The sequence below is a fragment of the Mustelus asterias genome, chromosome 5, assembly GCF_964213995.1.
Source record: "Mustelus asterias chromosome 5, sMusAst1.hap1.1, whole genome shotgun sequence".
Taxonomy (NCBI): domain Eukaryota; kingdom Metazoa; phylum Chordata; class Chondrichthyes; order Carcharhiniformes; family Triakidae; genus Mustelus; species Mustelus asterias.
In genome coordinates, this window is record NC_135805.1 from 108,733,188 (window position 1) to 108,877,366 (window position 144,179).

Here is a 144,179-nt window from a genome sequence, read left to right on the forward strand (position 1 = left end):
AGGGTTTTACTCAGATACCTGCTGCCACAATGTTATGTCTTTTGATTTCCATAAATTAGAAATAATTACACTTTAGACTCAAAAGGCTGGAGATTCATTGAGTGTATTTGGTGTACGTGCTTGGCTGAGGAACCAATGCTGCTAAGCTACCATCTGTGGGATTATAACTGAATGCCTCTAAATCAGAATCCCACCTAAAAGTTTGGGCTGCACAGTGGCAGAGTGGTCGGCACTGCTGCCTCACAGCGCCAGGGACCGCAGTTCGGTTCCCAGCTTGGGTCACTGTCTGCGTGGAGGTTGCACGTTCTCCCCGTGTCTGCGTGGGTTTCCTCCAGGTGCACCGATTTCCTCCCACAGCCCAAAGATGCGCGGGTTAGGTGAATTGGCCATGCTAAATTGACCCTTAGTGTCAGGGGGACTAGCTAGGGTAAATGCATGGTGTTATGGGGATAAGGACTGGGTGGGATTGTGGTTGGTGCAGACTCAATGGGCTGAATGGCCTCCTTCTGGACTGTAGGGATTCTGTGATTCTAAAAAAAAAGATTCTATGATTTCTTGCATCTCTCCATTGGACTGGTGGACTGATCGACTAATACATGGTTACTTGGCATATGACTCCAGTGCAGCACTAAAATGTGGCACCCGGGCTACATATTTTATATATATATAATATATTGATGAAATAATTAGTTCCTATTTCTTAACAAATAATAAAACTACATACCACGATAACAGATTGAGCTTCAGTTTAAGCAGAACAGGAAGGAAAACATGATCCTCCCTGTGTTAGTGTTTGGACCTGGGGTGTCCCGACGATATCTGCCAAAATCCTGTTTCCTATCAGATAAATTTGGTTGCTCCAACTACAGTTACATATTGTTCAAGAATGTCTGCAAAAATACACAGGAACATCTAAATAGCCGGGGAAAAAAATGTCAAACTCTGAGACATAAAGAAATAAAGCACCAGGTTACAGAGCTAACTTGGAACAACAATACAAATGAACCCTTGTGACCATTTATTGAAAGCAGTAACGAAGATTGAGGGCCCCTGGTCATCTGGACTTTGAAATCTCGTAAGCATTCATGGTTTATCTGGTTTACATAAACTTCATCAATAAATAATTATTCTGTTTTTTTTAAAAAACATGGATCCAGGATGCCTGAGGCTGCCATTTGTAAAGACAATCTCAACAATATAAACTTGTGTCTGGATCTGCTGATGGACCTCACAGCATTCTATCACAAGCCTAACATGAAACAGTGGATCTGTGTTGGCCGATGGAGGAGGAATTGTGTCTGTGAAACTGGGCTAAAATCATGCTGTATGATATTAGTAACAAATGTGTTACTGTGTTCAGATGGATTTTCTTTTGTTCAGGATTTTAAGAAGCGTATTTTTTAAACAGTTAAACACCATTGTTAAAAAGACACTCAGGGCAACTCGAATGCACAATTACATTTGTCTGCAATTCACTTAACTAAATGCATCAGTTTGTTTATATTCCACCTGACAAAAAGAAACTGTGGCGTATTCATCAAGTGAAATATCTGTTCAGTAATCTTGCAGCCACAGCGCCATTAATATAACTGACCAACAGGCTGCTTCAGCCCAGGTCTGTATATACTGAATTAAGAGGCTCTTAAGATATTGAGGCACTGGCAAAAGAACCGGATGGCAGATGCAGAGGTTTTTGTTTAATGCAGAAAGTTGTCAGGATTTTAAATGTACCATCTGAAAAGGTTGGTGGAAAGCTCTGTAGCAACAAACACAAAAGGTATTTATTAATAAGAATTGTACGGCAGCCGGCATGGCGGTAGCGAGCTCCCAAAATGTCTCTGCCTTGGAACCTCTCTCACCATGGGGTGATTCTACACCCTGAGTCCTGATTAATTACCCAGGCCAGGTTACTCTTACTCTGCTGTGTTGCCCTTAAAGAGACAATCACCACAGTCAAGAAAGATGTGCAGCAATTTTTGTTGTGGTTCATCCCCAGCAGCCTCTGTGCTCCATGGGCTGTTCCTGGTGCCACACCCAAGATGTGCAGGTTAGGTTGATTGGCCCTGCTTAATTGACCCTAGTGTCAAGGGGATTAGCAGAGTAAATGTGTGGGGTTACGGTAATAGGGCCTGGGTGGGCTTGTGGTCGGTGCAGACTCGATGGGCCAAATGACCTCCTTCTGTATTGTAGGGATTCTATGATTCTATGATAAACATCAATTGTGGTTGCAAGATCACAACTTGGTGAAAGTCGTTGCTTGGTCTGCCCATAACTTGCTGGTCTTCCAGTGCAGAGAGTTGTTCCTGGATGAGTGTTGCAGACTGTTACATTCTAATGCCCATGACAGTGAGTTAAGGGGTGCACTGAAGTTTGGGAGAGCCACCATAAAGGTGCAATGAGGTAAAGTCTTTGGACCCTATTTCACCATTTTCATTCTAAGTGCTGGGTAGACTTGAAACTGGGAGTTTTTCAGATCTGACTTTTAGACCCGTTCTCAGGCGCCCCCAAACACGCTCTGCCTGAAAAAATATCAGCGATTCTGAATCGTGCTGCACAAGCCTGTGGGCGGGGCTTAACGCACCCAAAATCCTGCAGCTCCAATCGGCGTCTCCAACTGCGCATGCGCAGAAAAAAAAGGGTAGAATTCGGCTCCCCTGCCACAACTCTCCCTGGCTGGATAATGCCTCCTCCTGGCCCCCACAGACATTGCCCCACCCCCACAGCATTACTGATCCCCTTAACCCGCCACCCCCTCCACCACCCAGACCGATCACGGGCACCTCCCCTTCCCCCTCACTGATTACAGGTAGAGTGGCAGCAGACCCCCCTTCCCCCACCACCGATCTCAAGCAGAGAGCCGTTGGACGCCCGGCACTTACCTCCTCACTAACTGGAGCGCCCGAATCGGACTTTTGTGGGGCATGTCTGTTTCGCTCTGGGTCTGGATGTGAACGCGGTGGTAAAGGGGGACGTGCCAGTAACGTTGGGCGTGCAGTCCATTAAGTCAATTTAACTGCATGCAAATGCATTTAAATGGCTGTCACGCCCATTTCAGGCATGGTCCCAATCATGTCCACTTTTGGGCCTTGATAAAGGGGGAACCAGTGCGGAGGTGGGCCTGACTTTATCAAGTTTTCGTGCCAGAAAATGGGCACAACTTGATGGTAAAATCGGGCCCTTTGTCTGAGGCCTTTCAACTATGCACAAGGGACTGGAAACCATGGCTATAACCCCTCTGGCTGTCTGTTTGATGCAATGAATCCTGTAAGTAATACCTGTAATGTTGCTAATGTTGTGAGTAACACAAAGTATTAAAAAGTAATGGGTGGGATTCTTGCAAAAAAATTCTAAGTGTGGTGTAAATCTCGCTGGATTTTTCAGTGGGACTTTCAAAATGAATCTCCCACGCTCTGCATATCACAGAGAGCCCTAGCATGAATCTCGCGAAAAATCCAGGGGTGGGGCCTATTCCCACTGGAGGGGCTGGCAGCATAGCGCTGAGCGGGCCACTGCACATGTGCCCATCTGTCAGTGCCGAGCTGGGCCAGCGCCACCCCCCCCACCTCCCCCCCCCTCCGCCCCCAGCCCGTCTCAAGCTCCCCAGCGCAGTGGGCTGGGAGAATCGCCCCCAATGATTTGGTTTGCTTGTCACTGTCTGTGTGGAGTTTGCACGTTCTCCCCGTGTCTGTGTGGGTTTCCTCCGGATACTCCGGTTTCCTCCCACAGTCTGAAAGACGTGCTAGTTAGGTGCATTGGCCGTGCTAAATTCATCCTCAGTGTATCCAAACAGGCGCCAGAGTGTGGCGACTAGGGGATTTTCACAGTAACTTCATTGCAGTGTTAATGTAAGCCTACTTGTGACACTAATAAATAAACGTTAAACGTGTAATGACAACTTTGAATGATCAGGCTTTTGTCAATTTAATGAATAAAAAACATATTTTTGGAGGAAAAAATCTCCTTTACTTTGTATGAATTAGAGCCACAATGGCTTAAAGTGAAGGGAATTTGTATCAAGCCCACTGGCTTAGCAATAGACTCAGATTACTATCCAATCACTAACTAGAGGTGCACTCATGACCTAACTAATGTACAGAGCTGAAGGCAAAGTCATGTCGTATTTGAAGTATAGGATTCTTGAGGTAAGGCCCAAAAAGCTTAGGCCACCATCTGTCTGGTTGTTTAATAATGTTTTCAGAGAGTGGGATGTTTTCTCCGAGATTTTTGCATCTCTTATTAAAAAAGCACTGACAGTGACAGAGAAATATATAAACATTGGCCACTTAGAGAAAGTACTTATTATATGCGGAGGGAATCTGAATGTTTACTTTCCTTAAGATTTTGACCTCTTGATACCCCGGTTCCAACAGAAGCAAGATAAAGGATGCCTTTTGCTGTTTCAGAACTGAATACCATTTGTAGTTTACCCATTTGTAACTCCACAATTACATTACTGTTGAGAACTAATTAAAAACACAGAAAAAACACAAATTTCAGGTTATCCAGGATACATGATTCTTAAATGTTGGATTAGGATCCACTTACAATATAGAAGTTTGCTGCACATCATATTTGACCTGCAGGGATAATATTTCCATGCATGAAGTCAGGTTGATAAAGGCAAGTACTAACAAATAATGAAATAAGTGATCTCTGCATTTACCGGAGCATTCAGTTCTGTGTAAGAGTGTCAGATCATAATCTACCATAGTCTTTCCTGGGGTTAATAGACAAGAAATTTGCCTTGCTAGACATTACATCAGAATGATGCAATACACCAAGGATAGGATTAGATGTCAGGTACAGCTGGTGGTGCAGGGTTCATTACAACAGAGAGACAGCGTTATTAAACAGGGCCTTGGGTAAGATATTTGTATTGTTTATTTTAGTTATTACTGCACAGTACCTGTGTTTCAATATCTGTGACTTCAACCTGCTGCATCCAAGATAAATGTTATTTAAATTTCAGTGGGGGTGAAACAGGGCATTAAATGGGAGGCATGGTGCATCAAATTTTAGTAACAGCTGGTGCTCATTTTTGGCCTATCACCAGCAACTTACAACTTACAACTTCACAATATTTATTTTCCGGAAGCTCAAATGTGTTGGGATGTACTAAAGGTTATGCCAAACTGAACAGCCAATCCGAACACATCAAATAAGAACAGAAAGCGTTGGAAATACTCGGGAGGTCTGGCAGCACTTGTGGAGAGAGAAACAGAGTTAACGTTTTGAGTTCAATATGATTTCTTCAGAATTCAATCTGAAAGCATACTGTTCAGTCAAATAAATGGACATTCAACTGTTTCAGCTAATGTTTTCAGGGAGAAATGCAAAGACATGTGCCTGACCAACAAAATAGATCCGTCAGCAGACAGCTCTCGGCAGATAGCTTTCAGTTCTGTAATCAAATTCTCCAACAGGTATATGCACAGCTATACCTGAGGGCTTATCTTCAAAACAATCTTTAATGGGGATTGTACATTCAGCAAATAACATCCAGAGCAAACAGGGGGATTTCTAAGGTATTACAGCAAAATTATCAGAGGTATGGCTTGCCAAACATTTGTTTGTCCAGGTCCGGAATGTGCAAGTTATCTGTGGGATCCTTTTATGGCAAGAGATATAAATGAGATTGAAGTGATCCAAAGATGTGCTGCACTATTCTGCATGAATCAGTATGGGGATCACACCAATGTCACACCCTTGACCAAAGGTTTGGAATGGGAATCACTACAGTGAAGGAAGGAACATATAGACTGGCCATGTTCTGTGAAATACGGAATGGACTGATGGGAATTGACAAAATCCCGGCAATGACACAACATGAGATAGTCAACCACACAAACTATTGTTTTGAATATGATGCATCAATAAGCTTTCTTCCCAAAGGCAATCTCACAATGGAACAAGCTTTCAAAGGAAATGGTCACAGCCTCCATCACTTCAAATCTTCAGGACCCATCTTTAGATGATTTCTATATACAACTTTACATTATCGGGACTACCATTTTAGCAGGTCATGCCTGCTTTAGCCAGCAATACTCATATAATTGTTAGCTGATTGGTTTATGGATATTAGTTTGTGATGTCAATGCAACTAAATCAGATGTCGAAGCAGAAGTTGAGTGGAACAACAGAGGGAAGTTGTTGATGAAAGGTGTGGATTCTGGTATCAAAAGCAAAGAGGGGACTTTTCCCATTCTGCCTGCCACGGGAATTGAAGTGGGGGGGGGAGCGGGGGCTGCGGGGGGGCGGGGGGGGTGGGTGGGGGGGAGGGGGGCGGACCATGTGAAGGTCCATTGACCACGGGCAGGATTTTCTGGTTTTGGGGCAGGCGCGGCCGGAAAGTCCTGCCCAGAGAGGTTGAGGAGCACCAGGAGGGATAGTGCACTGTGGCCACAGACATAGAAAATGCCATTCAGGACTTTGATATGGATTCATAGAAAGCTCGGTCAGGGATAAAAACCTGATGATAGAGATTCAAATAGGGAAGTGCAAGAAAGACAGTCACAGATTTGGGAGGTGAGGACATATTCAGGGCATTGGGGAAGAATGTCACATATGCATTGGGTGATAATTTGCAAGGACAGATTCAGTTTTAGGGATGGTAGGAGATGATGGCAAGTTTGAAGAAAGGACAGACTGTACCTGAATAGAGAGAAACATTAACAATATCAGCTAACATGGGGTCCAGGAGGGGAAGTTAGATGGTCAGCAGTTTGGTGGAAATGGGATAAGAGAACAGATGGTGCGCAGTGACCTCCTTTGAAATTACCGGAGCTGAAATACACCATCAGCAACTTTTTGGTTCAACAACAGGAGAGTCATGGAAAGGTTAAAGAAGCATTCTCTCCGGAAAAAAAGTAACTTAATGTGCCCAACACCAGCACAATCTTAATGATGCCTTTCCTCCCGGGGGAGTGGAGAGGAAGAGTCCTTTTGGGATCACACTGGCTACAAGAGGACATACCTATTTGAACATTTGGGCCATTGCCACGTAATTATTACCTAAGCCAGACACATTAGCAGTATTCCATGATGCATTTTATGGCTCATCAGCCAGTCTAGCTCATTCATGAGTCTTGGTGGTGCACATTTATCGCTGGAGTTGGGATTATTCTCCCTGTGAACCCATGAGGTTAGTTGGTCTGAGCGAGATATTCAGCAAGAAACTCAGCAATGCTGTGTGAAGCACATCCATTCAGTGCCACTTCACACACTTAGGGGCAACAGATGGATGTCTACTGACTAAAACTGCACACAGCATTGCTGCCATAATGACATCACATGGAAGTGATATTTGTCAAGTCTATGTGAGATTTTCTTAATTGTTTTACATGTACATAGACAAGTAGAAAAACATGCCAAGAGCCATGTATAATGCCATAGGCAGAATTTGTGTGTTTTATTCTTATCAAAGATCAAAATGTCTTTATGTGTGAAGTTCGTCCGTTCTCTTAACCTCAGAGTGGTTTGTCCCAATTTAAATGATTCCAGCAACAAACCTTTGCGAAATTATAAAAATAAAGAATTAGTTATTATCATAGAGTCCTTACAGCGCAGTCCTTACAGGCCCATCAAACCTGCACTGATAATAATGCCACCCAGGCCCTATCCCTGTAACCCCATGTATTTACCCAGACTCTAAGGAACAATTTAGCATGGCCAATCAACCTACTCCACACATCTTTGGACAGTAGGTGGAAACCGGAGCACACAGAGGAAACGCACGCAGACACGGGGAGAATGTACAAACTCCACACAGTCACCCGAGGCCGGAATTGAACCCAGGACCCTGGCACTGTGAAGCAGCTGTGCTAACCACTGTGCCACCGTGCTGCCTTCAGACAAATGATCACACACTTGTCCTGGAGGTTTAAAACATGATGGGTGGGATTTTCCAGCTGCGCTTGCCCCAGGACCAGAAAATCCCGCCCAAGATTAGCGGACCTTTGCATGATCTGCCCCTCGCCCACTACGATTCCCGTGGTGGGCAGGATGGGAAAATTCCCCTTGATGTCTCATACATACTATCAGAGACAAAACGATTAGATACAGACGAAGGCAAAAACAGTACAATTACAAACTGGAATAATTTCAGTCTCTTTTGTAGCATGCCTGTAGTTTCTTCAATGAATTGATATTTTAGCTGGCAAGGAAGTCTCGTAAAAGTAGAGAATTCTCCATAAGCTTGCAGCTGAATTAGCAGGAGGTTGACTCTCAGATAAAATTGAAGTTGGAGAAAGTTGGGGGGAAGAGTCCTTCTCCCACTTTCAGGGTATAGATGTATATTACTTTGGCTGTGTGTGTCTTGCAGCTTGTTTGATGGCTGAGATGGTGTTTCTGGTAGTACCTGCCCCAGAATATCCTCTGCTGTTATGTTTTAAAAGCAGGCAACAAACACGGCTGCTTTATCCATGTGACCTGTCATAGATCCAAGTCCTTTTTCAAATAAGACATTGTATTTGGCCAGTTTGAGAGAGCCATTAAAACTCTCGTTAAATCAGCAGCCATGCTAATAGCCACCATCTATCTCCTTAGGTGAACAATTGATTTGGACCAGCGATATATAAACTGATTGTTAAACTGAAATGGACTCATCAGTGGGTAACACCACATGACCTAAGCACCTTTGGCCTTTGGAAATTTTTAATGTTTAATTCCCGGACTCCCAGGGTGTTGCTGTTAACATTCAGCCTGTCAGCACCAAAGCAAAACTCCAGGCTGACAACAAAGCATGCCTCAAGTCTAAACCTCATTGAAGCCTGGTTTGCCAAAAGATTCCTGCCATCACCTGTACAGTGGACTGACTCCCTGTATACCAGGCAAGAAGTCTCACAACACCAGGTTAAAGTCCAACAGGTTTATTTGGTAGCAAAATCCACTAGCTTTCGGAGCGCTGCCCCTTCATCAGGTGAGTGGGAGTTCTGTTCACAAACAGGGCATATAAAGACACAAACTCATTTTACAAAATAATGATTGGATTGCGAGTCTTCACAGGTAATCAAGTCTTAAAGGTACAGACAACGTGAATGGAGAGAGCGTTAAGCACAGGTTAAAGAAATGTGTATTGTCTCCAGACAGGACAGTTCGTGAGATTTTGCAAACCCAGGCAAGTCGTTATGGGGATTACAGATAGTGTGACATGAACCCAAGATCCCGGTTGAGGCCGTCCTCATATGTGTGGAGCTTAGCTATCAGTATACCAGTATACATGGCTACCTGTGTACCAAACACACCCTGCTGTGACATCACCAACTTTAAAGGAATTCAGCAACTCCTGCTTTCAGCTAGCTGAATCTGCCTTTTCCTTAACTCTAAGGTGAAGGTGCCCTCGATGAACTCTGACATTCCGACTCTGACATTGATGTGGATTAATATCCATGGGTGGAATTTTCCGATCCCGCCTGACCCGAGATTGGGAGTTCCTACCGAGGTCAACAGACCTTCCAATAGTCCGTCAAAGTTTCTGTCCCACCACCAACAATTCCTGCGGTGGGCAGGACTGGAAAATTTATCCCCATATCTTTGGTTCTGTTTCTTTTTGCCAAGTTATTCCAAGTTACAAAACTCTTTTCTTTTCTGTCTCCTTGGTGTGTGCTTGTATGTGTGTATATAGTGGTGACAACCCTCCCCTGGTTTGAATTTATGAATAAACATTACTTCTGATTTTGCCCGAAAGAGCGTTTGCTGCCAATCACTTTAAAATTGACTTCACAAACAGAGGAAAGCAACCACAGCCTGTTTGAGAATTTAAAACACCTCTGCATATGAACAGATGGTGAGAAAAACAAAGAAGTTCAGTTTGCCTCTCTTCCCCGTTCATAACAAAACATAAAGCCATAATGCAAATAAGGTTTAAGCTCCCTCAGCAGGTGCTTGTCATGTCCCGCTTTAAGACTGGTATATTGTTTTCTAATCCAGTTTGCATGGGTTTAAACACTGGCATTTAATAGTTGACTGGGTAAAGATGGAAATGGTTCACGTTTTCCAGAATCTCAGCACTGAAATTAATCAACAGGGGGAGGTGTTTTGCTTTGGGAATTGGTTGGAAGAAGACTTTAGTTTTCTGACTGTTTAGTGAAACGTCCATTTTCTCAGAGAAGGAGTCAACAATGACCTGGAACTCAGTTTCTGAGCGAGCGCATCTACTGCATCATCTGCATACTGAAGCTTCATGACTGAGGTTGCAATGATTTAGGTTTCGGATTGTAGACACCGTGGATTTAACAGTTTCCCATATGCTGTGTGGACTATCTCCACACTTTGTGAGTTATTTGTTGGAGGTGAGGTGCAGTATTGCAGTGCGAAAATTGGAGAAAAGAATTGGTGCAAAGACACAGCCTTGTTTGATGCCACTTTTCACTGAGATTGGGCCTGTATTGGTTCTGTTGGTGAGGATCGTGGTTTGCATATTGTCATGAAGCAGGTTGAGAGAACATGGTGACAAATTTTTGCAGGGAGCCAAATTTTAGGAAGATATTCCAAAAGCCTTCATGTTTGACTATTGTGAGGTCAAAAAAGGAATGTATAGTAAAAAATGCTGTTCCTTGCACTTTACTTGAATTTGCATTGGTCACGGTGATGTGATATGTGCATATATGATATTAATCTTTAATTTCATTGCCTGAATAAACACATATTGAAATACCGTAAACAGAATTTTAAAAAGCAAGCAAAGACTCTGAATTAAGATGTCTGCCAAAGGTCATCTGATGTCTGGTAAAAGTTAGTAAGTTTCTGGAAGGTTCACACCTGCTGATGTCAAGAATTCCTTTAAAGATTTGCTAACCCTCACTATTTGCATTTCGATTAAGTTACCTTTCAAAAGGAGACAAATGTCTACCAGGTCAATGGCTGTAGAGAAGGTATCCTTCCTATCCCATCATGATGCATCATTCAATAGTTATGGCTGGGACATTAAGGAAGCTATTCACCTCGATTATAAAACAGTAGCCACAGTCCTTCATGACATGAACTAATCAATTAGCATCTGAAATCACCATGGGGACACAGGTAATGTCCTAGAATATCCATTTTGAAATGTCTTTTATTACAACATACAAGCTGCTAAAAGAGGAATTTGGGCGGAATTTGCCAATGGAGCAGCAACACAGGCCAGGATTCTCCCAAAAACGTTTTAAGTGTCAGATTCATGGGAAAACTGGAGTAAATCATGATAGTTTTTTCAGTGTGTGTTCACACTTGAATCTCCCACACTGGGGGCGATTTTCCCATAATGACCCACACATTTTCTGGCGGGTTAGGTTGGGAGATACGCTTGTCGGTGAGATTTCGTGAGATTTGCGCGTGCGTCCCGAGCCAGAGAACATACGCAGTCGGGACCGCACTGGAAACCGGCAGGAAGAGAGGTAAGTGATTTTAATCTGTTTAAAACGTATTTTTAATCTATTTTAAATGTAATTATTGGGCTGGGCACGGAACTTGCCGGGCCCGATAACATCTGCCACCCCGTCAGGAGCATTTCACTCCGGCAGGGTTTAGAGCAGCTCCCCACGTTCGGGGAACGGCGGGAGATTCTGCCGGAGTGAAAGGGGAGCAATCGGGGCCCCCCAGGGGGTTATGTGGTGGGGGGGTGGGGGCATGGGCACCCTGGCAGTGCCAGCCTATGCCCCTGGCACTGCCCAAGGGGCAAAGTGCCCATGCCCAGGGGGCACCTTGGCACTGCCCAATGGGCATTGGGCAGTGTCAAGGGGGTGGGGCCTATTGTGGGCAGGGGGCAATCAGTGGGGGTGGGGGGCCCCACTGCCACTCTGCATGGGAATCGTTCTTGGCTGGAGAGAGGCCAGCGGGCAGGCTGGAGGGCTGGGTGCTTTGCCGGTGGGGGGGGTTGTGGTGGGGGGGGGGGGGTGGGGGGGGGGGCAGTCTGCTTCCCATCGGGGGGGGGTCTGACACTGGAAAGAGGTTGGTCTGTTGAGGGTGGGGGTCTGCTATGGTGGGGGAGTGGGGGGGATCACCACTGCTGGGGGGATGGGTTGTCTGGAGATCGAGGCACTCCAAGACAGGGGTGGTCGGGGCTGGCCCGGGAATTGTGTGGGGGTCGTGATCGGGCAGTTGTGGGGGGGGCTGGAGGGACAGCACTGTGGGGGTCAGGACTGGCCAGCGATCGGGGAGACTGACAGATTGGGGCCACTGCGCATGCGCAGAATTCCAGAGCTGTCAGACTCCAGCGCGAATAGGCCCCGCCCCCTTGGGCTTGTAATGAGATTCACGACTGTGACCTCTGCAGTGCACAGAGTGGGGAGATTCAGGTCTGAAATTGCATCGAAAAAACAGTTGTGATCTAGACCAGTTTTGTCGCCAATTCAGCACTTTTGGGAGAATCGGCCCCACTCTGTGCAATGTAGAGGCCACCAGCGTGAATGTAATTACCTTTCAGGGGGCGGGGCCTACTCCCACCCAGGAGGCTGGCAGTTCAGGGCCTCTGCACATGCACAGTGGCCCCAAACTGTCATCCTCCCAATCGCTGGCCAGCTCAATCGCTGGCCAGCCCAGGACCTCGCAGTGCTGTCCCCTCAACTCCCCCACAGCCCAATCACTGCCCCTAATCCATTCGCGGGCCAGCCACAAACACCTCCCGTCCCAGACCGCCTGATCTCCAGCGCCCACCCTCCCCAGCAGTGACGATCCCCCCCCCCCCCAGCAGACACCCCGAGAGGCAGGCCCACCCCCACCCCAGCAGACCCCCTCTCGGCAGACACCCCCGTTTGACCATCCCCCAGCCCGCCCCGATCGCTGGCTTCCCTCCAGCCCCCATCGATCGCCATGGCAGCGGGACCCTCCACCCCCACCGATCGCCCCCTAGGCCCCACCTCCCAGCCCGCCCTGCTCCTTGGCCCCAACCCCTTGGCACTGCCCCATGCCAGATGGGCAGTGCCACGGCACCACCTGGGCATGGGCACTTTGCCCCTTGGGCAGTGCCAGGGGCACACGCTGGCATTGGCATGGTGCCCATGTCCAGGGGGCACCCTCTGCCGCCCAACCCCCTGGAGGCTCCCGATTGCTTCCCCCTTCACTCCAGTGGGGTGGTCCCACTAGTTCCCCACAAGTGGAAGCTAGCCTGAAGCCCGCTGGGGTGAAATACTCCTGGCGGAGTGGGCGATGCTAGTGGGCCCGGAGAATTCAGTCCCGGACCCGCTAATGACATTTAAATTGCATTAAAATAACTTACCTGGTGCTCCTTCCAGGTTCCAGTGCGAATCAGACGGTGCCGGATATCCGACGCTGGAAGATACGCATACAGCGGAAACGCCTGCGGGAAACCTGCGAATCAGCCGACAAGTGATTCTCCCGGCCCACCACACTAAAGAAGTAGCGCAGTGGGATGGGAGAATCACCCCCACAATTTCTCTCTCACTTTTCCTTCTCAAGTACAAAAGCCTATCTATATTACAGTTTGAAATCCAAGCACTAAGATAGAGAATTGCCCTTGAAATCATTACTTTTTGAAAAAAAAAGTGGATGATTTTTGATAAAAGACTGTCAGTGGAAATTGCGGTTTACGTCAGTTTTAACTGCGTTGGAGTTTCAACCATGGAAAATAGTGAAGGATTCATAAACAATTAACTCTATTTTTTTGCCTTTTAGCATTGAATTTTAATTTTGCCAAAATGTATCCTTCCACTGTATAACTTATTATCTTGCAGGGATGTGTGTGTGCGTGTGTGCCAAAGCCAACAGGCACCCATCATATTTAAATAAATAGCCAAACCTACCTCCAAGGGGCTGGAAAACCTCTTTCCTTGGTTTTTGATAGTTCAGGTAGTTATAGAGTCATATAGGAATACAGCATGGAAACAGGCCCTTCAGCCCAACTAGTCCATGCCGACCATGGTGTCCTCCCAGCTAGTCCCAATTGCCCACGTTTGGCCCATTTCCCTCTAATCCTTTCCCATCCATGTACTTATCCAAATGCTTTTTAAATGTTGCAATTGAACCTGCCTCAACCACTTTCTTTGGCAGCTCATTCCATATACACACCACTCTTTGCGTGAAGAAGTTGCCCCTTAGGTCCCTTTTAAATCTTTCCCCTCTCACCTTAAACCTATGCCCTCTAGTTTTCAATTCCCCTCCCCTCGGAAAAAGACTATGGGTAGGATTTTCCAGCCGCGTTCGTCCCAAAACCGTAAAATCCTGCCTGAGGTCAATGGACCTTTCCATGGTCTGCCCCTCGCTCGCTCCAGTTCCCATGGCAGGCGAGGCAATAAAATTCCGACCTATGTGTGTTCATCCTATCTATGCCCCACATGATTTAATACACCTTAATATGGTCACCCCTCATTCTCCTACGTTCCAAGGAATAAAGCCCTAACCTGGCCAACTGCTCCCTATATCTCAGGCCCACTAGTCCTGGCAACATCCTCATAAATCTTCTTTGCACTCTTTCCAGTTTATCAATGTCTTTCCTATAACAGGGTGACCAAAACTGTACACAATACTCCAAGTGCGGCCTTTCCAACGACTTATACAATAGTTACATAATGTCCCAACTCCAAAACTCAATGCCCTGACTGATGAAGGTTAGTATGCTAAATGCCTTCTTCACCACTCTGTCCACCTGTGATGTTGCTTTCAACGAACTATGTGCTTGTACTCTTAGATCCCTCTGTTCCTTAACACTCCCCAGGGCCCGACCATTCACTATATAAGTCCTACCCTCGTTTGACTTTCCAAAATTCAGCACCTCACATTTATCTGTATTGAAATCTATTTGCCAATCCTCAGCCTACTTCCCTAAATGATCAAGATCCCCTTGTAATTTTTGATAATCTTCACTATCAATGATATCTCCTAATTTAGTATCATCCGCAAACTTACTAACCATTATAAAGCCATCAGACAAATATATTTTTACATTCACATCCAAATCATTCATATAAATAATGAATAACAAGAGTCCCTGAGGCACAAACAGGATATGGCGCTCGACTCATTGATCAACAGTTCCAACGCGCCACAGCGAAAAGCCGCACCGACCTCCTCAGAAGACAAACACGGGACACAGTGGACAGAGTACCCTTCGTTGTCCAGTACTTCCCCGGAGCGGAGAAGCTACGGCATCTCCTCCGAAGCCTTCAACATGTCATTGATGAAGACGAACATCTCGCCAAGGCCATCCCCACACCCCCACTTCTTGCCTTCAAACAACCGCACAACCTCAAACAGACCATTGTCCGCAGCAAACTACCCAGCCTTCAGGAGAACAGTGACCATGACACCACACAACCCTGCCACAGCAACCTCTGCAAGACGTGCCGGATCATCGACACAGATGCCATCATCTCACGTGAGAACACCATCTACCAGGTACACGGTACATACTCTTGCAACTCGGCCAACGCTGTCTACCTGATACGCTGCAAGAAAGGATATCCCGAGGCATGGTACATTGGGGAAACTATGCAGACGCTGCGACAACGGATGAATGAACACCGCTCGACAATCACCAGGCAAGACTGTTCTCTTCCTGTTGGGGAGCACTTCAGCGGTCACGGGCATTCGGCCTCTGATATTCGGGTAAGCGTTCTCCAAGGCGGCCTTCGCGACACACGACAGCGCAGAGTCGCTGAGCAGAAACTGATAGCCAAGTTCCGCACACACGAGGACGGCCTCAACCGGGATATTGGGTTCATGTCACACTATTTGTAACTCCCACAGTTGCGTGGACCTGCAGAGTTTCACTGGCTGTCTTGTCTGGAGACAATACACATCTTTTTAGCCTGTCTTGATGCTCTCTCCATTCACATTGTTTTGTTTCTTAAAGACTTGATTAGTTGTAAGTATTCGCATTCCAACCATTATTCATGTAAATTGAGTCTGTGTCTTTATAAGCTCTGTTTGTGAACAGAATTCCCACTCACCTGAAGAAGGGGCTTAGAGCTCCGAAAGATTGTGTGGCTTTTGCTACCAAATAAACCTGTTGGACTTTAACCTGGTGTTGTTAAACTTCTTACTGTGTTTACCCCAGTCCAACGCCGGCATCTCCACAGCACAAACTAGTCACAGGCCTCCAGTCCAAGAAACAACCTTTGACCATCACCCTCTGCTTCCTACCATTGAGCCAACTTTGAATTCAATTCGCTAGCTTTCCCTGGATCCCATGCAATGTAACCTTCCAGAATAGCCTGCCATGCGGGACCTTGTCAAAGGCCTTGCTAAAGTCCATATAGACAACATCCACTGCGCTACCCTCATCCATCCTCTTGGTTACTTCTTCGAAAAGCCGTACTGACTATTCGTATTCAGACCTTGACTATCCAAATGTTGGTAGTTCCTGTCCCTCAGAATCCTCTCCAGTAACTTACCCACCACTGATGTCAGGCTCACTGGCCTGTAATTCTCTCATAGAAATGTGTAGATGAGAAACTTCAGCTCTTCAACTCTGCTAAATCACTGATGTCTGTCTGGTAATTTACCTCAGCATCCACTGGCTGGGCAGAGCAGTGCCAGAACTCAACTGATTTTCACCGTATTTACCATTCTGGTGGGTAAGGGTGCCTGTGTGGCTCACAGGGTAGAATAGCTTGGGGGTGATTCTCCCAAATAAATTCTAAGTGTCGAATTCATGTAAAAACTGAAGTAAATTCCACTGGTTTTTTTCAGTGGGATTTTCAAAATGAATCTCCCACACTCTGCATCACAGAGTGCTCTAGCGCTAATCTTGTTAAAAATCAGTGAGCGGGCCTATTCCCACTGGAGAGAACTGCAACATAGCGATGAGGCGGGCCACTGCGCATGTACCGATCTATCAGCGCCAACATGAGCCCCGCACTGCCGGCCTCTCAATCGCCGGCCAGCTTGATTGCTGGCCAGCCCCGCGACCCCTCATTGCGGGCCCTCTGACACACCCATGCCCCGATCGCTGGCCTTCCTGAACATGTTCGGGCCAGCCTCAACCTCTCCCCCCGTCCCCCCGTCCCGTTCCCCGGCAGCCATGATCTCCCAATCTCCCCCACCTTCCTACAGCCCTGAACCTCCCCCACCCTGATGTCCAGCCTCTATCGCTGGCCTCCTTCCCTCTGCTCGTGACCCCTATGCTGAGTGGTAGCGGGACCCCCCACCCCCACCGGTCGTCCCAGAGGCCCTGCCCCCATTAGGCCCCACCCCCTTAGCTCTGCCCGATATATGGTGGGCAGTGCCAAGATGCCCCGTGGGCATTGCCACTTTGCCGCTTGTGCGGTGCCGGGGACCAGGCTAGCACTGCCCAAGGGGCATCCCCCTCCCCCTGACTTCCTGGGGGCCTCGATGGCCCCCCTTCACTCCAGTGGGGTCGGGCCGCCAGCTCCTCGCTAGTGGGGAGCTGTTATAAACTCCACTGGAGTGAACCACTCCTCGCCGGGGGTGGGGAGAGGCTAGCAGCCTCGGAGACTTCAGTCTCGGGCCCACTATTGATATGTTCAATATATTTAAATTATGATTTACATAAATTATGCAGCTCCGCACCGATTTCTGGCTCGCAGCTGACAGTGCTGGAAATCAGGCTGCCAGAGGAGACTCACGGAGGCTGTGACATCGAGTGGAGAGCCCGCGAAACAGCCTCCGCTTGATTCTCCCGGCCCGTGTGCTGGGCTGGGAGAATAGCCCCACCCTTGTTTGTGTTCACTGTTTTGAATCACATGTCAAGAATGGTGACTCGTGCAAAATATCATAGGCATTCCAATTCCTGACAGACCACTACATGCTGTGAATCCTATTCTAATAACACTGGGTGCAGTCATACCTAATCTGGATATAAAAGTTGGGAAAGAATGAAATTTTTGGTCCTTGAGCCAGCAACCGAAATTTAAATGGTCGGAAGACCATTTCAACATAGAATCATAGAAACCCTACAGTGCAGAAAGAGGCCATTCAGCCCATTGAGTCTACATCGGCAACAATCCCACCCAGGCCCTATTCCCATACGCCACACATTTTTACCCTACTAATCCCCCTGACACTAAGAGGTAATTTAGCATGGCCAATCAACCTAACCCGCACGTCCCCTTATTTGCGGAAGGATATATTGGCCTTGGAGGGAGTGCAGAGAAGGTTCACCAGGTTGATACCGGAGATGAGGGGTGTTGATTATGAGGAGAGACTGAGCAGATTGGGTTTGTATTCGTTGGAATTTAGAAGGCTGAGGGGGGATCTTATAGAGACGTATAAGATAATGAAGGGGCTGGATAGGGTAGAGGTGGAGAGATTCTTTCCACTTAGAAAGGAAACTAGATCTAGAGGGCACAGCCTCAAAATAAAGGGGGGTCGGTTTAGGACAGAGTTGAGGAGGAACTTCTTCTCTCAGAGGGTGGTGAATCTCTGGAATTCTCTGCCCACTGAAGTGGTGGAGGCTACCTCGTTGAATATGTTTAAATCACGGATAGATGGATTCCTGATCGGTAAGGGTATTAGGGGTTATAGGGATCAGGCGGGTAAGTGGAACTGATCCACTTCAGATCAGCCATGATCTTATTGAATGGCGGGGCAGGCTCGAGGGGCTAGATGGCCTACTCCTGCTCCTGTTTCTTATGTTCTTATGTTCTTAATACTGCAATGAAGTTACTGTGAAAATCCCCTATTCTTCACATTCCGGTGCCTGTTTGGGTACACAGAGAGAATTTGGCATGGCCGATTCACTTAACCTGCACATCTTTAGACTGTGGGAGGAAATTGGAGCACCTGGAGGAAACCCACACAGACACGGGGAGAATGTGCAAACTCCACACAGACAGTTAGCCGTGGCTGGAATTGAACCAGGGACTCTGGCACTGAGAGGCAGCAGTGCTCACCTCTGTGCCACCGTGCTGCCCCTTACATCTGACTTTCCTACTCATAAATTTCCCACATGCTAATTGAAGCATTTCCAATGTCAATTGTTCTATTGTCAATTTTCTCCACTGTATCTCCTCTGAAGGAGCTGACTCATACCGGAATACTGCCGGCCAGATTTTAGCTAACCGCTATCATCCTGCCCAAGTGGCTATTCTTCAAATACAAACCAAAGCAGAGCATTTGTGGCAGGCAATCAGATTGTGGAGGTCAGCCGATTACATCCTTACCTGCCATGTACACATACTTTAGGAGCCACAGCTTTAGGAGTAACTGTATTAACAACAGCATCCCAAAATTCTTCGTAGGAGTATTGTCAAACAAAATTTGACACTCAGCTACTTGGAAAGGTATCCTATTAGTTTATGTGGCAATAGCTCAGTCAAAGAGATAGGTTTAAAGGTGTGTCTCAAAGGAGGAAAGGTAGAGAGGCGGAGATGTTTAGGGATCAGGATCAGACATGCTGGCGGCTTCTCTTCAGTCTAGCTCGAAGCATTGAGGCCAATTATAGAATTCTTGCTGACACTCCGGCTAAGATTAATTAACTCAGCACAGACCAGGAACTGAACCTGGGGTTTTGTGGCTCTCTCTGTTCTTGGTCTCACACTAGGCACTGTAGTGACCAGATGAGACATCTGAGACCAACACCAGGGGTAGAGCAACTGCACAGTACTTGCTAATTTGAGAATGTGTAATGAGGGCTCTTCAAGCTTCACACAACAAGAGTCTTTCTAAACTTTTATTACCAGGTGGAAAGCAAGTGATAGCAAAGGGGCCTTCTGACTTCCAACTTTTACATTAACTTCAGTGGAAACAAGAATTGGGCAGAAAGCAAAACAGCTGCATATTTGCTATCATCTCCCCAATAGGGTTTCCTGCTGGTCTAATGGCTGTGATGCACTGATGCGCAGGGTCAGAGCGCTTTCGAAAAACCATGCCGTGCTTATAAATTTATGCCGTTGCAATCTCACGCTGCCAGTTTACTTCCCACTCTCAAGTATAGCTCGTGTCTGCTTTCTCGTATTTCGCATCTCGTACTCCTAACTCACTCAGCTGTCTGCACACTCTGTCATAAAGCAGGCACTGGTATATTTATGAAATCCAAGACAGTTCTTCCAATTTACTCTGTCAGAGAGCTGAGGTTTAACTGGATTTCTGTAAGTTCAGGTCTCACTTGGCATTGACCTCAGATACTGATGTATTTCACAAATGGCATATTGCACCTGATATTAATCCCGAGCCATCAAGCCCCAGACCTAACAGCGTGGTCTATTTGGCGCTGTATAAAGTAGAAAGGCTGTGATATTTTCCAGTAGCCACTGAACAAAAAGCTTGGGTGATTGTATCATAATCATTAATCTGTCTATAAACATGTCATTGTACATCAGTTACCAGCTGTCAGTGAATCGCTGTGACTAGGAATGATTTCATTAGTCATTCACTTATAACCTCTCAAGATGCACAGTTACGATGTCACCTGAATCTAGGTGATTTGCTCCTGCTTTCTAATGCAGGAACCTGCTCGTTAGTCATTATACACTATGAATGCCATGTTTTGTCTTTATAGCTCGCAAGAAACAATATTTTTGACTGTATCCCAATACATGTGACAATAATAAATCAACTTAATTCAATTCAATGTATTAAACAGCAACAGTAAAACTGAAACTGTTCACATTCACATTTGGATTTTTCAGCTCCCTTATTGTGTAGCTGTCATTTTATCAGCCAGTGTCTCGTGTGATATGATCAGACAATTCACAACAAAGGTATGTGCACAAAACACCACTGTGAAAACAGGACAACAGTCAGGAGTTGAGGATTAAAAATAACATCGGGTAACAGGAACAAAGAGCTTCGAAAAGAACTTTCTTATCACTGTAAAGGGAGCTTACGCATGAAGGGACAATAAATAATATGGTTTCACTCCAATATGAAGCACATTCAAACCCATCTTCCAATTAAGATGCCAAAAATGACATGGATGACTTTTTACAGGGTCTACACTGGAAGAAATACTGCAAGGAATTACGGACTGTCTGATTAGCATGATGAAAACATTTAGAACATATAATTATACACAGGAGCTTTGTTTTGAAAAAAAAACTTGCTGCAAAAATGTGGTGTCAGATAATAAAGATTTATCGAACTGAAAGGAATTGAAGGGCTGATTGTTTAGATGCTGTATCAGGTTGATTCAAAGTACTTGAAATTCCAGGTGGTTTAATGAGGAAAGTAAAGATTGGTAGAGGGTTCACAGAAATTTTAAAACTTGCTTGCAACAGTTGTAGAAATGGATACCCCGTACAAATATGCTCCCTCCCCTCTCGTCAACAAGGGAACGTGATGTCCTGAACACAGAGCCATCAGACTGTAACAGTAATAAAGGACTCGAGTAACTTGCTCCTGAGACTGTAATGGAAACACACATCTTCAGAATAGGACTCCCCAGATGGAAAGATCCTTGAGATAGCTAGGAAGAAAGCACCCTGCATGGTTAACATCGAGCCACAAAAAGCAGGACAAATCCCCGCCCCCATCAGTCTACTCTTGATCATCAGTAAAGTCATAGGATGGGTCATCGACAGTGCTATCAAGCAGCACTTGATTAGCAATATCCTGCTCACTGATGCCCACTCAGCTCCTGACCTCATTGCAGCATTAGCTCAAATATAGACAAAAGAGCTGAACTCAAGAGGTGAGGTGAGAGTGACTGCCCTTGTCATCAAGGCAGCATTTGACTGAGTGTGACAAGAAGGAGCCCTAACCAAACTGGAGTCAATGGGAACCAGGGAGAAAGCTCTTCACTGGTTGGCCTCATGCCTGGCACAAAGGAAGATGGTTGCATTTGTTCGAGGTCAGTTATCTCAGCTCCAAGACACCACAGCAGAAGTTCCTTGGGCTAGTGTCCTAGGCTTAACCATCTTCAGCTGCTTCATCAATCACCTTCTTTCTATCATCAAGTCAGAAGTGGGGATGTTCGCTGATAATTAGACAATGTTCAGCACCATTCGCGACTCCTCAGATACTGAAGCAGTTCATGTCAAAATTCAGCAACATCTGCACAACATTCAGACTTGGGCTGACAGGTGGCAAGTAACATTAATGCCACACAAGTGCCAGACAATGGCCATCTCCAACATGAGAGGATCGAGCCATCGCCCTTTGACATTTAATGGCATTACCATAGTTGAATTCCCCACTATCAACATCCTGGGCGTTAGCATTGACAAGGAATTGAACTGGACTACATATATAATACGATGGCTACAAGAGCAGGTCAAAGACTAGGAATCCTGTGGCGAGTAACTCACCTCCTCACTCCCCAAAGTGTGTCCATCACGTTCAAGGTGCAAGTCAGGAGTGTGATAGAGTTCTCTCCACTTGCCTGGCTGAGTGCAGCTCTAACAACATTCAAGAAGATTGACACTATCCAGGGCAAAGCAGCCTTGCTTGATTGGCACCTCTTCCACAAACATCCACTCCCTCCACCATCAACGCATAGTAGCAGCAGCGTGTACCATCTACAAGATGCACTGCAGGAACTCATGGATGCTCCTTAGGCAGCACCCTCCAAACCCATAAATACTACCATCTAGAAGGACAAGGACAGCAGATAGCTGGGAACACCACAACTGGAATTTTCCCATCCAAGCCACTCACAATCCCGATTGGGAAAGATTACTGTTGCTAGGTCAAAATCCTGGAGTTTCCTCCCTAACAGCATTGTGGGTGTACCTACATCAAATTGCAGTGACTCAAAAAGGGAGCACACCCAGTACCTTCTCAAGGGTAATTAGGGATAGGCAATAAATGTTGTTCCAACTGGCGAAGCTCACATTCCATTGAGGATTGAAAAAACCTTTTACTGTGTAACTTATCATTTTGCATGTTTGCGTGTGCATTGTGAAGGTGAGGACATAGGTTTACCTTTTTAAATCTTTATATCTCTACCCTGATGGTTGTTTTAGCTCAACAAAACTAGCCAATTGTACTTAAACTCAAGAAAGCTTACCGGATTGGTTTCTTTGCAAACAGCACATAAATAAGTACCTTTTTTACTAATTTTGTACATTGACTTAAGCCAACTTATGTCAACTTTCAGTTCAGATGTATACCAATGAAATTGGGAGGATTCTTCGCATCAGCAAAATGGTTGACCGCAGAAATAGTCAACAGCCCCAAATTTCCCATCCCGACCTGCTAATTTTTTGACAGGTCGGGCCGGGAGAATCGTGTGTGCACCGATTCGCAGGATTCATGCATGCGTTCCCAGCGACGGATATCTGGTGCAGTCGGGACCATACTGGAAACCGGCGGGAACAGCAGGTTAGTTATTTTAATCTTATTTGAATGTAATTTAAATATCATTATCAGGCCCAGGACTGAATTATCCGGGCTCAATAGCATCTCCCATCCCGCCAGTACAATTGCACTCCGGCGGGGTTTAGAGTAGCTCGCCACTTTTGGAGGACTAGTGGGAGACCACGCTGGAGTGAAGAGGGAGCAATCAGGGTTTAGGGGTGGTGCCCCCTGAGCATGGCACCTGGCAGTGCCAGCCTGTGCCCCTTGCACTGACAAGGGGATGACGAAGTGCCAAGGGAATAGGGTCTTGGGGACGGGGCTTAGGGTGGGGCCTAGGGGGCAGGGCCAGCTGAGGGCACGGCCTGGGGGCAGCCAGTAGGGTTGGGTGGGATCCTGCTGCCACTCTGCCATTTGGATCGATTTGGGGCTAGAGGGAGGCCAGTGATTGGGGCAGGCTGGGGGACAAGGGGTGCTGGACTGCTGGGAAGGGGGGGGGGCATCGTCACTGCTGCGGGGGGTGGGGTGGGGGGGGGAGGTTAGAGATCAGGGTGCTCTGGGACAGAAGGGGGGTCGGGGCTGGCCCGGGAATGCTCATGGGGGCTGCGATCAGGCCGTGGGGGGTGCTGGGGGGGCTGCACTGCGAGGGTCCCGGGTGTCCAGCGATTGAGCTGGCCAGCAAACTGCTGGCTGACAGCTCGGGGCCACTGCGCATGCGCAAAGTTCTGGAACTGTCAGACTCTGGCAGGAATAGGCCCCGCCCCCCCGGGTTTTTAATGAGATTCATGATTGTGACCTCTGCGTTGCACAGAGTGGGGAGATTCGAGTCTGAAGTCCCACTGAAAAAACAATCATGATTTACACCAGTTTTCCTGCGAATTCTGCACTTAGAATTTTTTTGGGAAAATCGCCCCCAACTTTTCAGCTGGTCAGTGAAAAAATAATGAGAGGGAATATCTTTAAGATCTTGACTAAATGCAGAGGTTAGGAGATTTTCCTTGAATACAACATTTGTATTGGGCCTTTTATGTGGAAAAGCACTTTAATGCGAGTGGTTATTAGGCCTTGGTTGATTGAAACAGAATCCATAATAGTTTTTTTTCCGAAAAGGAATTGGATAAATAATTGAAAAAAGGAAAGAAAATTGAAGTTGAAATGTATACCTCTATTTTGCCAGTAGAAACCAAGCACAACAGGGATAAAACTCCACACTTACTGCTCATCACCATTTTAACATTGCTGTTTTCTAGGGTGGGTAACCTGCCTGACTAACTCAGGCAGGCTAGATAATGGGATGTAGTCACCAATTGTGATGATGTTACAGTGCTAATGTCACTGGACTGGCAATCCAGATACTTCTCATTGAATTCAAATTCCACCATCTCCTGTGGCTGGATTTGAACCCAGATCCCCAGAACATTAGCTGAGTCTCTGGTTTAACAGTCTAGCAGTAATACCACTAGGCCATCACCTCCCCATGGACTGGTGATCCAGATCCTAGAAAAATTCTCTGGGGATATTGTACAAATCCCACCACGGCAGCTGATGGGATTTAAATTCAAATTGGAGAGATGGGTCGGCAGCTCGGTGGTTAGCACTGGAGCCTTACAGTGCCAAGGGCCCGGGTTCGATTCTGGCCTTGGATGACTATTTGCATGTCCTCTCCATGTCCTTCGGGTGCTCCAGTTTCCTCTTACAGTCCAAAGATGTGTAGGTTAGATGGATTGTCCATGCTAAATTGAACCTCAGTGTCCAAAGGTGTGTAGGTTAGCTGGATTAGCCCTGCTAAATGTGCAGAGTTATGGGATAGGGTGGGGGGAGAGGGTCTGGGTGGGGTGCTCTTCCGAAGAGTCTGTGCAGCCTCTACGGGCCTCTTTTCACACTGTAGGGATTCTATGATTCTAGCTGCATGGTATTAAGTTTATTTCCTTTCATGCACTGACAGTTCCTCAGGAAATAAACCACAGCAGTTACTCTGGTGCGGTATGCTTTCTAACCAAGTCCCTCACCACTTGCAGCTACTGTTTGTCCCATTTTTAATAGTAATTATCAATCTGCTCCTGTTCAGCACAAAGGTCCACATGATAGGCACACCTCTGACAGTAAATATCAGATCTATCATGCACTCAGCTTTCTCCAACTGAAAGCTCAAATAATCATGTGTGGAATCGACACACCATGAAATAGAGTTAGATCAAAGACCTGCTGTGAAAAATAGTAGACTGTCACTCATAATAAAGTTCATTCTTACATGTCAAGATTGTTTATGTTATTCCTAGCAGAAACTGATATGGAGAGACATTTAATATATTCTGTAAAACTAGAACAGAAACTGTCTTAATATCCCTTATCTTACAAAAAAGGGACATTGGGCAAAGATTTGCTCTGCATGCTTGGTGTGACAACACTGTAAACAGCTTACTGGTAGTGCAAAGGGAATTTGTTCCCCTGTTGTCTCTTGTAGCAGGCTGACTCAATCATTTCCTTTAACATTACAAGTAGCATTTTAGCGTTAAAAAGTTGTTGAAAGCAAGAGAAACATATGTGGAATCTTCTTTTCGAGATAATCTCCACAATTTGAGATTTGCAAGATTGAAATACTCTTTGTTAATACATAAGGGGTAATTTCACTATTAACAATGATTGGACATGTGGCCAGATTTCCCATGTGTACAAATGGGGTTTCCGATAAACTTCCACTGAAGTTGCAGCAACAGAGTGGAAAAGGTTGCGAGGCACCCCCCAGCCATTCAGAGTTAACCTCTGGCTTCAAAGGTTAGTTCTGACACAGGATCTCACTCAAATACTGAGGTTTCCACCGTTCTCTCTTTTAACCCTATTGCCACATCAGAAAGAGCTCTGAATTCTGCATAAATGTGATAAGTTTGCGTGTCATGGAAAACTTGCTGGGTTCTTCAACCAATTTTGTTAGCGGTTCATATATAGTGAAAGGGGAATTTTCATTTGTTCGGTAGTGTAAATTTCCTGTAGTGCACTTGCTCTTAAGATTGAAGGCTGTGGGTACAAGCACCACTCCAGGAGTTCAGCATAACATTGTGGCTGATCCTCCGGGCAGTGCGGCGCTCTGAGGAGACGCTGCATTGTCAGATTTCACGTCATGCAAATCAAAAAGAAAGCCAAGACTCTTTCGACCTGTTCTGCTGAATGAGGTGAACATGAAGAGATCCCTTGCCACTACTTGAAGCAGAACACAGAATTCTCCTCTGCCTAGGTTTGTTCCCTTAACGAATGCCACAAAAAAAATATTAATTTGTCATTTCATCTTAATGCTGCATGTTTGATTTTAATCAACATAAAAATGGCTTTTCTTGCATCTAAAAATTTTTGATTTATATAGTACCCTTCATGATTTCAGCACATTCCGAACCTCTTTTCAGTCAATGAAGTACTGTTGAAGTGCATTTGCTGTTGTAATGTAGGAGCCACAGTAACCAACTTACACACAGCAAGCTCCCATGAACAGCACTGAGTTAATGACCAGGTAACCTATGCTGGTGATGCTGGCTAGGATAAAATATTGATCAGAACTTCAGGACTTCACCTTCAAAATGGTGCCATGAAGACAGGCACGGCCTTGAAGTTTAACATCCTCCCTAACTGAGCAGTGGCCCCTCAGCACTGCATTGAGGTGTCAACCTGGTTTGTGTGAAGAGTTCTCGGGGGAGGAACCACATAAAAACAATGAACAACTTCATTAGGAAGCTTCCTGGAGATTGTAAACTGATAAATAAACAATGGTTAATCCTGTTCTCTTCTGAGAGTAATCTGTAGTGTTACCTTGTTCCTGAGAATATCAGGACCCAATAATTTACCACTATTTACCATTTCTCTTTCATTTGATCACCAAAAGGCTCCCCAGTAAACTATAATAGTAATAATTATTGTCGAAATACATGAAAACAAGGATCAAGCTAGATTCAGTATATCTCTTGCATAAATGTAAGAAAACAAGAAATTTGCCTGAGTTCTGGTGAAAGATCTTACCTTGCTCTCTCTTTCATATTAGTTTATCCCTGATTGAGGTCTTGAAGGAGCTGAAAAACTATGAAGCTTCGTACAAGCTGTTAATGGTTTTGATAAAGCATCGTGCAGAATGTTGTTGAAGTCCACACCCTGTGTCAGTTACCCTCACGCATATGCTTGACCCACAGAGTGTGGGGCAAGGGCACGAAGTGAGTTCAACCCACTGCTGCCAATCAACATCAAAGGCCTGTGGCTCGATCTGCTTTGCTCTCCCCACCCCCCCCCCCACCCCCAAAAAATATGAAAGATCTCATTAGAGGCGTTATAGACAGAAAGCCCTGTTAGCTTACCCTGATTAACCCCTGAGCAAAGCAACCTCTTCACCTAGACAGATCCACTTTCAGAAGACACAGCCTCTCTGCAACAGGATCTAACTCAATCTGCCAACTTCAAAGGCATAGCGACAAAGAATGCAAGGTTCTTGAATGGGACGGTCTCTCTGAAGTTCTCAGCCACATTTACTTCCTGCCATACAACACTTGACCTTTTGAGGATCAAGTTCTACACCCTTTAAAAAAATGGCGATTTTTAAAAAAAGTTCATTCGTAGCTGTGAAGAATGTAAAAGATTGTATATGAGTGAATATTGTCTGTTTGATCATTTTCACGAACTTTAAATACATTGTCAAACTTATGGATAAAGTACCATTTATGCTGCCACTTTTAGTTCTGCCCCAGAGAAATTAACAATTTCCAAATAAAAATCAGCATTTAAAGTAAGGCTTTAACTCTTTGGGAAGTTTTATCATTTTCGCTAATGCCACTCACCAGTCAACTGTAATTAGCCCCATTCCAATTGTTGCATCACTCAATTTTTTAGTGCAAAGCAAATGACTTCAAAGAAATTCTAAAGAATTCTAAAAGTATTCTAAAGAAATCCTTAATATTAACATGTTCCACATGCTAACAAAGCTAATGGCAGCAAACTATTGAAGGGTAAGCTGTTGAAAAGCAGCCTTCTGCTGTTTTGCTCCATTGCTTATAATGTCACTTTTTAACAGTGTGGAGGAGAGAAGGGGGCTTGAGCTCAACTGTTGGTTTAAGTGTTGAACCGGCACTGACATCAGTTTAATAATCTGATCGGTTGAGTGCCGATTGAAAAATTCAGCGTCGCAAATTGGCATCCTGAATTGTTTCCTGATTTTAAGCTCCTTGAGATCTAGAGGCCACGCCTTCATCACATACGTAAGCCAGAATTTTGTTCTCGTGGCAGGGGCCCCAGCGACGAGCCCAAACACCAGGACAACCCTGCCTCGACCATCTGCAGGACCTGGAGTCGCATTTCCTGGGGGTCAGGCAGCAAACTGGTTGACTCCGGGGTAGCTTTTCCGATTAAGGGTGGTCGTCTGACCCCAGGAGCTGCTGGCCAATCGGAGGGCCAGAAACACAGTAGACTCAGGAGCACCACCAGGAGTGATGGTCATTTCTGGAACTACAGCCAGAAGATGAAGATGCCATGGAGGCATCCCACTCTTTGAACCAGTTAAATGGGGTCAGGGGGCACCAGGACAGAGCTTGGAGGACAGGTAGTCTTGTTGATGAGGAGGTGGCTATTGCCACTGCGGGGCCCCTCCACAGGTCAAAGAGTGCCCGCATAGATCATACCCACTGTTGGCAGAATTGGATGGCAATGGGGAGATGATGGGCACTCCACTCCACGCATTTCCTCCCCATTTTACTGGCTCCCCTGCCTCCCACTCTGTTTCCAGAGGGCTAATGAAATTGAGCCCATAGTCTTGCGCTCAGCATTCAGTTATAAATGGAAAATAGCTGAAAGTTATGAAGTTAAGAACTGTGTCGGATTCCATTTGAGAGGGAGAGGCAGTGCCTGCATTGCATCCACAATTCTCATAGAATCCGACAGTGCAGAAGGAGGCCATTCGGCCCATTGAATCTGCACCGACCACAATCCCACCCAGGCCCATGCATTTACCCTAAATAGTCCCCCTGACACCAAGGGGCAATTTAGCATGGCCAATCCACCTAACCCACACCTCATGCTCATTATAAAATACATATACTTACCATCATGTATCAAGAAAAACGAAAAACTATCAAAGCTACTAAGTAGCCCTGATACTTCTGCTGCAGTCCCCTCAACAGTACTCACACTGTGAAGATAGCCAACGGCCAGTGATCTGACCCACAGACTATGCTGAATGGATGGCCCAGTGCTGGAACCTGACCAGGATGGAGGCTGCTTCTTAATTGGCCACCTCTGGAAAGACCGTGTCTGGAAGGTAGGTAGTAGAATCCCCTTCCCTAAATGAACAACATGGGTTTCATAACATTCAATGTTCATTGCCGTGATCACCACTAAGATTACCTTAATAATTCCAGATTTATTAATTGTATTTAAATTTCACTAGCCATGAAGGGATTAGAACCCATGCTCCCAGCTCATTAGTCTGGGCTTCTGGATTACTAGTCGAGTGATGTTACCACTACTCGACTGTCTCCCCACAGTACAGTACAGGGTGGCAGCTGCATTGTCAGAATACTGGCTTTTGAATGAGGCATTAAAGTGAGACCCCAATTCAGGTGGATGCAAAAAGATCACATGAAATTGTTCAAAGAACTGCAGGGGAGTTCCTGATCAATGTTCATCTCTCAGCTGACACGATTAAAAAGAGATTATCTGGTTATTTCCCTTATTGCTGTTTGTTAGAACTTGCTGTGGGATAATTGGCTGCTGCTTCTACATCACAACAGTGACTACGTTTCTGAAATACTTGATTTACTGTAAAATATTGTGGCACATCTGGTAAGGCATTATACAAATGCAAGCCCTTTTTTTACTGAGGTGAGATTTTGTACTCATAAACAGAAATGTTAGCACTAGGGAAATAAACACATTCATTTCTTGCCATCAATAACTAACAACTACCAGACTAGGTACATCCTAGGTAGAGAGTAAAGCTTCCGGTTATTCCAATCTAATTGGCACAGTGGTCAGCACTGCTGCCTCACAGTGCCAGGGACCAGGGTTCAATTCCCGGCTTGGGTCACTGTCTGTGCAGAGTCTCCCCGCGCCTGCGTGGGTTTCCTCCCACAGTCTGAAAGAAGTGCTGGTTAGGTGCATTGACCATGCTAAATTCTCCTTCAGTGTACCCGAACGGCACCAGAGTGTGGCGACTAGGGGGTTTTCACAGTAATTTCATTGCAGTGTAAATGTAAGTCTACTTGTGATACTAATAAACTTTAGAAACAGAGGGTCCTTTCTGCCCATTAATTTTTACATTGGCTGTCCCCGTGAACTCTCTGAATGCAACAGATCATTATTGGCAAATTAGGAGTAATGTTATGTTGTAATCACTTCCCATTCCAATGAAACTCCAGCAGAGCGCCAACAGAGGTAAGAGGTCTCGGCCAAATTCAGTCCCCTTCAGTGATGTCACTTACAGGAAGGAAAGCACTTCCTCTATGAGGATAAATTCTATTGTACATAGGTTTCTGGCTGGCCTGCCTGTTATGGCACTTCAGACATGGGTGGAATTCCTGGTGTCAGTGAATCAAATAGGACATTGGTCTATCAGATCACTAGGAGACGCGGGAATTACAATAAGTGGAGCAGCAAGTGAATTTCATGCTCGCTTTGTTCGTGCACAGAGCCTCCACCCTGTCTGTTCAGGCCAGCAAGCTTGGGGGAACCACCGTGCTCACCCGGTGCCTCATCCCTGTGGAGTGTGAGAATGGCAGTGGTATGTCCCCCCCAACCCTCTTGCCCGCCCCCACTAAGGAAGGGCACTCCCTCAGCTGTGATATGGACAGGAACCCAGGAAGGAGGAAACAGGAAGTGCTGCCTGCACACCAACATTCACAACCTCTTTCCCCATTAAAGCAAGGGTTTTTATTACATGTATAAAGAGCAAGAAGGTAGCCAGGGAGAGGGTTGGCCCACTCAAGGACAGGGGAGGGAATTTATGCGTGGAGCCAGAGGAAATGGGTGAGGTATTAAATGAGTACTTTGCAGGTATTAAATCAGTATTCACCAAAGAGAAGGACTTGGTGGATGATGAGTCTGGGAAAGGATGTGTAGATAGTTTGAGTCATGTTGAAATCAAAAAGGAGGTATTGAGGTTCTTGAGAAACATTAAGGTAGACAAGTCCCCAGGGCCTGATGGGATATATCCCAGAATACTTGAGAGGCAAGGGAGGAAATTGCTGGGGCCTTGAGAGAAATCTTTGTATCCACACTGGCTACAGGGGAGGTCCCAGAGGATTGGAGAATAGCCAATGTTGTTCCTTTGTTTAAGAAGGGTAGCAAGAATAATCCAGGTAATTACAGGCCAGTGAGCCTAAAGTCAGTGGCAGGGAAATTTTTGGAGAGGATTCTTCGAGACAGGATTTATTCCCACTTGGAAATAAGTGGACGTATTAGTGAGAGGCAGCATGGTTTTGTGAAGGGGAGGTCGTGTCTCACGAACTTGATCGAGTTTTTCGAGGAAGTGACGAAGATGATTGATGAGGGTGGGGCAGTGGATGTTGTCTACATGGACTTCAGTAAGGCCTTTGACAAGGTCCCTCGTGGCAGACTGGTGCAGAAGGTGAAGTTGCATGGGATCAGAGGTGAGCTGGCAAGGTGGATACAAAACTGGCTTGGTCAAAGAAGACAGAGGGTAGCAGTGGAAGGGTGCATTTCTGAATGGAGGGCTGTGACAAGTGGCATTCCTCAGGGATCAGTGCTGGGACTTTTGTTGTTTGTAATATATATAAATGATTTGGAGGAAAATGTAACAGGATTGATGAGTAAGTTTGCGGACGACACAGAGGTTGGTGGATTTGCGGATAGCGATGAGGACCATCAGAGGATACAGCAGGATATAGATCTGTTGGCGACTTGGGCGGAAAGATGGCAGATGGAGTTCAATCCGGACAAATGTGAGGTAATGCATTTTGTAAGGTCTAATACAGATAGGAAATATACAGTAAATAGCAGAACACTTAAGAGTATTGATAGGCAAAAGGATCTGGGTGTACAGGTACACAGGTCAATGAAAGTGGCAATGTAAGTGGAGAATGTAGTCAAGAAGGTCTACGGCATGCTTGCCTTCATTGGCCGGGGGATTGAGTTTAAAAATTGGCAAGTCATGTTGTAGCTTTATAGAACCTTAGTTAGGCCGCACTTGGAATATAGTGTTCAATTCTGGTTGCCACACTACCAGAAGGATGTGGAGGCTTTGGAGAGGGTACAAAAAAGATTTACCAGGATGTTGCCTGGTATGGAGGGCATTAGCTATGAGGAGAGGTTGAAGAAACTTGGTTGGTTCTCACTGGAGCGACGAAAGTTGAGAGGCGACTGATCGAAGTCTACAAGATTATGAGAGGCATGGACAGAGTGGATAGTCAGAAGCTTTTTCCCAGGGTGGGAAATAGGGGGCATAGGTTTAAGATGGGAGGGGCAAGGTTTAAAGGAGATGTACGAGGCAGATTTTTTACACAGAAAGTAGTGGGTAACTGGAACCCGTTGCCGGGGAAGGTAGTGGAAGCGGATACAGTCGTGACTTTTAAGGGGCGTCTTGACAAGTACTCGAATAGGATGGGAATAGAGGGATATTGGTCCCCGGAAGAGTAGGGGGTTTTAGGTAAGTCGGGCAGCATGTTGGTGCAGGCTTGGAGGGCCGAAGGGCCTGTTCCTGTGCTGTAATTTTCTTTGTTCTTTGTTCTTTGACGCCCTGCCATGAAGGGAATTTAAGTCCTGCAAGTGATCCCTGTCAACCCCTATCCCCGAAATGACGATTCTGGGACTTCCTTCTCCCAGCCCCAAGTTGAACTTATCGGTGTCCCCTGAGTCCTCTCCAGTGCCCCCTGAGCAGCGCACAGAGCGCCCACAGCCTTAGTGCTCACCTCTGAAATCCCCCTCAGAGGTGAAGGCACCAGGTTCACACTTATGTAGAGTTGTTTTAGATGGAGCTGGTGTGATGTGTGCTGAATATCTGGTGAAGGGGGAAATCCCGGAGAGAGTGCTCGCTGATGACACGCGAATGTATTAAAATGAGCTTTCTGCAGTCCCACAGCAAGTTTCATGCCACTCCACCAACAAGGGGCTGGTAAGATTGGAACTCGGAAACTCGCTGGCATAAATCGCGCTCTCTGGATTTTGAGTGTGCGCCATAGGCAGACAACGCAGGCTCAAAATCACCCCCATGTCACAGGACTAGGAAGAAAGACATCAGAGTAATTTCCATCCATTTATTGTTTTTAAATTTCCTTAAAGTATAGAATTCTTGTTTTTACTTATGAATTTGCTTGAATCCTTTTGCTTGGAATTGAACAATAATATCAACATCCAAAAAGGTTAAAGTAGATTTAAGTAAAATAAACCAAAATATGTTGTAGGGATTTGTGCCTATTTCTGATTTTACTATTTTTGTTTTTAAATTTCCCTTTCCAGTCAATATGGGTAATTGTGATTTTGTGCAGGAATGTGAAACGGAGAAACAGTGAGTTAGCCGCCCATTTTACCTCCCTGCTTTGTGCCTCTGAAATCAGGAAGTTCCATTTCATTTTGTTGCATTGATGATCTAGATTTATCAGGTCTTTTAAGGAAAGAAAATGGACTACTTTGTAGATCAGATACCAAGCTAGTAGTGCAAATACAATTTATCTTCGAGTTTTAATCATGCGTGAGGCATTTTCAATCCTTGTAAGGTCAGGTAGGACATTTAAACACTATGTAGCACTGAATAATATGAGGGAGGCATTAACTGAGTGCTGGTCAGAATTGTTGAGTTGTTGAATGGTGTAAGTGTTGTTTCTTACATGGTCTGCAGTAGGTGACTGATGGAGCACTGTATGATGTGCTGGGCAATGTAAGGTCAGAATGAATGAGCACTGTGCAGTATGTCAGGCAGGATGAGGTAGCAGAGGGTGATTGAGTATTGTGCAATATTTGCAACATTTATCCTCAGTCAATTTGTGGACTCTTTTTCCCATTTGTACTATCAATCTTCAACCATTTTCTTGAAACAATTGTCTCCATAGTAGTCTTAGTTTTTCTTTTTGCAATGTTTGGTCCACATGCAATACATCCATGATGCCACACCTCTGTGCTGCAGTCAAGAACAAGAGTGGCCAAGTTGTGGAGTGATGCTGAAAGAAACAGTCGTGACTAAAATGCCAATAACTGAGCGGTGTCCACACCCATGGTCTCCCTTATTATTGATCACTAACTCTGATCCAATGACCCTAAGCACACTTATGAATTCAGTCCCATCCATCTTTTGGAAAGGAGTCTTCTATCTCTTTAATATTAATAAAGTAACAATAGACCTGACTGTCATATTCTGAATTTAGGGTCCAACTTTATAATTAAAGATACTGAATACCACAGGCCTTTCAGTGAGGGTCACATCACTGCCCAAATATTTTCCCTGCCTAACCACACTCTGCAGATCCCTACACCCCGTGGGCTGCGGCAGTTCACTGGCTGTCTTGTCTGGAGACAATACACATCTTTTTAGCCTGTCTTGATGCTCTCTCCACTCACATTGTTTTGTGTCTTAAAGACTTGATTAGTTGTAAGTATTCGCATTCCAACCATTATTCATGTAAATTGAGTCTGTGTCTTTATATGCTCTGTTTGTGAACAGAATTCCCACTCACCTGAAGAAGGGGCTTAGAGCTCCGAAAGCTTGTGTGGCTTTTGCTACCAAATAAACCTGTTGGACTTTAACCTGGTGTTGTTAAACTTCTTACTGCAGTTCAAGAAGGCAGCTCACCACCACCTTCTCAAAGGCAATTAAGGACAGGTAACAAATACTGCCACAGACACCCACATTGCAAGAACAAATACATTTGCACGTTTTCTTCCAGTTGCCTGAGTTTCCACAGTTTCCCAAATATCAATTAAATGAAACAAGACGAGCAATACGAAGTAAGAGAAATGAGTTTGTGCTATTCATAGAATGAATCAAGAAAACATACATACGTGCTTATATACATATACATAGAGGAATTAGGAGCAGGAGTCGGCCACTTGGCCTCCATTCAATGAGGTCATGGCTGAGTAACCTTAACTCCACATTCCCACCTACCCCCAATAACCTTTCATCCCTTTGCTTATCACAGATCCTCTGCCTTAAAAAAAATCATAGACTCTGCTTTCACTGCCATTTGAGGAAGAGGAGTCTCAGCCCTCTGAAAGAAAAAAGAATCTTCTCAGTTCTGTCTTAAATGGGCAACCTCTTATCTTTAACAGTGGCCCCCAGTTCTAGATTGGATCATAGAATCAGAGAATTCCTACAGTACAGAGGGAGGCCATTCGGCCCACCGAGTCTGCACCGATCACAATCCCACCCAGGCCCTATCCCCATAACCCCATACATTTAACCCTAGCTAGTTCCCCTGACACTAAGGGCCAATTTAGCACGGCCAATCCACCTAACCCGCACATCTTTGGAGTGTGAGAGGAAACTGGAGCACCCGAAGGAAACCCACCCAGACACGGGGAGAATGTGCAAACTCCACACAGACAGTGACCCAAGCTGGGAATCGAAGCCAGGTCCCTGGTGCTGTGAGACAGCGGTGCTAACCACTGTGCCACCGTGCCGCCCTAATTCTCCCACAAGAGGAAACATCCTGTCCATATCCACCTTGTCAAGATCCCTCAGGATCTTAAATGTTTCAATCAAGTCACCTCTCACTCTTCAAAACTCTAGCAGATACAATCCTAGACTTTCCACTCTTCTTATAAGACAACCTGCCTATTCCAGATATTAGTTTAATAAAGCTACAAAGGGATGTGAACATAGTCCAGTCCATCACGCAAACTAGCCTCCATCCATTGACTCCATCTACACTTCCTGCTGCTTCGGAAAAGGAACCAGCATAATCACACACCCCGGACATACTCTCTTCCACCTTCTTCCATTGGGAAAAAGATACAAAAGTCTGAGGTCACATACCAACTGACTCAAGAACAGCTTCTTCCCTGCTGCCATCAGACTTTTGAATGCACTTATTTTATGTTTGATTGATCTTTCTATGTACCTTAGCTATAACTGTAACATTACATTCTGTGCCCTCGCCTTTTCTTCTTCCCTATGTACTCTATGAATGGTGTGATTTGTCTAAGTAGCACGCAAGAAACAATACTTTTCACTGTATAACAATACATGTGACAATAATAAATCAAATCAAATAAATTAAAACATTCTATTATTTTTCCTAATTGCTTGCTGTACCTGTGTGTTATGTTTTTTGTGATTCATGCACTCGGATACCTAGATCTCTGTGAATCTCAGAGCTCTGCAATCTCTCACCATTTACAAAAAAGATTCTTTCTACTTTTACTGCCAAAATACCAATTTCACATTTGTCACTCTTAAACTATCTATGTCCCCTTGTGGTCTCCTTGTATTATCTTCAAAATGTACTTTCTTATAAATCTTTGTACCATCAGCAAATTTAGCAACCATATCTTCGTCCCTTCATTCAAGTCATTTATATGAATTGTACAAAGTTGAGGCCCCACCTCTGATCCTTGTAGCACACCACTCATTATATCCCGCCAACCAGAAAAAGACCCATTTATAGCTACGCTCTGTCTCTTAATAGCTAGCCAATCTTCTATCCATGCCAATATGTTACCCCCTGCACCATGAGCTTATTTTTTCCACAATAACCGTTGATATGGCACCTTATCAAATGTCTTCTAGAAATCTAAATACTGTGCATCCATCAGTTCCCCTTTATTCACCCGACTCCTTCAAAGGGTTCTAATGAATTAGTTAAACATGATTTCCCTTTTGCGAACTGTGTGACTCTGCCTGATTTCTTTGAATTTTTCTAAGTATCCTAGAATAAATCTTTAAAAATAGTTTCTAACACTTTCACTATGACAAATGTTAAGTCAACTGTCCTGTAATTTCTTGCTTTCTGTCTTCTTCTCTTTTTGAATTCCTAGTTTCCAAACTAATGGAACCTTCCCTGAATCCAGGGAATATTGGAAAATTAAAAACAATACATCAACTATCTCATTGATCACTTCTTTTAAGACCCCAGGATGAAGTCCAACTGGACTCAAGGATTTATTAGCCCACATCTCCAACAATTTGCTAAGTACCACTTCCCTGTGATTGCAATTTTCCTGAGTTCCTCTCTCCCTTCCATTTCCTGATTTACATTTATTTCTGGGATGTTACTTGTATCCCTGATAGTGAAGCCCAATGGCAAATACCTGTTCAATTCATCTACCATCTTCGAATTTTTCATTATTAATTCCCCAGACTCATTTTCTATAGGACCGACACTCATTTTGTTAACTCTTTTCTTATTTAAATATCTATGGAAACTCTTACTATCTTATTTTATTAGTGTCGTAAGTAGGCTTACATCAACCACGCAATGAAGTTACTATGAAAATCCCCTAGTCGCCACACTCCGGCACCTGTTCGGGTACACTGAGGGAGAATTTAGCATGGCCAATGTGCCTAGGCAGCACACCTTTTAGGCTGTGGGAGGAAACCGGAGCACCCAGAGGAAACCCACGCAGACATGGGGAGAACGTGCAGACCCCGCACAGTTACCCCGAGGCTGAAAATCAAACCTAGGTCCCTGGCGCTAACCACTGTGCCACTGTGCCGCCCTAAAAATTGCAGTTAGCAGAGAATGGTTTCGATCCATCGACCTCTGGGTTATGGGCCCAACACAGTTCTGCTGCACCACTCTGCTCCGAAATAATTTTAGGCACAGAAATGTTGGTGCACCCTAAGGATATTAAAGACGTGGGTGCTGAATATCTGCAAAAGGATCTCCTGCTCACCCACCATAACCTCTCAACAGGAAGTCGCCATCGCCTCCAGAAAAATGAAAAAAGTGAAAAACAAAATGTCGTAAGTGGCTGCCTTCAACAACTTGCCTCATTTCTTCTGAGGGCTGCACCAACCTCCCACCTGAATGACTCAGCAGATTGAGAGAAAACCTGCGATAATTCGGGGCAAGTGTCTGGTTTTATTTGACAATTTGTCAATGGATTTGACAATATTGTTGTTCCACTGTCATCAATCTGTTAAATAAAAAGGCCTGAATGTCGTTTTTAATACGTTCCTCACAAGAAGCAGAAGTCGCATTCCTGGTGCCAAGTCAGAGTCAGTATTTTGCATTTTGTGAGCTCAACATGGCTGTGAGTTGCAGCTCGCTGGAAACCCATTGAGTGGGCACGATCTCCACACAATTAGGTGATGGGGGGAACAACAGACCGGCCATCAAATCCAATACTGGAGCTGACTCCGATCACAGCAAAGGGATTAGAGAGGTGATTGCTTAAACGGATAATAAAAGTAACGAGAGGAATGAGACGACATTTTTTAAAAAAGCTTTCTAAATGAGGCAGGAATCAAAATTGAATTCAAACTCTTGTTTTTGATGACGCAGCACAATGTGGATGAGGAGACGTTTTGTAGCAATATAAAATTCCATGTATTATCCCCATTCATTGCATTATATAAGCATCCTGATTTAAGGACAGCATTCCGAGGCAAATTAGGTATGTATTTATCTGGATTCAACTGCACTCTGGGTCATTCAGACAGCGCTGTCATTACAGTAAAATAAAACACAAATTGCTTCTCGCGACCGAGATTCGAATATTTTACACCTCACATTTTATTTCTAGACTTTCCACATATACTTATACTATCTTGTTGTTGCCCTCTCGTGTCAAGTAACTCAGTGATCCGTTTTTGGAATTCATTTAAAAAAAAACGTTGACAGAGGCGTAGCGCAGTAATTAAAAAGTATGTTATCTCCCCAGAGCTTGTGTCATGTCTCAGCTTTGGGTAAGCGCCAACTACAGCTAATCCCATCAACCCAGTCTGCGGGAAAGGTCAGAGTTCATTAACTGCCATCACAGTCAGTACTCAACTGAATTTCTAACAAGCATTTACCTATTAAACATCTGTTCCCCAATAATAATTCCAAATTATTTCTTCTTTTTCTACAAGCCCACATGTCTGCTAATAATGCTTCATCCGTCGCTTGCCTGACTACATTTTAAAGAAAAAAAATATTCAAAAGACTTGGCAGTAATCTGGGAAATACTTGGCAAAAGATGATTTTTTTCCCTCTCATCAAATTAATGATGAGCAGCACTGAATGATAGTTGACCTATAAAGAGTTTCTGGCCCTGAGACTATGCTGTAAACCCAAGGATCAAGAAAACCCACATTTAGTCTGCCATTTGGTCAACGTTCCAAATCTAGGCCTTTAAGCCATGCTGCTACAGCAATAAATACAACGTGGCAATTTTTTACCATGACAACAGTCAGTCATAATATCTGACATCAGCACATTTGGGCAGTAAATTGTTTTGCTGGGATAGACTTCTGTTGATATTTTCAGCTGAGTCTCTATTCCTGCAATTTGCTGGCTTGCCACTTGCTCCTCGAGTTTTGAATGTTAAACCTGTGCATTACCTGAGAATGTGAGTAATTCAATACACTGAGTGCTGACAGATTTTTGCGGCTTGCAAACCTGGTTCAACAATGCTATGGAATCCTCACAGGGGGCTCATTTCTCAGTGAGTGAGCAAGCTTAACAACTCTTAAAGACACATAACCTTTCCTGCTTTTGGCACAGTAGGTTAATAGATCATAGATATCTGCTAGATTTTCATTCTACTATCCTTCATCACTTGAATTATTGTGCTCTTATACTTAGGGGACATGTGACACCTTCCACTGGCATTAAACCTTTTACATACCTAGAGAGTCAATGCAGAAAATTCCTGCATCTTCACATGTTAAGACAGGCAGCATGAAAACTTTGGGTAACCCCCTCACTAGAACGATTGCAGTGTTAAGCTGCGCATGTCCTGTGCTCCCAGCTGGCTGAATCCTCAACAGGGAGTCTAGCATGTACACAATGAGCACAGGCTCCAGCTAGTCTGCAGTTCTTAAAGGCAGTCTGTCCTTCTTAAATCAAAACTCTTCGCATTATAGGAAACTGCCTGTCATATAATTGGGTCCAAAGTGGAAGCTGAACTAATGGGCAACCAGGGAAAAGAGAGTTCCACAGCTTCATGGATGCAGTATTAGAGGCCTAGGTAGTGGAGATTGATAGGAGGAGAGGCCTTGTTTCCATGAGAGAACCAGGTGGTCATATAGCAACCCACTCCCCAAGAGGAAGTGGTACCAGGAGGCCAGGGAGATCAAATTCAGAATTTGACCCCCAAGGACCTGGCAGTGGTACTACAGAAGGTTCAATGACCTCACTTGTATGATCATAGCAATAAGTACATCTTCACATGACATCTCCTACTCATCACACCACCAATGCACCACACCCCTATCAGACACTCACCGAGCAGAAATCCCGACTTAGGCCTAACATCCAGATGCTCCACCTCACCCTCACACCCACATCCCACTGCTTCCCCAAGCTGTCTGCTATTCAGCAATGGCATCGCATCACCAAACACATGGCAAAACAGTCTTCCCTCTGTTGCCCGGCAAGGTCTCATGCAAGCACAGGGAACAGAGCAGAACTGGCAGGGTACTGTCATGTCCGCACCTCCTGATGCCCATGGAGCAGGTGACTCTCCATTTCATGGAGAACTGTTTCTTCTGGCTTCGCTGGGAAGACTCACAATGATGGCATTTTTCTGCTTTGTGCCTCTTCTCATCTCTCATTTCATCTGGCTCCCTGGCATGAAGTGCAAGCTGCTGATGGTGTGGCCATGGACCTCACGTTATCTAAATCCAGGAACTCACGACATCTCCAAAGTCAACCACAGTATTTCCAGCAATCTTGCAAAGCAGAAGTAAGTGAAAAGCACCTTTCTAGCCATTTGGATGGTTGGTTCTTTAAATAATTCTAGAGGGGTTTCTTTCTGTAGCTGAATACGTGTTTAGTTATGGTTATTAGCATAGACGTTTACATGCGTGGTTCAAGTTTCAAAAACATGTATCAAATCAGATGGAAACGTCAGCAGTATTTAAATGCAGGTTGTTGTTGTGGAGTGCATTTCTTCAATGCTATACATTGCAACAAACAGCTGGAAAACAATGAACTTAGCGTGCTTCAGTCATTAAACAAGAGTGAGAATTCTGTTTCTCAAACATCTAACAAATCCGTTCATGAAATCATTCAGTTGTGTGTGTGACAGCCAGAAATATGGGTTTGTTAGTCACAGCAGTGGAGTTGTGATGCTGACTTCTTCCAAAGCAGCTGTCGAACCAGTTAACTCTTTGCGATTTTGAAAAGTCAAAGAATCTACTTGGAGGTGTGGTATAGTGATGGAGAGAGCTGCAATGTCAAAGCGAGTTTCAGAGAGGAGATTCTGTTCATGCTGGCAAACAGAGGGAGAGAAAGTTGCACATTTTTGATGTAAGATTGGCAAGGAAGGCATCAAGAGTGACATTTCACACTGCCAGCAGGACTTCAAAGTTCCAAAAAAGAGTCATTTTGGGCTTGAAACATTAACTCTGCTGGTCTCTCCATAGATGCTGCCAGACCTGCTGAGTTTTCTCAACACTTTCTGTTTTCAGATTCCCAGCTTCTGCCTTATTTTGCTTTTATTTCAGCAAAATGGACAGACTGGTGACAGGAGCAATTTAGTGTATAAGTGCACGGTAATATATTTTGTGTTTTATAGATAAGCATATGTGGTAAAAACAATCATCAAGATGTTACCAGGAATGGAAATCTATGGCTATGAGAGGAGACCTGAGACACTAAGCTCAGAAATTTCCAGTCTCATACAGCCTGCTGCCACTGCCAGCGAGAATGGAGAATTTGGCACTCAACCGAGTCTCCGTTCAGTGCAGCGGGACCGAAGAATCCAAGCTGCAGGTGAGGTCAGAGAACCCAGCCCCAGGACTTTCTACACTAGAAGAGAAAAGCCAAAAGGAGATTTAATCAAGGTTATAAAATTCTGACACTGGTCAAATCTGTTTACACCTGCAGCAAGGTTTCCCCTCATTCACTCAGGCTCGAAGGGCTGAATTTGCCTACTAGTTTCTAAGTTCCTATGTTCCTCACTTACCCCCACAGTGAGACCTGCATGACTGAACCCTGTGACCCCGACCCCACTTGCCTGGTTCAGAGGCCTGTGTGTTTCTGTGGCATCCTTTTTCCCAGGTGCAGTCTCAGCAGTGGCGGATGCTCCCAGTGGCGCTGCTGAGTATGCCAAGTTATAGTTAAAGTTTATTTATTAGTCACAATTAAGGTTTACATTAACACTGCAATGAAGTTACTGCGAAATTCCCCTAGTCGCCACAATCCAGCGCCTGTTCGGGTCAATGCACCTAGCCAACATGTCTTTTCAGAATGTGGGAGGAAACTGGAGCACCCGGAGGGAATCCACGCAAGCACGGGGAGAACGTGTAAACTCCATACAGACAGTGACCCAAGTCAGAAATCGAACGCGGTCACTGGTGCTGTGAAGCAGCAGTGCTAACCACTGTGCTACCGTACCACCCCATTGTTGCTGGCTCTCTGATTGGCTGGCAGCTCCTGGGAGCGGGTGACTGTACTTTGAAAGGGACTGCAGTCCCAAAAACACTTCATTAGTTACCTGACCCCTTAAAACAAGGCTGGAGATCCCACAAATGACAGAGGTGGAGTTGTCCCTGGATCTCTGGCCCATTGTTGAGACCCCTGGCATGATAATAAAATTCAGTACCTTGCTGTATAAGAGGCATAGAATGAATAAGCAGCTTGTTTTACACTAAAACTGAAAATTCTTGAAGTCGATAGAAAAGAAAAACAGACACTGTGCAAAATAGGCTGCCGATTTGCTATGAGTCTATTTTATGCTACTCACGTAGGCAAATTTTAATCCGATGAGTTTTAGAGAGCTAACATGGAATGGCTATTTCCTCTGGTTGGGGATTCAGTGACAAGGGGTCATCAATTTAAAAGGGTCATCACTAAGATATTAGGAGAGTTTTATTTTGCACACGGTTTATGGAATGTTTTACAACAGGGAGTGGCTGAGACAGAGAGGATTGCATCTTTTAAGAGAAAATTAGACCAATCTGGCTGAGGAAGATCCAGGGTTGTGGGGAGAGAGCAATATCTTTCTCCCATACAGTGAATTTTCATGGTTCTATGATTAATTGTTAAACTATTGATGTTATTAAAACTCTTGTGAAAAAGAAATGTGGCTTCTTTGGAAAAGATAGTTCTATTTTTGTGTGGGTTAAAATGTGAAGCGAATCAATTGAAAAGCACATTTACAAAACAATATGATTTTAATCTAAAAGTATTAAACATGGTAAATTTTGATTTTACCTGGGTTTAGTAAGTATCCATTTCACAGATGTGAATGTTTGAGGTCCTGTTTGCACTCTCAGTTGGATGTAAGATTCCCTAGCACTATTTCAAAGAAAATCAGTGTTGTTCACCTCAGTGTCCTCCATGTATTTATCCCTCAACCAACAATCACTAAAACCTATTTTCTTGCTATGTCTAGTTTGGTTGCCAGCTTTCCTACATAACAACAGTCACTACACTTCAAAAGTACTTTATTGACTATAAAGCACTTTGTAAAAAGTGTGTTATAAATTTAAGTCTTTCTTTTATGTTGTTCTTTTGGTGTTAAATGCAGGACTGCACAGGAAGTAAATGCAATGCCACTGTGGTCCAAAAACAGAAAGGTTCAAAGATCAATTTCCATTTTGGATTGAATTAGCCGACCTCAACCTTTAGATTTCTGAGCTAAGGCGCAGAAAAATATTTAAGCTTCCCACAGAGACCTGTTGGTGTGACCCCATTGTCACTCCAATGAGTGACTTCGGGAGTTGGGTGGGAGTCAAATCCGAGGGCTGATTTTACAAATGTCCACTCTTGCTGAGCACATCTTTGGAAATCTCAGCTGCGTTCCCCACAATTTCCTGCCCAAAATAGGGAGAGCACTCATGCTATTGTGTGACACACTTTCATGGCTGAGGGCTCCAGTGTGGACAGAATGGCATCAAATTGGTCCTCTCAGACAATCCTTGTTTGCATTGCTAAATGCAAGACCAAGTAATTAATTCACCCATTGAACCGTCAGGGAAGGTGAATCATAGAATTCCTTCAGGGCAGAAGGAGGCTATTCAGTCAATCAAGTCTGCACCGACCACAATTCCACCCAGGCCCTATTCCCGTAACCCCACATATTTACCCTGCAAATCCCCCTGACACTAAGGGGTAGTTTAGCATGGCTAATCAACCTAACCTGCACATCTTTGGACTGTGGGAGGAAACTGGAGCACACTGAGGAAACCCCATGCAGACACAGGAGGAATGTGCAAAGTCCACACGGACAGTGACCCGAGGTGGGAATTGAACCTGGATCCCTGGCACTGTCAGGCAGCAGTGCTAACCACTGTGCCACAGTGCCGTGATAGGAGTTGATCTTGGCTTCCTGCTATAGTGTAATACAAGTGATAGAAGTCAATGGAAATAAAAATCAGGAAAGATATAAAGCAGACTGCTGACTTATTACTATCCCATAAAGTCAAAATCTACCTCATTTATATGCAGACATTCTTGTTCTGGCACAGTGTATAAGATAAATGAAAATTATATTCTGACAATCTTCAGGCAGGTGGTCTGATCTAAAACACATGGCTATTAAGAATGACAAAGTAAAAACAACAAACCTAAAACAATCATTTATTAACTTACAAACATCTTGTCTGTTGATGGATTTTTGCGACTGATAATAAAAACACCACGCTCACTGTCACTGCCCCAGTTCGCCATTAATCTTGTAGATGGCAGCTCGAGAGACCTTTGTCAGCTTGGATAAAGTGGGAAGTCAAAAATACACAGAAGAAAAAAAATGACCTTGTGACAAGAATTTAACATTGGAATAAAAAACTAACAGGAGTGTGAGTAATAGACTCACCACTGAAACCATCACTATGCAGACTCTAACCTGTCAACAGAGACCTTTACATCAGAGGGATTATGGGACTGTGGAAGGATCTCTCCTAATGAGCATTTCAGCTTGAAATTATTCTAGTGCAATATTGATGTCCATACGCTTAATGTGATTATGTGAAATGACTTTGTTACTTTAAAAGAAAAATTAACCTATTTATTTTGTTCAACTATTGCTTGTTTATCATTTCTAGTCTTACAGGTATTTTGAATGGCTTACGCCCAACTGATTCCCTTTCTCTTCATTCTGGTGTAAACCTATTGTTTTGCCACTTCTATTTCTTGCTTTTGCACATCTTTTGGCCTGTGTTTATTAAGAAGTCTCATTTGGGCAGATGTGATCACGATAGCAAGTTACTCTATTGCTCTGAAGAGTAAGCTGAATATTAAACCTAAAAGATACGAAGAAAATGAGAATCTGTGCTCAGTTAGCTGATCTCAATCAAGCCCCACTATAAGCTACAATCCTCCTGAGCAGATTCTTGGACCTGATTGCTAACCAATTCAATCCATTGTAAGGGGAATATGTGGACATCAGGTTATAACGCTTCGGCATCAGAACAAAACAGAACATCATTGAAAATCTAAAACTGGCAAAGTGAAAACATCAACAAGAAGCTAAACATCACCTCAGGGCTTCTTTGTTCTACTCTGTTCCCTTTGCATATCAATTATTTTTCCGATCATCATCACCTATTCTTTTGTTGTTAATTCGACTCTGCATTCATCCTTTGGATTTCACAAATTCAGAATTTACATGGCTGAATCACTTCACGCTTTATAATGGTGCAAGGAAATCTTGTTTGTTTCAATTCTTTAAAGATAGAGGGTAGAATTTTCCACCTCCCCGATGGCGTATTTTGCCACCCACCGCTGTCAATGGGTGTTCTTGTTGTTTGCACCCTCTGCCGCCTGGAAACCAGCAGTGAGGGGGGGGCGGAGTGTCACCATTGGCTGGACCAGAAGATCCCACCGGCAGGTGTGGCCGGAAAATTTTAGACAGAGTTTCTTCAACTCTGGCTCAGTTTTAGGCATGGTAAGATGAAGAAGCAAGACCTTTTGAGAATGTACTGTTCAAACCATATAAAAGGGAAATACTGTGGATGCTGAAAATCTGAAATAAAAATGGAAAATGCTGGATAAACCCAGCACGTCTGTCAGCACCTCTGTCCACACCTGGAATATTGTGTGAAGTTTTTGTCTCCTTATCTAAGGAAAGATATACCTGCCTTAGAGGGAGTGCAGCGAAGGTTCACCAGACTGAATCCTGGGATGGCAGCTTTGTTGTATGAGAGATTGGGTCGAATGTTGACTCTTTATCACAGAAGGCTGTGGAAGTCAAGTCACTGAATATATTTAAGAAGGAAATAGATGGGAGTGATTTTGTGCCTGCACTCCCTGTCTGTGGGAATGGAAGTGCATGGTCAAAGTCCGGAGAGCGCGATTGATGCCGTCGAGTTTCTGAGTTCCAATTATTCTGGCCCCTCGCCGGTGGAGTGGTGTGAAACATGCAGTGGGACCGCAAAAAGCTCATTTTAATACATTAACATGTCATTAGTAAGCACTCTCTCCAGGCTGTCCCCCATCACCGGATATCCAGCTGGCAGAGAAATGGCTGGCGCCAGTTACAACAGGTCCACCGTGATGTGAACCTGTCATGGGGATCTCCTGTGGTGAACCATCGTTGGTTACCACTGTGGGGTTATTCCAATGTTACTGTTGGGTTAGGGTGTTGCCACTGTGGGGGTTGTTATAATGTTGTTGGGTTAGGGTGTTTACCTGTGATAGATGTTGTTATGGCACATCCCGGTCGGGCCCCGCCTCCTGGGGAGAGGTATAAGACCCTCTGCTCAGGCGGGACCCCTCCAGTCTGAATTGGTGTACTCATGTTAGTTAGTTCCATTGTTTGCTAATAAAAGCCTACAATAGCAGAAGCCTTGTACCTCGTGCTTGATTGTCGCACATCAATTTTATTAGCAAACATAAAACTCTCGACAGTAAAGGGAGTATGGAACAAATACTAAAACCAGAGCGTCTGGCGCTGGACCCACATGCGGTCGGTGCCGCGAACACCTTCGACCACTGGTGTAAGTGTTTCGAGGACTACCTGGCAGCCTCTGCAGCTGTTACTACGGACGACGACAAACTCCAGGTCCTCCACGCGAGGGTAAGCGACACGGTCTATCTTGCGATTCGTGCAGCCACCACTTACCCGAGGGCCATCGAGCTCTTGAAGAAACGATACACGAGACCACCCAACGAGATCCACGCTCGTTACCTCCTCGCTACACGACGTCGGCAGTCGGGCGAAACCATGGAGGACTACACCAATGAGCTCTTGCAGCTTGCCAGGGGCTGCGACTGCAAGGATGTGTCGGCAGAGCAATATATGTACGACCTCGCCCGAGATGCGTTCGTAGCAGGGGTAGGGTCCTCGTACATCCGGCTTAAGCTATTAGAGAAAGGGAACCTCAACTTGACCCAAGCGATGGAGATGGCTGAGATGCTGGAGGCAGCGTCGAAAAGCTTGGCTCTGTACCCCGAAGACCATGTGGAGACAACGTGGCAGGAGCAAGCACAAATCCCTCCTCGCCCCACGGGCTTGCGCTCCCATATCGATCCGACGACGGCGGCAGCTCCAGGCGGCCAGCGATGCTATTTTTGCGGCGGAGCCAAGCATCCACGGCAACAGTGTCCTGCAAAAACGGCGATCTGCAGTCAGTGTGGTAAAAAGGGGCACTATGCTAAAGTTTGCAGGTCGAAGCCCAAAAACGGCAGTGCAGCCTGTGACCCTCCAGAGCGGAGACAATCTCCTTCGGCGTCGCAGTACCCACGAGGTCCGACCACGTGCGAACCCAGGACGACGCCATTGTGGCTGACGGAGGAGGAGGAAGACCACCAGGAGTCGCTACGCTTGGCGCCCTCACCCACGTGCGATTCATGGGGGCGGCCATCATGGTCAACGACGACTAGGAGCGACCAGCAGGGGTCCTCAGTATCAACATCGGCTGCATGCAGTGACGCCCAGGGGCCAACGGTGGCGTCGATCTCTCTGGACCAGACAAAGCATCACAGGCTTGACAGTTCCATGATGAACATCAAGGTAAATGGTCGTACTGTGTATTGTCTGTTTGACAGTGGGAGCACCGAGAGTTTTATTCACCCTGACACTGCAAAAAGGTGTGGACTCCGGGTTTTACCTGCCAAACAGACAATTTCCATAGCATCACGGTCCCGGTCTGTACCGATCCAAGGACGTTGTATGGTAACCCTAGAGGTGCAGGGCACAATGTACGAGCGATACAGGCTCCTTGTGTTGCCGCACCTTTGTGCGCCAATTCTCCTCGGACTAAACTTTATGGTCCACATGAAGAGTGTGATCCTACAGTACGGTGGGCCACTCCCTTCACTGGCAGTAGGGAATCAGCCGCAGCCTCCAAATTGCCCAAAGCGCCCCGCATGCAATCTCTCCACACTAAAAATCACCACACCTTCTTTATTTAAGAATCTGGTACCAGGCTGCAAGCCCATCGCTACTAAGAGTAGGCGTTACAGCGCTGAAGACCGGATCTTTATCAGATCTGAGGTTCAGCGGCTCCTCAAAGAAGGGATCATACAGGCCAGTGCTAGTCCGTGGAGAGCGCAGGTCGTGGTGGTTAAAAGCGGGAACAAACCTCGGATGGTCATCGACTACAGTCAGACCATTAACCGTTATACGCAGCTGGATGCGTATCCTCTCCCGCGCATATCTGATATGGTCAATCAGATTGCGCAGTACCGGGTGTTCTCTACCATAGACCTTAAGTCCGCCTACCATCAACTCCCCATCCGCCCAGAGGACCGACAATACACGGCTTTTGAGGCGGATGGTCGTCTATACCAGTTTCTTAGGGTTCCATTTGGTGTCACCAATGGGGTCTCGGTCTTCCAGCGTGCTATGGACCGAATGGTGGACCAGAACGGGTTGCGGGCTACCTTCCCGTACCTGGATAACGTCACCATCTGCGGCCATGACCAGCAGGACCATGACACGAATCTCCAAAACTTTCTGCGCACTGCATCTCGCCTGAATCTGACCTATAACAGGGAGAAGTGCGTATTCCGTACGCGCAGGTTAGCTATCCTTGGATACGTGGTGGAAAACGGGGTCATCGGCCCTGATCCAGACCGTATGCGCCCCCTTACTGAACTTCCCTTGCCCGCTAGCACAAAAGCACTGAGGAGATGCCTCGGCTTCTTTTCGTATTATGCGCAGTGGGTCCCCAACTACGCGGACAAAGCCCGTCCGCTCATCAAGTCCACGACCTTCCCACTCACGCCGGAGGCCCAATTGGCCTTCAAGGCTTTGAAAAGCGACATTGCAAAAGCCACGATGCACGCGGTGGATGAATCCATCCCTTTTCAGGTGGAAAGTGATGCATCTGATTTCGCCCTGGCAGCCACACTAAACCAGGCAGGCAGGCCCGTCGCGTTTTTTTCCCGCACCCTTCAAGGCCCCGAAATTCGGCACTCAGCGGTGGAGAAGGAGGCTCAGGCCATTGTGGAGGCCATCAGACACTGGCGCCATTACCTGGCGGGGAAGCGGTTCACCCTGATCACGGATCAACGATCCGTGGCGTTTATGTTCAGTAACTCGCAGAGGGGCAAGATCAAGAATGATAAGATCTTGCGGTGGAGAATTGAGCTCTCCACCTATAATTACGATATTATGTATCGTCCAGGGAAGCTCAATGAGCCCTCGGATGCCCTCTCGCGCGGAACATGCGCCATCATGCAGGAGGACCGCTTGAAGGCCCTCCACAATGACCTGTGCCATCCTGGAGTCACCCGACTCTACCACTTCGTAAAAGCCCGCAACCTGCCCTCCTCGGTGGAGGATGTCAGGTCAGTAACAAGAAGCTGTTGGATTTGCGCGGAATGCAAACCGCACTTTTATCGACCGGACCGGGCACAATTGGTCAAGGCCACTCGCCCCTTCGAGAGGCTGAGTGTGGATTTTAAGGGCCCCCTTCCCTCAACGGACCGGAATGTCTATTTTCTCAATATAATAGATGAATACTCCCGGTTCCCGTTTGTTGTCCCCTGTGCGGACATGTCGACTGCCACAGTGATTAAGGCATTCAGTGATCTTTTTACCCTGTTCGGGTACCCATGCTACATACATAGCGACAGGGGCTCGTCGTTCATGAGTAACGACTTGAGGCAATTCCTGCTCTCATACGGGATTGCCTCTAGTAGAACCACGAGCTACAACCCTAGGGGTAATGGACAGGTGGAGAGGGAGAATGCTACAGTCTGGAAGGCTGTCCTACTGGCGCTGATATCCAGGGGCCTTCCAGTCTCCCGTTGGCAGGAGGTCTTTCCAAATGCGCTTCATTCCATTCGCTCCCTCCTGTGTACGGCAACCAATGCTACTCCCCACGAGAGGATGTTCTCATTCCCTCGGAAGTCGTCCTCAGGGATCTCCTTACCAGCCTGGTTGACGTACCCAGGACCCGTCCTTCTGCGGCGACATGTGAGGGCCCGCAAGTCCGACCCCTTGGTCGAACCGGTCCAACTCCTCCACGCCAACCCTCAGTATGCCTATGTGGCATATCCTGACGGGCGAGAGGACACAGTCTCGATTCGAGACCTGGCGCCCGCAGGGGACGTAGCAACTCCTGTCGCTCCTATACCCCCCGTCACGAACCCCCTTTCACTTCTTTCTTCCCCAGACGTGGCGCGGTCAGCACCGGGACCAGTGCATAACAGTTATACTCCCATGTACAGCTTGCCTGAGACTCGGAGATCGGCGCCACCACAGAAGGTTCCAGGATCCCCTGCACCATCGCCTCACCAGGGTCAACCGGCCCGGGAGTCCTCGAGGGGACAGCCGGACGCTGTTTTGGAGAGAACGCCACCGCAAGCACCTGCTCCGGTGTCGCAACCGGTGTTGAGGAGATCACAGCGACGGTGCGGTCCTCCACACCGTCTGGACTTGTGAATTTTGTATATATGTGACCTGTTTTCGCACCCCGCCGGCCTTTGTTTTTAAAGGAGGGGTGAATGTGGTGAACCATCGTTGGTTACCACTGTGGGGTTATTCCAATGTTACTGTTGGGTTAGGGTGTTGCCACTGTGGGGGTTGTTATAATGTTGTTGGGTTAGGGTGTTTACCTGTGATAGATGTTGTTATGGCACATCCCGGTCGGGCCCCGCCGCCTGGGGAGAGGTATAAGACCCTCTGCTCAGGCGGGACCCCTCCAGTCTGAATTGGTGTACTCGTGTTAGTTAGTTCCATTGTTTGCTAATAAAAGCCTTCAATAGCAGAAGCCTTGTACCTCGTGCTTGATTGTCGCGCATCATCTCCCCAGGATGTAAAGGTACATTTAATATTCAGCTTACTCTTCAGAGCAATAGAGTAACTTGCTATCGTGATCACATCTGCCCAAATGAGACTTCTTAATAAACACAGGCCAAAAGATGTGCAAAAGCAAGAAATAGAAGTGGCAAAACAATAGGTTTACACCAGAATGAAGAGAAAGGGAATCAGTTGGGCGTAAGCCATTCAAAATACCTGTAAGACTAGAAATGATTAACAAGCAATAGTTGAACAAAATAAATAGGTTAATTTTTCTTTTAAAGTAACAAAGTCATTTCACATAATCACATTAAGCGTATGGACATCAATATTGCACTAGAATAATTTCAAGCTGAAATGCTCATTAGGAGAGATCCTTCCACAGTCCCATAATCCCTCTGATGTAAAGGTCTCTGTTGACAGGTTAGAGTCTGCATAGTGATGGTTTCAGTGGTGAGTCTATTACTCTGGGGTGAAGGGACATGGGCAGGCAATGGCCTGACAATGTTCCCTGGCATTGCCCCTTGGCTCAGATTGACACTGCCAGGTTGGCACCACACTACTATAGCAGTGCCAATGTGGCAGTGCCAATGTGGCAGTGCCCACCTGTGCCAAGAGATGGACCCCAGTGGGACAGGGATAGAGGAGCAGGGGGTGTTGGTGATGGCCATTCAGGGGAAGAGGAAGGTGATGGTGGAGGTGGGTGCTGGCTCAGACTATGGGAGGGGTGGGGGGAGAAGAGGCTGATGATCAGGATGGGGGGTGGGTAGAGAAGTGCTGACTCTATTCGAGAATGGGAAGACAGGTCTCTGAGACCTCCTTGGTGGGCTTGTGCGGTAGTTCTGATTGGGGCGCCGATCTCTGAGCAGTGGGGTTTTGCTGGCATGGTTAGGTTCTACCCCTCCATATGATGGCGTGAATCACATCCCCTTGATTTTTTTTTGGCAGAGTGTCATATGAACTGGAGAGAAAGCCAAATGGTTTCTGAAGAGAAACACACCGGTGTTCTTGCTGGAAACAACATTCTGCCATTTTTTGGTCAAATTTTGCCCAGATTTCTAGACTCTAAAGGCTATAACCGTATTGAATGGTGTAACAGACTCAAAGGGCCAAATGACCTACTCTTGCTCCTATTCTCTCTGTTTCTATCTCCTCCGTTCATTTATTGGCTGTACCAGCAAGTACAAAGAGCTTTACAAATCTGTCAGGAAGGCAGGATGAGTTTCACTTTATACTCTTATTCAAAAAGACAAGAATGGCACAAGAGCATTTGTCACTAACAGATGGAGCAAAAACACCAACATACCTTACAAAACAAGGACCAAACTTAAAGAACAAACCAACCTTACAGTCCTTGCTTTATTTGGGCAATTTAGGAGGCCTGGTTAGTAAGTTTGCAGATGACACCAATATTGTTGGCATAGCGGACAATGAAGAAGGTTATCCCTGATTGCAACAGGATCTTGATCAATTGGGCCAGTGGGCTGACGAATGGCAGATGGAGTTTAATTTAGATAAATGCGAGGTGATGCATTTTGGTAGATCGAACAAGGGCAGGACTTACTCAGTTAAACGTAGGGCACTGGGGAGAGTTATAGAACAAAAAGATCTAGGGGTACATGTTCATATCTCATTGAAAGTGAAGTCACAGGTTGGCAGGGTGGTGAAGAAGGCATTCGACATGCTTGGTTCCATTGATCAGAACATTGAACACAGGAGTTGGGACGTCTTGTTGAAGTCATACAAGACATTGGTAAGGCCACACTTGAAATACTATGTACAGTTCTGGTCACCCTATTATAGAAAGGATATTATTAAACTAAAAAGAGTGCAGAAAAGATTTATTAGGATGCTACCAGGATGGTAGGTTTGAGTTATAAGGAGAGGCTGGATAGACTGGGACTTTTTTCTCTGGAGCGGAGGAGGCTTAGGGATGATCTTACAGAAGTCTATAAAATAATGAGGGGCATAGATCAGCTAAATAGTCAATATCTTTTCCCAAAGGTAGGGGAGTTTAAAACTGGAGGGTATAGGTTTAAGGTGAGAGGGGAGAGATACAAAAGGGTCCAGAGGGGCAATTGTTTCACACAGAGTGTGGTGAGTGTCTGGAACAAGCTGCCAGAAGTAGTAGTAGAGGCAGGTACAATTTTGTCTTCTAAAAAGCGATTAGACAGTTACATGAGTAAGATGGCTATTGAGGGATATGGGCCTAACACGAGCAATTGGGACTAGCTTAGTCGTTCAAAAAAAAGGGTGGCATGGACAAGTTGGGCCGAAGGTCCTGTTTCCATGCTGCAAACCTCCACGACTCTATGACTCTAATTAGACTTTTGGGACTGTTCTAGTCTGGAGATTATTTTATTGGAAAGTTCTCCCATTAGAGTAATAATTAGGTTTTTAATGAGTGTTGTATACAGTCTGCATGCAGGCTCCAAGAAAGTGCTTCTGGACATGTGCAATGTACAGGAGCATGGAGCAGGCATTAGGCTTCTATATCCAGTAATATGAGTCACTTCATCAGCTTTGTAACATTACACTTCGCTGATGTAAATCCACGGATGTATAACTAGAGACATGATTGTGTACGTTCTGTTAATTCACCAACTTACCGAATGGTCTTCCGCTGAAATAACAGAAAAGGTCATTAGGGCAGAGTATAATTTAATATTGCCTTTAATTCATGAACAGAAATCATTTGCTAACTTAAATTGTTTCCATTCTCATATCGTATCTGCTCCATCATGATGGATGTCATATTCAAGAAACATTTGAATGCGAGTGTAGAATTTGGTGAGCTGCTTTTCTTCTGTAAGTTATTTTTGCTACAGATGATTCCAGACAAGAAATATAATAATTCCCCCCATCTTGTTGCAGCAGTACAATACAATTATTCCAGCTTTATTTATGAGCAGTTTGCAGTTCTGGCCTCGTGTTCCAGACCTCATTTTACCCGATGGCAGTAAACAGCATCCCCACATTATTAAAGACAGTACATTAATTAGGGTGTGTTCTGTTACTAACAGCAGTGCAGAAGGTATTTTACTTTGGCCATTTAGTGCTCACCTCCTGGCATTAATTAAACCAATTTTCAACTCGTCTTATTAAGGTCGGACCTATATAAAGGTCTTTGAGCTAACAGACCTATACTAAACACATAGGTTGATGTATATGGCTGCTTAGACCAGGCAAAGGAAAGATTGTTTGCAGTGGGTTTAATGGCCCTGCTGGAGTTTGCTAACTCCTAGTGAAGAACAAACCAGACATAAATTGAGCAATGCCTTTTGGTCCATGTGACCTGTTGCTGGGGGTTTGAAATCTCACACTGTAGTTAGCATAGTTTATAACTGTAAAGTCAGCAGTAGCTTTAAATCTTGATAAACCGGCTGTGCTCAATGTTCTTTCTCTCATTCATTCACGATCTTTATGCATCACTGGCAAAGCCAACGTTTATTGCAGATTTCAAATTGCCCTTAAGAGGCTGGTGGTGAGCGACAGTCTTGATTTGTTTCTGTCCATGTGGTACACCAACATGCTGTTAGGGAGGAAATCCCAAGATCTTGACCCAGCGACAGCGAAGGAATAGTGATATAATTCCATCTGAGGATGGTGTGTGGCTTAGAAGGGAAGTGACGGTGTTTCCATGTTTCTACTGCTCCTGTCCAAGTGATAATGTTGGCGGGTTTGGAAAGTGGTAGTGAAGGAAATTTGGTCAGTTGCTGCAGTGTATGTTTTAGGTGTTGTACACTGGTGTCATGTTATTTCTGTGGTAAAGAAAGTGAAATTTTCAATTGTTGAATGGGGTGGGGATCAACCGGGTTGCTTTGCCTTGAATGGTGTTGAGCTCCTTCAGTGTTGCTAGAGCTGCTCTCAACCAGGCAAGTGGAGAGTACTCCATCACACTCCTAACTTGTACTTTGGAGATGATCTGCAGATTTTGGGGAGTAAAGCGGTGAGTTACTCACCACAGAATTCTCAGCTTCTGACCTGCTCTAGTAACCACAGTATTTGTATAGAGCATTATATGGTCCAGTTATGTTTCTAGTCAATGCTGACCGCCAGGACATTGATGGTGGGAGTTTTGATTATGGTAATGCCATTGAATTTCAAGGGAAGGAAGTTGACTTCTCTCCTGTTGTAGATGCTTATTATATGGCACTTGAGTGGCACAAATGCTACTTGCCACTTTTCACCCCAAACCTGGATGGTGTATATGTCGTGCCCCACAAGGCTGTGTTCTCAGCCCCCTGCTATACTCCTTATATACCCACAATTGTGTGGCCAAATTTGATTTTCAAGTTTGCTGACGACACCATCGTACTGGGACAGATCTCAAACAATGTCGAGACAGAGTACAGGAATGAGATAGAGAATCTGGTGAACTGATGCGGTGACAATAATCTCTCCCTCAATGTCAACAAAATGAAGGAGATTGTCATTGACTTCAGGAAGCGTAGAGGAGAACATGCCCCTGTCTACATCAACGGGGACGAAGTAGAAAGGGTCGAGAGTTTCAAGTTTTTAAGTGTCCAGATCACCAACAACCTGTCCTGGTCTCCCCATGCCGACACTATAGTTAAGAATGCCCACCAATGCCTCTACTTTCACAGAAGACTAAGGAAATTTGGCATGTCAGCTACGACTCTCACCAACTTTTACAGATGCACCATATGTGGTTGTATCACAGCTTGGTATGGCTCCTGCTCTGCCCAAGACCGCAAGGAACTACAAAAGGTCGTGAATGCAGCCCAATCCATCACGCAAACCAGCCTCCCATCCACTGACTCTGTCTACACTTCCCGCTGCCTCGGCAAAGCAGTCAGCATAATTAAGGACCCCATGCACCCCAGACATTCTCTCTTCCAGCTTCTTCCTTTGGGAAAAAGATACAAAAGTCTGAGGCCACATACTAACCAACTCAAGAACAGCTTCTTCCCTGCTGCTGTCAGACTTTTGAATGGACCTACCTTGCATTAAGTTGATCTTTCTCTGCACCCTAGCTATGACTGTAACACTACATTCTGCACTCTCTCCTTTCCTTCTCTATGAATGGTATGCTTTGTCTGTATAGTGCGCAAGAAACAATACTTTTCACTGTATGCTAATTCATGTGACGATGATAAATCAAACCAAATCAAATCAAATCAAATCAAATCAAACTGCTTCAGTATAAACTGAACATTGTGCAATCATCAGTGGACATCTCCTCTTCTGAACTTATGATGGAAAAAGGGTCACTGATGAAGCAGCTGAAGATACTTGGGCCCATGACACTTTCCTGAGGAACTTATCTAGTGATGTTGCAGGGCTGAGATGATTGGCATCAACAATCACAATAATCTCCTTTGTGCTTGGTATGACTCCAATCAGTGGAGAGTTTTCGCCCTGATTCCCATTGACTTCAATTTTTAAAGGGCTCCTTTATGCTTCATGTAGTCAATTGCTGCCTTGATGTTAAGACTAGTCATTTGCACCTGACCTCTGAAATTCAACTCTTTTGCCTATGTTTGCACCAAGGCTGTGAAGAGGTCTGGAACTGAGTGATCCAAATAGAACTCAGATTGAACCGAAAGGGAGCATGCAGTGACTAAGTGCTGTTTGATAGTACTTTCCATCACTTTGCTGATGATTGAGAGTAGACTCAGGGGGGTAATTAGCCGGATTGAATTTGTACTGCAATTTTTCACAGGATAAACCTGGGCAATTTTCCTCTTTTTGGTGATTGTCAGTGTTTACTTGCACTGAAACCAGTGAGCCAGGGGCAGCTACTTCTGGAACACAAATCTTCGACATCGCTGCTGGGATATTGTCAGGGGACCTAGCCTTTCCATTCCTTGATGTCGAGTGGAGTGAATCAATTTGACTGAAGATTGGTATCTGTGATGGTTGGGAGCTCCGGGGAGACCTATATAGATTATTAGCTCGGCACAAAAAAAAACAGAAAATGCTGGGAAAACTCAGCAGGTCTAACTGCATCTGTGGAGAGAGATTAGAGCCAATGTTTTGAGACAGTATGATCTTTTGCAGCTCCCAACCATTGTGCTGCCACTTCTGTTGGGTCTGACCTGCCTGTGGGACATCATAGCCAGGAATGATGCCAGAGGGGTTTGGGATGTTGGTTGATAGTTATGGTTCTGTGAATAAGACTATGTCCAACTATAGCTTGAGAATTCTGTGCCACGGCCCTCCCAATTTTGGCACAAGTCTCCAGATGGTAATGAAGAGAACTTTGCAGGGTTAACTGGGATTGGTGTTCCTTCTGACCCTTTAATAAGTTAAAAAAAAGAATCAAACTTACTGTTTGGATGGCAGCCTCCAGCAAACACCCTAAGGAAGATTGAGTTAATTGCTGAAGGCCAAAAGAAAAATCACCATGTCATGGATGGCATGTTCTTCACTTATCCAATTTCTTGAGCAGGCCTGAAAAAGGTAATTGGCCATGATTTGCATAATCAATGGATGTACCTTCTGCAAAATGGGTGCGGTGCCATCAAATTTTGAAGCCATTCTATCTTAGTGAAGCAGTCTTTCATTATTTAATGTGGCCACAAACATGATGTAATTTATTTGTTTGAAAAAAAAATCTATTTCAGCTTAATGGGGCAAGAGTCACATGGTGTGCACTTAGTCACAGGGAGGTGTGCTACAATTAGTCTCAATGTCCCTGGGATAAGAGGGGAAAGAATCAGTGACGGGTTCTGCCCCAATGTGGTGTGTATGTGTCCGTCCATGTGTGTCCATCCATGTGTGTGTCAGGACCAAATCAGCATAACTGTGAAGCTGTACCATCGGTGTAGTAACTCGCTGACATCATCCACGCTCACACATAAAGAATACAATCTTGTCTGAGGTGCCCTGATATACTTAATTCCAGCATAACACAGCACCTTCAGGAATAGAGGGGGAGAAGGAATATATTAGTCTCTTGAAGGGCATTTACTATAACCCACTGCTTTCTGGAGCGTGCCTTAGCCAAAAAAGTTTGGAAAGAGCTGCAAAGATTTTTGTGGAGGTTCATCCTGAGCAGTTCTGTAATTTCAGGACTCTGTGCTTTGTGGGCTGTTCCCAGGAGCAAAGAACTGCCAATGACTGAACATTACAGACTGGCACATTCAGGACTATGTGAGGAACTCTCTAATGCTTTGGGCAGTCTCTGCAAAGTCTCAATGGAGAAAGGCCACTGGCTAAGGCCCATCCGCAATAGTTTGCTGAGGGACTGGAAACCATGTAAAAAACCCTCAACCCTTATGTTTGAAATGAAACGAACGTTGTAAATATAACCTCTCATTATATGTGTCGATGCATTTCAGAATGGCACCATATTGAAAGAAACTGATATTTTGCACTTTACATATTCCAACCTTGAACTGTTTTGTAATGTACTGTTAGAAATATTAAGAAAAAAGTATAGTTTTGGAAAAACATTAATTCCTTCTAATGTATATTTCAGCAAGCATTGTGAACAAATTGTTAAAAAAAATCTTTTAAAAAACGTGAAATCTAAAATAAACAAATTGGACATATTCCAGGAGATTTTGTAACTTGACCTCAAGCTCCCAATTGCCCATTCCCATCAAACAGCTTTCTTTCCCGATCTACAATATTTTTTAAAGTAATAAACGGAAGGGGTCAAAGGAAAATTCTAGAAACACATTTTGTTTTCAATGCCTCCCTGATTTTTCTCCTGTGTCGCTCGTAGCAATGTGCAGGAGATTAATCTTTCACGCTGGAGTGTTGCCGAGCCTAGTTGTGAGGCTTGAACTATTCTGTGAGGTCAGGTAATGTGGCTGCTGTTTGGCGCTGACATCAAGGCCTCATTGTTCCCGTAATGGTGGCTGTAAACCACTGACCATAGCCTTTCACTGGGACAATCCATTCATTCTCATAGTTTATTGAAAACGTTTCCTTTAAATGCACTAACGTGAGTTATTTTGGCATTCACACTGATATTAAAATACTGAGTTCCACTCAACTTTGCAACTACAATTTACAGCCACTTTACAGTTTAAGAAATACTTGGTTACAAATTGTTAAATCACCCCCTGTTTGTGACATATCTTTTTGTTGCTGTATTTGGGGTGCGTTTGAATGTCCAAAATCCTTTTCTCTTTATATCAAATCTCTTTCAGGCTACATCTTGCCAGAATTAAAGGTCTGGATAATTTGTCTATGACTATTATAAATATTCTAACTCAACAATGTGTAAAGACTGTTAAATTCAGTGTGCATACTATAGCTTACAGCTGATGAGGTGTGCCTCAGAAAGATAGCAAAGCCCAGAATGGTGGAAGAAGTACTCGCTAATGTGTTACAAATGCGATGTTTTGATGATTTTTCATAATATTTGACTCATCGTTAAACACAGACGCAATCAATAAACTAATCAGTTCTGAGAATAATTGATTTTCACACCTCTCGAGTGGGGTCACCTCGCTGTGACAAGGAGTTTATACAGATGGTAAGGATCAGACAGACATGCAGTGATGCAGAACTATGCCCCCAGAAACACAGCAGGCTGCAATCACTCTTTCAGCATTGTCTTGGCAAACTGAGCGTAGCAGCAAAAACAGTGGAAAACAGAGCAAGAGTAATCCCTGTGCCCTGGCCTTACAGGCGAGGGTGAAAGGAAAGTTGCCCTGTCATTATATTTTGGTCTCAAGGTTAGAATGAAACCCTTAGGGTAAGCAGCTGTCAATTAGAGATAGCTCTCACCCAATTCACTGTCTGGAATCATAGACTTATCTCCTAGCAACTGAGAGAACTCTTCATTCATGGTCACTAACCTTAGCACTGCCACCAAATCAAACGTCATGGAAGAGACAGAAAAATAACCTTTTCAGATTGGACAGATGCACTCAAAATTAAGGCTCAATGAAGATCTGGACTAAAATTAGCACAATCCATTTTGAATTCCAAAAAAGGATCTTTTTAGAATAGTGCTAATTAAACTTGCAAAGAGGAGTATATACTTTTTTAACCACGCTGAAACTGTTGTTCAATTTTCCCACATGCTGAACAATAGGCTTGCTTCGTTGAAATGGAACATGAGTAGTATTGCTAGTTGTAAGGCTGCTATTGTCTGCAATGTGCTTTTGAAGCAGGCCTCCTGGTGCATTGTTGATGCAATCAAGTCACTAATGTAGCGCAACTTACAAGATTCTGTCATCTATGACCATCTTAATGGCTTTGCTTCAGTGCATGTGTAAACAAGGAGGATGAATATACGGGACAAAGATTTAGTATTAGCAGACTGGAAGCAAGACATAGTGAGGGTGAAATTGTGCAAGGGTTCTTCTGCTATCCACTCGAACCTTGTCAGAACAGCCATTGAAACCTCCGGAAAACAATTTAAAATTTTGGAGGTTTCCATGGCTCTTTTGCTTAAAACCGATGCAAAACATACCCCAGTGACACAGTGGCACTAAAATTCCAGTCTGCCAACAAAATGGGATGAAATTCCCAATCATCCAATCTCTCTTTCCTATGGCAGAAGCAGATGGAGAGCAAAAAGTATAATTCTACATTCAAATGTGACAGGAATAGCATAGTGCATGGCTGTGATATCTCCTTTGTATTTGTGAATAGGACATTGAATAATTAAATGACCCTTGGCCTGTTCTGGGTGATCACAATCATACAAAGGAAAGCTTTTAATTTTTCATTTGCTCATCAAGTATCTGCCATGGTTTGTGTGGTTGTGATTTTGGAGTTACCCAGGGGCTTCCTGGAAGATTGAAGTGAAGGACCTTCTGAATTGGATCTTTTACTGAGGCATTACTGAGTTCTTGTGAACTCCATTTGGCTTTCCAAGCTTCATCGAGCTTGAAGTTGCCTCGTCACAGGTTAAGCATGCGGATCCAAAAGGACTTGCGCAACTTTATGTGGTGTTGAGGGACTTTGTTGTGAACTTAGTGAATGGAGCTTTGGTGGAATTTCAGTTTAGTGGACTTTCTGGAGGGTTGCAGCATCATGGAGAATAGATGGGAGAGTAATATGCAACAGGTAGCCAGGATGTTGGGGTTAACTGGAGGGTTCCAGTGATATATCATTTTGCAGTGTTCAGTTGGACTTCAACAAGTCCAAATATAGTAGCTACCACTCCATTCTGATGCACAGTGCTTGAGTACAAAAGGACCATCACTGATGTATAAAACACTAATTCTGATGCTCCCTAGTTTGTGTTTTCCAACTTCTGGAACAGAGTGTCTTTTTTCAGCAATATTCAAGTTCTGCATTACCAACCAAACACATCCATGATACACCCTCTTAACTAGTCACTACCATTTGAAGAGCACTATCACAGGTTTCAAGATCTTGTTCCCAACTGAAGAAGAAGCTACTTACACAACCACTGTCATGATCAGTGAGTACACACATTACTAATGTGTACAAACCCATCATTCAGAATGGCGAGAATCAGTGCTCCCAGTGCACTGTTTTACAACGTAAACATTTTGTGAGGAAATAATGCAAATGAAGCCGGTGATGGAGACTTCATAGATTGAATGTCTACAGAAGACCTGTAACTGGTCTTCAATCCCAAACAGCTGAAACTATGACTACAACACGAACCTCACCATTGTTTCTAAAGCTCAAAGTTTCATCCATCTCACAAAATACTCTTGAACCTCCCCACTCGATACTTCAACATCCACCATGGGATCACATCCCTGGGTTTTAGTGAAACAATTCCCTCCTGACTGATGTGATGAGCCCCCAAACTGACAACCCTCCCAACCCAACATGACTATCCTCTGAGCCACCTATCTACTCACCCACTTACACATCTCACCCACCTGCCAAACTACCCTGCTGCCATCTTACCCGCCTGCTACACTACCAAAGTACCCATTTACCTCACCCAACTTACCCACTTACCTCACCCACCCGACTATCTTACACAGCTTCACATTCATCCATTCACTCATAAACTAATTCACTGACATGCTGAGCAGCTGTTTAAATATCCCAAAGGTTTTCAGTGTTTGAGTGGACATTTACCAGAATATAACAGCCAGTACCATACAAAGGGAGTGAGGCTAGTCATCCTCTTCACGATCAAGCACTATGAGGAAGCAGTTCCATTGAAGGTTTCTGAAGAAGCTGGGATAAGAAGACCGAGCAGAAATGTGGATTTCTGGCATGGCACAGAGGAGTGGTGCAGCAATCTGATGGTGATTGCCATTCATTGGAAGGTTCTAGTTATAGTCATCTACACCATTCCTCAAGACCCCACCAACATTTGCCACCCAGTAAGCCCAATGTAGACCCTGTTATAGGCCATCTCTATACTTGAATCAACTCTGATGGAGGCCCCAGAGGTCAGAGTGGTGCTAGAGGAAGAAGGCTGTCAAAGGATTCTACAGACGCAGACAACATTACCGCTCTAAAAGAGACTGCAACATCTGGGATAGATTTACCTGCTCCCTCTTGCAGCCTATCAGAAGACCAAAAACAGAATCTAATCCAATGAGAGCCATGTTCCCTTGCCGTAGGACCATACATCAGTGTGACTAGTTGGAGTCATACCTAGCACAAAGGAAAATGGCTGTAGTTGTTGGGGGGCAATCATCTCAGCTCCAGGACATCATTGCAGGAGTTCCTCAGGGTAGTGTCCTAGGCCCAATCATCTTCAGCTGCTTCATAATAACCTTCCCTCTATTGTAAGCTCATAAATGGTGGTGTACCTTGATGATTGCATGATGTTCAACACCATTCATGACTCCTCAGATACTAAAGCAGTGCATGTCCAGATGCAGCAAGACCTGGACAATATCCAGGCTTGGGCAGAAAAGTGTCAAGTAAATTTGCGCCACACAACTGTCAGACAATGACTATCTCCAACAAGAGGGAATCTAATCAAATGCCTTTGACATTTAATGGCATCACCATCGCTGAATCCCCCCCATTACCAACATCCTGAAGGGTTACCATTGACCAGAAACTGAACCAGGAATATAAATACTGTGGCTACAAGGGCAGGTCAGTGACTAGGAATTCTGCAGTGAGCAACTCACCTTCTGACTCCCTAAAGCCTGTCCACCATCTATAAGGCACAAGTCTAAAGTGTGAGGGAATATTCTCCACTTGCCTGGATGAATACAGCTCCAACAAACTCAAGACGTTCAATGCCATACAGGACAAAGCAGCCCACACACTTGAGTGCACCCCAGATATCACCTTAAACATTAATTCCCTCCATCATCGATGCAGTGGCAACAGTGTGTACCATCTACAAGATGCACTTCAGAAACTCACCAAGACTCCTTCAACAGTACCTTTCAAACCCACAATATCTACCACCTAGAAGGACAAATGCAGTAGATACACGGAAACATCACCTGCAAGTTTCTCTCCAAGCCGCACACCAGCCTGACTTGGAACTATATCACCATTCTTTCACTGCTACTGAGTTTAAAGATGTGTAGGTTAGGTGGATTAGCCATGCTAAATTGTGCCTTAGTGCCCAAAGATGTACAGGTTAGATGGGTTAGCCAAGGTAAATGTGTACAGGAGAGAAGGCCTGGGTAAGATACTCTGTCAGAGAGGCAGTGCAGACTCGATGGGCCAAGTGGCCTCTTCTGCACTGTAGGGATTCTATTCTATGAGTTAAAATCCTGGAACTTTCTTCCTAACAGCACTGTGGATGTCCAATGAACTTACGTGGCTCAAGACAGCAGCTCACCACCATCTTCTTTATAGCAAGTAATGATGGGCAATAAATGCTGGCCTAGTCAGCGATGCCCACATCACATGCAAGAACAAATAAAAATAATCCTGATAGCACAGGGCTCCGTATCAATGATGCATCGAAGCCAGGTTGGAACTTTGGTCCAGAGAAGACCATTGGTTCATCTCTCCTCGCATTTCAAACCTCTCATAAGTCATGAATTGTGTCTCCTTTACTGACAGTCACTAGCCAAGTCTTTTGGTCTTTTGACAAAATGCACAGTGAACAACTGTGCGGGTGAGATACACGATTGGCTTCTGATGCATTTGGAACCCACTCCAGCATGAAGAAGGGAGGATCAAAGAGAAAAGATTGTGTGTGAATTCAGGTCTTCTGTGTATGAAGATCGATTGGATTTAAATGTCATGAATCAACTATTCGATATAAATATTTAATGGGTTCTGACTTTATTTATATCAGATAAACATCACCTTTAGGTGGTAGCAGTATAGTGGGCTGTAGAAATGAGATACAGTGAATAAGACTACTCAGCACTGGAGCCATCGCTTTTTGGGGCATTGTATCAGCTGTGAGCTTACGATGTAGAATGAAAAAGTCCCAGCTTCAGGCAGCTCTCTCCTACTTTAATTACACTTATTTACATCTTTAGCCTTGTGCTGGTGTGAATCCGAGTCAACTCGGAAACAAGGCTGATCTGCTGTTAGATTACTCACCCTGGAGAGTTCCTGGCACAAAAACATACCTCTCTGGAGATTAACCTACCCAAAATAATTGCTTTAAACTGGAGGGACATTACTTGGAGTCAGACAACACTAAGCCTGTGTGTGTCTCTGATGAATAGTTGCCACAACTGATCTGTGGGTTGATGTAAGGCAGTCGGCGGGGAGGAGTGTGGATTGCAGGGAGTAACAAGCTCACTTGGGTTGGGAGAAAGGGGGAAGAAAATTCAATGTTCTGCTCATAGAATAGTGTCACTATCCTTGTTAAAGATTTAAACTGGAAGCATCTATACTCGGGGACCCTTCAATGTTTTTACCATATGAAGAGACAGAATACTGAGGGTTTATCTAGTGTCTTAAAAGTTACTGCAGAACTCAATCCCGACAGTAAACTTGGAAGTAGGATCTGATGCAGCAAACTATAGTGATCAGGAACTCTGGCAAATCTCCCCATTTCTAATCTGGAGCTGCTAAAAGCAGCTGGAGCACAGTTACTGCTGCTGTTGCAGCAAAAAAATCAACTAACTCAAAACAGAGCAGGGGTTGAATGTGGGCACTTTCCGGTTTGTATAGTAATAAACTCATTGAACCTTCAGGGAAGCTTTCTCTGATTCCTTCTTATCTATAGCATGCAATGGATTGTAACTGCCTCAGGACAAGCCCGTATTTCAGTGGGGACCTCAAACAGATGTTAGGTCCCTTTTTTGCAGATGCAAAGGGTTTACTGCCTGTTTCAGGCCAGAGCACTATATGCAGATATTTAGGCCTAGCTAGTATGGCAGGAGGCATTCTCACAGATCGTAACAAATGTGTGTGTCCTGTTTATCATCTTGGAGGCTCAGGAGGCCATTTGGGGCCCAAATAAGTGGGAGCGCCTGGGCCCCTTCTGGCCCATGGTCACTTTCCCAGCCGGTGTAGCCTGACAGGAAGCCATCCCTAATATAAAGGCAAAATACTGCGGACGCTGGAATCTGAAACAAAACCAAAAATGCTGGAAAATCTCAGCAGGTCTGACAGCACCTGCGGAGAAAGAATAGAGTCAATGTTTCGAGTCAGGATGACCTTTCATCAGAGCTCAGGAAGCTGTCACTGCTCCCTGACTCAGACACCATCAAGTCCCACTATTTGTTCAGGACATTGACAGTTTGAGGCAGGTGTTCATCAGGTTGATGCTCAGACCCCACTGGAAAGGCAGCGGGAGTGGAGGGGGTAAGCTGTTCTGCTCATTTTAACTGCTGCCTCCCTCCACCCCACCACTATCTCATTTCGACCAACCTTGTGATTGGTTGAGATGAGAGGGTACACTGTAGGGTCTATATCGTAGGGTCAAAACGAAAAGCTTTATTCAGTCGCAAATCGTCATGATGTGCAAGCAATCCAGGATCCGTTGTTTGGTAGATTAGCTACCTGACTGCAAAGTCACCCGCCCCACCATTTAAGGAATATTCCATTAAAAACAATAGAATCCCTACATGCCGAAGGAGGCTATTTGGCCCATCGAGTCTGCACCGACCACAATCCCACCCAGGCCCTATTCCCGTAACCCCACAAATTTACCCTGCTAACCCCCGACGCTAAGGGGCAATTTAGCATGGTCAATCAACCCAACCCACACATCTTTGGACTGTGGGAGGAAATTGGAGCACCCAGAGAAAACCCACGCAGACATGGGGAGAACGTGCAAACTCCACACAGGCAGTGACGTGAGGCGGGAATTGAACCCGGGCCCCTCGCAATGTGAGGCAGCAGTGCTAACCACTGTGCCACCACGCCACCCACAGTGGTACACTAAAATTATTAATCCTACTATCTGTGAAAACACCAAAGTAAAATATAATCCTGTGTTTGAGGACCAAAAACCTTAGTCATTTCATGGCTTTAATTAATATCAGCCAATGTATTTTTTTGTATTTCTTTCTGCCCTTAAGGCAGCCCATCAGAATTACATATACAGAAGTTTACACATGCTGTCCAACTGAAGAGTGTGTGTTTTATTAAATGAAGCAGAATGGGCCAGTATGACCATATTGCAAAGCCAGTAGGGTAAATGTCAGCTTTTGGGTGGGCAACCCATCTGACAGCAAAGTGTCTCTGATATTATTTGAGGCTCTGGCCTCATTTTAAATCAAGAGGCGAGCTGTATGATTCCAGATCAAAGCCTAGAGTCGGGCCAGAAGTGCTGCCAGCAAGTTCAGGGAGGTGGGTTGATTTAGTGGAGGGTGAGGGTTTCCGAGTGGCAGCAGCCCAGATTATTTTTTTTGTGAGATTCAGAGCTGCTTTGCTGTTCCTCCTCAGGGTCTGTAAAAATGAATCAGCTCTTACTTCGATGAAGCTTTTTCTCTTCCATTGTCTACTTGGACTGATCAAAGACTGAGCTGTATTGGCGTTGACTACAGCCTCCTTAAATGGCAAACGGGATCCCATTTAGGTAAGAAGATGTTCGCTCCCCGATTAAAAGTGGCCCATTAACTGAAATAAGTGGATGCTTTGGACACCTGGTCATAGGTCCTTTTCAAAATGCACCAGTAAAGCTACTGACCCCATTTTGTAGACATTATCACCCGTTAATACTGAGGGCAGACACAATTGACCCCAATCTGCCATTTCACAGACTGGTGGAGTCCAGGTTCATGCATGTCTGACATGGTAGTTTATTAATCTCAGCAATGTAATTGCTGTTAAGAATCAAATACAGAGGAAATTAATGGATCAGTGGCCCATATATATCTTTGCAGCCTGTATTAGAGAAATATTCACAAAGAAAACCTGCACTCTCAGTTATGTATTGTGAAGGGTTCAATATCTGGAGATTGCAATTGAAGCAACACTTTACACTGGCAGCAATTGTGAAGTCCATGGAAGTGGTTTCCAGAGCTATGGCTCTTGTGTCTTTCCCACTCATGTAACGGTGGTCTTAAAGTGGTTGCAGTCCTTTTCACCCAGTGGTAGTACACTTTCTTGACAGGACTGTGCAATATGACTTCAGCGTTGTAAATCCAATCACTAAAAAGAGATACAACAAAAATAGTGCATGGCAGGAGATAAATAACATTTGGGTCAATCTTCCCGTATTCTTCCCCACTGAGCGCAGACAGTAAGTTAGAAGGTACAGAGTAAATGAATTAATAAAACAGTGGCAGATGGAGTTCAACAGAGGGAAGTGTGAGATGATTCCCATTGGATCCTGGAAAAACAAATAAGAATAATAATGGTGAGAAACAAGGACTGGGGAGAAGCAAAGGAATTTTTGTGTCCGTGCACATAAATTATTACAAGTCAGTGAACAAGTACAAGAAGTAATTAAAGAGGATGGAATATAAAAAGGATAAAATTATGCTTTATTGTACAGAACGCTGGTCAGATCTCATTGGGGACACTTCGTTCAGTTTGGGGTACAGCAGCACAGGAAGGACATGTTAGGCTTTGCGGAGATAAATCACAGGTTCATTCAGACTGATCACTGAAGTATAGAAACCTGTCCTGTACGTGGTTAACTCTCTGAAAGAGAAGTTGTGCCTAGTTCCACAATTCCACTTTTTCTCAATAATCCTGTAATCTCCTCACCCTCAAGTACCTGTCCAACTTCCTTTCAAAACTATTCATGGACCACCAACTTTTCAGGTAGAGCATTCTAGAACCCAATAGCACTCTGAGTGAAATGAGTGGCATGGTAGCACAGTGCTTAGCACTGTGATCTCACAGCGCCAGGGACCTAAATTCCAGCCTCGGGTCACTGTCTATGCGGCATTTGCATGTTCTCCCAGTGTCTGCGTGGGTTTCCTCTGGGTGTTCCAGTTTCCTCCTACAGTCCAAAGATGTGCTGGTTAGGTGGATTGGCCATGCTAAATCCTCCCTCAGTGTCAGGGAGATTAGCAGGATAAATATGTGAGGGTTACAGGGATAGGGCCTGGCTACGATTGTTGTCGGTGCAGGCTTGAATGGCCTCCTTCTGCACTGTAGGGATTCTATGATTCTATGAAATTCTCCTAATCTATCCCTCGATCTTTTGTCAATGATTTTAAATTGATGACCTCCAGTTATTGACCAGAGGGAATAGTTTTTCTCCATCATCTCTCGCAAGACCTCTTGTCATTTTGAAAGCCTCTATTAGGTTACTTCTTAACATTCTCTACTCCAAGGAGAACAATCCTAATTTTTCCAACTTTCCTCAGAATTGAAGTCCCTTATTGCTGGTGGCATTGTGGTCAACCTGTCTTTCTGAAGTGTGGTGCCCAGAATTGTCCACAATACTCCAACTGAGGTCTCGCCAATGATTTATAAAGTTCCAGCATCATCTTATCGCTTTTATATTGTATTGCTCTATTTATAAACTCGAGTAACCCAAGTGTTTTTTTAATCGACTTATCAGTTTGCCCTGTTAACTTTAAAGATTTGTATATATGGACACCAAGGACTCTCAACTCATTTACTCAGAATCATTTCACTTATATTATACTGATCCTTTGCACAAATAGTTGATGTTTCATAAGACCAAAATCAATAGATTTTGTTGAATGAGGGTCATAATGGATCTGGACCAATGGTAGGTAAATAGAGCTATGGCATGAGTGTGGTTTGCCATGATCTAATTAAATGGCAAAATTAGCTCGAGGGACTAACAGGCCTACTCCTGATCCTACTGGAGTTCCTGAAACAGCTGTAGCTAACCAGATGGAAGGATCTTTAGTAGTGTGGCTGTCCAGGACAATTTCCAATTGAGTAAATTGCTACTCAACAACTTACTTGTCTTACAACCCTTTAGTCAGACCCCTCCTGAGTTACCATGCTTCTTTATTCTAATGGAGCAAGATTTAGAGGAGGAGGAGTAACAAAAGCCTCAACCACCCCCACCTGCAACTGGGCCTCTCAGAAAACACCAGGTGTGGGGCACAGCAGTCCATCCCAAGCACACAAAGTCTGCAGATCAGAGTCAGAGAATCATAGAATCATTACAGTGCAGAAGGAGGCCATTCGGTCCATCAAGCTTACACCGACAACAATCCCATCCAAGCCCTATCCCTGTAACCCCACATATTTACCCTACTAGTCCCCCTGACACTAAGGGGCAATTTAGCATGGCCAATCAACCTAACACGCACATCTTTGGACTGTGGGAGGAAATCGGAGCACCCGAAGGAAACCCATGCAAACACGGGGAGAGCGTGCAAACTCCACACAGACAGTGACCTGAGGCCGGAATTGAAGTTGGATCCGTGCTACTGTGAGGCAGCAGTGCTAGCCGCTATGCCACCTTGTCGAGTCACTGTTATATTTAGAAATTATCCATAAAGGAATAAGAACTAATTGTTCTGAGAATGTACATCTGGGGTGCCATATTTTGCACTGCACTGCAGTCACGTGCTAAGTAACGAACAATCAGTCTGTCTGTACACCTGCCGTGTAGAGAGCTGAAAGAAATACATCTGATAAAGCTCCAGCATTTTGAGTCTAATCTGTGGGAATCAGAAGATGTAACAAATTGCCTTCTTGGATCTCTCTGAAAAGCAGTGTAATTGGTCACTGCACATCTCCAGTCAGGCTGTTGCACCTCTTTACAACTTTCTGCAACAGGACTTTTCCTCTGCATATAGTGGCATTGGCCCTCAAACTCAGTAAGAAGTCTCACAACACCAGGTTAAAGTCCAACAGGTTTATTTGGTAGCAAATACCATAAGCTTTCGGAGCGCTGCTCCTTCGTCAGATGGACTGGAAATGTGCTCTCAAACAGGGCACAGAGACACAAAAAATCAAGTTACAGAATACTAATTAGAATGCGAATCCCTACAACCAGCCAGGTCTTAAAGGTACAGACAATGTGAGTGGAGGGAGCATTAAACACAGGTTAAAGAGATGTGTATTGTCTCCAGACAGAACAGCCAGTGAGATTCTGCAAATCCAGGGGGCAAGCTGTGGGGGTTACTGATAATGTGACATAAATCCAACATCCCGGTTTAGGCCGTCCTCATGTGTGCGGAACTTGGCTATCAGTTTCTGCTCAGTGACTCTGCGCTGTCGTGTGTCGTGAAGGCCGCTGTGGAGAACGCTTACCTGAAGATCCAAGGCTGAATGCCCGTGACTGCTGAAGTGCTCCCCCACAGGAAGAGAACAGTCTTGCCTGGTGATTGTCGAGCGGTGTTCATTCATCTGTGTCGTAGCGTCTGCATGGTTTCCCCAATGTACCATGCCTCGGGACATCCTTTCCTGCAGCGTAACAGGTAGACAATGTTGGCCGAGTTGCAAGAGTAGTTACCATGTACCTGGTAGATGGTGTTCTCACGTGAGATGATGGCATCCGTGTCGATGATCCGGCACGTCTTGCAGAGGTTGCTGTGGCAGGGTTGTGTGGTGTCGTGATCACTGTTCTCCTGAAGGCTGGGTAGTTTGCTGCGGACAATGGTCTGTTTGAAGTTGCGTGGTTGTTTGAAGGCAAGAAGTGACCGTCCTTAATGGAGATGCGTGTGTCCAAGAATGCAACCGATTCCGGAGAGTAGTCCATGGTGAGTCTGATGGTGGGATGGAACTTGTTGATGTCATCATAGAGTTGTTTCAGTGATTGCTCACCATGACTCCAAAGGAAGAAAATATCATCGATGTATCTAGTGTATAGCATCGGTTGAAGATCCTGTGCGGTGAAGAAGTCTTGTTCAAACCTGTGCATGAAGATATTCATGGATTGCAACAGACACCTCCAGACGCTGAAAGATGCCCTGATAAGAACAGGATATGGCGCTCGACTCATCGATCAACAGTTCCAACGCGCCACAGCGAAAAACCGCACCGACCTCCTCAGAAGACAAACACGGGACACGGTGGACAGAGTACCCTTCGTCGTCCAGTACTTCCCCGGAGCGGAGAAGCTACGGCATCTCCTCCGGAGCCTTCAACATGTCATTGATGAAGACGAACATCTCGCCAAGGCCATCCCCACACCCCCACTTCTTGCCTTCAAACAACCACGCAACCTCAAACAGACCATTGTCCGCAGCAAACTACCCAGCCTTCAGGAGAACAGTGACCACGACACCACACAACCCTGCCACAGCAACCTCTGCAAGACGTGCCGGATCATCGACACGGATGCCATCATCTCACGTGAGAACACCATTTACCAGGTACACGGTACCTACTCTTGCAACTCGGCCAACATTGTCTACCTGATACGCTGCAGGAAAGGATGTCCCGAGGCATGGTACATTGGGGAAACCATGCAGACGCTGCGACGACAGATGAATGAACACCGCTCGACAATCACCAGGCAAGACTGTTCTCTTCCTGTGGGGGAGCACTTCAGCAGTCACGGGCATTCAGCCTTGGATCTTCAGGTAAACGTTCTCCAAGGTGGCCTTCACGACACACGACAGCGCAGGGTCACTGAGCAGAAACTGATAGCCAAGTTCCGCACACATGAGGACGGCCTAAACCGGGATGTTGGATTTATGTCACATTATCAGTAACCCCCACAGCTTGCCCCCTGGATTTGCAGAATCTCACTAGCTGTTCTGTCTGGAGACAATACACATCTCTTTAACCTGTGTTTAATGCTCCCTCCACTCACATTGTCTGTACCTTTAAGACCTGGCTGGTTGTAGGGATTCGCATTCTAATTAGTATTCTGTAACTTGATTTTTTGTGTCTCTGTGCCCTGTTTGAGAGCACATTTCCACTCCATCTGACGAAGGAGCAGCGCTCCGAAAGCTTATGGTATTTGCTACCAAATAAACCTGTTGGACTTTAACCTGGTGTTGTGAGACTTCTTCTTTCAGTCTTTGCAGGTGACACCTGCCATATCTCTCAGTCTGCCACTCATGGTTGCGTTAAACAGGTGACTAACGCTATCATTGCCAAGACCGAGCAAGGACAGAGTTAAGTAGCTTCCTCACCTACCTCAGCAGTCAACAGGATAGATCTTGGGAATTTGTAACAGTGTCTGCTTTCCCTTGTGTGCAGGCTTTGATGGACTGCATGAACAAGGCCATCAGAGCACCAGAACACTAGCCATCAACATCATGCAGGTCTGTGCAAAGTGCCAAGGGAGCTGCAGCAATACATTTATCCTCAAAAACACAGGCTCTGTTGTGTTAGTTCTCTCGTGTAGGAATGCTCCAAAATGTCTGCTTCCTGATGCTTACTGCATCTTGTTTTCAATGCGGTTTATTTTTACCACATCCAGGCTTGACTAATAGTACACAGCACACAGTAAACAGACACACCCAATCAAACACCAAACAATTGACTACTACAATCTCCATGCAAGGAATGTGACAAGATGATTGCTGGAGGGAAAGGATTACTCCTTATTGATGACAATGGCTGGTGACAAACTCCACTAAACCCAAGCAGGACTGATAGAATTGAAAGCCGGGGTACAACTAGGATATTTGTAGAACAAGTGACAGCAACATTCAAACAGTGAGTTAAGTGTCTGGACTGTTCAGGGGTTTCCATGTCACAATCCCGGAGAGGGGACCCTGCATTGTCATGATCTGCTGCATGCTACACAACATTGCAATACAGAAACGATGGACTTGAAACAGAAGAATAACATGCCATACATTGAAACTTTTAAGTTGTAAGGTTCACCATCTCACGGGCATTTTAATAGAATGCCCAGTGTCCCTGAAATTTCCTCAGAACTGTTCAGATGTTTCTCAGCTTTCCCATTTATTCTGCAGTGTTAGAATGTAACCAATGATAATATTGGATCTGTTGTAGTGTGACCAATGGTAACAAGCTGTAAGGATCAGCTGACCCACTAAACTATGTCACCAATGACAAGATTATGTGGTGATCAGCTGACTAGCTGACTCAGTATAAATAAGAACGTGTTGGGAATTGTTGGGATCTTGGAATGGCTCAGGGTGAGGCCTCAAGTGATGGAGTAATGAAGTTTCTTTATTAAACTTTTTCTTTGATTTATAGGTTGGAGTAAGTTTTATTTTATTGCTTACAACTGAAGAGTGCCTCCTGGAGGGTCAACATGCAAGAATGCAGTGGCTTCGAGTTGAAAAGCTCTATTTAGATTTGCCACTTTGTCCCGCAGCGCAACATTACACTGCTGGATATTGCACAGAAAGCACTTCCGGGTGAGATGGGAAGAAAATGGGCAGCAGGAGAGGGGGTAGGGTGGGAACTGGCTTGTCCGAGTTGTTTACAGAGTGTGATACTTGTTCATGGAGTGTGGTTTCCTCGGGACTTGGTGGTGAATCACCATTGAAAAAGAAGAAAAGGTACCTATTTATGGTCACTTGTTTCCGATTATACAATGATAAAAACGGATAAAGTGCTGCCCTGAGGAGATGCAAAGGGTAATCATTTTGTGTTGTGAGGGAGCATTACCTCATGGAATCGATCCTTACAATGTTTCACCATGTCCTCGTTTGACTTTTGAAGATCCGGTCACCTTTATTCTGCTGCAAGATAGAGATTGATAAATTTGCTTTGGATTAGCTAGTGATTTGTCAACGTTTCTTTTGTTGTTGTTTATGTTTGTCTCTCATTTGGCTTGTTATGGAAGTCTCTTTCGATATTGTTTCTTGTTAGGGAGAATGGGGAAGGTGGAAATTTCCCTAAAATCGAGGGGATGGGTGATCTTTTTTCTCATAGGATTTCCCAACTTTATCATTCATTTGTCAGAGGAAGAAGATGAAGGAGAACAGCTGGCAACTCAGGAAGCCAGTGTTATAAGACAACACCAAAGGACAACTCACGTCTTATACACCAGGGTTTAGAAAAACAGAAAATGCTGGAAAAAGGCATCAGGTTTGGCAGCATCTGTGGAGAAACAGAGTTAACGTTTCGAGTCCCCATGACTTTTCTTCTTCTAATGTAAGGGGGAGCTATACAATAAATAGCAGAACCATCAGGAGTATAGACACACAGAGGGACCTGGGTGTACAAGTCCACAGATCCTTAAAGGTGGCAGCACAGGTGGAGAGGGTGGCCAGGAAGGCATATGGCATGCTTGCCTTTATTGGATGGGGCATAGAATATAAAAGTTGGCATATGATGTTGCAGCTGTATAGAACGTCGGTTAGGCCACATTTGGAATACTGCGTCCAGTTCTGGTCGCCACACTACCAGAACGACGTGGAGGCTTTGGAGAGAGTACAGAAAAGGTTTACCAGGATGTTGCCTGGTATGGAGGGTCTTAGCTATGAGGAGAGATTGGGTAAACTGGGGTTGTTCTCCCTGGAAAGACGGAGGATGAGGGGCGACCTAATAGAGGTGTATAAAATTATGAAGGGCATAGATAGGGTGAACAGTGGGATGCTTTTTCCCAGGTCGGAGGTGACGAACACAAGGGGTCACGGATTCAAGGTGAGGGGGGCAAGGTTCAGATGTCAGGGGGACATATTTTACACAGAGGGTGGTGGGGGCCTGGAATGCACTGCCAAGCAAGGTGATTGAGGCGGACACGCTGGGATCATTTAAGACTTATCTAGATAGCCACATGAACAGACTGGGAATAGAGGGATACAAACGAATGGTCTAGTTGGGCACATGAGCAGCGCAGGCTTGGAGGGCCAAAGGGCCTGTTCCTGTGCTGTATTGTTCTTTGTTCAAAGCTGAATTAGGGTTTATAGACTCAGAAGATGACTCCCAAGGATCTCCATAGAATTATGTGTCAGGTGGCTTCTGTTATTTGGGGCACTGACTCCAGAGTGCTCTATAGAGAATCCTTCTCTAACAGTACTGCGAAAAATGATATTATTGCCCATCTTTGGAGACTCCTTGCATGGGGAATGTTTTCATATGGTTTTGGTACTCTGAAAGCCTTTGCTGTTTCACACCCCTGAAATTATCATTTCAATGTTCATCAGTCGCAGTCTAACATCTCAGTTTCCATTCAGGTACACCCACCTCCATCTCCACTGCCTTTTGGAGATCTGACTTCTTTTGTCAGCCTCACTCAGACCATTAAAATTCGCCCAGTTTAACCTGTTTGAACTGGTGAGTACAAATGACGGCTGTGATGCAGAAGGCCAGTTTCAGCTGGTAGTACCAGACATTGAAAGCTTTAGCATCTTTCAAGGGGATATCTTTCTTGTCTCAAACTCCTTTTGCGATAAGATTGAAAAATATGATGAGTTTCCCACTGTCCAGACACGGCCTTGGAAAAGCAGCTAGCATAATCAAGGACCCCACGCACCCCGGACATTCTCTCTTCCATCTTCTTCCGTTGGGAAAAAGATACAAAAGTCTGAGGTCACGTACCAATCGACTCAAGAACATCGTCTTCCCTGCTGCCATCAGACTTTTGAATGGACCTACCTTATATTAAGTTGATCTTTCGCTACACCCTAGCTATGACTGTAACTCTACATTCTGAACCCCCTCCTTTCCTTCTCTATGTACGGTATGCTTTGTCTGTATAGCACACAAGAAACAATACTTTTCACTGTATACTAATACATGTGACAATAATAAATCAAATCAGATCCATTTCTTAGCCTGACTGTTAGGCTCATAAAAGAAAGTGTACTATTCTCAAAATAGAGAAACTGTTTCCGATTCTTGTTTGTTATCATTCTCAAACCATTTGTAGGTTGAGGCCTTCCTGTATCTCCATCACCTGGAACATTGACTGAGTGAATTCCCAAGGATTGCTCCACCGCCTCCTGCTGTTCCTCCTCCTCTATCTTGTTCTTCTCAGGAAAGTCACACCATCATTTCTTGCATAGAAAAGAACACTTGTTGTGACTTCAAGGGAAACGTGAAGCAAAGAGTGTATAATAAATGGCTGAATTAATGTCACTTGTTTTACATGATCATCCAGAATTAAGATTATGCCTGTAGAGTTTGTGGCAATGCTTTGCAAAAAATAAATTTCAAGAAATCAGCTGAGCACAAAGAAATACTCAGCTCCTATTGAATTTTAAAATCAATTTTACATAAATGGATGGAATGATGATTATTACTGTTTGCAAAGAATTACATAGTACATCATAGAAAAAGGCCATTTGGAGAACCTGTCTAAACATATCAGGAGATTCTTTTATTCCTTTTCCCCTCACGAATGTATCCAACTTTCCCTTAATTGCATCCATGCTAAACATTGCAGCTACTCCATGTGAAGGTCCGCATTCTGATCACCCTGAATAAAGAGGTTTCTCCTGAGTACCTTATTTGTTTTATATTGAAACTTTCCATAACTTTGAAGAGGTCTTTCAGGTCAATTCATAGTCTTCTCTTTTCGAGGGAAAAGAACTCTCTTAGTTCTGGTGCCATCTTTTCCACTGCTACTCTACCTGTTTTGGAATATGCCAGAACTGTACATAGTACTCTAAGTATAGTTTAACCAAGGTTTTGTATAAGTTCCTCGGGAAATGAATCTCGTGTTTTATTTGTACTATTTATTCACTTGCGTTTTTTGCTTTTAGTGATTTGTGAATCTGTACCACTAGATTCCTTTGTTCATCTAGCCTATTTTGACTCTTTGGCCCAGATCTTCTGGTCTCCTGATCATTGGATCTGGACATATGACCCAGGATGCAAGCCAAGGCCCCACAAAAGTCCCAGTGTGCTGTACTCTGTAGGAATTTCCTGGGAAGTTTGAACCTGTGGTAGGTCATTCTCCTCTGATATGTAATCCTCCTCTGAGTTAGAATTGGAAAATTTGGATATTTACACTATACCTTCTTGAATTTTATTCATAGGATGTGGGCATCACTGATTAGATCAGCATTTATTGCTTATCCCGAATTACCCTTGAGAAGGTGGTGGTAAACTTCTTGAACCACTGCGGTCGACATAGTATAGGTACACCCACAATGCCGTTAGGGTGGGAGTTCCAGGAGTTTGACCCAGTGACACTGAAGAAACAACAATGTATTCCCACATCAGGATAGTGAGAGACTTGGAGGGGAACTTCCAGGTGCTGGTGTTCTCATGTGCCTGCTGCCCTTGTTGTAGATGTTAGTGGTTCTGGGCTTGGAAGATGCTCTCTAAGGAGTCTTGGTGAGTTCCTGCACTGAATCTTGTAGATGGAACACATTGCTACGCTGCTGCCATTGTGTGTTGGTAATAGAGGGAGTGAATGTTTATGGATGAGGTGCAAATCAAGTGGACTACTTTGTCCTGGATGATGTTGAATTTCTTCAGTGTTGTTGGAGCTGCATCCATCCAGGCAAAGGGGGAGTATTTCATCCCACTCCTGACTTGTGCATTGTGGATGGCGGACAAGCTTTGGCAGGGGTGGTGGGGTGGGTGGGGGGGCGGGGTGGTGGGGAGGAGGGTATGGACTTCTGTGTAACTATACAACTGACCTCCCATCACTCACAGTTGACTATCCCACTGAACCACCCCTCCCCCCCCCCAACTATACATATTAACCCTTGACCATCCCTCCGTGTACACCCCTGAGCCCAACTGACTAGCCCCCAACCTGACAACCCCTTGCAATCGGATCCGACTATCCCCAACCCATAAGTCCACTCACCCACCTACCCACCTGTCACTCTACCCACCTACCATGCTACCCACCTACTGCCCTGCTAACCTACCAATCTACCATGCTACCCACCTGTCAACCTACTCACTTTGGATGGCCCAGTAGAGTTCTCCCTTGGCATGGAGCTCACATTTCTGAAGAACCTGGGATTGGAAGACCTGGCCAGAAATGTTTCGCAGCATTGGGGCACAAAACAGTCGAAGCAGAGTGGCAATCCAGTGGTAGATATTTCTTCACTGGGGCTAAAGGGATCAAGGGATATGAGGGGATGGGGGTAGGGGGTGGGGTGGAATCAGCATATTGAATTTGATGATCAGCCATGATCATAATGAAAAGTGGAGCAGGCTCGTTGGGCTGAATGGTCTCCTCCTGCTTCTATGTTTCTATGTTTCTATGTTCATGGAAGATCCTAGCTTATATTTTTCATGGAGTGAGTGGCCTTCTTATCCCTCTACCGAGATGCACCACCTCAAACGTATCCACATTGAAATTTATTTTCCATTTCCATGCTTATTCTGCAAGTTTATTAACATCTTGTATTTTGCTGTAGCCTTCTTCAGTGTTAACAATACATTAATTAATAAATTTGCATTTATTTTAAGCAGCAGTAGCAATGGAAATGACAATTTCAAATGCAAACAATTTTAAATCTGTTATCATTTTATACTAGTTATGAACTTCAGAGCATTGTTAATAACTAATTTGGCAACTTCACCCCACAAAATACTTCCATATGTCACAAGTACATTGGAAATCCTTTAGTAGAACATTGTGTATACCACAAAGTATCTGAATGTTGTTCCAAACCATGCAGTTTGATGACTGATACATTGATTATGTGACTGTAAATATCTCTCAGTCAAAAACATCACTGCAAAGCTTCGAAAATGACAGGAATAGCATCTGAGATGCATGTACATACTTCCAATGGGAAGTGTGCCAAATGTCACATTTCTAAATAGATTTGCCCGTGTGCACCCAACAACCAGCAGCGACACACAGTGCGGACAGATCATGATGCCAGTTAGCATGTAACACAGATTTTGCTCCAGTATTGGAGCTTCCTGCTCCAGTCTAAGCATTCTCTTAACTTCTAACAGCTGAACACAACATGGAACGGCATGAACAACCTCCCACCAGTATGACTGAAAGTGATTATGAGCTACTTACAGGTTTGCTGCTGGAATAGTTTCTCTGACTGTTGCTACATGAGCATTTTGTGCTCATCAAAAGTTTCAATTGTTGACAGGAAGTTACCTGACTGGTGAAATAAATTTGATGACTTCAAGTCTTGCGCACAATCCGACTTGGCCATCCATGTCTGGTTGCTTCCAGACATGGATGGCCAAGTCGGATTCTCCCTTGGCATGGAGCATGACTGGGAGAACCACTCCAGTGCTTGCTGACCTCAATTAACTCCCATATGAATGAATGGCAGTTTAATAAAAATAAGGACATAAGAAATGGGAGCAGGAGAAGACCATGCAGCCCCTCAAGCCTGCTCTATCATTCAGTTTGCTCATGGCTGATCCTCGGCTTCAAATCCACTTTCTTGCCTGAGAGGCCAAGAATCAATCTGTCTCATCTTGCAGCACTGCATCCAGGTTCTTGTGGTTTGACTCCTGGAATTGATTTCCACAGCTCTCTGCATCCATTGCCTTTTGATCTTGTATCTGGAGGACCTCCTCTGTCCGGTGAATAGAGAATATCTCTCTTCCAACAAGACCTCCAGTGCAGCACCCAAAATCCTTTGGAACCCAGATCGTTTCCGGGTTTCACAATAACCTGGATTAAAATGAAGTATTGTTCCTGAAGCATCTTGTTTGGAAAACTATCAGGAGTCAAATACATAGTGGTCAGAATAAGAAATTGGTAGGGGACTGGGAGTTAAAATGATGTGCCATGGACAGATTGGGATCACGTGGATAGAAAGGGGTTTGCCAACCAAGCAATAACCAATCTGTGGTTGGTCTCATCAATGTAGCAGAGACCTCACAGTAGCCTGTCAATAATTGACAGAATTTATCGTACTTGCTGACACTGAAAGATAAAATTTGCTACATTCTTCTTCTTCAATTTTCTTTTTTCATTTTTATCTCCTCTTGAAGCAAAGCCTCAAAGAGGCAATTAATGTCCAGGGATAAAGTTCACCCTTCACTGTTTTGGTTTTGTAGCCTCCCCTCATACGTGAGCCTAAAGGCTGAGGTTTTATCATATATTGGATAGTTGGGAAAAATAGATGTGACTTATCTGGCCTTCACATAAAGCCCTGCAGCTCAGAATTGCTGAATAACAATCAGGAATGTGAACCACAATAACTTCTCCAGCTATTGACTTCCAACCCAACCCCCCTCCCCGCCCCCGCACCCCTGTTCCCAGTTCCACATTTAGTCCAGGTTGTGGAGGCCAATTCTGCATTTCTATCACGCCTGTGAAGTTTGCCAAATTCGACACAGACAAGACATCTAAATATTTTGCAGCAAGATTAGTCATCCTTGAAACTGTTCAAAAACAAAGATTATGAAAACATCAGCATTCCCCACCGCCATGTTACATTCTCCTGATTGCTGTAAGGTTTATCTGTGTGATGATCCCTCATATTTAATTCTTTAGTACCTTCATGGTGATAGTGGAGAAACAGCAATATTACGATGGATTTCTGAAAGATGAGCATCTATGGTCAGAAAAGGGGCCATAAAAACTTGAGAAAAATAGTTTATTTTAACAAGCCACAGCTTGTGTGTACCAACATGAATTCATGGTTTCTCCAATTTGGTAATCACAATTTAGAACAAGCCGCAAAGATAGTTTTGCATTTCACAACTGGAGATTATACTTAAGTTGTCAACAGTTGTGCCAAGAAAATTTGATGTTTCCAATAACCCAACAAGTAAGGACTATTTTTCTTTCCTGTTGCTAAGAAAAGATGCTTGATGGGTAACAGCAATCTTCATATCTTTAATCAACAGCAGTTGCCAAGGATTTACTGTTCTAGCCAATAAATCCCTGGTGCTGTGGCGAAGCTTTTCCATTCATGATGTGACGTGATGCATCCAATAATGGGGCAGTGTTATTGATAACATAGAAGTCACGGAATTGGGGCGGGCGAGGCTCATAGAACGGAATTTTCCATGGGCCTTGCCTGAGTAAGGTCGTAAAATCTTGGCCATAGACTGACCAGCTGTACATTTAAAGTAAGTTTACCATAGATAAAATTGGTTTTGGTTCAAGATGATTCTCAAAGTTCTGTTGTCAAAACATTTCTAAGAAAGGGGATCATAACCCATTAGGCCAAAATCTTCCATATCATCAAAGGCATCACGCATATAATGGAAAGAGGAGAGGGATATAGATAAGGGATGTGAAGTTTGGTTCCTTAGAGCTTGCTTTACATGAAGTGGTAGGCAGTGATACCTCACTATAGTGACTCTGGATAATGGACCATAACTTCAGTGTGGTGGCACTCACGGTCGGATTGTCACCCCAATCCTTATTTTTTACGTTGAAGTCCAGCCACTCCTTTCTTGCCCTATTTTCTGACTCAAGCCAGACAAGAACAGTGCAGTGCAATGATTTCCTGAGGTCTTCTGTTGAGGGCAGTTGAGTTGGCGCTGCTTTTTACATGGCACTAGCTGCCATAGAGCAGGTAATTTTAAAGGTCCGGCTTTAAGAATCCAGGGAGAAGGTAAGTGGAAAGGGTTGGGGGAGGAGGGAGGTTGGGTGGGGGAGGAGGGGGATTGGGTGGGGGAGGAGGAAGTTGGATGGGGGAGGAGGGGATTGGGTGGTGGTGGTGGGGGGGGTGGAATAATCATTAGAGTGGGGATGTCAGGGGCAGGGGTATTGATGGTCAGGGAATGGTCAGCAGAGCAGTCAGGTAGTCAGAGGTGGTCAGTGGGAGTTAGTCCTAGGAAGAGGAGTGGTAGTCAGGGGGTGGTAGCCAGAGGGTTGGGGAGAGGAGTGAGAGGGCGGGGCACTGTTGGGGGTGGTTGGGGGACATGGGGTTAGTGGAATGGGGTGAAGATAGTCGGGGTTCCTGTTGGGGGTGGGGGATATAATACAATAATTGCCCAGAAGTTAAAAGAGGTTTTAGTTCTTCAAACCTTTTTGGATAATTATTACACTCAATCAGAACCATCTGAAGTGGTCCCCAGTGCATTTTTGGGGTACTTCACAGATATGAGGCCCCGGAACTCAGAAGGCACAGGCCAATACTTTTCCAAGTCTAATAGTTGGCAGCTTTGTTCCTTTTTCCTAACTTTCCTGATACAGTAGCACAGTGGTTAGCTCTGCTGCCTCACAGCGCCAGGGATCCAGGTTCAATTCCAGCCTCAGGTGACTGTCTGTGTGGAGTTTGTACGTTCTCACAATGTCTGCGTTGGTTTCCTCTGGGTGCTCCGGTTTCCTCCCACACTCCAAGGATGTACAGGTTAGATGGATCGGCCATGGTAAATTGCCCCTTGGTGTCAGGGGGATTAGCAGGGTAAGTAAAAGACCATAAGACCATAAGACATCGGAGCAGAATTAGGCCACTCTGCCCATCGAATCTGCTCCATCATTCAATCATGGCTGATATTTTTCTCATCCCCATTCTCCTGCCTTTTCCCCATAACCCCTGACCCCCTTATTAATCAAGAACCTATCTATCTCTGTCTTAAAGACACTCAATGACCTGGTCTCCACAGCCTTCTGTGGCAAAGTGTTCCCGAGATTCACCACTCTCTGGCTGAAGAAATTCCTCCTCATCTCTGTTTTGAAGAATCATCCCTATAGCCTGAGGTTGTGCCCTCTGGTTCTAGTTTTTCCTACAAGTGGAAACATCCTCTCCACGTCCACTCTATCCAGGTCTCGCAGTATCCTGTAAGTTTCAATAAGATCCCCTCTCATCCTTCTAAACTCCAACGAGTACAGACCCAGAGTCCTCAACCATTCTTCAGATGACAAGCTCTTCATTCCAGGGATCATTCTTGTGAACCTCTTCTGGACCCTTTCCAAGGCCAGTACATCCTTCCTTAGATATGGGGCCCAAAATAGCTCACAATACTCCAAATGGGGCTAAAATATGTGGGATTACGGGGATAGGGCCTGGGTGGGATTGTTGTTGGTGCATGCTGGATGGGCCGAATGGTCTCCTTCTGCATTGTAGAGATCCTATTCTATTCATAAATATTGCTCACAGTCTGTGTATAATGGAACTTTAAATCATTTATGTATTGTGGCCTTTCAGTTTCTTGGATTCAGGTCCTAGTTAAATATCCACCTTCCTGAAACACCCGCATATTTCTTACTTTGCTAAGATCTATCAATCTTTTGTTGAATTGACTCAGCAACTGAGATGCTCTCTGGAGTTCCAAGGATTCCCACGTAGGATAGGACAAATAGATGTGTTTTTCCACTTCCATTAGCTCTTGTTAGCTTCAGCTGTGTGCTATTTTGTCCTGCAAGAGGGAAATATGTCAGTGCTGTGCAATAAGTTTGGATGATGTGGCTGTCATGGTCAAATAGCTGCCAGTGTGCAAGCTGTGAATTGTGAGGTTGAGTCCTAAGTGTGTGAGTGTGAGGTAAAGTGTGTGAATGTCAGTTGTGAATCTCAATTGGTCGTGGAGTGATGAAGGTGCAGCAAACTAAAGAGTGGATGACGTTTGTTTGTAGGATGTGGTGTATGAAGATAACCTTCACAACGTTTAGGAGGTCATCAAACCTCTTCCTACACTGCATTCAGGTCCTTGAGGTGACAATGCTGACATTGTCCTCCACTGTTATCTTTGCCTTTTGCTTCCAGAGCCTCTGCCTCCATGACCACCTCCCCAAATCTCCCACCCTCCATCCATCCTGAGGACATCTCACCTTCCTTCCAGTGTTATGGTTCAGATCAAAAACTCCAAAGTGTTTTATGGAGCCTGCCTGGATCATAAGTTTTGCCTCTTGAATTTGGCTAGGATAAGCATGATATGTTTCACTTCAGGTATGATTCAAATGACCCACTAGGTCAATAAACAAAGTTTATTTAAGAGTTTGGTTAACATGTATATTAAGAATATTAGCAAAAACTTCTATCAATTACAAACAACACAAAACCACCATGATAATGTATAATCCTTATCAAGTATGTCTAATGTGTTCCAATCAAATCAATCCTGTTGACAAAAGACCCTTTTCACAGGTTTAACACAGCAAAGACTAATGCTCACATGATACTGGACTTGAGACCTTTGAATGAAGTCTGCAGTCCTCTTGAAACACTCAGAACAGTTTGAAGTCAGAACAGCTTCCCAAAACACCAGGGACTCTTGGCAGTCACCAACAGCTGATTCCCCCCTTCAGAAAGGCAAGACCTTGTGTGGTGAACCATAGATGGTTATCACTATGGGTACTTGTACATATGTTACTCTTGTTACTGTTGGGGTTAGGGTTGGGGTGTTCCACCTGTTAGCATTGTTCCCTGGTACACTCCGTTTGGCTCCGCCTTCTTACAGGAGTATAAAGGTCACTGCTACTTCCTAGTGGCCCTTAGTCTGGGATAGTATTGTTAAGCAGTATGCTCTATTCTTGTTGTGAATAAAAGCCTTTATTCCCGGGTACGTCCTAGCCTCCCGAGTGAATTAATCGCGCATCACCTTGCTTTCAGGTAATCAGCAGAATTTCTAAAAAAAAGGGAGAGAGAGAGAGAGACTTCTTTTCAGCTTGCTGTCCCTTCTAAAACTCACCTCTAACTGCAGCCAAACTGAAAATGAAGCCTTGAATTCTCTAGGGAAAAAAGAAAACCTGACCAGAATCCATGACCTTCCTCCTAACAATGCAGGGCCATAAACCCAATCCCAGCGTAAACATAAACAACCCCCATTTAAGCTATTGAAGTAGTAATAAAAGGATATCTCCAGTCAAGCTGGTAACAAATGACATCAGCTGAGGCTGTGAGCCAAGAAAACACTGAAGCTGTGAGAGCTGCAGAGACCATGATTTACAAAAAAAACTTTTCTTAAAGGTATACTAAAGTCACACCAGTTCTTCCACCAAGACCTCCATCTCCACCTCCAAGCAGCATCTGAAAAATGCACACTGGTCAGCCATTGTTGGCAATTCAAATTGAGCAGCCACAATGCACTTCCACTTTAAGAACTGCAGGAGAGCTTTATGTAGTGCATGGTACTCAGATACTGAGCCACATTGCTGACATGAGCAGCAAATGAACATTGGGGAAAGTGCTGCCTGAAGACGTAACTCATTGAAATGAGTAGACAACATAAGTTGGCATCCTGCCTGTAGTGCAGTCAACAAGCACAGATTAATCATGCATCACAATGCCTTTGCCCCACTTTTAGTGGTTATCCAGTTTAACACCAGATTAACAGATGTTTTCTCAGTCCACCTCAAGGGGATTGGAGAAACATACATAGGAATGACATGAATATCCAGTTACCAAAGAAAGTGATACTATTGTTCCACCCATTATCTGCACAACTCTATGTTTTGATGGTAGGTGATACATACGCACCCCTCCTAAATGTGGGGCATTCAGGTCACTTGCAAAAGAGATTGTACCTTGAATAATTTCTAAGGCCAGACTTTAAACCTGTTGGAACTATTAACTGCACAACATTACTTACCTCAATCTTAAATGTCATGCAAAATGAGCTGCAGTTGGATGAGGGGCAGTCTTGCGCATTGCAAGTCTCTGTGTAACAGCTATCCTTGGACCACTTCAGACTTGACCAGGCAAATATAATACTTCTATTGTTTCCACTATTGAATCGGTGTGAGGGTTTTGACCTACTCTGTTTCCACCCTGGGTAGGTTCACTTCACTTTATCTGACCTGATCAGCCAGGGCTTCCCAAGATCACTATACCAGTGATGACCTAACCCAGCCAATGGACCAGCACAAAGCATTCCAACATAGAAATCCTGAACCCAAGCAATGTGCTGGCCTCAGCTAGATTATAGGAGTGCCTTGTACCCTACATGTGAACGTTTAAACAGGATCCAGATTTGAGAGACAGAAATGGCATGTTACATAAGATAATGAAATGCTATTTAGCACTTAGTTATGTAAATGCATCAGTCAATATTTGCAGATAGTAAATGGGAACAAAGCTGCCAAATATCTGACAGGAACAAGTAGTAAACCTGCATCATTGCCTATCACACCACTAAATATTGTTCTGCTCCTGGTGTCAGGTCTTGAAAGATCCTTACTGCCACTGCTTTTTAAAGCCATAATTTTCTACTGTGTAACTATAACATTATAACTTTCCTCACCATGACAGATTGCAAAGGCAGAAACACTCTGGCCACATTGTTGCAAATATATTCAGTTTGTTCAAACAAAAAATGCAAGAACATAAGAATTAGGAACTGGAATAAACTATTGGCCCTTCAAACCTGTTCCGTCATTCAACAAGATCATGATCGTGTGGGGGTTAGAGCTGTGAGAGTGGGGTGTGGGTTAGAGCTGTGAGAGTGGGGTGTGGGTTAGAGCTGTGAGAGTGGGGTGTGGGTTAGGGCGGCATTGGTTAGCACTGCTGCTCACAGCTGTTGGACTTTAACCTGGTGTTGTGAGACTTCTTACTGTGCCTCACAGCGCCAGGGACCCGGGTTCAATTCCCAACTTGGGTGACTGTTTGTGCAGAGTTTGCACATTCTCCCCATGTCTGCGTTGGTTTCCTCCGGGTGCTCTGGTTTTCTTCCACACTCCATAGATGTTCAGGTTAGGTTGATTGGCTATGCTAAATTGCCCCTTAGTGTCAGGGGGTCAGTAGGATAAATAAGTACGGTTATGGTGATATGGCCTGGGATTGTGGTCGGTGTAGGCTTGATGGGGCGAATGGCCTCCTTCTGCACTGTAGGGATTCTATGATTCTAGAGTGTGAGAGTGGTGTGTGGGTTAGAGTTTTGGGAGTGTATGATCTTTTACCTCAATTCCATTTTCCTTCATTTACATTGCACATCATTCAGAACTCCCACTGGGGTTTCAGGATGAGCAATTGGGGTCGCGAACTCTCTCTCCTCCATGGAAGCCGTAGTAACCATGGAGACGATATTCAGATGGAACAGTGCAAAGATCAGCTCCAATGTCCCCTGACATGTGTACCCACAGTATTTGGATTCTGATGCCCGATCACTGCTTCCAAGTGAGGCTGTAGAATAGTCGGCACTTGTTCTCCAACCTCTATCTCCACTCCAACAACTCTCTTCCCTCGCTCTCACAACTTACCTCTCTAACACCCTCACATATCTACCTCGACTTGTTCTTACGCCTTTACCCTTCCACACCTCTCAGAAAGCTCCCCCTACTCTCACAGCACTACCCCCCAAAAAATTATCTCTCCGTTCTCACAGCTCCTCCCCCTCACCCCACTCACAACTCTCCACTCATGTGCCCACAACTTCATCCAACCCTCTCATAGGTCTACCCACAACAGCACTCTCCAGTTGCATCCTTCCACTCCCCTCCAGCTCCCCTCCACCCCCACCCCCTCCAGCTCCAACCCCCCATCCCCCTCCCCCTTCACCCCCACCCTCATCCAGCTCCAACCCTCCACCCACCCTCCAGCTCCACCCCCTCACCCACCCTCCAGCTCCAACCTCCCCACCCCACTCTCTAACTGTAACCCAACTCCCACCCAACTCGCACTCTGAGGTCATGTCAATTTCCTATCTTCAAAATGGGATAACTATGGGAAAAAAATTTGGGAAGCACACTCTTAATTCCTTTACTAAAAATCTGTTGACCTCTGCCTTAAACAAACTCAAACAACGGAACACCCATAGCTCCCTGACATTGAGAATTCCAAAGATTCACAATCCTTTGAGTGAAGAAACTTCTCCTTAAATCTCAGTCATAAATGGCCGACCTTTCATTCTGAAACTGCGACCCTGTGTTCTAGGGTCCCCAGATAGAGGAAACACTTTTTCAGCAACTACACCTTCAAACCTTTAAGAGTTTATGTTTTAATTAGGTCTCCTTTTATTCTTCTAATCTCCAGGGATACAGGCCTACAATATCTGCTCAGAGGACAATCCCCTCATCTCAGGAATAAGTGCAGTGAAGCCATGTTGCATTTCCTCTCGGGTGCCTGTGTGTGCCTATTAAAATGGAGCAGACAGGATGAGGGGATGTGATAATGCACAGAGCAAGATGTAGGTGACAAGACCAAACTGCACACAGTACTCCAGGTATTTCCACACCAAAGCTTTGCATAATTGTTGTAAGATTTGGTCGTTGGCCCTTGGTAAGATTTCCTTCCATAGTCCAATGAGGAGTTTCTACAGCAAGTGTGCACTCAATGCTCACATTAACTTGAAAAGTTCAACAGATGTTCCTTGAAGCAAATTAAGGTTAGTGGGAGATTGCGCCAGTCTTTAACTGTTCTTTATTCTCAGAAAGCTAATCATTTACCTTCCTAATTGCTTGATGATGGTGAAAGTGGGGACTCCTTTCAAAACATTTCTACTTCTCACCCATTGCCAACTTTTCATTCCGTGATCCACATGCTGCCAAGTCTCCCTTGGCCAAGTTATCAGAGAATCATACAATCTACAGTGCAGAAGGAGGCCGTTCAGCCCATTGAGCCGGCACTGACAACAATCCCACTCAGGTCCTGTCCTATCCCCTATTTAGCTCACAGAAATGCTTTTTTTCTTTACTGCTTTCCTTATGTGTTGCTGATTCTTGGGTGCTGGATGATAAGTAGCCTTATTATCTGTTTAATGAAGAATATGAAGATATGAATTGATGGGGACCAGTGGGGGGCTGCAGAAGGGTTTTTTGTAGCAGGACTGCTTGCTGTCAGTGACACTGGGTGATGGGAAGGGGAATTGTGGTCATTGCATTCTCTGTTGGAAACCAAATGAACCTCCCAGTGATAAGGGCAACCCTGGCAGCAATATGAGAAGCTGGTGGTGCATTGCCTTCATCAACATTCTCCTCTTCCTCTTCATCTTTCTCCTCTCTCCAAATTGTTTGAAGAGGATTTGAGCTCTTCTCCCTGTTCCTTCTGCATGTCCAGGAGACTTGACAGGGTGGATGGTAAGATGTTTTTACTAGTGGGAAAGTCTCGAACAATGGGACATAGCTACAAGATAAAGAGCCGATCATTTAAAACTGATATGCGTGGAAATTTCTTCTTGCAGAGCGTGGTGAATCTCTGGAATTCTCTTCCCCTGTGGGTCGTGGAGGTTGGATCATTAGAAGTATTTAAAGTGGAGGTGGGATAAACATTTGCGAGATCGAGGAATAGCGGGCTATGGGGAAATGGCACAGAAAAGGAGTTGAGGCCAGCGTAGATCAACCGCGATTGTACTGAATGACAGGGCAGGCTGAAAAGAGCCTAATGGCCTACTCCTGCTTCTATTTCTTATGTTTCCAGACCTTGCTGATGTTGGTGATGATGCAGACCAGAGCAAATCGTGACCATTCTGGAGAACTTGGCACTGCTGGTGAGGACTGAAAGGCGCATCCAGATCTGTTGAGGCACCTCAATTAGGTCTTCAGCATGCTGATGGCCTGTTTACTCACTGTCTGGCAAATAACCGATCAGCGAGCTGTCTTATGTTTTTGTAGGTAGCTGACCAGGAGATTCTGGATAGATCAGGAATAGTTCCAGGAAAGAATCCGGAGACTAAAAAGTGGTGATTTTAACAGCCACTTGGTTACAGTTGAGAGGGAGGTTATTTGGTCCATTGTGTGCATGCCAACTTTCTTCAGCAGCAACTCAGCTCGTCCCACTTCTTTGCACTTTCCCCGTAGCCCTGCAATTATTTTTCTTTTCAGGTTCTTACCCAATTCCTCTTGAAAGCCACAAATAAATCTGCCTCTACAGCACACTTAGGCAGAATATTACAGATTCTGATCATTTGCTGCGTATGAATTTTTCTCATGTCATTTTTGGTTTGTTCACCATTCACATTAAACCAGTATTATCTTGTTTCTGACCCCTGCACCAATGGGAACAGTTCCTCCCTTTCTATTCTGTGTAGACTCTTCATGATTTTGAACATCTTTGTTAAATCTCCCCTCTCCTCTAAAGTGAACAACCTCAGTTTTTCCAATCTACCCATAGAATTATAGAATCCCCACAGTGCAGAAGAAGGCCATTCGAGCCTGCGCTGACAACAATCCCACCCAGGCCCTATTCCCATAACTACACATATTTACCCTGCTAATCCCCCCGGACACTAAGGGGCAATTTAGCATGGCAAATCCACATAACCCACACATCTTTGGACTGTGGAAGGAAACCAGAGCACCCAGAGGAAGCCCACACAGAGACGAGGAGAAAGTGCAAACTCCATACAGACAGTCACCTGAGGCCAGAATTGAACCCATGTCCCTGGCACTATGAGGCAGCATTGCTAACCACTGTGCTACCCTGTCACCCCAAATTTAGCTGAAGTTCCTCATCGCTATTTTCAGGGGGCAGCACGGTAGCACAGTGGTTAGCACTGCTGCCTCACAGCGCTAGGGACCTGGGTTCGATTCCTGGCTTGGGTCACTGTCTACGAGCAGTTTGCATGCTAAATTACTCCTTGGTGTCAGGGATACTAGTTAGGGTAAATGCATGGGGTTATGGGCCTGGAATTGTGGAATTGTGGTCGGTGCAGACTCGATGGGCCGAATGGCCTTCTTCAGTTCTGTATGATCATTGGGACCAATCTTAGATTTTTTTCTACACCCTCTTTCATATCTTTCCTAAAGTGAGTACACTTCTTTTGTACTCTATGCCTTGATTTATAAAGCACTGGTTCCTGTATAGCTTTTTAATCGCTTTCTCAACTGGCTCTGCTATCTTCAACCATTTCTACACATCTCCAGGTTCCTTTACTGACCAACACCCCTTTAGAATTGTACCCTTTATTTTATATTATTTCAGGTGTAGAAAGTACTGGTGAATCTCAGAAAGTGATGTGGCTACAAATAAACCTGTTGGACTTTAACCTGGTGTTGTTAAACTTCTTACTGAATCTCAGAAAGCTCAGGAACCCAAGGACCCGACATTAAAATGAAAAGTGTGTCAATATGACTCAGATTGGGGACCCACCTATCTTGAGAGGATTGTGTGAATGCAGCCGAATACAGTGGAATGAAATGTAAAAGTTGTCAGGTTTGGAGCTGGCTTGCTGACATGCTGTGTATCTCACCAGTTTTAATCCCCCACCTGCTCCCAAACCGACGCTCTCTATGGACTAAAATTCAGCCCTCGGTTTCAAAACATATGCGGTGCCACAGAATATGGATAACTCCCTCAGATGAAAACATACAAAATGCATTAATTGCCTCACACTTTGAATTACGTTGAAACCCTGAGGCTGATTCTCAGTTGCACCGAGTTTTTCCAGTCCTGCTAGAGGTATGCCTGACATGGTCGGGCAGATTACTGAAACTCATTTGCCTAACGTCCATTTGGGCAAGTTACAAAAGGCCTCCTGTCTGCAGAATGGCAGCTCAATACAAGTCACTTTCTTCAGGGGAGGAGGAACTGTGTAGAAAACTGAAGAAGGAGTAAAACGAAACATGTAAAACAAACCTGAATTATAGAAACCATGAAGAGTGACAGCTGAAGATTATGTGTGTCTGAACTATTTCTAATACAAAACACAGTGATATACTGCATTCAATTGATAGAATCATAGAGTCCCTGCAGTACAGAAGGAAGACATTCGGTCCATCAAGTCTGTACTGACCACATCCCACCCAGGACCTATTCCCGTAACCCCACAGATTTACCCTGCTAATCCCCATGACACTAGGGTGAATTTAGCATAGCCAATCAACCTAACCTGCACATCTCTGGACTCTGGGAGGAAACCGGAGCATCCGGAGGAAACCCACACTGACACGGGGAGAAAGTGCAAACTCCACACAGACAGTGACCCGAGGCCAGGATTGAATCTGGGTCCCTGGTGCTATGAGGCAGCAGTGCTAACCACTGTGCCACTGTTTTCAGCTTTAGCTTCAGAACGTAGGAACTATTTCTCAAGAGGACTGGTATCCCATCGTGGTGATCCTAAGGATGGGCAATAAATGCTGGCCTAGCCAGTGACACCCACATCCCATAAAAATAATATTCCAGGGTTCTGGTTTGATTTCATTTGGAATATTCTGGGCATCCTTCCTCCAGAAAGATACATTGGCCTTCGTAGCAGAATGGTAGCAAGACTGGAAGGGTTAAATTGGAGGACCGTTGGGTAGACCAAACCCCTATTCCCTTAGGTATAAAATTAAGGGGTGATCTAATTGTGGTGTTTGGGATGATTAAAGGATTTGATAGGGAAGATAAGGGGAGACGGCTGCAATGAATGCTAGCCTTGCCAGTGGTCACATCCCATGAACAAATTTAAAAAGATTCTGGAACAAGGAGGCATAAACTTAAAATTAGTACAAAGCCATTCAGGGGTGACTACATGAAGCACTATTTCACACAAATGGAAGTGAAAATTTGTTTCCCCGAGATGCTACTTTAAACTGGGGAGGCGTGGGGGGGGGGGGGGGGGGGGGGGGAGTGGGGGAGGCGGGGAGGGGGGAATCGTGAAACTTCCAAAACTGAGATTGGTAGTAATTATTGTTTTGTATGGCAAGAGTATAAAGGGTAAGGAAATGAAGGTAGGTAGCTGGAATTAAGATGAATAAATCAGATGTGATCTAATTTGGGGCAGCACGGTGGCACAGCGCCAGGGACCCTGGTTCAATTCCGACCTCAGGTGACTTTGTTGAGTTTGCACATTCTTCCTATGTCTGCATGGGTTTAGAACATAGAACATAGAAAGCCACAGCACAAACAGGCCCTTCGGCCCACAAGTTGCGCCGATCATATCCCTACCTCTAGGCCTATCTATAGCCCTCAATCCCATTAAATCCCATGTACTCATCCAGAAGTCTCTTAAAAGACCCCAACGAGTTTGCCTCCACCACCACCGACGTCAGCCGATTCCACTCATCCACCACCCTCTGAGTGAAAAACTTACCCCTGACATCTCCTCTGTACCTACCCCCCAGCACCTTAAACCTGTGTCCTCTCGTAGCAACCATTTCAGCCCTTGGAAATAGTCTCTGAGAGTCTACCCTATCCAGACCTCTCAACATCTTGTAAACCTCTATCAGGTCACCTCTCATCCTTCGTCTCTCCAGGGAGAAGAGACCAAGCTCCCTCAACCTATCCTCATAAGGCATGCCCCCCAATCCAGGCAACATCCATGCCCCCCAATCCCAGGCAATCCCTCCCCTTCCCCACAGTTTCCTTCGGGTGCTCCAATTTCCTCCCACAGTCCAAAGATGTGCAGGTTAGGTGGATTGGCCATGCTAAATTCTCCCTCAGTGACAGGGAAATTAGCTACGGTAAATGCATGGGATTATGGGGATAGGGCCTGGGTGGGGTTGTTGTCAGTGCAGGCTTGATGGGCCAAATGGCATCCATCTTCACTGTAGGATTCTATGAATGATAGAATAGACAGGGGCTGCATGGCCTGTTGCTGTTTTTTTAAAGATGTGGTCAAGACCTGGTACCTTCACTACCCTGGAATTGTGAAGGGAAAAAAAAAATCAACCAGTGTTCTTGTTGGATGGACGTGTGTGAATGGTGATGCAGCCATTAACTTCCTGATGTCACCACCATCAACGCCAAGGCAGAACTTTCACCTGAAGTTCTGAAACCCATCACCACTGCATCAGTTTCCTTCCTATTTGGTGCTTTTACCATCACCCAATTTGGGAAAATTCATTCCTTTCTGTCAAGTGTCTTTGGCAAGATACCGGTTGGTGCTTGATGCCTGTGGGATGTACCATAGCAAGAGTGGGTGCCTGCGGGAGAGATGGGGAGAAAACCTGGCCAAATATTAGACAAATGGCTGCTTGGAAGTTGCCATACAGCATCAGAACTCAGTATCAGCCTTGTTTCAGCCTTGGCTGAATGTGAGAAACGAAGCTCACTTTGCAAATAATTTACTCCAAGTCAAATTCTGAAGTAGCAAACACTTTTATTTAACGGTCTTGCAAGAACGGGTGGCCAGCAAATAGGCACACACTGGAGTATCTCTCCTATACTTTTATACAATTTATTTGTGTCTCTCAATCCCTCCCCTTCCCCACAGTTGGTGTTCGTGTTATCGGATATCACCTATCATAAGCCCTAGGTTTACTCCGCCTTTGTTTACTGCCCTTGCTATCCAGCTTGGCAGTCCCCGTCCATGTTTACTTTGTCCCTTATTTGGCTGTTCCCTCCCATCCTTATCTCCCATTTTCGCGCCACTTTCTGTGTGAACGCCCACAGTGTACGTGATAAGCTGCAGTACTGGCCTTCCTTTGTTCCAGCCAGTTTAACCCTATCCATACCATATCAGTCGTCTTGTGATTCTCCTGCAGAAGCAACATTCTTCCTGTGGGATGTACCATAGCAAGAGTGGGTGCCTGCGGGAGAGATGGGGAGAAAACCTGGCCAAATATTAGATAAAGGGCTGCTTGGAAGTTGCCATACAGCATCAGAACTCAGTATCAGCCTTGTTTCAGCCTTGGCTGAATCAGCAGACCATGGGCCCAAATTCCGTACATGAGGTGTGAGTACATAAACCAGGCTGACACCGAATTTACTGAGCGTGAGCAGTTTGTCAGAAGTGACATTCTCTCAGCTGGAATACTGACCTCAGGATGAGTCCCATTGTCATGTTTTAATGGGGGTGAAGATGGATGGAGTAAAAATATGAATCAACCATGACCGCATTGAATGGTAAATAGATTCGAGGGGCTGAATGGCCTACTCCTGTTCCTACCTTCCTTATCATAGGTCCCAGTGTGCTGGTCAATATTTAATTCTCAACCAACATCACTTAAAAACTGTTGTTGGTGGGATTGGCTGCATTAATGAAAACTGGGAGAGCTGTATGAGGGGAAAATTATGCAGAATTACCCTTTTTACACAATTTCACAAAGTCAAATTTACCCACATGAACTCTTGGCTGGGGTGGCGGGGTGGGGGGAGGTTTGGCACAGGCAAGCTATTTCGAGGTAACTGCCGACCCTGGGCCTTCAGTGGAGGACACATTTGCTGCTGGGATCATCTTGGTGGCGACCCCAACCTGCTCACAAGGGGCAGTCGATTATGTAACTTGGTTACCTGCTGGGTTGGATGGCTAGAATTTGTCAGTGTTAACCTGTCTCTGGGAAGATCGCCAGGAGGTGGAAACACATCAGTCCGCTGATCTGACGGTGGTATTTCTAATGTTCCTCCCAGTTCTGCCTTCAAACCCACCCCCACAGGATTGGGAAGATTCCCCCTGTAGTTGTGATGCCTAGCATTGATGAATTAAAAGGGAGGTTAGATAAGTACATGAGGAAGAAACGAGTAGTGGGATAGCCCCAGAGGGGTTAATACAGTTAACCACTGTCATGGACCATTTGAGCCAAATGGTCTGTTTCTATACTGCAAATTCTATGTGATTCTATAACTTAGTCATTCACTGGCTTAAACTCACTGCTTTTTTCCTCCTGAGTCTTTATCATGCGATCCTAGAATCAGAATTTATGTCACACTATTTGTAACTCCCACAGTTGCGTGGACCTGCAGAGTTTCACTGGCTGTCTTGTCTGGAGACAATACACATCTTTTTAGCCTGTCTTGATGCTCTCTCCACTCCCATTGTTTTGTTTCTTAAAGACTGGATTAGTTGTAAGTATTCGCATTCCAACCATTATTCATGTAAATTGAGTCTGTGTCTTATAAGTTCTGTTTGTGAACAGAATTCCCACTCACCTGAAGAAGGGGCTCAGAGCCTCGAAAGCTTGTGTGGCTTTTGCTACCAAATAAACCTGTTGGACTTTAACCTGGTGTTGTTAAACTTCTTACTGTGTTTACCCCAGTCCAACGCCGGCATCTCCACATCATAAACTCACTGAGCCATCAAGAAAGTCTCTTGCCAGACTTCTCCAACTGAATTACCATTTCATTTCATCAAGTGCATTTCTCGAAAGAACACTGTAGGGATTACCCTTTTTGCTTTGATCTTCTCCAGAAAAACACTTTCTTGCCTTCCATTAACAAGGCCATCTCCTTTCCACACCTTCACACATTGCCATTCCTGTCAGCACGCCTGTCTGAGACACTGCATCTTACATGTCTTTTACTTGATCTATGACCGTCTCTGCCTATTCCGCAGCTCCTTATCCTTGCGTCTTGCCCTTTGACCTGCAAGAAAAAGCCAGTAATAATAACAGTTCATCTAAGCTGCATGGCGGTGGGTTTCCTGCTGATGTGGTCAAAAAATCTACCCACGCCAAAATGGCTGTGTTGCTTTCTGAAGTGTTTCGAAGCCATCAACATTTTTAAAAGCCTTTGCTTGTTGAATAATTAGCTGTCAAACTTCAGTGTGTGGAAGTGTGACTCGAACCGGATGAGAGGAGAAGTGAATGTTTCTCAACAAACATAAAGCGAAAGAAATCAAAGCAGTCGCCATAAACAGCCTCTCTTGCTTTGAACTTAAGTAAAAGAAACAAATGTCCAGGCCTCTGCGTTAAAGCTAACAGCTAAGATTACATGTGAATTGAGGGTGAAGGTGAAGTGGGCCATGGAAACTTGCTGGTGGAAGGAACCTGCTGGGGCTTTGCTAGTAACTGCTAAGCAACAGACTATCCCCCGCGTTGCAAACACTCGACCACAAAATGAATGACCTCATCTACAAATCAGTTGTTTGCCAGGCAGCGATGGATTCAGCTGGCTTTAATAATATTGCAGTGCTTATGCAGCAGGTGCAGTTTAAGAGCTACTGGCCTTCATTTATTTCAAAGGCTGCTGTTTTTTTGTTTGTCTACTTTATTCCATCTGCTCATCACTCTTTCTATTCATTTCCACCCCGGCTCTCTCTCTTTTTTCATATCGCTCTCCTCTCTGCTGGCCAGCATCAGTCTCGTTCTTCCCCTTAGGCACAAAATGAAATGTACCTCCATTTAAAAGCAGGACACAAAGGAGGTATTCAGTGCGTTCTGTATAATATGGCCTTACGTGGATCTAATCTGTGCCCTGCATCTGCGGAATATCAAAATGTGGAAGGCGCACAAAAGAAGAGGATAGCATTTGAATTTCTCTCGTGTTGCAAATGTGAGATTTTTTTTACATCCATCAGGGTGTCTCAGCAGTGAGTAAATGTTTTAATGGCGTAACCGTGAAGTCTGCTGTGGAGTCAGACACCTTTGGATCAGATTTACCACACAAACATCCGCAAATCATTCACTGCAAGCAATACAAGAACTTCTACAACAAAGTAATTGCATTTATATGGCACCATTTGCAACCTTGCAAGGCCACAAAGTGCTTCAGTGTGTTGTGCACGTGTGTGTTAGAATACCATGGGTTTTCATAGATCATCGCACAGAAAATGTGAGATGTTCCATTTTGTGTGGTTCTGCTCCAATCTCCCCCTCAACCTGAAGCAACAGGCACTGGATATGTCCTCCCGTCCTGCAAATCCCTGCCAACCCAACTGAAGTAGCAAACTACAGGAATGAGAATCTCAGGCACTTCCAGAGAGTATCTTTGAACTGTAGTCACTATTATGATATATAAGGACACTTATTTTTATTCATTTATGGGATGTCTGCGCTGCTGCCTAGGTCATCATTTATTATTTCCCATCCCTAGTCGCCCTTGAGTAGGTTAGCTACCTTCTGGAACTGCTACAGTCTGTGATGTGTAGGTATACCACAATGCTGTTAGGGAGAAATTTGCAGGATTTTGACCCTGCGACAGTGAAAGAATGGTAGTATATTTCCAAGTCAGGATTGTGAGTGACTCGGAGGGGAACGTCTAGGTGATGGTGTTCCTACGTATCTGTTGCCTTTGTCCTTTTAGATGGTATTGGTCGTGAGTTTGGAAGGTGCTCCCTGAGGAACCTTGCTGGGTTCCTGCAGCACATCTTGTTGAAGGTACACACTGTTGCCACCGTCCGTCGTGGTGGAGAGATTGAATGTTTATGGAAGGGATGGTAATCAAGCGAGCTGCTTTGATCTGGATAGTGTCGAGCTTCTTGAGTCTTGTTGGAGCTGCACTCATCCAGGCGACTGCAGAGTATTCCATCACACTCCTGACTTGAGTAAATAGTGGACTGGCACTGGGGAGTCAAGAGGTGAGTTACTCACTGCAGGATTCCTAGTCTTTGACCTTTTGTTGTAGTCTCAGTATTTATATGGCTAGTCCAGTTTAAATTCTGGTCAATGTTAACCCGCAGGATATTGATAGTGGGGGATTTAGCGATGGTAGTGACATTGAATGTCAAGGAGTGATAGTGAGACCCTCGCTTGTTGGGAATGGTCATTGCCTGGCATTTGAGTGGCATAAATGTTATTTGCCACTTGTCAGCCCAAGCCTGGTTCTTGCTGAATTTAGACATGAACTACTTCAGTATCTGGGGAATTGCGAATGGTGCTGAACATTGTATCGTCTTCATCAAATCTTATGATGTAAGGAAGGTCATTGATGAAGCAGCTGAAGATGGTTGGGCCCAGGACACTACCCCAAGGAGCTCCTACAGTGATGTCCTAGAGCTGAGATGATTGACCTCCAACCACCACAATCATCCTCCTTTATGCTCGGTATGATTCCAACCTGCAGAGAGTTTTCCTCCTGATTCCCATTGGTTCCAGTTTTGCTAGAGCTCCTTGAAGCCACGCTCACCTGTCCTGATGTGAAGGGCAGTCACTCTCACCTCACCTGTGGCTTCAGCTCTTTTGTCCATGTTTGAACCAAGGCTGTAATGAGGTCAAGAGCTGAGTGACACTGGCAGAACCCAAACAGAGTGTTCCTAAGCAGGTTATTGCTGAGCATGAGCCACTTGATAGCGCTGTTGATGACCCCTTCCATCAATTTACTGGTGATTGAGTGTCGACTGATGAGGCAGTAATTGTCCAGGTTGGATTTGCCCTGCTTCTTGTGTACAAAACAATACCGGAACAATTTTTTCAGTGCTATAGCAGTTTGTACTGGAGCAGTTTGGCTCGGGGCATGGCAAGTTCTGGCACACAAGCCTTCAGTGCTATTGCTGGAATATTTATCCCAAGTTCATTAATTTGGGCCAACGCCAATTTCTATTAAAAATTAAAAGTGGGGCCTATTCTATGATCTGGTTTGATAAGAGGACTGATCCATACAAAATGGTTTGACTATACTCACTGCTTAGGCTCACTTATAACAAATATCTATTTGTTTTGGTTATCAGAGGGCACTGGTTGTCTATGGAACTGCACTTTAGCAAAAGTCACTATCTTCAGGAGAGGAGAATAGAATGGGTGGCATGGTAGCCCAGTGGTTAGCACTGCTGCCTCACAGTGCCAGGTACATAGGTTCAAATTCGGCCTCAGGACACTGTGTGGAGTTTGCACGTTCTCCCCGTGTAGACATGGGTTTCCTTCGGGTGCTCTGGTTTCCTCCCACACTCCAAAGATCTACAAGTTAGGTTGATTGGCCATGCTAAATTGACCATTAGTGTCAGGGGGACTATTAGGGTAAATACGTGGGATTATGGGGATAGGGCCTAGGCAGAATTGTTGTCGGTGCAGACTCAATAGGCCAATGGCCTCCTTCTGCATTGTAGAAATACTACGGTTCTATTCTATGGTTCTAATTCAGGGATCTTGGTTTTCAATAGATTGTCTCATCACTGCACTACAGACAGGGGTAGCATCCAGGATGGTAGAGTTGTGGAAGGATAACTAAACAGAAGAAAAGTAACATGAGGACCTAGGAGCAGGAGTTGGTCATTTAGCCCCTTGAAACTGCTCCACCATTTCATAAGATCATGGCTAGTCTTTTACCTCAGTTCCAACTTCTCACAGTATCCGCTTAGTCCTTGATTCCCTCAGTGTCCAAAAATGTATCAGTGTCAGGCTTGATGACTGAGTATCCACAGCTCTCCGGGTAGAGGATTCTAAAGATTCACAACCCTCTGAGTGCACCTCACCTCAGTCCTAAATGGTCAGCCCTAACTCTGCAACTGTGACCCCTAGTTCTAGGTGCCTCAACCAGGGAAACATCCTCTCAGCATCTACCCTGTCAACTCCCTTAGGAATTCTATATGTTTCAGTCAGATCATTTTTCATTCTTCTAAACCCAAGCGACTATAGGTCCATACTATGCAATTTCTTCTTGTAGGACAGCCCCCTGGATTCCAGGAATCAGTCTTGTGACCATTTGTTGCATCCCCTCTCAGATAAGCTTATCTCTCCTTAAGCAGAGACCAAAATTGCACACTGTACTTCAAGTGTGGTCTCATCAATGCCCTATACAATTACAGTAGGTCTGCTATACTCTTATACTCCAATCCCTTTGTAATAAAGGCTAACATACCATTTGTCTTCCAAATTGCTTGCTGTACCTGCATGATAACTTCATGCAAATCTCGTATAGGAACCCCCAAATCCCTCTGAACACCGAAATTTCCCAGTCTCTCACTTTAAAAAATATATAGCCTTTGTACTTGTACTACTGTAGACCGAGTGGTCACGTGAGAATGTGACGATGTGGCTACATAAGAAGTCACGTGGCGGGAACATGGGAGTTATCCCTAGGAGCGTGGGCAGAGCACAAGTGTTGAAGTAACTGCTAAGCTAGAGAATAAAGTACTCTTTTTTAAAAAATGTTATTCACAGTGGAACAGTGGTTAGCATTGCTGCCTCACAGTGCCAGGGACCCAGGTTCGATTCTGGGTGACTGTCTGTGTGGAGATTGCACATCCTCACCGTGTCTGTGTGGGTTTCCTCTGGGTGCTCCAGTTTCCTCCCGCAGTCCAAAGATGTGCAGGTTAGGTTGATTAGCCATGCTAAATTGTCCCTTAGTGTCCAAAGATGTGTAGGTTAGGGGGATTAGTGGGATAAAATGTGTGGGGTTGCGAGATGAGGCAGGGTGTGGGGGCAGGATGTGGGCCTGGGTAAGATGCTCTGTTGGAGAGTCATTGCAGATTCAATGGGCTGAATGGCCTCCTTCTGCACTGTAGGGATTCTATTCCATTCTGTTCCATTTTATTCTATTCTTTCTCAGAGTTACGAAGCCAGTGTGCAGAGTGGACAGGGCAAGCCTTTAATCCACCACCTTGCTTGCTCCAAAAACCAAATCAAATTCAAATTGAATCCATTTATGGTCCCCACAAGAAAAACACACTTGATCCAAGTTGACAAGAGCAAGGATTGCACCTGATCTTGGTCTTAATCTTAGCCAAAGGGCTGAGAAATGATTGAAAGTTCTTGCTGTCAGTGATTTGGGGACCCACAACATCAACAGCTACCAAATTGTACAATTTCATTTTTCTCCACATTATATTCCAATGGCCACTTTCTTGCCAGAAGAACATAGAACATAGAACAGTACAGCACAGAACAGGCTCTTCGGCCCACAATGTTGTGCCGAGCTTTATCTGAAGCCAAGATCAAGCTATCCCACTGCCTATCATCCTGGTGTGCTCCATGTGCCTATCTAATAACCGCTTAAATGTTCCTAAAGTGTCTGACTCCACTATCACTGCAGGCAGTCCATTCCACACCCCAACCACTCTCTGCGTAAAGAACCTACCTCTGATATCCTTCCTATATCTCCCACCATGAACTCTATAGTTATGTCCCCTTGTAATAGCTCCATCCACCCGAGGAAATAGTCTTTGAACGTTCACTCTATCTATCCCCTTCATCATTTTATATAGAACATAGAACAGTACAGCACAGAACAGGCCCTTCGGCCCACGATGTTGTGCCGAGCTTTATCTGAAACCAAGATCAAGCTATCCCACTCCCTATCATCCTGGTGTGCTCCATGTGCCTATCCAATAACCGCTTAAATGTTCCTAAAGTGTCTGACTCCACTATCACTGCAGGCAGTCCATTCCACACCCCAACCACTCTCTGCGTAAAGAACCTACCTCTGATATCCTTCCTATATCTCCCACCATGAACCCTATAGTTATGCCCCCTTGTAATAGCTCCATCCACCCGAGGAAATAGTCTTTGAACGTTCACTCTATCTATCCCCTTCATCATTTTATAAACCTCTATTAAGTCTCCCCTCAGCCTCCTCCGCTCCAGAGAGAACAGCCCTAGCTCCCTCAACCTTTCCTCATACGACCTACCCTCCAAACCAGGCAGCATCCGGGTAAATCTCCTCTGCACTCTTTCCAGCGCTTCCACATCCTTCTTATAGTGAGGTGACCAGAACTGCACACAATATTCCAAATGTGGTCTCACCAAGGTCCTGTACAGTTGCAGCATAACCCCACGGCTCTTAAACTCCAACCCCCTGTTAATAAAAGCTCACACACTATAGGCCTTCTTCACAGCTCTATCCACTTGAGTGGCAACCTTTAGAGATCTGTGGATATGGACCCCAAGATCTCTCTGTTCCTCCACAGTCTTCAGAACCCTACCTTTGACCCTGTAATCCACATTTAAATTAGTCCTACCAAAATGAATCACCTCACATTTATCAGGGTTAAACTCCATTTGCCATTTTTCAGTCCAGCTTTGCATCCTATCTATGTCTCTTTGCAGCCTACAACAGCCCACCATCTCATCCACTACTCCACCAATCTTGGTGTCATCAGCAAATTTACTGATCCACCCTTCAGCCCCCTCCTCTAAGTCATTAATAAAAATCACAAAGAGCAGAGGACCAAGCACTGATCCCTGTGGCACTCCGCTATCAACCTGCCTCCAGTCAGAAAATTTTCTGTCTTCGATCAGATAGCCAATTACCTATCCAATCGGCCAACTTTCCCTCTATCCCACACCTCCTCACTTTCATCATAAGCCGACCATGGGGGACCTTATCAAACGCCTTACTAAAATCCATGTATATGACATCAAAGGTAAATATATGACATCAGAAGGTAAATAACTATTGCTCTTGGTGCTCTGAATTTCTTTATTGTAAACCAACGTAGATGTTTCATGGTTAGTGGCCTTCTTCCTACGTTTGGAGCATTGCTGCAAGTCTCATTTACCCCACTCACCAGCTTAAAAGCTAATCGGTCACATCCAATCTTGGAAAGAATGGCGACCACCAAGTGAAGTAACCAAATAACTATTTATCAACAGGAGTAACTATATACAGAGAGTGAGAAAGACGCTTCCAATTTCTTCAACTCCAGTGTCCAGACTGCCTGGAAGAGCCCATGCTCAGCCCAAGGATTTGCGCGCTTCGGCCTGATTGGTGAAACAGATCACATGACTCTCCGAAACCTCACCCCTTTAAGGGGCTCGTTACTATATCCCTCCCCCTTTAAGATTATTATTAACACATAGCAACAAAAGTTAAACTATTGACAATATAACACCATAAATTAATTCTTTAACCCAATCCATTATAAAGTTGGTCTGTCAAGGGATTTCCTCTCTCTCTGGGAGTGACATAGCTCAACAGGAGGTGCTTCTATAGTGGGGGTAGATTCGGTTTGACTTCCACAAATTGGACCTCCAGCTTCAGTGCAGATCACTTTTCCAGTTCCCACTGGCACACTCCTCAACCTTTCCTCAGGTTGACTTGTTTCCATACTGCTTTCAACCACAACAACATCACCGGTGGGCATACTCGGAGTGGACCATCCCACTGGTTCCCGATGCGACTTCCTTCTTCTCAACTGATTTAGATGCTTCTTCAGTATTTTACCTTGAACTCTTAGTTCATGTGATACCAGGCCCATCCTGGCCACAACAACAGCAGGGACTCAACTCTAACCAGTTCCAAAATATTTAGCATATACTGGAACATCCACTTCAAATGTTCTCTCAGGCTTTGTTGAATCATGCTGTTTCTTTTGCACACTCTGCTTTGCCTCCACCCTCCTCGCCAAATTTGGAAACACCAGGTCTAACCTGGTTTGAATACATCTGCTCATCAGCAACTTGGCAGGAGTTACTCCAGTGGTCATGTGGGGCATCATTCTACAGGTAATAAGAAAATGTGCTAAGTTGGTTGGTAGGGATGCTGGTGGTTATTTTTTCATGGCTGCTTTAAAAGGAGGGGTGGTAAGATATGGTACATATGTGCTTAATGCCATTCGATGACATGAACTGCAGTGGTTAAATGCTATCCGATTATCCAAAACTAACACTTCCAGCGAACCATGGGTGGTAAAGGCTTGCCTTAACTTTTCCGCTGTTGCAAAATAAATCGTGGACTTTGTTTCATACATGTCTGGTAATTTTGTGTGCACGATAAGTAGGAACATTGTGCTCAAGAATGGGCCTATAAAATCAATGCAGAGTCTCACTCATGACCAACACGCAGTGGTGCATCAGGGCTGCTGCTGGTAACTTTTGTTGTACCTGGCATTGGTCACATTGTTTTACCATGCTTTCTATGTCTGCCTCTAAGCCGGGACACCACACATAGTTGCAAGCCAACATTTTCATCTTGGACATCCCTGGGTGAGCACTGTGTAGTTCCTTCAATAATAACTTTCTACTAGGCATAGGGATGACCACCATCACTCCCCAATAATCTCTCTTTCAATGTCAGAATCTGGTGAACTTGTGCGGCGACAATAATCTCTCCCTCAATGTTAACGAAACGAAGGAGATTGTCATCGATTTCAGGAAGCGTAGTGGAGAACATGCCCCTGTCTGCATCAATAGGGATGAAGTGGAAATGGTTGAGAGCTTCAAGTTTCTAGTTGTCCAGATCACCCATAACCTGTCCTGATCTCTCCACATCGACGCTATAAAATTGTACCAAAGCCTTTACTTTCTCAGGAGGTTAAGGAAATTTGGCATGTCCACGACAACTCTCACCAACTTTTACAGATGCATCATAGAAAACATCCTTTCTGGTTGTATCACAGCTTGGTATGGCTCCTGCTCTGTCCAAGACCACAAGAAACTATAAAAGGTCATGAACGAAGCCCAGTCTATCACGTGTACCAGCCTCCAATCCATTGACTCTGTCTACACATCCTGCTGCCTCGGAAAAGCAGCCAGAAATCAAGGGCCTCGCTCATCCTGGACATACTCTCTTCCACCTTCTTCCATCGGGAAAAAGATAAAGTCTGAGATCACATACCAACCAACTCAAGAACAACTTCTTCCCTGCTGCCATCAGACTTTTGAAAGGACTTACCATATATTAAGTTGATCTTTCTCTACTTCCTGGCTATGACTGTAACACTACATTCTGCACCCTCTCCTTTCCTTTTCTATGAACGGCATGCTTTGTCTATATAGCGTGCAAGAAACAATACTTTTCACTGTATACCAATACATGTGATAATAATAAATCAAATCAAATCAAATCACAGAAGGATTCCATCTGCACAGTTCAATTCATCCTTTCTTGTTTGAAAAGGTTTTAGTTGTTCAGACATTCTAATGTAATGCTAGTCTATTGGATCCTTCTGAGTCCAGTATTTGATCTGTTGCTGTGAACATGGGTCGTATGTCAAGGAAAATAAAGGCAAGGATAATTTCTTAAATAAAGGCAAAATACTGCGGATGCTGGAATCTGAAATAAAAACAGAGAATATTGGAAAATCTCAGCAGGTCTGACAGCATCTGTGGCGAGAGAATAGAGCCAACAATTCAAGTCAGGATGACCCTTCATCAGAGCTCAATTTCTTGTGGCACTGGTGATGTGGCATGCTTTCTGATAGTGGGAGATAGCTCAACTGCATTTGATATATGTGTTCCCGGTCTGTGTTGGAAGGTATATTCATAAGCAGCCAGTAATAAAGCCCAATGCTGTATCCTTGCAGATGCTATTGGAAGGAAGGCTTTATCTTCTCTAAATAAATCAGTTCTCTAAATAAACAGTTTATTATAATCATTAATTACGGTGAAATACCGTCCATAAACATATTGGTGGAATTGCTTTATACCAAAGATGATGGCCAACCCCTCTTTCTCGATCTGTGAGTATGCCTTTTCTGTATCAGACCTTGAAGCATGGCCAATGGGTCTTTATAACCCGTTCTTCATTTTATGTGACAAAACAGCTCCAATTCCATGAGGAGCTGCATCACAAGTGAGAATGATTTCTTTGGAAGGGTTGAAATGGACTAAAAGGCAGGGCGACTGCATGGCTTGTTTCACTTGACCGAAGGCTTCATCTTGCTGTGTCTTCCAGTACCATCTCTGGTGATTTTTTAAATAATGCATATAAAGGTGCCAACATCATAGACAAGTTTGGAATAAACCTTTCATAATAATTTACTATTCCAAGAAATTTTTTTAACCCTGACATATTTTTTGGGTCCTTCTTTAATGACCTTAACTTTATCTTCCATCAGATGCAACCCTTATGCATCTTCTCTAAACGCCAATAAGTTGCTTCATTTATTCAGTGGTGCATTTCTCTTTCTAATCTTACTCCAGCTTCCTGGGTTGGTTAGGTGCTCCTCTTCTGTGACTCCTGTGATTAGGACATCATCCAAGTAAACAACTACCTCAGGTAAATCTTGTAATAGGCTCTCCACAGTGCGTTGAAAGGTTGTACAAGCCGACAAGTCTCCAAAGGGCAGCCTGGTGCACTGCTTCGGCCCTTATGTGTGTTCATAGTGACAAATGCCCTGGATGAATCATCCCGCTCCAGCAAATGGTATGCATAACTCATCTAGGGACCTAGGTGTGCAAGTCCACAAATCCTTGAAGGTGGCAACACAGGTGGAGAAGGTGGTGAAGAAGGCATATGGTATGCTTGCCTTTATAGGACGGGGTATAGAGTATAAAAGCTGGAGTCTGATGATGCAGCTGTATAGAACGCTGGTTAGGCCACATTTGGAGTACTGCGTCCAGTTCTGGTCGCCGCACTACCAGAAGGACGTGGAGGCATTGGAGAGAGTGCAGAGAAGGTTTACCAGGATGTTGCCTGGTATGGAGGGTCTTAGCTATGAGGAGAGATTGGGTAGACTGGGGTTGTTCTCCTTGGAAAGACGGAGAATGAGGGGAGATCTAATAGAGGTATACAAGATTATGAAGGGTATAGATAGGGTGAACAGTGGGAAGCTTTTTCCCAGGTCGGAGGTGACGATCATGAGGGGTCACGGGCTCAAGGTGAGAGGGGCGAAGTATAACTCGGATATCAGAGGGACGTTTTTTACACAGAGGGTGGTGGGGGCCTGGAATGCGCTGCCAAGTAGGGTGGTGGAGGCAGGCACGCTGACACCGTTTAAGACTTACCTGGATAGTCACATGAGCAGCCTGGGAATGGAGGGATACAAACGATTGGTCTAGTTGGACCAAGGAGCGGCACAGGCTTGGAGGGCCGAAGGGCCTGTTTCCTGTGCTGTACTGTTCTTTGTTCTTTGTTCTTTATGTCTAGTTTAGTGTCGGCTAGGCCTCCAGCTAGTTTAGCATTTAGGTATATAATATTTTAGGTATTGGCTACCAGTCCAATTTTGCCACCTTATTCACCATTAAATTATAGTCCCTACATAACCATGCTGGCTTGAGTATTGGCACAACGAGAGCTGCCCACTCTGTGAATTGCATGGGCTTGATAATGCCCAAATCTTCTAACCATCTAAATTTGGTCTCCATCTTCTCATGTAGTGGATAGGGCATGGGTCTTGCTCTGTAAAATTTTGGTGTGGCCTTGGATGCACATAACCTTCGGCTTTCAAGCCTCATATTTTACCTAGCTCTTCTTGGTATCTCCTGAGGACATCATATAGGTCCCCTTCATTCATTTTCAGAAATTTCTAACCAATTCAATTTTATTTCTGAAGGCGTTCAATGTATTGAACCCAATCCTCCAAATGAGGGTCGCGTGGCTCAAGCTTTCCGAATAGAGGTATTATGATAACTCACTGACCGCTGAATGGACGTGCTTCCAATGATTTGACAACAAGGTCTGCTCTTTCTTTCTCTGTGGCAAGTGGAAAGCACTCCACGTAATATCTTGGAAAGAGTGGTGACCACCAAGTGGAGAAACAAAATAACCATTTATTAACATAAATAACTATATACAGAGAAATGCCGGCATTTCCACATCATATATACAGAGAGTGAGAAAGATGCGACCGGTTACTTTGACTCCAGTCTCCAGACTGCCTCAGAGAGCCCCCACTCAGCCCCAGGATTCTCGTGCTTCGGCCCGATTGGCCGAATGGGTCACATGACCCTCTGAAACCTCGCCCTTTAAAGGTGCTTGATCTACAGGTCAAATATTGCAAATTAATTGATCAAGGCAAACGTCTCTAACCTTTCATCAGTGTACTGATTCTTCACAATTAACAACTCAATGCCATTTCCTATACCATACTGTCAGCTATGCATTATGATGTGCTGGCAATGTCATGTATATATTAAGTAGGATTAGTATCAGTGAGGTCTTCCTCCTCTGACTGCTGATGTGAAGGTGACTTGTGCGACAGTTCACCAGCTGCTCATTTCTGCATTATATTATTCGGCAAGTGTAACACTCATTACAAAAGCAGCATCTATTTTAATCTTTCAAAATGTTTCATAAATGCTTCATAGGTTTCCTGAATTGCATGCAGGTGTATTCTTTCGAAACGTTAGGGCAAAGTGATTGTTCTTAATAAATAGCAGGAGCTCATGTTTTTTTTTAACCCAGAAAACTGATGGAGTAAACCTGTTAATCTGATTTACATACGTATCTACATAGGGACACTTCTCTGTTTGCTTTTAGATACAGGCTCTTGCCAGTCCCTGCGTAATCTGATTGTTTAAAAAGATTGTAGTGATTTATAGGACAGAGTAGAACATTCTTTTGACTTTTGTGTGTGTGCGGGGGGATGGGGGGGGGGGGGCGAGGGAGGGGGCAGTGGCCATGAGGAAGGGGGGATGGTGACACACAATGGCAAGCCAAGCAGCTATTGAACTGTTTCTGGTGCGAGAGTATCTGTAAGCCAGCTCTGGGCATTTGTTCTCCTGAAAAACATTCCTGGTGGCTGAAGCTGAGACCCAGTACTGACGGCACAGTCACTTCGTAAATTATAGGCAATGCTTTTTCAATAAAAACAATCCTTACATTTGGCTTCATATCAGAAGTTATCTCACAGCTAGTGCTAAAATGAAACAATGTGGGATCATTACCCCCCCCCACCCGCGCACCCCCCTCCCCTCCCCTCCCCTCCCCTCCACCCCCTGCCAGCTTTCACAGACCCTGTTCAAACTGCTGAACGTGTGCCAGCTCAGTCACACTTTTCCTACAATTACAACACTGACAACCACTTCAGAGGTACTTTTCTCTCTTCGCAGATGCTGCCAGTCCTGCTGAGATTCTCCAGCATTTTCTGTTTTTACTTCAAAAGTATTTCACTGGCTGTAAAACGCTCGGAGGTCACTTTGAGGTCCTGGGGCTGCGAGAGATGCTGCAAAAATGCAAATTCCTCCTTTGCTCGCCCTTTGTGTCGACTGACTCGAACTGAAGCCAATCCAGCAGAGTAAAAAAGTGACTGTCGACTTCACTTTGATCCCAGAATTATCGAAGCTCCAAAGACGCATTCTGTACCTACGGGCAGCCATTCAGTGTTACATGCTGGCTGAACACGAATGAATTAGTTTGTTACTCAACAGCCTTATAAAACATTACAGAAGGAGATTGTGAAAGATCGGATTCAGTCGGGTTTCTTGGTCATATACCATGTTTATAGCTGCTTTAATATTATTGAGGACCTGGGCGAGTGATGCCAGCTCCGAATTCATTCTGCCATCAGCAGCTTGCAAGCAAACTTGGCAGAATTTACCTTTTCCAGTGTCTGGGAAGAGCCTTTTTTTCTCTTTTAGCAGCAAGTTTACATTCAGATTGCAGCTGGCTGTGCGGGACTAACACATCAGATGTCAGCCCTGCTAGAAAGGATCTTAGCTCGATATAAAAGCAGCTGAAAGAAAGGCTGGAATTGTGTCAAAAACGAGCTGAATTCTGGCTCAGGTTTTCAGGATGACTGCATTAGGAATTGCAGAAAGAACAGCCCATGTTCAATGGAAGTGGCTTTCAAATCTCTGTCCCTGTGCTTGTCCACTCAACAAATTGCAGCTTTCAGTTTATGAGTGGTTGTCAGGGCTGACAGTTAGAGGAATAGAGCTTCAACCCCTCCCCCACCTGCTTAATGCTTTTGCGAGCGCTGTGATTATTTCTTTTCTCTCTCCAGCTTTATGCCCTTCTTGCAGAGGCTGAAAGATGTTCCCTTTCACTCCTGTGATATTGCTCGAGAACCCATGTTTGTGCCTCTGGGCTCGGCTGTGTATCGGACCACATTCCCAAAGTGAGTTTGCCAGATTCATCAAGGCCCATGTGTGGCCTAGAGTACCAGGACGCAAGGCTCTGGCAAACTTACTTGCGGGATTTTGCCAGCCAGCTGTGTAAAACTGGCAATTTGGGAGTCATGGCATTTAATCCTATGTTAAAGCCACTTTTGAGACTGCTGAGTGCTTTTAATCTGGGTTAATATTTGTCTCAGGTCTTCGGCCAACTTAAAGTCTCCCCTTTCCTCTTCTTAATTGTTGCACTTTTCAGAGTTAACCTCTCATCCCTGTTTCCTCTCTCAATCCTCCACGCACTGGCTGGAATTTTAACAGTCCTTTGGAGATGGGCCGGGAGGCAGGAGGATTGGGAAAACGGCAGCAGGAGGGAAGCCCAACATACTCTCATTGTTGAAGGTACAAAAGGCAGGAGCAGTTGGCTGCCTGCTGACTTCAGGTGGATGGTCAATTAATCCAATGATCTGGCCTATTGGTGGCCATTTTACTAGGCTGTGAGGATTTTACCAGAGTTAAGATGGCCTCCCATCCACCAGCTGCATCGAGGCAGCATCTCCTGCAGCCAACCCCCTTTCATTCAGGATGCAGTGCTGTGGTCCCCTGATAGGGCCAGAAACTCAGAGGGGAGGGCTGTCATCCTTAACTTGGTGGTCTACCTGGTGGCAGCAGCTTAATTGGCCACTGCAGATAAAATTGCCACTGTGATTCTAGTGTTCACCTGGGGATGGAAGGAGGGGGGGGGATCAAGAACTACATTTGGTCCCAAAATCATGACCCATGCCACTGTTTGCATCATCATCCATTCTCTCCATATTAAAGCATAACATCATCACCACAGATATGACTACATTTATGCTCCTCCAGAACTTTATCCACGTTGGAACATCTCATTCTCCAACGCCCTTCTCATCTTCCCCTTCAAGATTCTCATTATTCATCTCTTCTTCTTCAGAGCTGCCTGATAACTTACTCGCCAAATCCCTGCTGTCCTCCCTTTGCTTTCACACTTAGCAATTGCTCTTATTTGTCATCCTTAATGTGCGCCAGAACTCACCTGGCCCTACCTCCCCCACTTTCCTGGCCCTTTTCTCCTTAAATTCACCTTCCAAATAAAGCGCCCCTCTGCTAGGGACTGCCATCCTACTGGCCTTGTTAACAAATTTACCATCATTTTTATCCAATATCACAATCACCAACCAAGCCATTTCTGGCAATTTTCTTGTTTTATACTGACTGCATGTTCCTGCCTTGGCTTATCCCTCATTCTCTTTAAAGCCTTGGAGAAAATGATTCACTTCCAATGTTCTGTTCTATTCCACGCCGCAACACTGTCAGAGATTTCATTGATCTGCTCAGTAATGTTTGCATTGTTAACATCCTTGCTCCTGTCAACCGTCCCCAATGTTGCCCTGATACGAGGATTACCTCAAGTCCATGCACAGAGATCAAAATCCATGCAGCCAGACTTGGCTTGGCCTTTTCGAGATTTATCACCTCACATTCAATACAACCAAATTATTTTGTTACTTAGAGTCATCCTCAGGGCAAGTTCAAACTTAATTGTCTTTTCACCACTTACCATGTCCTCTGATCTCTCTTCCCCAGCTCCCACCATAACATCTGACTCTAGATCTGAGGAAACTATGAACTTTTTCCAAAATTGAGACCATGTGATGAAGCAGCTCTGCCTTCTCTTAATCACTCTATTGATCTCATCCTTATCTCCTTTTGCTTTGAGGTTTTTCCTTATTCTTCACCTTTAATCCTAAAATCATTTCCCTTTTCCCTGTTCACTCAAACTCCCTTTGAAGTGAAATTTTGATCATCAATTCAAAGTTGCTGACATTGTAAATGTTTCTTCTTCTGACAGTGGTCCCCAAAAAACCCAATCTTAATCCTTCCAAACTATTGTCTCACCTATACCCAATTCATAGATTGCTTAAATGTTAATGCCACCCATATGCAAGCTCTTGTTTTTTTTAAATCATTTGTGGGATATGAACGTCACTGGCTGGCCAGCATTTATTGCCCATCCCTAGTTGCCCTTGGAAGGCAGTTGAGAGTCAATCACTTTGCTGTGGCTCTGGAGTCACATGTAGGCCAGACCAAGTCAGGACAGCAGATTTCCTTCCTTAAAGGACATTAGTGAACCAGATGGGTTTTTCTGACAATCGACAATGGTTTCATGGTCATCAGTAGATTCTTAATTCCAGATATTTTTTATTGAATTCAAATTCCACCATCTGCCATGGCGGGATTCGAACATAGGTCCCCAGAACATTAGCTGAGTTTCTGGATTAATAGTCTAGCGATAATACCACTAGGCCATTGCTTTCCCAGCATGTCTTCCAGCCTGTGCTCTTCAACTTATTCTCGTTTGGTTAATGACCAGTCCACAGCACTCAGACTATGTTGGCTAAAGTCACTGACACTGTTTTATTCTTTCATGGGATGTGGGAAACCATAGTTGTCCATCCCTAATTGCCTTTGAAAAGATGATGGTGAATCACCTTCTTGAACCGCTGGAGACTATCTAGTGGAAGTAGAACCATACTGTTGTCATGAAGGGAGTTCCAGGATTTTGATCCAGTGACAGTGAAGGAACGGCAATATATTTCTAAATCAGGATGGTAAGCGGCTTTGAGGGGAATTTGCAGGTGTATGTGTTCTCATGTATCTGTTACCATTGCCCTTCTAGGTGGTAGAGGTCACAGATTTAGAAGGTGCTCTCAAAGAACCCTTGTTGAGTTGTTGCAGTGCATCTTGTTGTGGAGGGAACAAATGTTTAAGGTAGTGGGGATAGGGTTACTGATCAAGTGGGCTGCTTTGTCCTGGATGGTGTTGAGCTTCTTGACTGTTGTTAGAGTTGCACTCATCCAAGCAAGTGGAGAATATTCCATCTCACTCCTATCTTGTGCCTTGTAAATGATGGACAGGCTTTGAAAAACAAGCGGTGAATCATGTGACAGAATAATGGGCCTCTGAGCTGCTTAGTCACAGTACTTATGTGGTTGATCCAGTTAAGTATTTGGTCAATGGTAATACACAAGATGTTGATGAGGAGGGACTTAGTGCTTGCAATGCTGTTGAATATCAAGGGAAGATGGTTAGATTCTCTCTTGCTGGAAATAGTAATTCGCTGGCTCTTATGTGATGTGAATATCACTTGCCACTTGTGAGCCCAAACCTGAATGTTGTGTAAATCTTGTTACATATGGACATGAACTGTTCAAAAGTGATTATTTAGCTATTTTTTGACATCATCTGCCCTCAAAAGTGATCATTTAGTATTCATTTGACGCTCCAAGTAATGATCAACTGATAATATTAGTCATCAGTTGACATGAAATGAAGTCACACATTATTCAAGCAACATCATTTGTAATCATTTAGCAGCATTCAATTACCTTCAAAGTTCTCAGAAGCATTCGACTGACATTAAAAGAGAGGAGAGCTTGTTCATAACAGAATTTGACTAAGTTGCAAACATCAGTCAATATCAACAAAATTGTGCCATGGATGTTTCTAAATCCCAGCTGATGTAGCATGCGAAACATTGTATAGTTTGCCCATGTCCAAAGCCCATAGAAGCAAACTGCTAATTCTGGATTTCGAAGCAAGTGAAATCGCAGGAAATTGCAGCGCCGTTGAGGCCCTCAAAATCGCAGCAAATGTTTCAGCGTTCACAACTTGTGAGAATGGAAAATCCTGGCCATTAAGAAAGATAGAGGACAGGATAACCCACCCCTCACAGTGACACAGCAGCCTCCTTGTCCAAGGATTATTAGCAGCAATATGACAGACATACTGGAATGGAAGACAATTCAACTTCCCCAGAGCCTAGGCACAATTGAACAAAAAAATGTAATAATTTTAGCCCCAAAACATCTCTTCACTGTCAAACCTCAATAAAAAGGAGCTGTATCATGCGAACACTCTTCAGAAACATACACATAGAAAATTGCATTCCTTGCAACGTTTGAATCAAAGCCTTTAATCACAGACCACAGAATCACAGAATACTACTGTGCAGAGGAGGCCCTTCAGCCCATCGATTCTGCACCGACACATGAAAGGCCCTGACCTGCGCACCTAATCCCACTTGCCAGCACTTGGCCCATAGCCTTGAATGTTATGGCATGCCAGGTACTCATCCAGGCACTTTTTAAAGGATGTGAGGCATCCCGCCTCCATCACCCTCCCAGGCAGTGCATTCCAGACCATCATCACCCTCTGGGTATAAATGTTTTTCCTCAAATCCCCCCTAAACCTCCCACCCTTCACTTTTAACTTGTGTCCCCTTGTAATTGACCCTTCAACTAAGGGGAACAGCTGCTCCCTTTCCACTCTTTAACTTGCTTTACGATCGGGAGAAGCAAAGGGCAAACCCCCATTCGCTCATGTGCTGTGTGTGCTCTTGTGCTGAATCTTCATGTGCTACCTCCAATTTGGCTGTGGGGAGAGATAGAGTAGGCCCACCGCCAAGACTGAGACCGCAGCCTGTGGCCAAGGGCCAGGCCAAGCGACTGTGATATGCAGCCTAGGTTTGGACTGAGTCCGATGGGGGAGATCATGAGAACTTTGCTGCATCTGGGCGAGGTGGAGAAATCAAGGCAGGGAGAGGATTGTGAAGGAGGAGGGTGGAAAAGAAGGCATGAGTGAGTGAGTGACAGCTGAGGGGAAGGGAAGGGAGGGCATAAGTGAGTGGGTGTGTGTGGACTGAATGGGGAGGGATAATGAGGATGAGTGAATGAAGGTTGAGTGTGGTGAGAAATATGTAGGGGGAGGCCAAATGATCGCTTTTGATGCCGAATGATCAATTTTGATGCCTAGTGATCATTTCTGATGCTTTGTGATTGTTTTTGATGCCTTGATCACTTTTCATCACATTTTATATCAAAAAATGGCAATAAGCACTGATGACTGATTTAAAACTGCACCCATCGATGTCAAGTGATGTCATATGATCACTGAGCAGTTTTGAGATGACTTGACCGCATTTGAACACAAAATGATGCCCAGATTTTCTGGTTGGGCTATATTTCTGGAGCAGAAGTCGACAGTAATATTGCTGGGATATTGTCAAGATCCATAGCCTTTGCGGTATCATGCGTCTTCAACCATTTTTTGAAATCATGTAGAGTGTGTCGAAGTGGCTGAAGACTAGAATCTCTGATGTTGGGCATCTCAAGGAGGCTGAGATGAATCATCCCACACTCCCACCTGTCCCAGTCAGTCACTGACCCAGTAATTGTGCCATGATCATTAAAGGTAATAATACGGTGAGTGGACATTTCTGGACTGCTTGCTGCTCCCCAATATATGGACCTTAGTAGCCCGAGCAGTGTCTAAAAAAATGGACACCATATAGAACAATTTTTTAGCCACTACACCTCTGAAGCATTTTTCCTTGTTTTCGCACAAGATCACCTCTAGAGTACACCAGGATCTAATATTTGACTTCCTCTTACAGCAAATATTTCAGACATGTCTGAAAACTTCCTTATTTACCCCAGATCCAGGTCCCCAGGTCTCCCATACAGTCCATCTCTTTTGCAACACTCTTTATCGTAAGGACAGCTGACACGGTGGCACAATGGTTAACACTGCTGCCTCACAGCTCCAGGGACCTAGGTTTGATTCCTGCCTTGGGTAATTGCCTGTGTGGAGTTTTCACGTTCTCCCCGTGTCTGCATGGATTTTCTCTGGATGCTCCGTTTTCCTCCCATGGTCCAATTGATGTGCAGGTTAGGTGGATTGGCCATGCTAAATTACCCCTTAGTATTTCAAGATGTCCAGGTGAGATGGATTAGGCATGGGAAATGTGTAGGGTTATGGGATAGGGCGGGGGAGAGGGCCTGGTAAGATACACTGTCAGAGAATCGGTGCAGACTCGATGGACTGAATGGCCTCTTTTGCACTGTAGGGATTCTATGATAATATACTCCTCTAAAGGACAAAAGACAAGACTTTATGACAATCCAGTAGGTCACCATGACTGATGGGAATAATCTTCTTAATTCCAGATTTATTGACTAACTGAACTGAAACTCTCCAGCTGCTGTGGAGCTCATGTCTTTGGTTTATAACCACTATGCTACTGTATCTCCATGTGTGCCGGCAGGAAGGATTTCCAGTGCATAACTCGGAGGAATTGGGGCATTGATGAATTTTGGGAGATGGAGGAGAGAGAGTTGGGGGGGGGGGGGGGGGGGATGTGGGGGGATGCAGAGGAGAGTAAAGGAAGAGGAGGATGGAGGACTTGGGAGGAAGGAAGAGCAGTGCTTTTAGGAAGGTAGGGGTAGAGAAAGAATTCAAGGACAGGTCTTGTATGGGGGGGGGGGAAGGAGAGAAACATGTAGGAGTATCCCTAGGACCATTTTGAGAACAGCACCCCACTGTGTCTGTTAGTTGAGGGGAGAGTCAGCAGCAACAGCAACATTTACTTGCATCTGTATAGCAGCTTTATAAAAACCAATGACCCAAGGCAGTGGAAATGGTGGAATTACATTTAATGAGGTGGAAATTTCTTCTGGCTTATTTTCAGGTCTATGAGCAGCAGCATGCCGTTAGTATATCCCCAACTCAGAGGCCTGGGGCCAGCCCAAAATTGGTCCATTAGTCTCATTAACATTTTGTTCTGTGTGTGAGCTGCTTCAGTTGGAAGCTGGTGCATTTTACTGGGATGAATATCAGACCACTTACTTTACCAACAGTGGCCCACAATTAAGTCACAAATGAGTGGCTGAAGCAGCAATGGGCAAGTCAATTTCTACCCAGAGAAACAAACCATTCAGCTGAAACTGGCCATGGTGACCATTATATGAGCAGCACGATGGCACAGTGGTTAGCACTACTGCCTCACAGCGCCAGGGACCTGGGTTTGATTCTGGGCTTGGGTCACTGTCTGTGCAGAGTCTACACATTCCCCCTGTATCTGCGTGTGTTTCCTCCGGGTGCTCCAGTTTCCTCCCACAGTCCAAAAGGCATGCTGGTTAGGTGCATTGGCAATGCTAAATTCTCCCTCAGTGTACCCGAACAGGCACCTGAGTGTGACAACTAAGGGATTTTCACAGTAACTTCATTGCAGTGTTAATGTAAGCCTACTTGTGACACCAATAAATAAACTAAACTATACTCATCATCAAGGGGCGGCACGGTAGCACAGTGGTTAGCACTGCTGCTTCACAGCTCCAGGGACCTGGGTTCGAATCCCGGCTCGGGTCACGGTCTGTGTGGAGTTTGCACATTCTCCTCGTGTCTGCGTGGGTTTCCTCTGGGTGCTCCGGTTTCCTCCCACAGTCCAAAGATGTGCGGGTTAGGTTGATTGGCCATGCTAAAATTGCCCCTCAGTGTCCTGGGATGCGTAGATTAGAGGGATTAGCGGCTAAAATATGTAGGGATATGGGGGTAGGGCCTGGGTGGGATTGTGGTCGGTGCAGACTCGATGGGCCGAATGGCCTCTTTCTGTACTGTAGGGTTTCTATGATTTCTAATAATATTCCCTTTCCAGTCTGTGTGCTCTGTTTGAATATCTCTTTATCCCTTTTTTCCTCCAACCACCCAGTCAACGTTTCTCTCAAATCTTGACATGGTATTTGCTGTTTTGCAGCTCAGCACGGTTTCACCACCCTGTGCCTAAGTTATGCATCTGCCTCTGGACACATGGCTAAAGACTAAAATGTTTATACACCAGCAGAACTCAAGAGAATCTATACAAAGTATCTTAGGTTTGCACAGTAGATCAATGGTTCAGTGATTGGTTGTTCACTATTGCCTCAGGCCATCCAAGTAGGGTGGTACAGATGTACCAAGTAGGATAGCTTTTTTTTGAACAGCAATTGATGCTGTTAAAAAAAAACTATCAGATCAATTCTGTCAATTTGAAAAATATAGATTGGACACCGTCAAGGAACCGGTTTGTCTTATTTCACTCCACCAACCACGCTTCATTAAATAACTTTACTGAAGGAGCTCTGTAAATAAGATTGTTAGGAATTGTTGTTAGGAATAATAAATCAATGGCAGAAACGAAAGATCTGGCAGTTATTTAGAGGTGAATACATACCACTCACTATAGTTCTCCTTTGAAGTTGTGAAGTCATGGAACGGTGATTCTTTTTACTTTGGATCTTATTAAGGTAAGAAACGACTCGCCCAGAGTATTTCTCTTAGTGTTCAGTGGATTCAGGTCACATTCAATTCTGACAGATTTGATTGTTTAAGCTTCTCTTGTAATGACCTCCCAATGCCGATGAAAATTGAACTCGCTCTGCATGCAATACCCTGTTATTTCTTGGACACACAGTCAGTAACTATAAAAATCCCTCTACAAGGTGCACACTTACACTCTGTTCAGAGGGGAATTAGGAAAGCTGTGAGTATTGTTATCAGTATTGAAACCAGAATGCCAAAATCCCAGGGAATACCTTGTCGGAGAGGTAGTGTGGTGAGATGGGTTGGGAGGGAGTTGGGTGGAGGGGGCACAGACCAAAGGTGTAGCCAGAATTGCTGCTCGTCCACTGTTAATGAGAAAGCCTTGGATCAGAAAAAATTACCTTGCTTGTCCAAGCATTCCAGCTACCTCCAGCATTGGCTGAGAGGGAGGAGCAATATCACTGAAGTACCTCACCACAATGTTAGCATGATAGTGGGATTGCAGATAGAAAGGCTTGAACAACTTAAATAGCCCTTGCCTTTCTTCTGCCAGTTTCAGCAATGCAATCAGTAACTGTGTGATCAGTCACATAGTCAAAATCATCCTTTGAATTTTCTTTCTTCTAGAAGGCTCTGGAATCTCCTGCAATACAATCCCATGTGGCTTGGCAGCCTTCCAGTACCTTGGCAAAGTTGGCAACTGGACTACAGAGGCCATTTAAGCCCAAACCCGTCCTCCCCCTGTATCTGCACACAGTTACTTTCTACCAAGGCCTACTGAGCAATAACCTGGAGCAGAAGCCCTGATTGATAGTCCCTATCCCTATTTCAACAGAACAGAGATCAACTGTAGCACCAGTACCTTTGCACTGGTACAAATCAGTTGACTCATTTTGACATTCAACATGTTTTGCAAATACTACCTTCAGCGGCATTGCACTTGGGAGTCAAAACCAAGCATAGGTGAAGTCGGATTAAATGTCAGGGATAGTTGGGCTGGGTTGCACAAATTTTGTTTTAAAAATTAAACTCCAGGTCCACAGTAATGTGGTTGACTCTTAACCCTCCTCGGAAATGACCTAGTAAGCCAGTCAGTTCAAGGAGAATTAGGGGTGGGCAGAAAATCCTGCCTGGTCTTGCCAGTGACACCTACACCCCATGAAAGGAAAGAAATTCTAGTGATAGAGTTTCCACTTTGAATGAAACCAACCAACCAAATTGACCCCAAAATGGTGCCCATTTTAAGAAGAAATTTGTATTACCCAGAATTACGTTCAAACTCACTTGCATTTATTTCTCTGAATAGAAAAGCTGCCAAGAACCAGGACAATTTGGTGTGGTCAGGTGACCCATGACATCCAGGATTGTTACAGAAATGTTGAGAATGTTCATGAGCATGGATAAAAACTCAAAATGTGGAAACTAAGTTTGAACCTAGCCAGAATCTGCAATTTGCAAACCTCAGAGCTGGAACAGAGAGTATTCATGCAGCCAGGCCTTGAACAATCAACTTCCTGTCAAAACCAGGCAGTCCTGGAAATGCCTGGCGAAGTGCTCATGACCACATTGTTTCCAAATGAACCATTGTTTACACCTCTCGTGAACCTGTTTTGTTAGAAAAATGCCCGGCAGACTTGGTGGTAGCCAGCTCAGTAGGAGGCCAGAACCATAGAGTGACAAGGACAGCACTTGACAGTTGAATGTTCAAGACTCTGCGACCTTCAAATATGGAAAGTAGTCATCTTATTGGATCTTCCTTCCCCTGCCCAATGCCAGTATTGGACACAGGCCACAGACTCTTTGAGAAGGTTATGAAGAGGGGGATAAAAGGGGAAATCTGGTGCCCCAGCTCTCTCTGTTTTTGCACCTTCTTCAACAGCATCTCCAGGGAGAAACCTCCACTAGCAGCCGAGCAGCACAGCATCTCCAGCTCCTTCTACCCCGTGGCGTGCATCATTGGACTGACCAGACCCATAGGACCACCCTGGTGAGATGCTCCAAAGACCAGAACCAGCCCTAGACAAGAGGGGAAGACCAAATCGATGACTGCAGATCCTGAAATATCAGGCAACCCTCAAAGACCGAGGAATAGCCTGTCCCAGCCTTATTGAACGGGTATTACCCAGTCTCTTTAGACAAAGAGTTGGTGCAGACTCGATGGGTCAAATGGCCTCCTTCTGCACTGTAGGGTTTCTGTGGTTACCATGTAATTAGCGGGCCTGGGACTGAAGTCTCTGGGCCCACTAGAATCTCCACCCCTGCCAGGAGTGGTTCACTCCAGTGAGGTTTACAATAGCTCCCCACTGGCAGCGAGCTGGCAGCCCGATCCCGCTGGAGTGAATGGGGGGCAAGAAGGCCCCCCAGGAGGTTGGGGATGAGTGTCCCCCTGCACATTGCCAGCTTGGCAGTGCCAGCCAGGCCCCCTGGCATTGCCCAAGGGGCAAAGTGGCAATGCCCAGAGGGCAGTGCCAAGTGGTGGGACCTAATGGGGCCAATTGAGGCGGGGCCTCTGGGGGGGATCAGGGTTGCTGTGGGGGGATTGGGAGACCGGGACTGCCGAGAGGGCGGGGGGGGATTGTGGCTGACCAGGTGGAGAGAGAGGGGGGGTGGGGGGGGAGCATGCAAGGTTGGCACGGACATGTCTGGGGGTGGGGGGACAGTGATCGGGCTGTGGAGGGATTAGTGGGGCAGCGATGGGAGTGTTGTTGCACTGGCCAGCAATCGGCTGGCCAGTGATCGGGAGGCCGACGGTGCAGGGCTGCTGCGCAGGTGCCGATCTCAGCACTGACAGTGTGCTGATTTCAGCCTCTCCAGCGGGAATAGGCCCCACCACCCCCAAATTTATGATATTCAGCTGGTGCACGCCGCAGTGCACAGAGTGTGGGAGATTCATTTTGAAAATCCTGCTGAAAAACCAGTGGGATTTACTTTGATTTTTATGTGAATTTGGTGCTTAGAATTGTTTTGGGAGGATCACCCCCCTCATGTTTTAGTTCCACAATCTGGTTACTGAGTGGCTTTAAAGCTACCTGCAAATCAGGAGAAAATATTTAATCCAAAGCATTTTTCTGTAAGCAGGTTTAACCAGGAACTTCGACGAGTGCGTGCATTATGTCATAGAATTCCTTCAGTGTCGAAGGAGGTCATTCAGCCCATCGACTCTGCACCGACTCTCTGACAGAGTGTCTTATCCAGACCCTCTCCCCCACCCCATCCCTGTAATCCCAAACATTATTTACCAAGGCTAATCCGTCTAATCTACACATCGTTGGAAACTAAGGGGCATTTAAACATGGCCAATCCACCTAATCTGCACATCTGCACAGTCCAAAGATGTGTGGGTTAGGTGGATTGGCCCTGCTAAATTGCCCCTTAGTGTCAGGGATACTAGCTAGGGTAAATGCATGGGGTTATGGGGATAGGGCTTGGATGGGATTGTTGTCGGTGCAGACTCGATGGGCCAAATGGCCTCCTTCTGCACTATCGGGATTCTATGACCTTTGGACTGTGGGAGGAAACTGGAGCAATTGGAGGAGATCCATGTAGAGATAGGGGGAATGCGCAAACTCCACACAGACAGGCACTCAAGGCCAGAATAGAACCTGGGTCCCTGGCACTGTGAGGCAGCAGTGCTAACTACTGTGCCACCGTGCCACATAAGTAAAAGTCAAATTGTATTTACGCGATGATCACATTGTTCTTGCAGTGTTTGTATTGTCTCCCCAAAATACTGATGTGGCATCCCGCAACCAAAGTGATATTCCTGTTTTCAGTGCACCCATTGATATACTAGCCCCACTTCTGGAAGGTGCAACTACATTGAGACACGTTTACATGGACATGTTTCATAATGAATATAGGCACATGCAATTATAATTAGTGAAGAAATTTACATGTAAATGTAACAATATGAAAAAAGGACTTGCACACCAAAAGTGCACATAGATGTAAAGTTTTTAATATGTTGTATTAGAGACACATAATGGGAAATGTCAACCTAATGACTTTTTAAATCATATAGGCTGATAGGCATTTCTGCAGAGTGTTTCATTAGAATGTGAATGGGTGCTTCACATTTGGACTGCCACTGTTCAGGAGTGATGCAGAAGAAATAATACACTTCACAAGTTCACATAGTGCTGTTAGGCCATCGGAGAACCATGAGCAATGGATAGCAGCTGTGCAAACATAAAAGTAATCAGTTTGGTTCGAACCTTGCCCACCCAAGGGCAACTGGGTAGGTGGACAGTTAAAACTGAGCGGGTGAGTAACTAGCTTGGGACGGACCCTTTTCCCACCTGGGTCTGAACCATGGTGGTGATGGGTGGAGGGGAATTAGACAGTGTCCCCTTTCCTTATCGTTTTCCATTGGAAAGTGCACAGATGCAGATATTGGGATAAACGAGGCTCAGCATTGAAGGCCTCCAGTCAAGTAGCCTCCACACATTTAGTATGCAGACACAATATAAGTGAAATATTGAAGGACTACCAGTAACCACAGAACTATATCCCAGAGATGAAAAGTGAAAGGTGTGGTATCAGTACTGCAGGATCACTGTGAGGTCTCCTGGTGTATTTGTCCTGGTGTTTGAAATAGAATCCTACAGTGCAGAAGGAAGCCATTCTGCCCTTGAGTCTGTACCGACCACAATCCCACCCAGGCCCTGTTCCCATAACCCCTTGCATTTACCCTAGCTCGTCCCCCTGACACTAAGGGGCAAGTTAGCATGGCTAATCCACCTAATCACCTGCTGTTAAGAACAAAGAACAAAGAACAATACAGCACAGGAACAGGCCCTTCGGCCCTCCAAGCCCGCGGCGCTCCCTGGTCCAAACTAGACCATTCTTTTGAATCCCTCCATTCCCACTCCGTTCATATGGCTGAAAGTAGTGTCACACTTCCTACAATACGACATGAGACGTATTGTAGGAAGTGTGACACTAACAGCAGATGTGTATAACTCATAAGACATATTATAGAGCAATCCAAATCTTTTCATGTGGGTATAAAAAAATAATTTGGACACATTAACATTCTGAACAACCCACTTCAAATAATTTTCTCTGGGGTAAAATGAATTGGGCTAAATTGTATTCCTAAAAGTCTGAACTGATGCGTTGAATAAATGCTTTCAGTAACTGCAAAGCAAAGTGGAACATGCTTAATTTTCCAGATAGAGTTCATGTATGAAGGTCAGTATCCAATCACATCTATTGAATGCATTGTGTATTCTCCTTTCATTTGATTGCCAAGTTTGGCTTGTGATAAGTTAAAAACTCGCTAATTCTCTCCCTTTTCTTCTGAAGACACCGGGGCTAAAAGGTTCATGACCCTCCAGTGGGAATCTGGTGGAACGATTACAAATTTCTACCACATCATCTTGTTCCTCTCACTAGATAAACCAGCCCAGTGAAAGAAAGAATCCTTCCTAATTTTGTTGACAATCATGTGCCTTGTAATGAAATCAATTGTATTTAAAGATATGAGCTATGGAGATCTGTGAGAAACATATATGTCCAAGCTAAATACATTTTAATAATGCATCATTTTCCTTCCTGGAATCAATATTAGTACCGCATGCTTATTGATGTTGCTGACCTTCAGTCATTATTCTGGATTTCAGCTCCTCGATTGCCAGGAACCATAGTCACAGAGTAAAGAGTGTGGCAGCATTGATATCAATTCCTGTAGCAAAACAACTAAATACTATGTCAGCCTAAATGACCAGACTACAACGAAAAGATCACTTGATTGATTGAACTGATCAACATTGGACAAAGCATACAGTAACCACACTGATAAAAGGACTGAGTTGCTTTGATACTTGCAACAGCCTCTACCATATAGATGAGCTCGTCAATCAGATCTGAAGATGGAATAAGTTGCTTTGAGTGACTGGAAGGGTTTAATTGGAGGAGACCGGTGAGCACAAAATGAAAACTGGTACAATAAGGAGAAAAGAGGATCAGGACTTGATCAGTGTATGATTTCTTCTTTCAAAAAGTTAAAACGTGAAAAAGAAATTCACTTCAAAGTCCCATATTTATCTTTGAATACTCCTGTGTGCTAATGAACCAACCAATGATACAGACTCAAAGGTGGTGCTAAATCCATATTTGTAATGGAATCCGATTAACATAGTTTGAGAAACATTTGTTGGTTATCGGATACTTCAACTTCAACTGTGCACGCTAACCCTTCAAATGCAGTGAATGAATTATTTTATGGATGTGACTGATTGATTCCTTTAACAATATCCATACCCACTTTACAGTTGGGGAGGTCATGGAATCGTGATCAGGGACTGACTTTATTTCTCTCACCAGCCCAGATAGGAAATTTGGCATGTCAGCTACGACTCTCACTTTTACAGATGAACCATTGAAAGCATTCTTTTTGGTTGTACCACAGCTTAGTATGGTTCTGTTCTGCCCAAGACTGCAAGAAACTATAAAAGGTCGTGAATGAAGCCCAGTCCATCTCGCAAACCAGCCTCCAATGCATTGACTCTGTCTACACTTCCCGCTGCCTCGGCAAAGCAGCCAGCATAATCAAGGACCCCACGCATGACGGATATTCTCTCTTCCACCTTCTTCCGTCGGGAAAAAGATACAAAGTCTGAGGTCATGTACCAACCAACTCAAGAACAGCTTCTTCCCTACTGCCATCAGACTTTTGAATGGCCCTACTTCGCATTAAGCTGATCTTTGTCTACACCCTAACTATGACTGTAACACTACATTCTACACTCACTCCTTTCCTTCTCTATAAACAGTATGCTTTGACTATATAGCGCGCAAGAAACAATACTTTTCGCAGTATACTAATGCATGTGACAGCAATAAATCAGATCAAATCAAATGAAAGCAAATCAAATCAAAATCAGTCACAGTATGTCTAAGTAGAAAAATAGGGTGGTATTACTGTAGTGACTTCCGTGACCCCAGGATGCTCTGAGGTGCATCCCAGCCACTGAAGTATTTTTGAAATTGGTTGGCCAGTCCAATAATGGCTGGGAAACCTGGTTGCTGGCATGAGGGGTGGCCAACAGGATCTCCTGCTCAATTATAAGTGCAGCAGACAATTAAGCAGCAACAGTTGGGACTGCTGCCTTATTAAGGATGGTAACCCACTCCCAAGAACTGCTGGCCCAATCAGAGGACCAGAAACTCAGGAGTCTCAGCTGCGACACCGGTAACTGTGATCATCTCTGAGGCAGACGGGGGCCCTACAGCCCACAGAAGGTAGGCCAAAAAGTATTTGAAACAAAAAACTTGCAATTGACGGAGGGAAACCCCTCTGAGGAAATCACTGGAGCTTCAGAGACTGTGTTCCCTGCCCATGGCTTCTCCCAAATGTTAGAGAAGACAGATTATTACTTGAATGGGTGTAAATTGAGAGAAGTGGATAGTCAGCAAGACCTTGGTGTCCTCATGCATCAGTTGCTGAAAGTAAGCATGCAGGTACAGCAGGCAATAAAGAAGCAAATAGTATGTTGGCCTTCATAGCGAGGGAATTTGAGTACAGGAATAGAAATGGCTCACTGCAATTGTATAGCACACTGGTGAAGCCACACCTGATTTACTGCGTACAGCTTTGGTGTCATTATCTGAGGAAGGATGTCCTTGCTGCAGAGGGAGGACAGCGAAGGTTGACCAGGCTGATTCCTGGGGTGGCAGGTCTGTCATATGAGGAGAGATTCAGGTGGTTAGGATTATATTCATTAGTGTTTAGAAGAGTGAGAGGGGTTTTCATAGAAACTTATCAAATTCTAACAGGGTTAGACAGGGTAGATTCAGAAAGAATGTCCCCAATGGTGGAAGAGTTCAGAACTATGGGTCATAGTTTGACTATAAGGGGTAAACCTTTTAGAACTGAGGTGAGGAGAAATTTATTCACCCAGAATGTGAAATGTGGTGAATGTGGAATTCACTACCACAGAAAGTAGTTGAGGCCAAAACGTTGTGTGATTTCAAGAAGGAATTAGATATAGCTCTCGGGCTAAAGGAATCAAAGGATATGGGGGGGAAAGTGGGATCAGGATATTGAATTTGATGATCAGCCGTGATCAAAATGAATGGCAGAACAGGCTCAAAGGGCCGAATGGCTTACTCCTGCTTCAAATTTCAATGTTTCTATGATTTTTAAAAAAATCACATTCGGGTTGTCACCTCCATTTAGCTGGCAGTCTCCTGGCACGGCAGTGGGGGTCAATCTGGCATTGGCCAACAGCCTGGTAAAATGGCCCTTACCTGGGCCTTTATTCATTTAAATTGGCCGCACTTCTTCCTGGGGAAGGTAGCCTATGTGATCCAGCTCCTGATGTCAGTAAAAATACTTGACAACGAGATATGGTGGGAGAGCTGATCTGTGATTTTACCAGCTCCACCATCTCCCTTCCCGTCTCCTGGGACCGGTAAAATTCTGCCTGTCGTAATTCTTGAGAAACTGGAAACGTGGCAGTGAATTTGCGCACAGCAAGGTCCCACAGACAGTAATGCATTAGGCAACCAGATAATCGGTTGTGAGCATTGTTTAATCTATTAGGTTTAACCAGTTCAGCAAAGGCTGAAGATCAAACCGGAACCACCCTGATCTGTATGGCTCAATATCACAGAGGTACCCCTGTAAACCACTAAGATAAAAGCAATATACTGTGGATGTTGGAATCTGAAACAAAAACAGAAAATGCTGGAAAATCTTAGAGCTTTCATCCAACGAAGGGTCATCCAGACTCGAAACGTTGGCTCTATTCTCTCTCCACAGTTGCTGTCAGACCTGCTGAGATTTTTCAGCATTTTCTGTTATTACAGTTAACCATCACATTTAGGTGGGAATGTGGAGTTGAGGTTACAATCAGATGAGCCATGAATTTATTGAATAGTGGAGTAGGCTTGAGGGGCTGAATGGCCTACTCCTGCTCCTCACTCTTATGTTTGTATGTAGCCTTTGTGCTAGGAATGGGTTAACAGTTGCCTTCCACTTCAGTCCTAAATTAGATGTTAATCATTTAATAGAAATCACTGGGATATACAAAGGGGTTACAGGTGGTACTGGGTGTTGGAGATGTGTATGTGGAGTTGAATCAGAAAATAAAGGGAGTTTATGAAGAAGCAGGACTTGTGTTTCCTTTACTGGACTGCAACTGAGAGGCTCAAACACTTTGGAGGAGCTTCTAAAATATCTCCACCAAAACAAACATTTTTAAAAATCCAATGGTTACTTGTAACTTCCACTGTTAAAGAGAGAAGGATCCAGGGAAGCCTCGTGTTGACATGACTTTGCTTCTCTTCACTTTCGCTGACCAGCAGCTAGCTTTAATCCACCTCTATTTACAATTTTCATAATTGGGACAAATGTAGCATTGTATGGATTCACAGAAAATGATCCAGAAGTGTCGTGGGAGGTTTCTCTGTGGCATAGTGCTCTGGGGAAAGGCAGCGTGGAAAGCTTCACCCAGCTTGTATGGAGAAAATCATATCACACACACAAATCCTCTCAACAAATTAAAACTAATCGCAAGCAACAAAAATTATCGAGAAACATTTAGAAGAGCCTGTGATAGCAATTAAACGTGCCCTTCAGCTGATTCATGATATACCGCATAACTCAATTTAATGAAATTGTAAATCAATAAATTCAATTTCCCTAATTACCAACAGTTAAAGTGGCTTATTAATTTAGATTTAGATTAGCATCATTGTTTTGCCCTAAAACGACACTGCACAATTTCTCCACTTATGTAAAGCTAGTTAGACTGAAAACAACTCTGGATAGAATCTACCCTCCCACTGACTGTAATGGCTATTTTGGTGGTATCTATGCACCAGTTATTCATTTGCTGCAAAACTGTAAAGTGTTGTTTTCCCTATTTCCACATGCGGCTGATGGTCCGTTAAGTTCTGCAGTGGCACGCCTGGTATAACAATACCAATTTATTATAGCTTAATAACCTGAGCTTAACCATTTGCCCTTTGTTAACTAGCCTGGAAAACAGCACACAAAATCAGGCTAGTCATAGCTAGAGAGCAGGAAGCTGATACTTTACTGCTAAGACAGCCTTGATTGTCACTGTGGGTAAGGCAACTTTCCTCAGGTGCTGACCACATGGACTTGTTTGGAGTGGCACCTCCTTCCTGTGTTTTAGAACCTTTCACCAAAGGCACATTGGCTGACGTTGATCTCCTGGGCTCCCGTTCAGGTGGAATATAAATAGCCTTGTTTCAGGAAATTTCTAAAAACAATTGAATACTCATGTCACATATTTATTGCCGTACTTAAACAATTATCTCTCAAAACAAAATGATGTTGTAAAACCTTTTTAAAAATCTTCATGATGGGAAAGACGAGCATTTTCATGAACTCAAGTCTCAAAGCACTTGCTAGTCAATGGAATCCTGTTGAAGTGTTGTTACTGTGGTAATGTAGGTTACACAGCAATCAATTTGTGTACAGCAAATATCAATACGATAATGACCGCACAATCTGTTTTTCTGATGTTGACTGAGGAATAGATATTGACCAGGTATAACTCCCCTGTTTTCCCACAAAAGAATGGCAAATGTTTTTTTTACACATCCATTTGAGAGGGCAGACCAGACATTGGTTTAACTTCTCACCTGAGAGATAGTACTTCTGATAGTGCAGCATTCAGTTCCACACTGGAGAGTCAACATAAGTGCCAGTGTGGGACTTCTAACTCAGAGGTAAATCTGTGCTACAGCTGACACAAGTGCTAGTGAAGCTCCGATTGCTTTCTGATTCACTGAGCTCAAGCATACCGAGGATGCAAGGTGGGAGGCAGATCATAAAGAGTTGGAATAATCATGTAGATGCAATAAAGACAAGAGCGAGGGATTAAGCAGCAGATGAATTGAGGCAGTGCTGGAGAGGGGCAATGTTGCAGAGGTGGAAGGAAGTGCTCTTGACGGAAATGATCAGGAAGCAAATGGGACTCCAAGCCGAGGTAGTGAACATCAGCAAGATATTTGACTGTGGAAGATATCACATGTAAACCCAGTCCTATCTTCATGCAATCTGCCTTATCAAAAGTGATGTGAGAAAACCCCCAAAATTTCCTCGTGATATTATCATAATGACTACTCATGAAATCTTTATTGTTATTTGATTTACTTGTGTATGAATTAAAATGAACTTGGGCTATTTGTGATCACCACAATCAGAGCAAAAGCTATTAGACTCTGCTTCATTGCCTCCTGTTATGAACATTGAATGTTTCAGCTACATCCATGAAAGTTTGTGTCACTGCATCAGTACAATTACGATTCAAATCACAATATATTTAATGAATTTATGCCAGTCGCATTTGCTTTCTAATTGGCTGAATGGTTAAGTTAATCTCCTGTTGTGGCCCTCAGCAAATTCCTAAATTGAAACTCCAATTTGTATTGAATTCGCTGATCTCGCTCAGGATTGTTGTGGGTTGGACTATTCAATCCTGGAAGGCATCACAATCGAGCCTGTTGCTGTCTTCGCCCTACATCCACATGTTGTCTGTTTACCTTGATGTAATATAAGGGTCTGTGACCCTTATATTACACCACACACATGCACTTTCCAGCCGGAGTGACAAGACTATTATCCACCCCCCCACCCCACTCCCTGGGGCAACCCTGAGATAAGCTCTAACACTCCAAGTGCTTAACTAAGATCATAGGTGATTATCACGAGGGGATGGATTATCCGCACCCCCCACCAACCTAAAAGCTGGTCAGGTGAAATCTGGCTGGCACACATTGATAATACGCTTGGAGGAGCCTTAATTCTCTTCTCTTCACCCTACCTGCAACTACAATACTATCTTCCCAGCTTGATCAGGGATAGTCAGTATGGCTTTGTCAGAGGGAGCTCATGCCTAACAAATTTGATTGAATTTTTTGAGGAGGTGACCGAGTGTGTAGACGAGAGTAGTGCAGTTAATGTAGTTTATATGGATTTCAGCAAAGCCTTTGACAAGATTTCACATAGGAGATTTGTAAGAAGGTAAATTCACATGGAATACAGGGTAATTTGATAAAGTGGATTCAAAATTGGCTCAGTTGTAGGAGACAGAGGGTGATGACAGAAAGCTGCTTTTGTGACTGGAAGCCAGTGTCCAGTGGCGTACCACAGGGATCTGTGCTGAATCCTCTATTATTCGTCATTTATATAAATAACATTGATGACTATTTGGGGGGTAAGATTAGTAAGTTTGCGGATGACACAAAGATTGGCCGGGTGGTTAACAGTGAGGCAGAGTGTCTTAGGCTACAAGAGATGGAATGGTCAAATCGACAGGTAAGTGGCAGATGGAATTTAACCTTGAAAAGTGTGAGGTGATACACTTTGGAAGGAATAATTTGACAAGAAAGTACTCATTAAATGGTAGGACACGAGGAAGTTATGTAGAACAAAGGGAGCTTGGTGTGTTTGTCCACAGATCTCTGGAAGTAGAAGAGCATGTTAGTAGGTGGTGAAAAAAGCATATGGGATACTTGCCTTTATCAATTGAGACATAGATTACAAAAGCAGGGAAGTCATGTTGGAATTGTATAGAACTTTGGTGAGGCCACAGCTCGAGTATCGTGTGCAGTTCTGGTCGCCACATTATTGGAAGAATGTGATTACACTGGAGGGGATGCAGAGGAGATTCACCAGGATACTGCCTGGGATAGGACATTTAAGTAATGAAGAGAAGTTGCGGAGGCTTGGATTGTTTTCGTTGGAACAGAGAAGACTGGGGGGGCAACCTGATCGAGGTGTACAAGATTATGAGAGACCTGGACAGAATGGATAGGGAGCAGCTATTCCCCTTAGTTGAAGGGTCAGTCATGAGGGGATATAGCTTCAAGGTGAGGGGTAGGAGGTTTATGGGGATGTGAGGAAAACCTTTTTTACCCAGAGGGCGATGACGGTTTGGAATACGCTGCCTGGGAGGGTTGTAAAGGCAGGTTAACTTGCGTTCTTCAAAAAGTATCTGGATGAGCACTCGGCACATCATAACATTCAGGGCTATGGGTCAAGTTCTGGCAGATGGGACAAGGTGGGAGTTTGGGTGATTCTATGTGTTGGAGCAGACCCGATGGGCCAAAGGGCCTCTTCTGTGCTGTATGATTCTATGATTCTAAGTTGGAGAACAATTCAGCAGGTGATGGACTCTGTCCCTGTGTATGAGTCAAGCTCTCACACTTCCACATGACGCTTAGTTATTAGTGTCATAAGTGGGCTTACATTAACACCGCAATGAAGTTACTGTGAAAATCCCCTATTCGCCACACTCTGGTGCCCGTTCGGGTACACTGATGGAGAATTTAGCATGGCCATTAAACCTAACCAACACGTCTTTCGGATTGTGGGAGGGAACCGGAGCGTCCGGAGGAAACCCACGCAGACACGGGGAGAACGTGCAGACTCCGCACAGACAGTGAACCAAACCGGGAATCAAACCAGGTCTCTGGCACTGTGAGACAGCAATACTAACCACTCTAGCTACTCAATTGTGGAAGGTATCAGACACAAAGTTAAGTTCGTGTACCTTTTCCAGTATCGATCACCGGGCTTCTTAAGGCGAATATAACTAATTTTTCCTTTCCCTGACCTGGAGGCACTGAGACCAATTTCAGTGTCTCATATTCCTGACTGAAAAAAGATCATGTAAATTGTTGTACAAAGCTTGATCTTTCTTAGTCTGTACAGACTTGGAACATTTGTTCTATTAAAATCCATCAGGCAAGTTGGTATAGCTTGATTCCTCTACCCAGAAGAGATGTCCTTGAACTTGAGTTCTCAGCACAAGTATACCTCAAAAAAAATAGTTAAGCAATTTTAAATGTATTTTCTACACATTTGGATTTTAAAACAGAAGATTCTTTACAGCGGAAGGGAGCATTATTATGAGCACTATAGGGCAGAAGATTGCTGACCTGAACAATAAAGTTAGGAATCGATATCAGAAGGTACAATGAACTTAGTGTTGCATCAGTAATTATATCAATCCTGTTGTTAATTGAGTTTCGTCATGCTGTTGGACTCAGTACTCTTGCAGCTCACTCCGCAGACGTCAAATGTATTCACTATGGAAACAAAAACGTTCAAAAAGCTAAAGCAGTTTAGAAAGAAAATATCAATTTGCTTTGAATTTTGGATCATTGATTGCAAGATATCCCCATTCATTTGCACTTATAAGATATAAACCAGCAGTGGAGGGAGTTATAATCTTGCAACTTGCTATTATTTTGGAGGGAGCCTCACTTCATGCTGGTTCAGGTGCATATTGGAAGTCCAATGCCTGCTGCACACGGTTTTCTGATAATTCTTTTAAATGGTCAGAAAATGTACATCGTGTCCCCAAGATTTCAGATAAAGTGGTCTCAATATTTGCATGGCAGGGAGGAGTGAGAATGCAGGGGAAGATAAAACGACTGAGAAACAAAATGGTCGCAGCCAGGAAATGGCCTTTGGTGACATTAGTAACATCCATCCATGGCATCTGCTATTTCAACACAGGCATACAACAACTCATCTTAAATAACATTTTTATGCTGATAGGCGTTTACTTAGGCAGTTTCCTGTTGGAGTCCTGGACACTTCCCATCAACCTAAAGCCACACAAGTCTTGGAAAAGAGTATAGATCGGCAATTCACTCCCTGATTTTTCTGTCCATTTTCTTAGGTTGCTGTTTTTTCAGATCAGATAAGGAGCATCTGCAAACAGGTACGAACATATGAAATAGCCTACACTGCCGATCGATAAAATCATGGGTGATCTGATTATGGCTCTTGTGGCCTCAACTCTACTTTCCTGCCTACTCCCAATCCTTTCTGACTCCCTTATTATTCAAGACTCTCACCAAACCTCTGACTTCGTCTGCGGCTGGGATTCTTCGGTGCCGCTGCAGTGAATGGAGGTTTGGCTGAGCACCAAATTCTCCGTTCTCGCTGGCAGCAGTGGCGGGGCTAACAAGATCAGAGAATCCCACCCTTTATCTACCTTTGCCTTAAAAATATTCATGATGTGGAGATGCTGGCATTGGACTGGGGTGGGCACAGTAAGAAGTCTCACAACACCAGGTTAAAGTCCAACAGGTTTATTTGGAATCACGAGCCTTCGGAGCGCTGCTCCTTCTTCAGGTGAGTTAAAAATATTCAATAACCCTGCCTCCACTGCTCTCTGGGGAAAAGAGTTCCACTGACTCACACCCTCTGAGAGGAAATATGTCTCCTCATCTCCATGTGAAATGTGAGACCCTTTATTTTTAAACTGTGACTCCTGAGTTGTAGTCCCTTTCACAAGAGGAAGCATCCAGTCAGTATCCACCTGTTAAGTCCTCTCAGGAACTTATGTTTCAATAAGATCACCTCCCATTCTTCTGAATTCCAATGGGTATTGGCCCAATTTGTTCAACCTTCTTCATAAGATAAGCCCTTCATGCCAGGAGTGAGTCAAGTGAGCGTTCTCTGAGCCACTTCGAAAGAAATTATATGCTTTTTCAATAAAGAGACCAAAAATGTGCACAATACTCCAAATGTGGTCTTACCAATGTGCTGTACAGCTGCAGTAAAACTTTGCCACTTTTATATTCCATTACTCTTCCAATAAATCCACCATTCTATCTGCCTTCCGATTCAATTGCTGTACCTACTGCTGTACTAACTGATGTAACATGCACACAGATTCCTCTGTATGATCGAGTTCTGTAATCTCTCTCCAGTTAAATCATATACTAATTTTCTTTCCTTCCTGCCAGAGTGGCCAAGTTCACATGTTCCCACATTATACTCCACCTGCCAAAGTTTTGCCCACTATAAATTTTAACCTGTCTATATCTCTTTTCAGACTCTCCACCTTCTCTTGACAACTTACTTTCTTTACTATCTTGGTGTCATCAGCAAACTTAGCTACCATATATTTCGACCCTTCATCCAAATCATTGAAAAGCATTGTAAATACTTGAGGCCCCAGTTCAGATCTCTGTGGCACTCCACTCGTTACTATTTGCAACCTGAAAAAGACCCATTTATTCTTACTATCTGCTTCCTGTTAGCTAACAAATCCTTTATTCATGCTAACATTTTACCTCCTATACTGTGTGCTCTGAGCTTGTGTAGTAACCTTTGATGTGGCACCTTATCAAATACCTTTTGAAAATCCAAGCACACCACATCTACAGGTTCCCCTTGATCCACCTTGCTTGTTGCTTCCTCAAAGAACTCTAATATATTAGTTAAACGTGATTTCTTTTCACAAAACCATGTTGACTCTGCATGATCCCATTTTGATGTTCTAAGTATTCTCTTATAATCTCTTTAATGATGAATTCTAGCAATTTCACTTTGACAAATATTATTGTTCCCTGCTCAAAGCCTCCCCCTTTTTGGAATAAAAGTGTTACATTCTTCACTGCCCTATCTACCTGTGACTCCATCTTTAGAGAACCGTGCACCTGAACTCCAAGGTCCCTCTGTTCCACAATACTGCCTAAGGTCGTACCATTCACCGTGAAAGTCCTACCTTGATTTGACTTTCCAAAATGCAACATCTCACACTTATCTGTATTGAACTCTATTTGCTATTTCACGGTCCACTTCCCCAGCTGATTAAGATCCTGCTGCAATTTGTGATAACCTTCTTCACTGTCTACAATACCACCTATTTTAGTGTCATCTGCAAACTTACTGATCATGCCTTGTACATTCTCATCCATTGCTGCTAATGAAACATCACCCTTAGAAATAATCTATTTGAAAGCCAAACGTTTGCATGATTTTTGTCAGTGGATTATAAATTAGATTTCTCCCGCCTTTCCATCAGATGGCTTTGCTTGTCCTCCTAGAATCATAGAATCCCTACAGTGCAGAAGGAGGCTATTCGGCCCATCGAGTCTGCACCGACAACAACCCGACCCAGGCTCTATCCCCGTAACCCCACATATTTACCCCACTAATCCCTCTAACCGACACATCTACACACTAAGGAGCAGTTTAGCATGGCTACAGTTTAAATCACTGGTGCTGAGAATGCCAGGGTAGTCCATCTCTTTATCTTGCCACTTTCTCCAATGAGAAAGATGACTAGAATTACCAACCCAATCAAAACAGGAGTGATGTTGCAATCCTCAGGTTTTTGGGCGTGAGATTGTAATCTTGTGCATAAACCTCTCACTGAACACACAAACATTCATACATGCAATTAGTTTCAGCACCGCCCGGCTACAGAGGAGGAAATTGGTTAGCCTGAACAGATATCCAGCATCCTGTTTGGAAAACCACTTTTAATTACAGAATAATACCAACTGAACCAAGATAGCACATAGAAGTGCATATATTGCAGTCCATGATGGCTCAAATGGGTAGGTCAGTGAATACCTGAGGCAGATAGTTCTGAATGACCCCACGCTCCTGCTGACTTAGCTGATCTCACCAGGGATATTGGTGAGAGACTAAAATTGGCATGAGCAGAAATGGGGAAAGTGAACAAACAAATTGGCCAGGTTTTCCATTTCTGACAGCAATCTTTACAGCAAGCATTAGTGTGTGGAGGTGCGGTTGAGTCTAGTTGGAAGGTCCTCTATAGTCAGATAATCTGCCAGCACTCAATATCCAGATTGTTACCTGAAGGCAAGGTGCACCAAGGACACTGGTACACCATTCTCCAGCAAGGAAACAGGCAAGAAATATGGGAAAGAAAAAGACTCCCAGAACTAAAGAGGATAAAAACATTGAGGATGGCAGTATAGGCGGGGGACACAGGGAAAGGGTCAAAGAACCAAAACTGTGAAACTGAAGATGCTCAGATTAGGCCAGTCATAGGATCATATATTTCTTACAGTGCAGAAGGAGGCCATTTGGCCCATTGAGTCTGCAGCAACTCTCTGACGTAGTGCCTTACCGGAACTTTCTCGCCCACCCTATTCCTGTAACCCCGTACATTCACCACGGCTAAGCCATCTAACCTACACATCTTGGGATACTAAGGGGCAATTTAGTACAGCCAATCTACCTAACCTACATATCTTTGGACTGTGGGCGGAAGTTGGAGCATCCGGGAGAAACCCACGCAGACACGGGGAGAATATGCAAACTCCAACAGACAATCACCTGAAGCTGGAATTGAACCTGGGTCCCGGGCGCTGTGAGGCAGTAGTGCTAACCACTGTGCCACCGTCATGTGTAACCAGCAAGATACTGAATTTAGTCTAATATGTTTAGGAGAAACATTTCTATAGTTGAAAACAAAACTGTTGCTTTCTCTGCTATCCTTTCCTCTCTTCCTGTTCTGAAGATGATGACTTATTAGGATACAATTCCAATGGGAAGGGTCACCGTTATACATGTATATATTTGGGGAGGGAAGCAACCCTGGAGGCAATCCTGATCCTAGCTTGACAGGTGTCCACACAGCCGGGTTTTCCAGCAGCGATCACTGGATAACAATTAGGATGAGGTGCACTGGCTGGTTTTCCTTTTTCTTTCCAAGGGCATCGTGAAGCACCCCTAAGCTGCTTTTGCTGATATCAGCCTTCTCAGTGCACGTTGACAAGAAAGCCAGGAACTTCCTTGGTCTGTGTGGCTCAGAGGCAATGGGCCTCAAACTCCTGTGTGTGTGCAGATCAGCGGCAATGGCTTGAGTGGATCCTGTATCTCTTGGGTTGGTGTTCTAAATTCCAGCTGAGAGAGTGGGAAAATCTGCTGCTGATGCCTTTCATTCTTGCAGACCTTGCAGTCATGTCTGAAGCTATTCCCTTCCATTACTGTGGACAGTAGGACCGAGAGTCAGGCTTTATGAAAGGTCCCACATTGCATCAGAAAAAGGCCCCTGACCCTGATTGAGGAAATGATTCCCTCTTTTCAATTTGTCCTGCTCCATCGCACTTATGACAACAAATGAAGGGTCTCAGAATTTCAGGACTGGTCACTTTACCTTGGGCTATCTTGAAGCAGATCTAGCTTCGAACCATAGAATCATAGAATGGTTACAGCATACAAGAGGGCTAGTCAACCCATCTTGTCTGTGTTGGCCCTCTGCAAGAGCAACTCTCCCAGTCCCATTCCCTTGCTCTTTCCATTCCATTTTCTACCTATACCGTTGGTACTGATATGAACCATAATCACTGGTTGTTCATCCTCCCCCCTCAGGGTGCCCTGCAGCTACTCAGTGACATCTTTGACCCTGGCACCTGGCAGGTAAAATGCCATGCTGGGTCCACATCTCCGTCCAGAGAATTGCCTGTCTATTACTCTAACTAGCAAATCCCCAATCATTATTGTTTTCCCAATCTTCTTCCTGCTTTTCTGTAAAGCTGAACCAGCCATGGTGCCACTGACTTGGCTCTGGCTGCACTCCTCAGGGGAACTATCACTCTTGTCAGTGTTCATAACGAAATACCAGTTGCAGAGTGAGATGCACTCGGATGACTTTTGCAGATTCTGGCTGGTTCTTCTTGACTGCTTGGCAGTCACCCATTTCCTCTTTACCTATATACCCTTAAGCTGCAGGATGCCCACATCTAGAAATGTGCTGTCCAACTTGATGTTAAGCCTCAAACTAATTTGTGAAAAAGCTTGTGCAAAAATTTACATTTTAAAAAACTAACAAACCTGTTGTTTTTTTACTGGAAAAGTGCAATGAGGCAAAAGGACCCTTCAGGATGTTTTAAAATTGATTTATCAGTGTCACAAATAGGCTTACATTAACACTGCAGTGAAGTTACTGTGAAATTCCCTAGTCACCACACTCCGGTACCTGTTCAGGTACACTGAGGGAGAATCTAGTATGGCCAATGCACCTAACCAGCACATCTTTCGGAGTGTGGGAGGAAACTGGAGCACCCGGAGAGAACCCACGCAGACACGGGGGGGAATGTGCAAACTCCACACAGACAGTGACCCAAGCCAGGAATCGAACCCAGGTCCCTGGCACTGTGAAGTAGCAGTGCTTGCCAGTGTGCAGCCCTGTACAATGTACAACATAATTGTTTTGTTCAATATAAAATTATTTTCATTCTTTCTCTCCTTTTTTTTTGTTATGCTTTTTGGGAATATCCTGGATCAGACGTACTTCTCAGAGGATCAGTATCAATTTAAGGTTAAAAATAAATTCTAAAGGTATTGAAGGGGCCTGAAGGTTTGATCCCACTCTCCCCAAAGGAAAGGAACCAGCTGAGAATATTATTATCCTTCAGATAATTTTTCTTTAAACAGTTTTCAGCCAGATTGTAATATCTTGGATATTATGAGGATCTGGGAATTACTCACCAACAAAGAGTATACTGAGGTGAGGTCACAAGTTAATGCTCCAGAAGATGATATGAGGCTATATAAATTCTAAAATATATAGAAGTTTATTAAATTACCAAACATGCAATTCACAGCTGGTGAGGCATTCAATCACAACATTAATAGATCTCGGAAAATAGAGAAAATACAATCTTATTTCTAGTTGAGCAGTGATCTCCAACTTTTTTCAACACAAGATCGGGAAAAAGATACAAAAGTCTGAGGTCATTTACCAATCGACTCAAGAACAGCTTCTTCCCAGCTGCATCAGACATTTGAATGGACCTACTTTATATTTAAAAGTTTATTTATTCGTCACAAGTAGGCTTACATTAACACTACAATGAAGTTACTGTGAAAATCCCCCAGTCGTCACACTCCGGCACCTGTTTGGGTACACTGAGGAAGAATTTAGCATGACCACTCCACATAACCAGCACCTCATTCGGACTGTGGGAGGAAACTGGAGCACCTGAGGAAACCCACGCAGACACGGGGATAACATACAGACTCTGCACAGACAGTGACCCAAGCCAGGAATCAAACCTGGGTCCCTGGCGCTGTGAGGCAGCAGTGCTAACCACTGTGCCTCCGTGCCACCCCAGTGGATCTTTCTCCACACGCTAGCTATGATTGTAATACTAAATTCTGCACCCTCTCCTTTCTTTCTCCCCTATATACTCTATGAATGGTATGTTTTGTTGTATCGCGCAAGAAACAATGTTTTTCACTGTATACTAATACATGTGATAATAGTAAATCAAATCAGATTTTAGCATCAAAATGCAGCACGAGATCTACTCTTGAAAATTTGACTTTACTAAAACCCCCCCAAAATGCACTTATGCATAACACTCATTATGACGTCTGCGCTTGCACACTATCTGTGGGTGCTGTGAAGTCTGGGTCATAGTTTCATTTGGCCAGTCTCATACAGTCCATCAGATGGGCATCTGTAAGATGAGTGTGGTACTTGATGATTGTCATCTGGGAAAAAGCCACCTCACAGAGCAATGTGGAACCAAAGTAGGCCTTCACCTTGAGTGCACACAATGTCAGAAGAGGGTACGTCTCTCTGTTTACAAGTCCCCAAAAATATTTGTCCCATGACCTAGCTTTCAGTTCTATGTCATTTTGCCAGCACCCACAGATAGTGTGCAAGCGCAGGCGTCATAATGAATGTTATGTATATAAGTGCATTTTGGGGGGGTTTTAGTAAAGTCAAATTTTCAAGAGTAGATCTCGTGCTGCATTTTGATGCTAAAATCTGATTTGATTTACTATTATCACATGTATTAGTAAACAGTGAAAAACATTGTTTCTTGCGCGATACAACAAAACATACCATTCATAGAGTATATAGGGGAGAAAGAAAGGAGAGAGTGCAGAATTTCCATGTCAAGTTCATAAGATATAGGAGCAGAATTAGGCCATTTGGCCCATTGAGTTTGCTGCGCTATTCGATCATGGCTGATCAAGTCCACTGCTTTGTTTGAATTCCTGCCTGAAATGTTGCTGTCTGTTCTCCAATGTCCACTAAAGAAATAATTTGAGACAAACATAATGATTGTCTCAAAGGGGCGGCACGGTAGCACAGCGGTTAGCACTGCTGCTTCACAGCTCCAGGGACCTGGGTTCGATTCCCGGCTTGGGTCACTGTCTGTGTGGAGTTTGCACATTCTCTTCGTGTCTGCGTGGGTTTCCTCCGGGTGCTCCGGTTTCCTCCCACAGTCCAAAGATGTGCGGGTTAGGTTGATTGGCTATGCTAAAAATTGCCCTTAGTGTCCTGAGATGTGTAGGTTAGAGGGATTAGTGGGAAATATGTAGGGATATGGGGGTAGGGCCTGGGTGGGATTGTGGTCGGTGCAGACTCGATGGGCCGAATGGCCTCTTTCTGTACTGTAGGGTTTCTTCTTCTTCTTCTATTTGTTCCAACTTGTCTAACTCCTGAAATCGTCTGTTCAATTCCTTTTCCAATTTGTTCAGGAGGTCCCAGAATTTGTTTGGATGGAACTCTTTCTGTTTGGCCTGTTGTTGATCTTCTCCAGACTTGGGAAGTGCTCAGTAATTTTGTTCTTTAACTGGGAGGCTCAGTTTCAGCTTGAACACATTCACTGCACTGATCATGTGTGACAAGTCTCTGTCCCGTCCCTCCCATTCATGGTTCAGCTCATTCAATTTTGTACTTATGTCCATAAGAAATGCCAAATCTAGCAACCATGCATTATCTGACAGCTCACTGTATAAGGTGACAATTTCATAGAGCAGATCTAAATCTCCCTGGAGGACTTTTCCTTGACTTAACCACCTCACATCTGCATGAAAGATTAGCTCACTGTAGGTGGCATCAAGCTCAGCGAGTAACCATTTGACCATGCAGAGCTCTGACATGAATTGAGTTGATGACCTTGACAACCACTGTCGTTAGATGAGAAAAGTCAATAACCTTGCTCGCTAGAGCTTGCTGTTGGATAACACAATGGTAATTGACAAAGGAGGTGAATTCAGGATCATTTTGCAAAATGGAACAAAGCCTGCATCGACACCCAGCATTGACGGTGCACCATCTGTTGTCATTGAAACCAGTTGGTTGATCGGAATGTTTTTCTCAGTCATATATCTTTTAAATTTGTTGCAGAAATCCTCGCCTCGTGTCATCTCTTTGAGTGGCAAAAGAATGAGGAAGTCCTCCTTTGTTGTTGCATCTTTGAATGCCATGTGAACAAAAACAATCGACTACGCCATATTCTTCATGTCTACTGACTCATCAAACTGCAGTGAGAAACATTCGCAGCCTGATAAGTTTTGGTGAATTTGCAGAGATACAACAATTCTACCCTTCTGGCTACTGTGAAAGCACCAAGTGACATGCTCTTGATGGTATCATAATTTCACCTTTGCTTTTAAAGTCCTTGAATAAGGTGTCGGCAGCAACCATCGTAGCTTCCTTGATAACTTGGCCATCGGTGAACAATTTCTTATGAAAATACACCTCTTTGTTTGCCTTGCCTTTAGTCACTGTTGAGCTTGCAACATTCCCTTTAACTCCCCAACTTTCTTTGTCCAGGCGACATTGTTTAAAGGGAAATTTCCTTGAAGTTTTGGATGCATTGTCTTGTGATGCCATTCCAAATTACCGCTTTTACTCAAGGCGAGACTCGGTTGACAAATGAGACAAATGGTCTTGCCTTTGACATTCGGAAAAATAAATTCACTTTCCCTTTTCTGATGGAAATGATAGTTTTTGCCCTGTTGGAGGATCCTGACTTCTCACTCATCATTTTGTTCCCACCCAGCTTAGGCCATATATTGGTGCCTGAGATTTGGCAGTTAATGAGCTAATTTGCTCATCATCATAAGCAGCACAGGTTCCGCACGTTTTTTGGCACAGTTTGGCTGTAAATGGGCAGTATGGGTGCACAGTGGTTAGCAGTGTTGCCTCTCAGCACCAGGGACCTGAGTTCGGTTCCTGGCTTGGATCACTGTCTGTGCAGAGTCTGCACGTTCTCCCCGTGTCTGCGTGGGTTTCCTCCGGGTGCTCCGGTTTCCTCCCACAGTCTGAAAGACGTGCTGATTATGTGCATTGGCTATGCTGAATTCTCCCTCAGCGTACCCGAACAGGCGCCGGAGTGTGGCAACGAGGGGAATTTCACAGTAACTTCATTGCAGTGTTAATGTAAGCCTACTTGTGACTAACAAATAAACTTTTACTTTTTAAAAAAATGAGCTGATTCACTTGTCATCACAAGAAGCCCGAGTCCCGCACATTTTTGGCAGCAGTTCAGCAGCCAATGACACTCAAATTTACAAGACAAATTTACAAGATCAACCTGTTGATTGCAATCAACTATTTGGAGACCACTGTGGAAGAGGATCAAGTTTTTATATCCAAATATTGTTAATGTAAAATATTCAAGTAGGATATTCATCAATTATTAAAGCAAAATTTATCACAAATCCCTGAGGAGAAGAAGACTACAGAGATAGTGAGTTGTGTTTATCTCAGTTAAGGGGGAAATGTCATCACCTCACCATAATAGTCTTATTGGGTGTGATGCTGAAGTGAATCCAGTGTAACCAAAAATTCAATGTGTGCTTTCATTATTTATACTCTTTCCAAGGTTGCATAACTAATTTTTTATGAATGGGGGTGGTGCCTCAACTGTAAGTTCATTCGCCTTTAATTTCCAAATTAGGTCATATTGCTGTTACTCTCAAGGTAAGTTCCAACCCTTTTTGATTTCTAGAAAGCTAGTACAGCAGCAAGCTGTAAGCCCTCATGGCTAATTTTCATGATTCATCTACCTGTCATTCATGATGATATTTTAGTCTTGGGTTTGATTGGCTCCATCAAAAATTAAGTTGACTGTTGTTTAGGGCTATCAGCATAAAATCATCTAATCAGATATTATAATGTGGTAGCATCCATGGCAGTTTGTGACTTTAGGGGTAAATCTCTCTTGTCCAGGTGTTACGCTTATGGTTGTAAGATGAAGTAAGTTTCTTCACTCAGGGGACCATGACCATTCAATGTGAATTGTTTTACTATTTCACAAAAATTAACCTTTTTAATTTTTAAAGCTCTTGTTCAAAGAAAATTAACTCTATTAACCCTTTTATATGAGGCTATCTGGAGATTGATAGAATGGGTTTAAAACCAGCAGATGCTGCATGGGTATGTCATGCAGTGTCATTGATGACAAGATTGAGTCTCATTCAGTAAAGGCCTTATTAGAGAATTTGTGACCACTGGGGGAAGCCTGCTGAGGAGTCAGGAATATTTTGACAGGTATGTATTAAATATTTTGACAACTTCATATGTCACCATTGAATGCTGTGTTGTAATATAGATGTGTTTTAACTACAGTGAATTATCATAGAGATCTGTCCTGAAAATGTAAGTTGATCATTACATAGACCATTACTTTTTTTTAAGTGTTGAGATGCATTAGAGTACTTTTCATATTGGTGAAAAAGATGTTATACATTCAAAACTGTAGTATAAAGTGCTGGGAAATCTCCTGTCATGTTTTGGACTATGATTTAAACGTAAGGAGATCTTTAGCTTTGAAAAACAATACCTGTGGTTGAAAGTAAACAAAAAAAGCACTTCCTTGATTGTCAGGAAATCTGTTTTGAAATGCAAATTAAACACTAAAAAGGCCAGCTATGTTTTCCATTTCAAGAGACTCCATTGTTTACATTTCTGAAGGTTTGTTATTACTACTGACTTGCTATGAATACTTGGTTTAGTTTCAAAAGGTCCAGTGGGCACAAAGGAAGCATGAGATGGCATGGGAGGCACAGGGATGGAGATGGGTTGGCATTGAT